Here is a 144,179-nt window from a genome sequence, read left to right as displayed (position 1 = left end):
ACCACAATACAAGGGACATATAATTCTGTCACACCATGACCACTGACTAATACCGCTATATACCACTATACAAAAGATCAATAAACCCTTTATAGGAGTAGATTTGAGCTGTACACAGGTGTTGCAGACCATATAAGTGACTATAGTTATATACTCACAGGGGGCGTCTTCTCTGATCAGAGTCCTTTGCTGATGGACCAGCGTGGCAGGGGGAAAGATTTATTTCAGGGGATGGAGCTGCACCCCCATCTAGAGGGATGGAGCCTATGCCTGGCGCCAGGGGCAGACACAGACAGCTCACAGAAAACTCACATTAATCTGCATTAGGTAGGCAGCAGTTCCCCCACATTAGGCAGCTTAGCATAGTTTCTCCACATTAGGTAGACAGCACAGTTTCTCCACATTAGGTAGCGCAGCACAGTTTCCCCACATTAGGCAGCGTAGCACAGTTTTTCCACATTAGGCAGCATAGCACAGTTTCCCCACATTAGGCAGCGTAGCACAGTTTCCCCACATTAGGCAGCGTAGCACAGTTTCCCCACATTAGGTAGCGTAGCAGTTTTTCCATATTAGGCAGCATAGCATAGTTTCCCCACATTAGGTAGCATAGCACAGTTTCCCCACATTAGGTAGTGTAGCATAGTTTTCCCACATTAGGTAACAGTTTCCCCACATTAGGTAGCGTAGTTTCCCCACATTAGGTAGCGTAGTTTCCCCACATTAGGTAGACAGCACAGTTTCTCCACATTAGGTAGACAACACAGTTTCTCCACATAAGGTAGACAGCACAGTTTCTCCACATAAGGTAGACAGCACAGTTTCTCCACATTAGGCAGTATGGTATAGTTTACCCACATTAGGTAGCATAGCATAGTTTCCCCACATTAGACAGCATAGCATAGTTTCCCCACATTAGGTAGTACCCCCACATCAGGTAGCCTCCCCACATCAGGTAGCCTCCCCACATCAGGTAGCACCCCCACATCAGGTAGCCTCCCCACATCAGGTAGCACCCCCACATCAGGTAGCACCCTCACATCAGGTAGCCTCCCCACATCAGGTAGCCTCCCCACATTGGGTAGCACCCCCACATCAGGTAGCCTCCACACATTAAGTAGAACCCCCACATCAGGTAGACCCCCCACATCAGGTCGCATCCCACATCAGGTAGCCTCCGCACATAAGGTAGCACCCCCACATAAGGTATTACCCCCACATCAGGTAGCCTCCCCACATCAGGTAGGGCACCCCCCCCAACACACACACACACCCAACACAAGCACACACACACCCTTAACACACAAACTCACTCACTCGGCCTCCGCCACTTACATCTGCCTGCGAGGACAGGATTCTGACTGATTGACTGACTGTATGTAGTCAGTTAATCAGTCAGTGAGCAGCATACAGTGGTGGGCCCCCAGTGGTCAGTGAGTGACAGACACAGTCACTCACTGACAAGCAAAAAAAAACAAGGCCGGCCGGGCCTCCCTGAAGTTTCAGGCCCCTTACTAGAGTATGGGTTGTACCCCCCTGATGGCGGCCCTGGACGGCTGCAAAGAGCCTCACTGAAAGCTGTACGGACTAAAAGATGAACAGAGGCTCAACGAGAGAAGCACAGACTGAAAGCTGCTGCACGGAGCTTGAGGTCTTCTATTCATCATAGCACTTCAACAATGTGAGGGCGGAAGGTTTCACTATAAGAGCAAGAATAAATATATGATACAGAGCTTTTTAAAGCTCAGAATTTTTTTTCTAACAGTGGGAGGGGTGTTACAAGTAGTTAGGGACCATAGCCTGAGTAAGTTTGGTTCAGAGCTTACTACTGTAGGAAACCACCAATAGTGCATATAATGTTGTGTTTCTACTGTATGCATCTAGGTAAAAACGCTAAGCAGTAAAATATTTTATCAAACCTTTTCTATTTAAAAGCTTTGATGACAGACACTAAAATGAAGAAAAAGAAACAACACAAATAACTCAATTTTATATATGCCTGTCAGCTCTGCTTATCCATTTTAGGGTTCATTCACACTACAGATTTTCAGACAAAATTTGCACAGTGTGAATTGTCCCTAAGGGCGGATTTTTTATCACCTTGAAGTACAGTGGAACGATGTCCTGGACGAGACACAACTTTTAAATAGATTCCAATAAAGACTAGTGTTTTTAGTACTGCTCGATTCATATTTTTTCTGCACTTCCTCAAAGGGGTACTCCACTGCCCCAGTGTTTGGAACATTTTGTTCCGAACGCTGGGTGCGGGCTGAGGGGTCCTATGCCATGCCCACGCCCCCCCCCCCCCGTGATGTCACATCATGCCCCCCTCAATGCAAGTCTATGCGAGGGGGCATGGCAACTGCCATGCCCCCTCCCATAGACTTGCATTAAGGGGGTGTGGCATGATGTCATGAGGGGCATGGTCCTTGACGTCATGACCCTTGCAACCTTCACCCAGTGTTCGGAACAAAATGTCCCGAACGCTGGGGCAGTGGAGTACCCCATTAAGCCAGCCTCCTGCCTGATGATTGACAGCCCTCCCTGCTTGATTACAGATGAGCTAGTGCTGATGTTACAGAAGGAAGGGCTGTCAATCCTCAGGCAGGTGGTACATATCAAACACATCTACTGAAAAAAAATCTGCTGGCAGGTGCCCTTTAAATTTTACAATGTGTTGTCATTGATTAAGTGATCATTGGCCCCAGAGCACTGCTCTATTGCTCACATGGTCATTTTGTACATGAACTGCAGAGTTTTTGTGTGCACCATGCAGGTATTGGTGCTGTGGTAGCCACATGTGGATGCACACAAGACTTTGTTAGTAATAATGTTGTTTCACCAGCAAGGGGACCCAGCAATACCCTTTTCATCGCTGTGTTGGCTGATCACTGTCCCTTTTTTTATTAGAGCTATCGGAACAAGGGTTTCTATAAATGTGCAGGTTGTGCAAAAATTTAAATAGAGGGCAGCCGCTCACAAAGCCCTTTAAGATCTCCTTATTTCATTCAGAAGCAAAGACATTCCAATAAAACGGTTCCATGCTACAAGCGTTTAAGGCTGGATAGCTTAGTGTTCATTCATCATGCAAATAGGTGACAGCTGTTTCCTGCAATTGCTGCGCTTTTACAGAGCTAGAGTTCCACTAGACGTCAGCACTGAAATATCAGCCCACTTGTGATGTCAGTGGTACAAACAACCAATGTACAATGTTACAAAATACAAAGTTTACAAAAAGATGCTCATATCTATCTTGTTGTTCAGTCCTAGCCATTCCTGTGCTCTGGTTTTAAAATCCATAACGCTTCTCTTCTCAGTAACTCCCTCTGTCTATTCCTCCCATCTGAAACATTAACTTTTTCTATCCCGGCAAATGTTAACACGGTATGATCTCCATTATGTGCTTTTTTAACATGCTGGATTAGACACGGCGAACCCTTACCTGACCTGATGGACCAACAGTGTTCTCTAAAGATAGTGTTTAAAGTGCGGATTGTTCTACCAATGTAAAAGTGTCCACAAGGGCCGCTTATTACGTATACCACTTAACATGTAAAATATTAATTGGTCTACTCTGAGTCAGCTGTTTACACCAAGTACAGTTACCACAGCGATAATTTCCAGTTATGGTAGATTTAGATACCAATCCTTAGATTTTTCACTTTCAAATTTACTTCAGACCTATATGTCTTTAAGATTTTTATTTCTACAGAATGAAACAAAATTAAGTTGTTGTGTTATTTGTTCTAAGGAAGGATCTCTTTTTTTAAAATGGACCAGTTAGTCAAACTAGTCTGCTTGATAACCTGGGACAAGGGACTGTACCTAAACGAAAAAGCAAACCGCTGAGTTTCCTTTTTTATAGGTTCTTTTTTCCTTAGAAAGGTTAGAAGTCGTGGTGAGATTTTTTGTCAGCATTTTTTTTGGTCAGATTTTGCTAGCCTTAGCGTTCTTCTAAACTTATTGCTAGCGTTCTTCTAACCTTATTCCCAACTCTACCGCTTGTTGTCTAAAGGTAAATTCACTGCTATTAATTATTTTTAATCTTTAAAACTGGCTAAATGGGAGACCCTTTTTTGCATGTGAGGAATGGGAACTGTCAAAATGCAAAATTGTATTGGAGGAGGTAGGCTTACTGTATGTATGAATGTATGTGGCAAGTTTACCATTTTCTATACACACGAGTACATCGAGAAACTCCAGAGATTCATTGCTGAGTATTGATGTAAACCTCATACTGTAGTCGTTGACTTCATTCAGATATGTGATGAACTCAAGAAATTCACTTTCTGTGTCCGACCAAAGGATGAAAATGTCGTCCACATATCTAATGAAGCAATGGACATGTTTAAGGTATTTGTTCTCCACTGAGAACACACATTTTTGTTCAAATGAGTCTAAATACAGATTAGTGAATGTACAAGTGGTGGGAGTACCCATCGCCGTGCCACTTCTTTGGGTATACCATACCCTGTTGAACTGAAATGCATTGTGATTAAGAATAAATAAAATTGCATTGCAGATTAAATCAATGTATGTAGGGATCTTATTCATTTTACTAAGTATCTCTCTGATCACCTCTGTGCCCAATTGCTGTGGAATTCTGGTGTAGAGTTTCTCTACGTCTATTGACGCCAAGAGAAAACCCTCACACCATGTCTTCATTTACCAAAGACGGCATATTTTTCAATAACAGTTTTAATAGCCAATCTACATACTGCAATAATCCTTCAGTTAGTGACCCTACCCTGGAGATAATTGGTCTCCCAGGTGTGGTCACCAAATTTTTATGATTTTTTGGCAAAAAATACCAACTAGGGTATTTTGGAAAATCAGGTAACAACTTTTCTGCAGTTTTTATAGATAACACATTGGCCCTGATTTACTGACATGATCCTGACTCTTCCTGAAAAGCCAACATTTTCCTGAAAACCCGACAGTTGTATTTAAAAACCCACCAGAAAAATAGGGAAATACTGAACTTGAAAACCTGACTGCCTTGAGGTGTGGGGAATCTGTTAACCTCTTAAGGATGGACCCATTTTTTACCTACATGACCAGGCTCTTTTTTATTTTATTTGACATGAATCTCTTGGTAATAACTTTAGAGCGCTTTTTCTGAGCAGAGCGATTCTGAGATTGTTTTTTCGTGACATATTGTACTTTATATAAGTGGTGCATTTTTGTTGTTGACACATGCAGCATTTTTTGTGAAAAACTCCAATATATTGTGAAAAACTAGAAAATTTCTGGCGTTCTATAAAAAATTTTTTTATGGTGTACACTGTGCGGTAAAAGTGATGTTATATTTACTCTATGGATCAGTACGATTATGGCGATACCCATTTTATATAGCTTTCTATGTTCTTTTTCCTTTTCTGAGTAGAATTATTTTTCTGCCATTCATTTAGTCCGACACCATTGAGTAAGGGCTTATTTTTTGCGGGATGAGCTATATTTTTTATTGGTATCACTTTTGTGATATATGCAAATTTTGCGCTTTTGTTGTTGTTCTTTTTTTTACGGCGTTCACCGTGCAGGATAATTTACATTATAGTTTTATAGTACACCTCATTACGGATGTGGCAATACCTATTATGTATATGATTTGTGTTTTTGATCTTTTTTGGTGATAATACAGGGCTTTTATTGAAGAACTTTTTATTTTATTTTTTACAAGTTATACTATGCTGCAATACATTTGTACTGCAGCACAGTATGACCCAGAGCTACACACTGTACCACCTGTGCGTTCCAGCCTGTGGCTGGATCTCACAGGCTTCTGTAGCAGGCAGACAGGAGGTCATGATCTGACCTCCTGCTGCCATAGCAACCAATGGCAACCCGCGATCGTATTGCGGCGCCACTGTTGGTGAACAGCTCCCCCTTTCTACACCATAGATGCGTGATCAGGATTGATCACGGCATCTATGGGGTTAATGCTGCCTTGACTGGCACGATCGCGGCTCTGGCAGCTGCAGCGGGACTCCGACTGTGATTGACAGCTGGGTCCCACCGCCGATCTCCTACACTGCCCGCGGCAGTGTCAGAGATCGCTAGGACGTATGCATACATCCCCGCATGCGAACGCGTAAAAAGTGTGGGTTTTTTGAAAATCCTGTTACTTTGTCCCCTTAGTAGCTTTTTTTAATGACATTTTTTAGTTATTTATTTATTTATTTTTTGAATCTCTCTCTCTCTTTTTTTTTTTTTTTTAAATCTTGGCTTTCATTTCCTTTTTCCTTTTTTACTTTTTGTTTGTTAACTCATTAACGGCCATGAATGTAATGTTATGTCCTGGTGCAGAGTTACTTTGCTTTATTTATTTGCTTTTATTTTTCTTGTGTGACACTTTTTTTCCCCATGCAACAGAATTTAATATCATGCGACAGAATTTTCCAGACATGTACGAAACATTGATTAATACGTGTGAGAAAAAATAGTCGGGGGAAAAAAAAACACTCTGAAAATAACCCAACAAATCAGGGCCATTAAGTTCAACATACTTTCTCAATAGGGATTGTAAACTAGATCTGTTTTTCTGAGTTGGATTATAGGAAAATTCTCATATGTTGTTATATCTGAAAGTTGCCAATTGGCTTCATACTGATAATATTCTGTCTGTGGTCATGATAACCACGTTATCAGCAAAAATGATATCAGTCAAATTCACTACTTTTGAAACACAATCTGAGGTAGCGACAGTCCCATTATTTATTTCCGCCACTAAACCCTATTCCTTTTTTTTTTGTTGTTCTTGGTTTCCTCCTCTGGTCATATTCTTCCTCCTAAAGGGAAGTTCTGTACTTCACATTCTTTTTGAATTATTTTCCATTTTTGGTTCTGGCTAGTATTCGCCCTTATGGTCTCTCCTCGGTTCTCATCTGAGAGACTCGTATCAGAGTCTGTAGTCCAATAATCAGACACATTTTTCTTTTCATTCCTCTTTGTTTTTCTTTTCTATCTTCTTCTTGTACACTCAGTCCTTTTCTTTAGAAACACATTGCTTGTATAGTAATCATTTTTATCGCAAAAAACTTGTGCTTTACTTCATAAATTATAGCTTGTATAATCAATACTTTTTTGTCAAGCTTATTCATAAAGTCCCCATATTGTTTTTCAGTCAGGCGAGTGCGCAACTAAGTTTTTCCTCTGCATAATTCAGTAGTAACAAACTCGTACTCTTGTGTTTTACAATCGAGTACTAATTTTAACATATGTGCATATTCATAGAATATATATCATCAGTGCAGTGTATTTTGCCTGTGACTATAATGCTGACAGGCAATGTCCTGGGCCATGCTGCAGATCACAACCAGGTACACAGACAATCATGGCAGGCCTGAGGGCCTTCACAAGACTCCCAGCTGCCATGGAAACCAATTGGCCCCAGTGATCATGTCGCCGAGAAGCTGACTGGGGTACGTGGCACACAGACGATCCTCACATGCAATGGTCATGATATGACCAGGGCATGTAAAGGGTTAAAATACCAGCAGTGGAGATACAGAAAACATTGCAGCTAGAATTAGTACCCTTAATGGCTGCTCATTATGAAGTTAATGGAATTGTAAACACGCTTGTAGACAAATATACTTTTACAATCACAGCAAACAAACTTCTGCTCCAGCTATGGCAATGGTTAAAAATATATATTTTTTTAAATGTTTGCAATTTTATGATTTCATGTTTGTCCACATTCAAAAAAAATTTCCTCTATTATTGAGTTGAAACTCATCATCAATAAAAGTAAAATGAGTTATCTAGGAATAGAGAAACAAAGCTAATTTCTTTAGAAAACATCACACCTGTCCTCAGGTTAAGTGTAGTATTGCAGCCCAGTTCCATTGAAGTGAAAGGAGCCAAGTTGTAATACCTCACACAACCTGAAGACAGGTATGGTGCTGTTTTTGGAAGAAATTAGCTCTGTTTATCTATTCATGGATAACCCCTTTAAATGTAACTTACACGGTACAATCAATTGAGAACCTCAGCTGTACAGTATTGGATTGAAAGACTATTCATCTAAGAATGTAGGCTACCAAAGCAAGTTGTGTGCATTAAGTCTGAGAGAACTTCTGGGAGATTTCAGATCTGAAGCCTATACAATTGTAAGGGCAGCTCTGGACTCTATACAAGCTGTATCTATGAATCAGCATTAGATAAAAAGTTCTATGTAATCATAACATGACTTTATTCTGTAAACAATATTTATATATAAACTGTTTGCTGATTGCTATACTGCTCCCCCCCCAAAAAAAAAAAAAAATCTTTCTTGTTGAGATTGGTGAAGGGCAATCGATATTAAGCAAGTTATGAATTTCATTTAATGTATTGTTCACATGGTCAGTCAGGCTTTTGCAGATAAATGCAGATATATGGACATCCTCTTTTGAGCAATGAAACAGATTACACTGGGCATAATTTTTTTTTCTTGATCATTTTCTTCTTGTTCTTCGGTTTATCACGTCTTTTTTTTCTTCCTGGGCGAGTTTTCCTTGATTCTTGTTTGCCAGAACGTGCATTTTCCTGCTTTTTTATCCACTGCTGTACCCGCTTGTTCTTAGAACTAATACACAGGGTCTTATGTTTTAAGTGCAAGCTGAAAAATACAACATATTACAAGATAAACCAGAATATAGAATCTGGCACTGCACGATTAGTCAAAGTTCACATTGGAAATGATGACAGGAACCGCACTCAATGAACATGAAGGGGCCTTACAGGTGGTGCTCAACTATGTGTAATAACAACAATGAAAACTGCAGGAGGAATGAGAAAATGGCACTCACCAGGTCCAGGAAAAAACTCTTCAATCTGCTTTAAAGATATAAGTGACAAAGCTCAGCAGGGTATAATACAGATGGCAGGGGTGTTCGGAATGCCCCTGCCATCTGTATCATACCCTGCTGAGCCTTGTTGTTTGCATCTTTTAAGAAGATTAAAGAGTTTTTGCTTAGATCTGGTGAGTGCCATTTTCTCATTCTTTCTGTTGTTATCATTGACATTACAAGATAAAATACAGGTCATGTACATACTCAAAAGAAGGTCATTTATAGGGCCGTCACATCCTAAAAATGAGATAGGTGGGAGTTGTCCATGTTTTTGAGCAGAAAACTGAATGTGCAAATTGACTAACATTGGGTTATGTGTAAATAGCTCAACCATGAGCCTGGTTAGTATAATATTAAATGGGCACTTTAAAAACTTATTACATGTTGTAGAGACATGTAAAAGGTTTTGATCAGTTGGAGCCCTGACCGATGTGCTCTCTCTTGGCTCTGTGCCACGTGACCAAAATTGACTCCTATTGTTAATCAATGGGAGGTTCTGAGCAGCGCTCTTTTCTCCCCATTCATTCCTGCGATCGGTTGGGGTCCAAACACAGACCCCGACTAATCAAAATGTATCACATGTCTTTACGAAATGTTAAAAGTTTTTTTAAATGAAAAGTTACACTTAAAGGGGTACACCGCCCTTAGACATCTTATAAAATGTCTGATCGTGGGGGTCCCGCCGCTTGGACCCCCACGATCTCTGCTGCAGCACCACAGTAATCAGGTGCATGGAGTGAATTTTCCTCCGTGCCTGATGACTAGCAATGCTGTTCTTATGTCACAGCCATGCCCCCTCATGACGTCACACCACCATGCCCCCTCCCATAGACTTGCATTTAGGGGGCATGGCCGTGATGTCACGAGGGGCGTGACCGTAATGTCACGAGCCTCCAGTGCAGCAGCAGGCTTTCTAAACGAACGCAGGGTGCTTCAGGGAGATCGCAGGCTGGCCACCCGCGATCAGACATCTCATCCCCTATTCTTTGGATAGGGGATAAGAAGTTTTGGGGCAGAGTATCCCCTTTATGTCTGGGAAAAATCTCTGAGTTTGGCCTTTTAAGGAATTGGGATGTTTTGGTTGTTATCTTCTTTGTATCTATTTGGAGCTATTTAATAGCTGTATTTACACCCCTTTACATCCTGTATTTACAATGAAGTTGAAGACACTGTTATTATGACACTATGACGGAGATTTATCATTTTGTTAATAACATTTTTGGGCTTCTAAATGTTGCATGAAATGTCTCATGTGCGACTTTTCTGCCAGAGAGGTTAGTTAGCAAAAATCTGCAAATGGTCTTACTAAAGTCAATTTCATTTTTCAATTTGCAATAGTAACTTATTTATCAAGTGCGAATGTCGCACCAAGATAAAAAAAAATGTCACAACAAGGTTAAAATCGACACCAGCCCAGACCTGGCTTACAAAACTGGATGCGGAACACATGTTTAAAATGGCACAACATGGTAAAAAGTTGCAAAGAAGGAGCATATGAGGAAGTGGTGTTTTGAAGTGATTTATTTTTTACATACATGCAGCAAATGTATCAATCTCCCTTGATAGTATGATAAATATGTCACACATTAGCAAAACCAAAGGAAAAAATAAATGACTTCAAAACACATTTCTAAAGACAACAATGATACATTTCCCCCTGTATGATCCATTTCCATAGACCTACTTTGCACATTTGTCACTAGTTTTAAATTGTTTATATCAATGAAAGTTACATTTTATTTGGCACTTTGTTACTGTTATTTGTACATCTACATGGTATGTTATTTAATCTTGCTCAAAGTTGAGTATAAACCTTTGAATTAAGTAATAATTGGATTTCCTCATTTTTGGTATTTATTAGGCAGTTTATCATACTTCTAAGTTTAAAAACACACTCTTTGTAGATAACATCAGCTTCTATGTAGGTATAGTGTTAGGGTGCGACAAAGTTGGACCTTGACAGTTATGTGCCTTGTACAGTGTAAGCCCCCATGCACAGGGTCTTCTCTTCCTCTATAACAGTCTGTTATTCACTTCTTCCATGTTATTGTACTGTGCGATACCAAAACGTTTAAATAATGGAGCTGGGGTAGAAATAGGTTAAAGCATACCTGTCAGATCCCACAAAAAAAAAAAAAAATTAAATATGTTATTCAGTACCTAATCCTGACCATGTACATCTTGTTTTTATGCCTCTATCACCTATATTTATTATATAAAAATACCTCTGTTCATTAGCTCACAATGTTATAGATGTTCTCAGGGGAAGGGGCGTGTCTCTTCCTTGTGGTGGTGGGAAGTGATTGGTGTGTCTGCTCATCTAGCCTTGTCCATGACTCATCTCTTTTTCATGACTCATGGACAAACTGATGCTGCTGCAGGACAGATTAGTGCCCCAATATGTATGGGAACCCCTAGTGGTGTTTTTTTTTCATGGGCTGTTTTCTTTATTATAAGTTTAAAAAAATTTAAACAAACATTTTACAAAAGGTCTTAAATTTTTATCAGTAACAGCATATAAAAAGTTTTTGGATCTGCCCATTTAAGTTTATGTAAAGTGGGCTGCTGGTTATAGCTCCTCCTATAGTGAGCAGATGTACAGCTCATTGGCAGGTTCTGAACAGGTGGTATGGGCATTTCAGGGTGTATATACATATATATATAGGGACGGGCTGCATCTCAATGGGGAGGGTGCAGCTGTGCTTGGGGAGAAGATGGCTAGAAGGGTGGGGGAGTGTTTAAACTGGGGACTGAGGGGAGGGGGAGGGAACCTACAACATAGAGGGGAAAGATAGTGTAGATAGAGAGGAGGGACTTATTAATGTACCTGGGGGTGGAGCGGAGGGAGGGGTTAGAATAGTTAATAGGGATAGGCCTCATAGGAAGAAATAGCTCACACCTTTGCATTGCATGTTGACTAACACCAGAAGTCTGTCCAATAAAACAGAGGAACTAGAGTGGTTGATGTCTGAGGATGTCTGAGGTTTATGTCTGAGAATGTGAAATCGAGTCTGGAGGCTGCACTACGGGAGGATATATGGGAGGGAAACGATAATGTGGAGTCATTATGGGTAGAAATATATGGACATAAAAATAAAAAAAATTCTGATAGGGGTTTACTATAAGCCACCAAATATAATGGAAGAGGCAGAAGATCAATTACTGAGGCAAATAAACAAGGCAGCAAATCAGAACGAGGTGATAATAATGGGGTCTTTAACTATCCTGATCCTGAACTGGGAGACTGAGACCTGTGAATCTCATAAAGGAAACAGGTTTCTGACTATAGCTAAAGACAATTATCTGTCCCAAATGGTGCAGGGCCCGACCAGAGGGGGCGCCCTACTAGACTTAATATTAACCAACAGACCTGACAGAGTAACTAATGTGCAAGTAGAAGGACACCTAGTAAATAATGATCATAATATAATACATTATAACTTGTTCTTCAATAAGGGAATCTCTCGAGGGGCCACAGAAACAATGAACTTTAGGAAGGCAAAGTTTGATCAACTCAGAGAAGCCCTTAACAATAGAAATTGGGATAATGCCCTCAAAAACAAGAATGCTGACACTAAATGGCAGACTTTTAAAAATATCTTAAATTCTCACTCAAGATGTACAGTGACCCCCCCAACCTACGATGGCCCCGACTTGCGATAATTTCAACATGCGATGGCCTCTCAGAGGCCATCGCATGTTGAATGCAGCAACAGCATACGATGCTTTTGTATGTCGGGGCCATCGCATAAACGGCTATCCAGCAGCGCTGACTGCTTCAGCTGCCACCGGATAGCCGTTTATGGTGCCCCATATGGTCCGCTGACGATCACTTACCTGTCATCGGGGCTCCGTCGCGTCCTCTTCGGGATCCCCTGCATCGTCAGCGCTCTCCATCGTCGTCATCACGTCGCTGCGCATGCTGTCCCATCATCCAACAGGAGCGGCATGCATAGCGACGTGATGGCGGCAACGGAGAGCGCGGAAGAAGAGACCTTACCGGAGAGTCAGGGACACCTCGGGGACGCGGCGACAGCGATGGACGGCGACATCCCGGGCAGCGGTGACGAGCGGTGAAGGTCCAGAGCAGCGGGGACTCGTGAGTACAACTTCCTCTAACAGCGGTCTACAACCTGCAGACCTCCAGATGTTGCAAAACTACAACACCCAGCATGCCCGGACAGCCAACGGCTTTTCGGGCATGCTGGGTGTTGTAGTTTTGCAACATCTGGAGGTCCGCAGGTTGTAGACCACTGTCCTATACTTTACATCCCTCAACATGCGATGGTTTCAACAAACGAAGGTCAATTTGGAACGGATTACCATCGTATGTTGGAGGACCACTGTATATACCTTATGGGCATAAAAGGGTCAGAAATGAAAGAAAACCAATATGATGAATATACTCGTCCATGTGCCGTTAACGTTTGGGGGGGGGGGGGGGGTGGCCGATCCACTGCTGAGGTAGCTTGATGGCTTTATCAATCAAGTGCAGAGCACACAGATCAATGTGGTTTTATGGAATCACATTGATTTGTATGAGGAATCAAATGATTCTTCCTAAAAGTGTAAAAAAAAGTTTAAGAACACACATATTAACCCATTCCTTTAAAAGTTTAAATCTCCCCCTTTTCCCAAATTCCTTATACAAAATATATAAACATAATAAAAGTAAACATATGTGGTAACACCGTGTGGGTAAATGTCCAAACTATAAAAATATATCGTTAATTAAACCGCACAGTCAATGGCGTATGCGCAAAAAAATTCCAAAGTAGCGTATTTTTGGTCACTTTATATACCATATAAAAATGAATAAAAAGCAATCAAAAAGTCAAAAAGTGATCAAAACAAAAATGATACAGATAAAAACTTCAGATCACTGCACAAAATATGAGCTATCATACAGCCCCGTATGCGAAAAAATGTAAAAGTTATAGGGGTCACAAGAGGACAATTTTAAATGTATGAATTTTCCTGCATGTAGTTGTGATTTTTTCCAGAAGTACGACAAAATCAAACCTATATAAGTAGGGTTTCACTTTAATTGTATGGACGTACAGAATAATGATAAAGTGTCATTTTTACCGAGAAATGTAGTGCGTAGAAATGGAAGGGTTATGATTTTTGAAAGGTAAGGAGGAAAAACTAAAGTGCAAAAAACAGAAAAATGAATTTACATTTTTCTCTATAGCTTTTTAATGCTTCTTCACTGCCGCCCTGTTTTAGTGGTTTAAATGCTTTATTTTTGTCATTTATTGCCCCCTTAACCCCTTAAAAGGGTATTCCGGTGGAAAACTTTTTTTTTAAAATGAACTGGTGCCAGAAAGTTAAACAGATTTGCAAATTACTTCTATTAAAAAATCTTAATCAGTGCTCTCTGCTGACACCTCTGTCTGTGTCAGGAACTGTCCAGAGTAGCATGGGTTTGCTATGGGGATTTTCTCCTGCTCTGGATAGTTCCTGATACGTGCATCAGGTGTCAGCAGAGAGCACTGTGGACAACACAAAAAGAAATAAGAAAAAAAAAAAAAAGATTTTCCTCTGTAGCAAACAGCTGCTAAAAAGTACTGAAAGGATTAAGATTTTTTAATAGAAGTAATTTACAAATCTGTTTAACTTTCTGGCACCAGTTCATTTAAAAAAATAAGTTTTCCACCAGAATACCCTTTTAAGGGGTTAAGGGGGCAATAAATGACAAAAATAAAGCATTTAAACCACTAAAACAGGGCGGCAGTGAAGAAGCATTAAAAAGCTATAGAGAAAAATGTAAAATATGTAAAAAACTGATAAAAGATAGAGACAGAAAAATAGAGACAGAAAGATTAATTGCCAAGGAGAGTAAAACTAACACCAAAATTTCTTTAACTATATAAATAGCAAAAAGGTTAATAATGAAAGTGATGGCCCCTTAAAAAGCAATAACGAAGAAATTATAAACGGGGATCAGGAAAAAGCTAATATATTAAACAAATTCTTCTCCACTGTATTCATCGAGGAAAACGAAATGCCAGGTGAAATACAGTGAGATAAGGTAAACTCCCACACAGGTCACCTGTCTTACCCAGGAAGAAGTACAGGTCACCTGTCTAACCCAGGAAGAAGTACAGTGCCGCTTACAAAAAATCTAAATAGACAAATCACAAGGTCCAGATGGCATTCACTACCGTGCTCTAAAGGAATTAAGTAATGTAATAGACAGACCACAATTTTTAATATTCAGTGACTCTATAGTAACAGGGAATGTTTCCCAGGACTGGCGCATGGCAAATGTGGTGCCATTATTTAAAAAGGGGTCAAAAGGTGACCCCTGGAATTATAGGCCTGTTAGGTTAACCTCCGTTGTTTGTAAATTGTTTGAGGGTTTTCTGAGAGATATCAGTGTGGCTTTATGAGGGATCGGTCCTGTCAAACTAACCTGATCAGCTTTAATGAGGAGGTGAGCACCAGACTGGACCAGGGGCAATCGCTGGATGTCGTATATCTGGATTTTGCTAAAGCATTTGATACAGTGCCACATGAAAGATTGGTGCATAAAATGAGAATGCTTGGACTGGGGGAAAATTTGTGCAAGTTGGTAAGTAACTGGCTCAGTGATCGTAAACAGAGGGTGGTTATTAATGGTACTTATTCTGATTGGGTGACTGTTACTAGTGGGGTACCACAGGGGTCAGTCTTGGGTCCTGTTTTATTTAATATTGTCATGTCTGTCCTGGTCTGTGTTTACACACAGCTATTGGATTTGCTGTGTGTGAACAGTTTTATGTTTCCTGGTCAGGGAATAGTTAATGTCTCTGGCTTTTTCAGCCTCAGCCTCTGTTAGCCAATAGCCTTTAGGGTGTGTCTATTTAAAGTCAGCCCAGCCTAGTCTCAGGGCTGGTGATTGTCTTAATTTCTTCCTGACTTCATTTACTTATGGTCTTCCTGATATCTTGCTGCTAACATGCTGGCTATGCTTCTAATGGAGGCTGGGTGAAACACTTCTTATTTGAGCTTTTGATCTACTATCTCTGTTTTAGCATGCACTTTGAATTTTCTGGTTTTAGCCATGTTAGGTGGCATGCTCTTAGTGGATTTTAAGCTGTGTTTGTTTAGTCGGTTTTAGGATTTGTTTATCCTTTCTGCTATGTGTCTGTTCACACTGTGTTTTCTCTTGTATCCATTTATGTGAAGTTTTGTGTTTTATGTTGTTTTTTTCCTACTGGGCCAGCATCCGGATCTAGGTGGAGTGTGCCGCTGGTCAGTAGTATATTTGAATTTGTAATTAATGGCTACTTCATTAGTGGAGTGAAGTGTCCAGTTTGTGTGTCCAGTGTGAACAGTGTCCTATCTGGCATCTCTGTTACTGCTCCATGGGACTCCTTGTCTACTGGAGGTGTTCTGAAGGGATTACGATTATTCCTGTATTGTGTTCAGTGTGAACAGTGTTCTATAAATATATCCTGTGTATCTGGCATTCCTATTACCTGTCCATGGGGACTTCGTGTCTACTGGAGGTTTGCATAGGGAATGCGTATATTCCTGATTAGCGATAGATCCCTGTTTCTGGTCCATGGGGACTTTGTTTCTACTGGATGTTCTGGCGGATTATGCTATATTCATGTCTGTTCCTCAAGTCTGTTGACTTATCCGTTTTCTGTTTTGAACTCTATATGTTTATTAGTTCTTTATTCGGATCTCTGGAGTTCTGTACATGACTACTGCTCTATAGTGTCCTCTGTTCATGACCATGGATCTATAGTGTCCTCTGTTCACGACCACTGAGTCCTCTGTTCATGTCCGCTGCTCCATAGTGTCCTCTGTACATGTCCGCTGATAGTGTCCTCTGTGCTGCTCACTGATCTTTATTTATCTCATAGACCAACTTATTAGGTAGTCCAAAAAAAAACCTTTTTAAATCCCACACCACTTAAAACCGTATACTTTATTATTTAACTCACACACCGAGTGACTTAAAAACACAAGAATAGCCCTACATTTCATATGCCTGTATTAAGTGCCTGTTATACAAGCCGCTAGACTTGCAGTGTTTGTATCATATAAGTACACAGTCCCAGCGTCCGCAGTACGCTAGGACATGTCTGGCTATCATGCTATTTAAAATTTGTAAGTTCAGGTCCCCCTCAACAGTTTCACCACGGACAGTTTTAGGGTCAGTTTAGGGCTCATTCTCCCTGTCCCCTGGTTGGTCCCTAATAAAAATATTTGTTAATGACCTTGTAGAGGGGTTGAATAGTAAAGTAGCAATCTTTGCAGATGATACTAATCTCTGTAAAGCAGTAAACACTATAGAGGACAGTGCACTATTACAAATGGATCTGGATAGGTTGAAGGTTTGTGTTGAGAGGTGGCAGATGAGGTTCAACACTGATAAATGTAAGGTTATGCACCGGAAGAAAAATCCGGGATGGGATTATGTATTAAATGGGAGCACACTTGGGACGACTGATGTGGAAAAGGACTTAGGAGTCTTAGGCAATAGTAAATTTAGCTGTAGTGACCATACAGTAGATGCCCACAACAAGGCAATAATTCTACCGCTGTACAAATCACTAGTCAGACCACACATAGAATACTGTGTACAGTACTGGGCACAACTGTACAAGAAAGATATAGACGAGCTGGAGAGGGTTCAAAGACGGGTAACCAGAGTAATATGGGGAATGGGAGGACTACAGTACCCAGAAAGATTTTCAGAATTGGGGTTATTTAGTTTAGAAAAAAGAAGGCCTAGGGGAGACCTAATAACTAAGTATAAATATATCAGGGGGCAGTACAGAGATCTCTCCCATGGCCTGTTTATACCCAGGACTGTACCTATAACAAGGGGACATCCTCTACGTTCAGAGGAAAGAAGGTTTGTACACCAGCACAGATGGGGTTCTTTACTGTAAGAGCAGTGAGACTGTGGAACTCTCTGCCTGAGGAGGTGGTCATGGTAAACTCTGTAAAAGAATTTAAAAGGGGCTGGATGCATTTCTGGAGAATAATAACATTACAGGTTATGGATTCTAGATCTATAGGGACAGAAGGTTGATCAGGGGATCTATTCTGATCTATTCATATTGGGAGTCGGGAAGGAATTTTTACCTCTAGTATGAGGGTTTTTTGCCTTCCTTTAGATCAACTCAGTTATTAGGGATATAGCAACTCAGTCATTAGGGATATAGCTTGAAATTGATGGACTCTGGTCTTTTTTCAACCTTTTTTTTTTCTCCTATTTGCCTTGTACTTTCTATTGACATTTGAGCTGTTTGTTGGTGCTCATCTGTCACAGCTGGCGGTTGAGATGGAAAATTGGAAAGGATCAGAGGTTGAAGGAGGCCTTGCCTATCAAATGACAGTGGCTGGCATTACACTTTGCCTAATTTGATTGAGGTTTACGGAATTTATGTGGTTATGTTTGTTTAAGTTTTAGTAAATTCTGGTTAACTAATTAAATTCTATGACAGACCCCAAAGTTCAGCAAATTGTTAATGGTTGTCCATGTATTCTTTACTGGTCTAGGAAGGCATATGGGGTACCTACTACTGAAGGGTAAGCAGTATACATGCATTCTTTTTGTACTATGTTTTGTATTTGAATCCCTTACCATAAAGTTTAGCAGCTCTAAAAGAAATTACCATAATAATATTAATAATCTGTAGATACAGTGTCCTCATGTTCATTGAGGAATCCTTGATTGACAGGTAAGTCAGATAAGAGCTTCAGTTGTGGTTGAGGGTGGGGGCAAGTTGAGTGTCAAGGAACATGCATGCCTGTCTGAGCTTTAGTATCCGCACAGTTCAATGATGACACAATATACTTACAGCACAGCTGGAAGGTGACAAGTACCATCCTGTCTCTGGATGTCATAACCCTTTACTTGCTTTAAAAGACTTTTCGAAATGTTTTCTCCCAGTTGGGTGCAACATCTTGTGCTTGAAACAGAATATGCTGCTGAAAAAAAAAATGAAATTGGGAAAATGCATAAAAACTGAATGTTTGTTTTTGGTGCCTAGTATTATCAGGCTGGTAATTTACAACAATATGAAGCTTCAGATTATGTAAATGAGTTCAGTGATAATTGTAATATTTTGTGCCAATAGATGAATTCAGTAACATTTATTGCAGTGGTCTACAAACTGTGGACCGTGAGATGTTGCAAAACTATGACTCATGTAGCAGCATATAGAATAAAAGTGGCACTCACCATGAGAGGCAAAGTTTGTCTTTATTCTTCAGAAAAGGTGCATAACGACAAGACAAAGCAGGGGATGGTACAGATGGCAGGAGCTTTCGGGAACATCCCTGTCCTCTGTACCATCTCCTGCTTTGTCTTGTTGTTATTAAGGATCGACCGATTATCGGTTTGGCCGATATTATCGACCGATATTCGCGATTTTGGACATTACCGGTATCGGCAATTACCTTGACGATAATCCGATAATGCCCCCCACCGCACCGCCCCCCACCACCGCACCGTACCGCACCGCCCTGGCCAGAGACCGCCGCCGCTGCCCCATTGCCTCCCACATCCCCGGTTTTATAATTACCTGTTCCCGGGGCCCACGCTACTTCTGGCTCCTGTGGCGTCCTGTGTTACGCTGTGCTGCACAATGACTAGTGACGTCCTCAATGCGACGTCACCGTCAGTGCGCACAGTGACAGCTCAGGACGCCGCCTGAGCCAGAAGTAGCGTGGACCCCTGGGAACAGGTAATTATAAAACCGGGAATGGGGAGGCAAAGGGGCAGCGGCGGTGGTAGAACTCAGGACCCCAGGACAGGCAGGGGGAGAGAAGCAGGTGGTGGCGGCGGTCTCTGGCATCGCAAAAGCCGCTGCACTTCATTGATTTAAAGCGCCCGCTTTAAATCAATGATCTGCAGCGGCGTCGTTGGGGGGGGATTGTAGATAAATAGCCGATAACTTAGACCGGAATATCGGTATAAGTTATCGGCAATCGGCCGTAACCTCAACAGATTATCGGTATCGGCTCTAAAAAAATCGGTATCGGTCGATCCCTAGTTGTTATGCACTTTCATCTGTACCATCTCCTGCTTTGTCTTGTTGTTATGCACTTTCATTTTGCTGCTACATGTCTTGTTCCCATTGCTGAACACCAACTTATTTGGCTCACTGATGCTGGTCAAGTGCTGGTTTCACCACCGGACCCAGTGTGAATTAGGTCTGATCACGTAGTGCCGGAGTCCCTCTGCTATTTGGCATAACTACAATACCCAGCATACCTGGACATCCATTGGCTTTTCGGGCATGCTGGGAGTTGAAATTTTGCAACAACTAGAGGTCCATGGTTTGGAGACCACTTATATATGTAGCTACAAAAGTGTTGTAAAGTTGTTTGAAGAGAGCAGTCATATTGTAAAGGGTATTGGTAACCTAAAGAAACTTAGAGCACTGGAAAAGTGAAGGGTGGGGGGAATATAAAAAATGTGCCCCTAATGCCAGACTACTGCACACTGTCGCAGACTATATTGTGTATCAGTAAACAATAGCATCAGACTTTTCATCTGTAAAGATGTTTTCAGCTGTAAAGCTTATTGGCTTGCATTTTAGTAATAAATATTTCTGTGATACTGTGAGGTATGGAGGCACCATATGGCGACACACAGAGTGCATATGTCTGACATGAACATACTACTGCACCAATTTCTCAGCGAATTCTATGAAGCCTTTGGTCATGTTCACACGGCAGGATGTCCGCACGGAATTTAGCATGAATATTCCTCATGGACATTCTGCAGCAGTGTGGACATTCTGCAGATATCAATGGGATTCTGCGGCACTGTTCACATGGCAGAATTTCCGCACTAGATGTTTCTGCTGCGGAATTTTAGATTCCGGCGTCCGCATTTATGTGGGGTCCACAAGGAAATGCAATTCTGTCGGCGCATTTCTGAGTGGTCATAGCGCCGGCATGTTCTGCTGGCGCTCCGCTGTCAGTGGAATGCCGCACAGAGATTTTCCATGTAGGTATTCAACAATGTGAACATAGCCTTATTGTGTCCACACTAACTTTATTAGCTACACCTGTTGAACTGCAGCAAATTAATGCATTTAGGCATGTAGAAGGGGTCAAGACAAATTGCTGAAGTTCAAACCAAGCATCAGAAGGAGGAAGTGATTCGGAAAGGAACATGGTTATTTTTTTAGGAACTTCTGGAATTTTCACACAGAACTCTAGGGTTACAGAGAATTGTCTGAAAAAGAGAACATACCCAGTGAGTGACAGTTGTGTAGACAAAAATGCCTTGTTAGTGTCAGAAAAGAATGGGCAGACTTGTTCATGATGACAGATAGGCAACAGTAGCTCAAATAACCAAAATCTGTGCGAAAATATTTCCAGCTCATTGTTGAAAGTACCGTATTTATCGGCGTATAACACACACTTTTTAGGCAAAAATTTTTAGCCTAAAGTCTATGTGCGTGTTATACGCCGATACACCCCCAGGAAAGGCAGGGGGAGAGAGGCCGTCGCTGCCCGCTTCTCTCCCCCTCCCTTCCCTGGGGTCTAGAGCCCTGCTGCCGGCCCTTCTCTCCCCCTAGCTATCGGCGCCGCTGCCCATTCTGTCCCCCTGACTATCGGTGCCGGCGCCCCACTGCCGGTGCTGATAGCCAGGGGGAGAGAAGCGGCGCCGACAGCCAGGGGGAGAGAAGGGGCACCCATTGCCGGCGCCGCTGCCCCGTTGCCTCCCCCCATCCCCGGTGGCATAATTACCTGGGTCGGGTCCGCGCTGCTGCAGGCCTCCGGCGTGCGTCCCCTGCGTCGTTGCTATGCACGGCGCACTGACGTCATGCGCCGCGCAGCGCATAGCAACGACGCAGGGGACGCGTGCCGGAGGCCTGCAGCAGCGCGGACCCGACCCAGGTAATTATGCCACCGGGGATGGGGGGAGGCAACGGGGCAGCGGCGCGGATAGCTAGGGGGAGAGAAGGGCCGGCAGCAGGGCTCTAGACCCCAGGAAAGGCAGGGGGAGAGAAGCGGGCAGCGACGGCCTCTCTCCCCCTGCCTTTCCTGGGGGTATATCGGGGTATACACGCGCACACACGCACCCTCATTTTACCATGGATATTTGGGTAAAAAACTTTTTTTACCCAAATATCCTTGGTAAAATGAGGGTGCGTGTTATAGGCCGGTGCGTGCTATACCCCGATAAATACGGTATGTCATAAAGAATGAAGGCAAAAAGTGGTCCAACCCGGTAATAGCAAGGTGTACCTAATAATGCGGCCAGTGAGAGGTATGAGTGAGTGAGTGAGAGGTATGTCTCTTTAATGTCTCCTTGCACATGGCTCTGCCATTTACATGAGGTGTAACACAGATAAAGAAATGGATGATACATTTTATTGGCACCTGATAACATACAATAGTAAAGAAAACAAAAACGGACACTGTCGCAATCTATATAAATAAAAGTCAATGGAGGAAATGTATCATTATTTGTGTATGGTAGAAGCAGTTTACCCCTTTTCCCGAATTCAAAATTATGTGCAGAAGCGCTAAATTTATCAATCCAGCGCAATGAGCTTCATAAATTGCGGGTAAATATAGTTGTCTCCTCAATCCACTCTTTGGAAAATAGAATAGATGATTTAGAGCATCTTGCTATGTTAAGTCCAAGATGGCTTATATTTGCGCAAAAAAAAAAAACAGCTCTTTCGGCAAAGTTTTTGGTGTAAAGGAATCCATGCGTACTATAGATGTCACTCCAAGGTACCCTGATTCGGCCACATCTGGAGGACATGCTCTACCAAAACTTGTGCAAACAAATGCGAAAAAAAGGGCTTGCGCACATTCCTGGACATTAAACATAATATATATTTATATTAGGACTGCACGATATGGGGAAAAGTGTGATTGCGATTTTGAGACTAAATATTAGGATTGCGATAAGCGATGCGATATAATAGAAAAAAATTGTGAAATCCCCCATTTCATGTCCAATCACCTCCATTTCACATCTATCCACCCATTTTATGCCCACAGCCTATTTCACATCTCCCCCTTGTTGCTTTCTCCTCCCCTTGTCACAGTCTCCTCCCCCTTGTCACATTCCCCCCCCTTGTTACATTCTCCTTTCCTGTCACATTCCCCTCCCTTGTCACATTCTACTCCCCTGTCACATCCCCCCTTGTCACATTCTCCTCCTCCTTGTCACATTCTCCCCCTTGTCAGATTCCCCCCACCTTGTCATATTTCCCCCACCTTGTCACATTCCCCCCACTGTCACATTTCCCCCCTTGTCACATTTTCCTCCCCCTTGTCACATTCTCCCCACCTTGTCATATTCCCCCGTTGTCACATTCCCCCCCATTGTCACATTCTCCCCTCCTTGTCACATTATCCCCCAATTGTCACATTCCCCCCTCCCCTTGTCACCTTCCCCCCTCCCCTTGTCACATCCCCCCCTTGTCACATTCCCCCCCTCCTTGTCACATTCCCCCCACCTTGTCACATTCCTCTTCCCCTTGTCACATTCCCCCCCTCCTTGTCTCATCCCCCCCCTCCTTGTCACATTCCTCCTCCCCCTTGTTACATTCCCCCCCCCCCCCTTCTGTCACATCCCCCCCTGTCACATTCCCCTCCTCCTGTCACTTTCTTGTATTCTTGTACTGCAGCAATACACTAGGTTTCCCGAGCGGATTTTAAATCTTCTGTGGGACCCGGGAAACCTAGTGTATTGCTGCAGTACAAGACCTTTCCCCATCAGCCAATCACTGGCTTGACACGTGACACCACTATGGCCAGTGATAAAAAGGGAAAGGTCCTACTGTACTAATAGAGGACACTTCGGAGTGCACGGAGACGAATCTGCAGGGACTAGGTGAGCAGAAGTTTTTTTTTATTTTTCTCCCTGCGCCCTTAGCTCAGTGTTTTTCTAGCAGGGTGCCTCCAGCTGTTGTGAAACTACTACTCCCAGCATGCTCGGACAGCCTTTGCCGGTCCGGGCATGCTAAGAGTTGAAGTTTTTCAACAGCTGGAGGCACCCTGGTTGGGAAACACTGACTTTTAGTATTTAAATTAGTTTTTACCTGCTCTGGCAGCTCCCCGCCACGGGAGCCAGTCCGCGCAGATAATCGCATGTTTTCCCGGGGGGCTGTATCGCCATATCGCAAAAAGCAAAAATCGTGATTTGATTGCTTTTGCGATATATCGTGCAGCCCTAATTTATATGTAGAGCAGTGTTTCTTAACCAGGATGCCTCCAGCTGTTGCATAACTACGACCCCCAGAATGGCCAGACAGCCAAAGGCTGTCCGGCCATGCGGGGGGTTGTAGTTTTGCAACAGCTGGAGGCACCCTGGTTAAGAAACACTGATGTAAATAAAGTAAGAGATCTACAAGGATGATATCTATTTCATATTCTAGCACGGAAGCTAGTCACAACTTAATAAGTGTATTTCCCTTTAATTTCAATCAACACCAGTAGCTATAGGAAAAGATAGGCATCTAAAACACAAAATACAAAAAGAAAGAAAGAAAATAAGAAAGAAAAATAATGGTATCCAGATATAAACCTGCCAGAACATGCTGAAAGGATGCTCTTTTAGAATACACTTGCCCCATAGAATGCTAAGAATAATTTACAATGAACATCCGAAAACAGTACTGTGACCTGTATGGTCAAACAAGGAATGGACTTAGCCTTATACTAATAACAATTCTAGACGTAATAATATTAGTTATATCGTTTTTAGTTTAGTTATTTTTACCATTATTTCTATAGTTCTAACATATGCAGCAGCACTGTACACATCATATAGACCGTCTCCCATCAGTTTCGGATAATATTTATTATAAAGGAGTGGTATTTTAAGTAAAAGTTAAAGGGACACTGTTTTGGTCACGGGATCCATGTTTTAGGGTGTCCATACGTGCGGGTGCACATTCCCAGGAGGGCTGACCACTTTCTATCGAAAGCTATGTTCACACTGTGGAATATTCGCAATTCCACTAAAATTCCATTCGACAAAGCTTGCTGAACAGAATTATGGAATTGCAGTGGGATTTTGATGGAATTCTGTGCTCTCAAAACACCGAGGGGGAGATAGAGGAAAAGCTGCTCAGTTGCCCATAGCAACCAATCAGATCGCTTCTTTAATTTTCACAGGGCCTCTGCAAAATGAAAGAAGCAGTCTGATTGGTTGCTATGGGCAACTGGTCAAATTTTAATGTGCACAGGTTTTGATAAATCTCCTCCTCTGTGTTTGGAGAAGACAGAATTCCGTGTAAATTCCACTGCAATTCCATAATTCTGTTCAGCAAGCTTTGCCGAATGGAATTTTAGTGGAATTATGAATATTTCACAGTAAAATATACAAAGTTTCCCCATGCGTGACAGATCCACGCCGGAACCAAATCATAAACAAGAGAAAAAGTTGTATAGATCAGATACAACAATTGCTTTATTGAAACATAAATACTCAAAGAGACGTACATTTAAAAACATGTAAAATTACATATAGAGATAGAGAGTAGAGATGAGAGAATTTACAGTAAATTCGATTCGTCACAAACTTCTCGGCTCGGCAGGTGATGACTTTTCCTGGATAAATTAGTTCAGCTCTCAGGTGCTCCGGTGGGCTGGAAAAGGTGGATACAGTCCTAGGAAAGAGTCTCTTAGGACTGTATCCACCTTTTCCAGCCCACCGGAGCACCTGAAAGCTGAAATAATTTATGCAGGATAAATCATCAACTGCTGAGCTGAGAAGTTCATGACGAATCGAATTTACTGTAAATTCGCTCATCTCTAATAGAGAGCACAGCTGGTGAGAAACTGAACTGAAATGGAGGCTGGCAATGGGATGTGACCATAATGTAATTGGCTATATCAAGGGTATATTATTTTCCCAGCAATCATCAGTTTTATCAAGAAGCTGAATAGCAGCAATAAATGCAAAGTGCATAATACAGGAAATAACCTAAAGTGCTACAAGGCAGAGGGAACAGAAATGACCCACATAATAGCAGCAAAGAATAAAAACAATCATTACCAAGTGGACTACAGGGATGAACCAGCCTCCACCACCCAACGTTTTGCTCCAAGGCTTCTTCCGGAGGAATGGAACACCACTCCAATCAGGTGATAACCTTCAAGCCATTTATTCATATTGTAAATCCATCTGAACAAATACCCTGCTGGTGTACACACACACACACACACACACACACACACACAATACAGCACTTCTTAGGCTGCATTCACATCTTGTTTTTGCAATACGGTTCCCGTATCCGGTTTCAGTGAAAAAAACGTATGGGACCGTATTGAAAACCGTATGTATAGACATTTCATAGAAAACCGTATGCCAACCGTAGCATCCGGTTGTGTACGTTTTCAACATTTACGGTTTTATCAGTTTTTTTCCCGTACACAAAACTGTAGTCTACTATGGTTTTATGTCCGGGTGAAAAACCGGATACAACCCTATGGGAACTGTACTCAACCGTATGTACGTACGGTTCCATCCGGTTTGTACAATATGGTTTTGCAGTTTGCACATGCGCAGTGCACGCCGAAAGTTCTTCCAACAAATAGAACAAGAAGAACTTTATTTAATGACAAACATAAAACCGTATCCGGTTTAAAAAGAAATGTATTAAACCGTATGCAACCGGATATCAGTTTTCAAACCGTATACGGTTTAAAACCATACAGAAGTATATACGGTTGTATACGGTTTGGTCCGATTTTGAGACATATGTTGTTTTTTTTTTTTACAAAAAACCTGATACGGGAACCGTATTGCAAAAACGAGATGTGAATGCAGCTTTAGCCAGTTCTGGAGTATGTAGGTAAGAGAAAGAGAGAAGTGAAGAGAGAGCGAGAGCAATGCTTCAGGTGGAAAGCGTTTCAAGAGGCAGTTCTTTAAGTCTTGCGGTGTACTTGCTGATCTCTGTGCATTCCTTCACTAGGATGTATTGTCATGTAGTTATATCTACTGTATCTATCATCTAATTCTATCCATCTATCTACCCATCATCTATCTATTTATCTATCTATCTCATATCTATCTATCTATCTCATATCTATCAATCTATTTATATTTATATATCTATATTTTATTTATAATCATTTATCTATTTATATTTTTTATCTTATCTAGTTAGCTATCTAGTTTTCATCTCATTATATCTATCTATTTATCTATCTATGGGTCTATCATCTAGGTATATCTATCTGTCATCTAGTTATATGTTGCTATTATATATATATATATATATATATATATATATATATATATATTTATATATATATCCTATCTATCTATCTATCTATCTATCTAGTGGATAAATGCAGCACACCAAACGGAAATCCAATAAAGTGCAATTTATTCCATGGTGTAAAGATACAATGTTTCAGTAGCCTTATGTCACCTTTTTCAGGCTACTGAAACATTGTATCATTACACCATGGAATAAATTGCACTTTCCGTTTGGTGCGTAGCATTTATTCACAAGTTATCAAGTTTGGATCACCTTGCCAGAGTGCACCCGCTGCATCTTTTTTTTTTTATTTTTTTGGGATGTGCTGTTCCTATCTATCTATCTATCTATCTATCTATCTATCTATATAATAGAGGTTGCTAACAGGTCATTGGTGGAAAATGTGATCTCTCTGATTTAGCTCACACTTTCTTTGTATAATAGAGATGAATCTTACCCTCAGAGATATACAGCATACACAGGAGCACCGCTGCCAGCCACCCAGGTGTCATGTTGAGTCTATTGAAAAAGAGCAAAGTTCCTTACAGTGTTCTATACACATATATACGGGGATGTTCCACCCAGTGTATCCATTATGGTCACAGCTTCCTGGGGTGTAACCACACCCAGATTTTAGCAGCTACAAATGTCACGTGATTTATTATATTATGGACATTCCTCTGTAGATTCTGATCTGATCGTGTTCTCGAATTACAGAGTTTTACAGTTAAAACCAACTACTCAAAACTGCACATTGGTCTTCTAGGGGGGTGGTCTTCTCAAAGAATGCATGATAAATATGGAAATGAGAATATGTCACAGATAATCTGGTCTGGATTAGTGTTGCTCGCGAATATTCGCAATGCGAATTTTATTCGCGAATATCGCATATTCGCGAATATAGCATTATATATTCGTAATTACGAATATTCATTTTTCTTTTCTTCACAGTACACACCACAGTGATCATCCCTCTCTGCTTCCAGCTTGTGTGGTGTAAAGAAGGCTCTAATACTACTGTGTGAGACTGGCGTGCGAATTTTCGTATATGCGAAGATTTGCATATGCTAATTTTTGTATATTCTAATTTTCGCATATACAAATTTTCGCATACGCGAAAATAAAACGCGAATATTACGAATATGTGAATTTTGCTAATATATGACGAATATTCATCCATATATTCGCGAAATATCGCAAATTCGAATATGGCCTATGCCGCTCAACACTAGTCTGGATAAGGGGGTGGTCATCTCAAAGAGTTGGTCTTTTGGAGCGGTTTACCCTATATCTCAGCAAGCATTCACCAACATAAATGATAGCATCTTGCACCCTCTCGCTATATAAACTTGCATTCTCAGCTGATCTAAGTGTGAATGTTTATGAGGAGTTAAAGAGATAACTTTGAACGGACTGCTGAGATATCTCATATGTATGACTGGCTTAGAAGGAATTTCCCACCATAAACATTTATTACCTGTCCAGAGGATAAGTGATAAATTATTGTTCAATTGGGGCCCCACTGGTTAATAGTACATATGTGTGGACATCTTCACTTTTCAGCATGACCGGGGTGAGAATTTTGTATAGAGCAGCCCTCAATCATGTACACAGCCACCCTATAGCACAAAGAAACACAGTCCAGATCACTCACTACTTCTGCTTAAAATTCTTAGGTTTTTATTTTCTTCAAAGTTAAAAGCAGCATCATAACGATCTTTTCAGCATACTAATAATACTCTGCAAACAAGAAGAAACGTCTGGGCAAAAAAAAAAAAAAAAAAGGGGTACTCCGCCCCTAGACATGTTAACCCCTATCTAAAGGATAGGGGACAACATGTCTGATCGCAGGGGCTCCGGCCGATGGGACCCCCGCCTTCTCCCGGCTGGTGCTGTAGCATTACAATTAAGTAATCCTGGTGCTTCGGTGATCATGATGTCACAGCCGTCACTCCTCCCCACATAGACATTAAATGGAGGGGGCATGGCGGATATGATTACCAGTGATCCGGCACAGAACGGAGTTTGCTCCGTGCACTGATGTCTGAGGTACTGCGGAAGACCATTGTTGGGGTCCCCAGCGGCCGGACCCACGGGTTAACATATCTAGCAGCAGAGTACCCCTTTACAGTTGCTGTACAACACAGGTCCCACAAGCTGAAAAACACCAACACATTTCAGGCACACTGGTTCCCCAGCCATGATTAAGGGACCATTGTGCCCAAAATGTGTGGGAGTTAACCAGCTTGTGTGAACAACTGTATGCTCCACAGGAAGTTGAGTTGTTCTTTTTAGTCTGACCACAGTCCTCTCTGCTGACACCTCTGTCCATGTCAGGGAACCTCAATAAACTTCATTTTATTATACTTGTGCGCTGATTAAAGATGCTGCCCTGCACTTCTATGCGCTGGGGTTGCTTGGGGTGGTGAGCTTGATACTTTGCTTTGTTACTAGTAGTACTCCAACATGTTTCAAGCACAGCCTGGTGCTGTTAGTCACAGAATTGACTACCATTATACATCTCTCATCTTTTAAAGGCAATATTAGGAAAACACCCAGGATGAGCTTAAATTATAACTGTCCTTAGAATTTTTTGCCTTAAAAAAATAAGCATTTTCTTAATAAACTTCATTAAAAAATGTATTTGCTAAAGATGTGAAAAACTTGTTTAAAAAAAAAACGGCTACTAGTGCTCAGGTCTCTTTCATTTTGTCATCAGACCTTGGTCTGTTAGTATGATCTGTGTTCTAACTACAGCAACAATGGACAGACTTCCTGGCATGGAAGGTGGGGTTATCTCCCTGCTCTGCTCATTCTGCGCCTCACTGGACTTGCACCATATACTGTGGACATTAGCATTTTTGGAGATTTTACAACTAATAACAGTAACATTTTTAAAGGAGACAGATTGTTACAGCCTTTTGCTAAATATATTAAAACAATGTTTACTGTGCAAAGCATTCCAAAATGCACGAGTTACTCAATCCTTGACAAGTCCTTTCAACTAGACTTTCAGCTAGGCAACAAACTTGACTTGCTTGTTGGCGAGACTATTAGGAGGTATGTCTGAGTTTAGCTATACCTAGGGTCACAGAACTAATAATAATGTGGATTATTTTGGCGACAGACATTATATACATAGTATGGTACAATGGCTAGCACTCAGTTATGGGCACCACATTTGTAGGAGAAGTATAGACCTTATTCAAAACAACTTATCAGCTCCACTTTGTGACTAATAACTAGTCAATTTGTAAGTTTGTACAGTATTACAGTGTGTGGAAGGGGCATCTAACTGAATTTTGTCCCCAGGTAAAAAAAAAAAAAGCATCATCCGTAGTGATAGCCACCTTTATATGCCATAAATGTGCTCAGAGCAGTTGTCATTTTTTGCTCCCCCTTATTATTTTTGACACGTTAAAATGCATTTCTAAGTAGGGTGTGACTATGAGCACTATACAAACATCTTGAAGTCTATAGCTTATCCTAAGGCTTAAATCAAAAGGTATTTAAAAAATATATATAAATACTATAGTCTACTGGCTAAAGGGGGTTTCCAGGCAAAGAGGTTTTTTTCCTGTTGCAGTTAAAGTGATAAAAAAAACTATGTTTACCAGGCCTGATCCCCAGCTGTTGCCATCTCCTCAAGTGCCTGGTCCATGCTGTGGCCCTCTTCTTCCCATCTACTGTGATATATTGTGCAGCCCACTCCTCTCACCAAATCCCACCGTGTTCTAAAAATAATACTGGGGTGAGTGAAAATTGGAAAAAGGATCAAATGATCCAGGGTTTTGAGTATTTTCTTAGCCAGAGAAGAATAATGCTGAACAAGGGACCCTCTGCATACGCTAATCTCTTCAATAAGCTATGGTTGGAGTTAGAGTCACAGAAGTTTCCTGTATATGCCCTACATACCAGGATTGTGCCACAAAAGCACCAGAATATACATAACAGTAAGCAAGTATTAGTTAGCCAACCTGTGTAGGCCATCTACAGAAGAGTACAAGCTAATTGGGCTGTATCCTATCTGCAGCCAAAAGGCATCCATATTAGTAACTTTACTTACATGTGTGAAAAGCAAACTGCAGCTAGAAGCACATAGGTTGGGAAATACCGGTATAACTGCAAGAAAAAGCAACTTTTGACTGAATATTCATTCATCTGCTCTAAAGACTGTAATGTTCCACTCTGTGCCAAAAGACTGTATTAAATTTGGATTTGCATTGAAGATTCAGTATTGGTGTTCAAATTATTTTACATAATCTGAGGCTATGTTCACACAGCGGAATGTCTGTGGGGAATTCCGCAAGAATATTCCCCACAGACATTTCACTGCAGCAGAGTCCTGTTGATTTCAATGGGACAGTGGAATTTCCAAAATCCTGATTCCAGGGTTTGCAGAAAGAATAAACTTTTCTATTCTTTATGTGAATTACACTCAGAAATGCATTACCGCCTATGAGAGGGTGCATTTTTAGGAACGGTCCTAGCGTCCACCGGATTATTCAAATGTGTGGAATGTCAAGAGTCAACATTTTCGGCCGTGTGAACCTGGCCTTAGTATGCAGAGATTATAGTCACTTTGCACAATGGGGACAACAACAAGGATTGTTGGGATCACAGGGGACCCTCAGGTTAGCTGCACCACCCTGTCATGTGACATTATCATCTGCTAGTTTACAAGACTTCTGTTCTAAGCTTACCTGTACTATTAGGCTAGGCTCAGACTACGGAATCTCCGGGCAGAAAATTTCCGCCCGGAGATTCCGAGTTCCGCCTGTGCCGACTGAATAAGTCGGCGCTAGGACCGCGCGGACACTGCAGTCTCCTATAGACTGCTATGTGTTCTGCTCGGATTTCCGCCTGAAGAAAGAGCAACCCCTTTCTTCAGGCGGAAATTTCTAAGCGGATTTTCAAAGCGGATTTTCCGCTTCACAAATTCCGAAGTGTGAATTTGTGAACGGAAAAACATTCACTACACTAGACATTTTAGCAAGCGGAATTTCTGACGTAAATTTTACATCGTAATTTCTGTCGGAAATTCCGTAGTCTGAACCTAGCCTTACACCCAATATCCTGTACCTGTACTATTACACCCAATATCCATTTGAGTACCACAATTAAACCCCAAATTCTTAAAGGTTACACTGACCGTTTTCTTTTTTAACACAAATATGCCAATGCTTCTGGACAAACAAATATGTGCATTCCCAGCTGCATCAGTATTGCTGCTTCCGGTACCAGCATGCTGCTCTTCCTGGTGCTGAGGGTCATTCTGTCATAGTGTCGCTTAGCCAATCACAGGCTTAGGCAGGACACCGCTGCGAACATAACAAAAACCTCCTGCTCTGTATAGTTCCTGACATGGAAAGAGGTGTCAGCAGAGAACACCGTGGACAGACAGAAAATAAATTCTACAAGAAAATAACTTTCTCTGTATTATACAGCAGCTGATAAGTACTGGAAGGATTAAGATTTTTTTTATAGAAATAATGTACAAATCTGTTTAACTTTCTGGCACCAGTTGATTTAAAAAAAATGTTTAAGGATCAAGGGCGTACTTGTATGCCATGATGCCTTAAGTGGGTTTGAAACGAGCACAGGAGCTGCGCTCACTTCTAAGCAGTGAGTGTTGGCTACTATCAGTAGCCAGATACTTACTGCTAATGACAGGCAGTGGCAATCCCTCCACTGCTGAGCAATAGCGATGACAGCGTCTAAAGTGAAAATGAAAGTTCCTGGTAGCTCAGTGGTGCTCACTGAACCCCCGGGACATGATTGCGGGGATTCGGTGAGCTAAGATAGCAGAGGGGTCCATTACCTGCCTCCGATTAAATTATGTAGTCTGGGCTTAAAATTATATAAAAAAAACCCTACCTTAATAACAAATTTAAACACCCATATTTTCCCATTTTACAAAAAAAAAAATATTCAAAAATTAACATGTGGTATTGCCAAGTGCATAATTGTCAAATGATTAAAATCTAATGTTTATGATCCTGAACGGTAAACAGATCAACCCCTTAAGGACCGGGCCATTTTAACACTCATGTTTCAGAAGACAGGAACAACGGTGGATTAGGATCCGCTGGACCTGTGTGGCAGATGACTCGGACTGTACCAGTGAGCGGAGTCTAAGGTGCCGCTGGTTTTCACCAGAGCCCGCTGCAAAGTAGGATGGACTTGCTGCGGCAGATGGCACCCAGGTCACTACCCCTGCCATGGCTCGACCACACAGGTGGCTGAGGAGATGCGAGGCACAGGAGGGATAAGGCAGCTCGTAGTCTGGATAGCAGAAGGTCAGGGCAGGCGGCACAGTAGTGTAGTCAAGACATAGCAGGAGTTCAGTAGGCAGGCGGCAGAGGAGCAAGGTCAAGTCACAAAGCAAGGGCTCAGATACACGGCAAGGCAATACTGAGGAACATTTTCTCTAAGGCACAAGGCAACAAAGATCCAGCAGGGAACTGAGGAGGGTGGAGGAATTTATAAATGAGCCACAGGTGGATTACACTAATGAGCGTACTGGCCCTTTAAATCTTAAAGCTCCGGCGCGCGGGCGTGCTCTAGGGGACGGGAGCAGAAAGGCGGAGGCAGGAGAAAAACCAGGAGAGTGACAGACTGGAGCTCTCATGCCGACGCGTCCTGTGATGCGAGTCCCAGCCCCGTTGGCAGCAGCAGGTAAGGGGACCATGCGCTCACGGCCAGCGTGTGCAGCCAGAGCACATAACGTAACAGCCATTTTTCCTTTTTGCACTTTCGTTTTTTTCCTCCTCACCTTATAAAAATCATAACCCTTTTCATTTTCCACTTGCAGACCCATATGAGGGCTTGTTTTTCGACCACCAATTTTACTTTGTAATGACATCAGTCATTTCCCCACAAAATCTACGGCAAAACCAGAAGAAAAATATTTGTGGGAAAAAGAAAAAAAAAATTACAATTTGTAAATTTTGGGGGCTCTTGATTCTACGCAGTGCACTTTTTGGTAAAAGTGACACACTATATTTATTCTGTAGGTCCATACGGTTACAAGGATACCTAATTTATCCTTGTAGTAATGATAACTACATGCACCAAAATTAGTATGTTTAAAATTGTCATATTCTGACCCCTATAATTTTTTTTTTCTGTATATGGGGATGTATGAGGGCTTATATTTTGCGCCATCATCTGAAGTTTTTATCGGTACTATTTTTGTTTTGATCGCTTTTTATACATTTTTTGGGGGGTATGCACCCTGTTCCAAATTATTATGTAAATTATATTTTTGTCATTTACCTAAATAATAGATGTAAATAACAGTCAGCATAATTTTCATGTCAACTACTATTAAGAGAACAATTCAAATTTTTTTGAAAAAAAAACCTCATAATGATAACAGTATTTTTTTTAAACATAAAAAACTTACAATGCACTGTTCCAAATTATTACGCACAGTACGTTTCAAAACTGGAAATTGTCATTCGTTGTGTTTGCAGTAGATTTACTGAAATCAAAGGCTATTTCAATCAAACTTTTAACAACATTTTAACAGGTCACGTTACATTTTAACAGAGGACCCTTATTTTATAGCAGCTTCACAAGTCTTGCATCCATTTGAACTTGTGAGTTGTTTGCAAGATGTCAGAATAGCCTCCCAGAGCTACTGTTTGGATGTAAACTGCCTCCCACCCTCATAGATCTTTTGCTTGAGGATGCTCCAAAGGTTCCCAATAGGATTGAGGTCAGTGGAGGATGGAGGCCACACCATGACTTTCCCAGGTATTTTTCTTTTTTTTTTTTTTTTTTTTTTTTTTTTTCAAAGTAAAGTTTTATTGTTTTTAACATACGAAAAAGTAATAAAACAATTGGCAAGGCAATATGGCGGTATATAGTAACAAATATCACATTACTGTAAAGCCTTGTAGAACAATCACATAACAGTAAAGTCATGTAGAACAATCTCCCTAGTTCGAACTATATATCCATGTAGAGCGAGAGAGAGCCATGGGAGAAAAGAAGAAAAAAGAAAGTAATACTATCTCGCCATTTTAAAGCTGGGATAACATTGCGAATGGTGTACACTCTTCAGGGATCACATGAGTTTCAAATCAAGCTATTCAGGATTTGGAGTGTTATATTCTAATCCCAGTTACCGAGGAGAAGAGAGATGTATGCATCACAGCAAGAGGGGAAGAGAAAGAGGAGGAAAAGGAGTAGTCGGGGGGAGAAGGGGGAAGGAAAGAAAGAGAGAAGGAAGAAAGAGCAGGTCACTTTTGGAGACACTTACCTTCCGGACCGGAACAGCCCGGTCCTCCGCCCAGGCCGGTCGCACCAGCGATCATGAAAAAAGCAGTTCATTATGGTGACAGGTAGGTCACGTTAGTGTCCCAAGTGCAGGGAATCAAACTCCGGCGATGTTAGAAACGAGAGCCAAGGGCCCCAGACGGCCCGGAATCTGTCGTGTTGATGTTTAGAGTCAGCAAGCAATTCTTCTAACCTACATATACGGGAAATTTCCTGAAGTAAGGACGAGAAGGTGGGTGGTCGGGGTGAGCGCCATAGTCTTGGAATCACAGTGCGTGCTGCTATCAGCATGTGGTGTAGTAAGCTAGCGGAAGCTCTAGGAAGGGTGCTGGGGAGTATCGACAGGAGGACAAGTTCAGGGGTCCTCGGGAGCGCGCTGGAGACCATGCGTGACATGAGGGCAAGCGCCTCACTCCAGTATCGTTCAAGTTTCGGGCACGCGAACCAAATATGGGTCATCGTGCCTCTCCCTTCATCACATCTCCAGCACACATCCGAAGCCCCCGGGTAGATTCGAGATAGCAAGGACGGGACTCTGTACCAGCGTGTCAGTATTTTATAATTAGTCTCGTGAGCCTTACTAGAGACAGTCGTCCTATGGCAGAGAGAGAGCGCCTTTCTCCACTCCTCATCTAGGATGGGATGTCCCAGTTCATTCTCCCATGAGGAGCGGAAATGAAGTGGGGGAGTGGCAAAGTCATTTAGGAAAAGAGCGTAAAGGGCGCTAACCAGCTTGGGGGGTGGAGATGACGATATACAAAGGCGCTCAAAATCCGTCAGAGGCCGATGAAGGGAGAGTGGGCGTTTGTTAGTATTATAGAAGTGTCGGAGTTGTCCCAGGTATTTTTCTGCCCATTTCTGCTTGTGAGCATTGGTTAGTGGTGGCCGAATAGAAGATTTTGCACAGTTGCAAGACTCTGGAGGACTCTACACCTTGATGTCCGTGGGACTCTAGAGGCACCAGCAGCATCAGATATCTGTTTGCTGCTATGTAATTTTATTTTAGCAGCTGCTCTCTTGATCCGATGCATGGATCTGGCAGAAATCTTCCTCAATGTGCCTTTATCTGCACAAACCCGTCTGTGCTCTGAATCAGCCACAAATCTCTTAACAGTGTGATGATCATGCTTAAAGGGGCATTCCAGGATTTTTATTTATTTGACTATGCTACAGGGGCTGTAAAGTTAGTGTAGTTCATAATATAGTGTCTGTACCTGTGTGTGACGGTTTTCTCACAATTCTTCTGTGATTTTCACCCCACTATTTATTTTTAACAGCATACAAAATGACTGTTGTCTCTGATTTTTCCCAGCTTGCAATGCAGCCGAGACCTGACTCACTAGTCAGCTGATGACAGGGAGCCTCTCTGCTTCAATGGGTGGAGCGATTGCTTGGTGGGAGAAAGATCAATCTGCAACTAATGCAACAGCTGTAGGCACCCTGATTAAAAACCACAGGCCTTTTGTTTCAATGGGTGGGGTGGCTGATGTTTGGGAGGGAGGAAAATGGAATTGTGGGATTTGTAGTCAAAAAAATAAAAGTCAAACAGGAAATATATGTTCACAAAAAGCTAGCCTTAGTATTATGGTAATCTCATGACATAGCCATTTAGCCCCAGGGCAAGCGCAGATCCTTCCAAGCATGTCCATTACTGTCTGCCAGGTACTTACTAAAATCACCTTATGGTGGATAACCCCTTTAAGTTTTCGTGAAATATCTAATGTTTTCATACCTCGTCCAAGTCATTGAACTATTACACTCTTTTGTGGCATCAGTGAGATCCCTTTTCTTCCCCATATTGCTTGAAAATGGTGCTCTTCTTAATAATTTAGGTCAATACGATTAAAATGATACCCATGATTATACACTTTTCTATTACTGTTGCGCTTAAAAAAAAAATCGCAAACTGTTTAACCAAATTAGTACGTTTAAATTCCCCCTATTTTGAAGACCTATAACTTTTTCATTTTTCCGTATAAGCGGTGGTATGAGGGCTAATTTTTTGCGCCGGGATCTGTACTTTTTACTGATACCATATTTTCTTATATTAAACTTTTAATACTTCTACGTTCACAGCGTTCACCGTACGGTATCATTAACATTTTAATAGTTGGGATATTTACGCACGCAGTGATATCAAATATGTATATAACATCTTTTTTTTTACACTTTTTGGCGGTGAAATAGGGAAAATGGGACAATTTAAGTTTTTATTGGGGGAGGGGGTTTTTCCAATTTTTTTTAGTTTAATTTTTTACTTTTTTTACTTTTATTTTTACATTTTAATAGTCCCCATAGGGAACTATTTATAGCAATCATTTGATTGCTAATACTGTTCAGTGCTATGCATAGGATCAGTATTATCGGTCATCTTCTGCTCTGGTCTGTTCGATCGCAGACCAGAGCAGAAGACCCCGGTAGACGGCCGGAGCAAGGTGAGGGGACCTTCGGCCGCCATGCTGGATGATCGGATCGCTGCGGCAGCGCTGCGGGCGATCCGGTCATCCATTCAAAGTACCACGATGCTGCAGATGCCATGATCTGTATTGATCACGGCATCTGAGGGGTTAATGGCGGACATCCGCGCAATCGCGGATGTCCCCCATTACGGGCGGGTCCCTGGTGCGTTAAGTACCAGCTCACCAGGATATACATTTACGTCCTGCGTCGTTAAGGGGTTAAATTAGGCTCATCTTGCAATCTAATTATCACAGGTGTCCGAAATTGTTTCAGTCATCAAAAGAGCCCTGAGACACAATGCCATCCATGAGTTAAAATGAAAAACAAAATATTTAATCCTTGTGACACTTAAAGAGTACCTGTCATCAACAAAAACTTTTAATATGTTGTTCATAATCATTAATGAAGCGATATTGTAATATATCTTCATTAAAAAATATTAATATTTATACCAGTTTTTTCATTTTATACTTTTGGCCACTAGGGGTCACTCTTCTATGCCTGGTCTGCAAGTAGCTTCCTATGCTTTTCATAGTAAGTGTACAGCTTTTAGGACTAATGCTGAAAGGGTTCTGGTCCTTCCACCGGAAGTTCAGTACTCTCAGCTCAGGACTCGCTCCCAGCCTGTGAGCTGAGAGTACTGAACTTCCGGTGGAAGGACCAGAACCCTTTCAGCATTAGTCCTAAATGCTGTACACTTACTATGAAAAGCATAGGAAGCTACCTGCAGACCAGGCATAGAAGAGTGACCCCTAGTGGCCAAAAGTATAAAATGAAAAAACTGGTATAAATATTTATATTTTTTAATGAAGATATATTACAATATCTCTTCATTAATGATTATGAACAACATATTAAAAGTTTTTGTTGATGACAGGTACTCTTTAAATATCATTTGCATAATAATTTGGAACAGGGTGTGTATATATACATATATATATATATATATATATATACAAGAAAAAAGAAAGATAGCCGGCACAACAGCCTAATACACGGGTGCACACTGCCATGGCATCAGAGTATACAAAAAAAAGAGGATTGCAGCAGCACACATTGGTCAAAAAAATTGAGGCTCTTAGCGCACTTTTTGATCAAAACGTGTCCCCCATCCACCACGGGGAGGTGGCCTCATTTAGGATGGGACCCTAGCACAAATTCTGAGCCTAACACTCAACTATCCACTCACCTCTGCTGGGCATATAGCCTCTGACTGGGTGACATGCTGGATCCATTTAAAACTCCACCTGTGAGAAAGGGGGAGGGGTGCACAGCTAAACAGGGTGCCATTACCCCCTGAATTGTACACACAAGAAAAAAGAAAGATAGCCGGCACAACAGCCTAATACACGGGTGCACACTGCCATGGCATCAGAGTATACAAAAAAAAGAGGATTGCAGCAGCACACATTGGTCAAAAAAATTGAGGCTCTTAGCGCACTTTTTGATCAAAACGTGTCCCCCATCCACCACGGGGAGGTGGCCTCATTTAGGATGGGAACCTAGCACAAATTCTGAGCCTAACACTCAACTATCCACTCACCTCTGCTGGGCATATAGCCTCTGACTGGGTGACTTGCTGGATCCATTTAAAACTCCACCTGTGAGAAAGGGGGAGGGGTGCACAGCTAAACAGGGTGCCATTACTCCCTGAATTGTACACACAAGAAAAAAGAAAGATAGCCGGCACAACAGCCTAATACACGGGTATATATATACACACACAAAACCTAAAGTAAAGGCAGCATAACAAACAGAGAAACTTATGAAGATAGTGTTGCCTAACAGTCACCGCTCTAACCTGTTAACTTGCATGGGCCTTTATCACAGATAACATACATTTGAACACAGTCCTGTTTTTCCTTGTCAAACAACAAGCTGGACCCCTTAGACCCAGTAACCCCTTAAAAGGGGTTATCCGACTTTCACCATTCCTGAGAAAAGGCGTATGGTATACTAATAAATAGTCACTGTGCCTAGTAGAGACATTTTTAAAGATTTTTAATAATGATACTCAGGAAAATAAGTAAATAATGCTCCTTTGCTCCCACAACATTCACTGCTTACCAACTGTAGATTACATTTCCCATGAGTCTTTAGTGTCCCTGTATCTTTCCCACCCTTCCACTACTCCTACATGTGCATATTTTTGCTACAGATCTGCTGCAGGTTTGTGGCTGCAGATTTTTCTGCCCATTGACTTCATTGGGCAGCAAAATCTGCAGCAGCAAAAATATGCACGTGTGAACGCCACCTAAGGGTACATTCACACGTGTATATTTCCCGCTGCAGATCTGCTTTTAGCAGCTTTTTGCTACCCATTGAAGTCAATGGGCAGCAAAATCTGCAGATACAGCAGCAGAAAGTATGCATGTGTAAATGTACCCTTAGGGTACGTTCAGACGAGCGGATTTTCCGCGCAGATTTCGTAGCGGATCCACTGCTGAAGGACCTCCATATGCTGCCTTTACATGTGCCTGCTCGGAGCAGCAATATGCACCTACGAGCAGACACACTGCGATGCGCAAGTCGCCGCTCGCATGCGCAGTATACTCGCACATCGTGGCAGCTCTCGGCCTAGCTCATTGAGCTGGGGGAGCGGCCGCAATGTGTGCGAGTACACCGTGCGGTGACTCGCACATCGCTTCAGTGTGTCTGCATGTAGTGGCGTATTGCTGCTCCGAGCAGGCACATGTAAAGGCACCATACAGAGGGCCTTCAGTGGTGGATCTGCAGCGTAAAATCCGCTGTAAATCCGCTCGTCTGAACGTACCCCTAGGCTAAGTTTCCACTTGTTTTTTCTTCTGGCAATTTTTGGAGAACTGCCACAGCAGTTTTTTTTATTTTTTTTTATTTAATTTTTATTTGTTTTTCTTTAGTAACATGAACATAGAAACGATTTCTACAAAGATGTACAAACAACTTGAAACACGTCAGTATAGGGCCATCAGTAACCCTGCTTTCGTCCTGAAGTGTCTTCCATGTGGATAAATCTTCAGGGACTTTAAGAGATTCAGGTTTGTCACCCTCCTGGGCAGTTAGAGCACTCTGGCTCACGAACCTTTGGTAGAAGTGAAGCATCTCCACATCTTCCCACACATCTTCAGCTGGAGGTGCTTCCCCCGGGGCCATGCGAGAAAGTACATCCGCATTAACGTTAGTTTTTCCACTGTGGTACTTGATGTTGAAATCATAGTAGGCCAACCGAGAGGCCCAGTGCTGTTCAAGAGCTCCCAACCTGTTCAAGAGCTCCCAACTTAGCAGTGTTCAAATGGGCCAAGGGGTTGTTATCAGTGTAAACCGTGAAGGGAGTAGCATCCAAATAGTCTTTAAGCTTCTCAGTAATGGCCCAGACCAGGGCCAGGAGCTCCAATTTGAAGGAGCTGTAGTTAGCGTCATTCTTCTCGGCGCCTCGGAGATGTCGGCTGGCGTAGGCAATTACCCTCTCTTTGCCATCTTGTACCTGAGGTAAGACTGCTCCCAGACCTTCGAAGCTAGCGTCTGTATATAAACGGAATGGCAGGCTGTAGTCAGGATACGCCAAAATAAGGGGTTCCATGAGGAGGTATTTCAGGGCTCGGAAGGCATCCTCTTGATCTTCGGCCCACTGTATGGGTAGCATCCCATTATAATTCTCCCGGGCAGTTCCTCTCAGTAACCCGGTTAAGGGTCCAAAAATTTGGGCAAAGTGGGGGATGAAGCGTCGGTAATAACCAGCAAATCCCAGGAAACTTCGGACGTCTAGCACTGTCTTGGGTGAAGGCCACTCTCTCACAGCACTCACTTTGTCCGGATCAGGCTGGACTCCTTGAGCACTGACAACATGTCCCGGGGAGTGTCCTTGCGGCTTTAACAAGTGACATTTGGAGGGTTTAACCTTAAGCCCATGTTGGATAAGGACTTGGAAAACTTCTTTCAGGTGGTCCAGGTGTTCCTGATTTGTCTGGGAATAGACAATGACATCATCTAGATACAACAGAACACTCTGGAAGTTAAGATGTCCTAAACATCGCTCCATTAAGCGTTGGAAAGTAGCCGGTGCATTGCACAGTCCGAAGGGCATGCTTTTGAACTTGAAGAGTCCCATGGGGGTCACAAATGCTGTCTTCTCTCTATCCTCCTCCGCCATTGGCACCTTCCAGTAACCACTTGTCAAGTCCAGTGTGGAAAAGTAGGTGGCAGACCCCAGTGCCGTCAAGGATTCTTCAATACGGGGGAGAGGATAGGCATCCTTGTGAGTTATGCCGTTCAATTTCCGGTAATCTACACAAAAGCGGATAGTCCCATCTTTTTTCTTCACAAGGACCAAAGGTGCGGCCCAAGGACGCTGGCTCTCTTGGATGACATCAGCCTCTTTCATTTCCACGAGCATCTTCTTTATGGTCTGATACATTCCAGGAGCCACGGGGCGATGCCTCTCCTTAATGGGTGGATTGTCCCCAGTGAGAATCCGATGTTTGATCATCGTGGTCCTGCCAAAGTCTGTGGGGAATTTTCTGAAAGCCTCTTGATATTTCTTAGCTACCTGGATGATTCCTTCCACCTGTTCCCTGGGGGTATCCTCATCCCCTATTTGTAGTTGGCCCCACCAAGGTTCCGCAGGATTCTGATCAGGTCCTCGTTGGGCCACTTGTGATTTCGAGACCACATCTCTGACGTCTAAATGGTGCAGTTTAGCCACAGGGGTATACTTGGGTAGCTGGATGGCAACTTCAGAGAGATTAATGAGTCTTATCGGAACTTTCCCGTTACGTACTGTTACCAGGCTTCTAGCTGCTCGCACTAAGGGACAGTCTTCCAGTATGATGGGTTCCAAGAGCGCTTGGTAATCTTGGTTTTTCACCCCAGGTCGGGCACGACACCAAATAATTGTCTCCATCTGTGGCTGTAGAATAACGGCACGTATATCTTGGATCCTGACTCGACAGATTTCTCCTTGATGATTCACAAACTTCTGTTCTGCTTGAAGGATTTTGAGGTGGTGTTGTGCAGCTCGCCGGCCTGGAAGTGACAAGTGAGGGAGAGATGCATGCAGTGCACAGACAATATCATCAAAACAGTGCCTTATGATATTAATTCCTAAGATGAAGTCAGCTGCCCCTTCATCCCTAACATTGGTGACAATCACACCCTGCCGTTCTAACACATGCTCTCCCACCTTCACCGTGGGCTCCCAGTAGCCATGCCTGGGTACTGGTTTCCCATTCCCTGCGATTACTCTAAACTCCGCTTCCTTAGGTTCACACAACCTTTCTGGACCCCAATACTTATAGAAAAACCCCTGCGGAATAGTGGACACCTGAGACCCCGTATCAATGAGAGCTTGTAACCGGATACCTTCAACTATCACCTGTACATAAGGACAAGGAGCAACATACATAGACAGTCCTTTCTTGTCGCTGGTTAGTTCTGGACCTTCAGCAGCTACTCCTGGGGTGCGGTCCTCGACCCCAGGGGACGCCCGTTTAACCCCTTAACGACGCAGGACGTATATTTACTTCCTGCGCCGGCTCCCGCGATATGAAGCGGGATCGCGCCGCGATCCCGCATCATATCGCGTCAGTCCCGGCGCTCATCAACGGCCGGGACCCGCGGCTAATACCACACATCGCCGATCGCGGCGATGTGCGGTATTAACCCTTTAGAAGCGGCGGTCAAAGCTGACCGCCGCTTCTAAAGTGAAAGTGACCCGGCTGCTCAGTCGGGCTGTTCTGCTCCTGCCTGGCGTCCCGAACAGCTTACAGGACACCGGGAGGGCCCTTACCTGCCTCCTCGGTGTCCGATCGGCGAATGACTGCTCCGTGCCTGAGATCCAGGCAGGAGCAGTCAAGCGCCGATAACACTGATCACAGGCGTATTAATACACGCCTGTGATCTGTGTAAAACACTGCAAAAAAAAAGTAAAAAAAAGTGTTAATAAAGGTCATTTAACCTCTTCCCTAATAAAAGTTTGAATCACCCCCCTTTTCCCATAAAAAAAATAAAACAGTGTAAAAAAAAATAAAAATAAACATGTGGTATCGCCGCGTGCGTAAATGTCCGAAATATAAAAATATATCATTAATTAAACCGCACGGTCAATGGCGTACGCGCAAATAAATTCCAAAGTCAAAAAAAGCGCATTTTGGTCACTTTTTGTACCATTAAAAAATGAATAAAAAGTGATCAAAAAGTCTGATCAAAACAAAAATCATACCGATAAAAACTTCAGATCATGGCGCAAAAAATGAGTCTTCATACCCCCCTGTACGTGGAAAAATAAAAAAGTTATAGGGGTCAGAAAATGACATTTTTAAACGTGTAAATTTTCCTGCATGTAGTTAGGATTTTTTCCAGAAGTGCGACAAAATCAAACCTATATAAGTAGGGTATCATTTTAACCGTATGGACCTACAGAATAATGATAAGGTGTAATTTTTACCGAAATATGCACTGCGTAGAAAAGGAAGCCCCCAAAAGTTACAAAATGGCGTTTTTTCTTCGATTTTGTCGCACAATGATTTTTTCCCTGTTTCGCCGTGCATTTTTAGGTAAAATGACTAATGTCACTGCAAAGTAGAATTGGCGATGCAAAAAATAAGCCATAATATGGATTTTTAGGTGGAAAATTGAAAGGGTTATGATTTTTAAAAAGTAAGGAGGAAAAAACGAAAGTGCAAAAACTGAAAAACCCTGAGTCCTTAAGGGGTTAAAGCCCAGCATTGACTCTTCCAGTGTCCATTCTTGTTACAATAACTACAGACAGGTCTCTGACTTCCAGGCGGTCTCACAGGAGGGGTATTAGGTGGATCAGCAGGGCGGGGGTCAGGTTTCTTAGGTGGTGGTGTTGCAGATCTAGATGGATTGGGCCGGACAGCCATTTCTTTAAAGGCCTTGGCTAACTGTTCAACGTCCTGCTTAATGTCTTGTAGATCAGCTATCCAAGGGCTAGAAGAAGGTGTTGGAAGGGCAGGCTGAGAAGGGACAGGTGACTGGGACAAGGGTCCTGGAGATTCTGTAGCGGGAACACTAGCCTCCTCTGCCTGGGGTCCTGATTTGATCACTTTAACCACTAGTCTCTTAAAAGCTGGGAAAGCCATGTCGGCATTTTGCACAGCCAGCATCCTAAGTTGGGCTTTGTCCCATTTGTTCAGTGCCCCTCCTATAAAACGGTCCATCAGTACTCGGTTGCCCTGATTGGGCGTGATGCCGTCCAGCTTCTGTACCGCCTCTAATGCGCTCTGTAAAGCTACTGCATATGCCCTGAGAGTCTCACCTGGTTTCTGCGTCATTCATATAGTCTGAGGCGTACCTCAGAGATCAGCAATCCAAGGGCTAGAAGAAGGAGTTGGAAGGGCAGGCTGAGAAGGGACAAGTGACTGGGATGAGGGCCCTGGAGATTCTGTAGCGGGAACACTACCCTACTCTGTCTGGGGTCCTAATTTTGATCACTTTAACCGCTAGTCTCTTAAAAGCTGGGAAAGCCATGTCGGGATTTTGCACGGCCAGCATCCTAAGTTGGGCTTTGTCCCATTTGTTCAGTGCCCCTTCTATAAAATGGTCCATCAGTTGCCCTGATCGGGCGTGATACCGTCCAGCTTCTGTACTGCCTCTAATGCGCTCTGTAAAGCTACTGCACATGCCCTGAGAGTCTCACCTGGTTTCTGACGTCGTTCATATAGTCTGAGGCGTACCTCAGAGGGGGAATGAGATTCAAACACCTGAGAAAGACCTTCAAAAATCTGTCCCACTGTGGCTTTGTCAGCCGCTGGCCAGGTGCAAAGTTCCTCCAAGGCGGGTCCCTGGAGCCATCCCAGAAGCAACTGTATTGTTACGCCGAGCGCTCCGGGTCCCCGCTCCTCCCCGGAGCGCTCGCTTCACTCCCTTCGCTGCAGCGCTCCGGTCACGTCCTCTGACCCGGGGCGCTGCGATCCTGCTGCCAGCCGGGATGCGATTCGCGATGCGGGTAGCGCCCGCTCGCGATGCGCACCCCGGCTCCCCTACCTGACCCGCTCCCCGTCTGTTCTGTCCCGGCGCGCGCGGCCCCGCTCCCTAGGGCGCGCGCGCGCCGGGTCTCTGCGATTTAAAGGGCCACTGCGCCGCTGATTGGCGCAGTGGTTCCAATTAGGGTTTTCACCTGTGCACTTCCCTATATTACCTCACTTCCCTTGCACTCCCTTGCCGGATCTTGTTGCCTTAGTGCCAGTGAAAGCGTTCCTTGTGTGTTCCTTGCCTGTGTTTCCAGACCTTCTGCCGTTGCCCCTGACTACGATCCTTGCTGCCTGCCCCGACCTTCTGCTACGTCCGACCTTGCTTCTGCCTACTCCCTTGTACCGCGCCTATCTTCAGCAGCCAGAGAGGTGAGCCGTTGCTAGTGGATACGACCTGGTCACTACCGCCGCAGCAAGACCATCCCGCTTTGCGGCGGGCTCTGGTGAAAACCAGTAGTGGCTTAGAACCGGTCCACTAGCACGGTCCACGCCAATCCCTCTCTGGCACAGAGGGTCCACTACCTGCCAGCCGGCATCGTGACAGTAGATCCGGCCATGGATCCCGCTGAAGTTCCTCTGCCAGTTGTCGCTGACCTCACCACGGTGGTCGCCCAGCAGTCACAACAGATTGCGCAACAAGGCCAACAGCTGTCTCAACTGACCGTTATGCTACAACAGTTGCTACCACAGCTTCAGCAGTCATCTCCTCCGCCAGCTCCTGCACCTCCTCCGCAGCGAGTGGCCGCTCCTGGGATACGCTTATCCTTGCCGGATAAATTTGATGGGGACTCTAAGTTTTGCCGTGGCTTCCTTTCCCAATGTTCCCTGCATCTGGAGATGATGTCGGACCTGTTTCCCACTGAAAGGTCTAAGGTGGCTTTCGTAGTCAGTCTTCTGTCCGGAAAAGCCCTGTCATGGGCCACACCGCTCTGGGACCGCAATGACCCCGTCACTGCCTCTGTACACTCCTTCTTCTCGGAAATCCGAAGTGTCTTTGAGGAACCTGCCCGAGCCTCTTCTGCTGAGACTGCCCTGTTGAACCTGGTCCAGGGTAATTCTTCCGTTGGCGAGTATGCCGTACAATTCCGTACACTTGCTTCAGAATTGTCCTGGAATAATGAGGCCCTCTGCGCGACCTTCAAAAAAGGCCTATCCAGCAACATTAAAGATGTTCTGGCCGCACGAGAAATTCCTGCTAATCTACATGAACTTATTCACCTAGCCACTCGCATTGACATGCGTTTTTCTGAAAGGCGTCAGGAACTCCGCCAAGATATGGACTCTGTTCGCACGAGGCGTTTCGTCTCCTCGGCTCCTCTCTCCTCTGGTCCCCTGCAATCTGTTCCTGTGCCTCCCGCCGTGGAGGCTATGCAGGTCGACCGGTCTCGCCTGACACCTCAAGAGAGGACACGACGCCGTATGGAGAACCTCTGCCTGTACTGTGCTAGTACCGAACACTTCCTGAGGGATTGTCCTATCCGTCCTCCCCGCCTGGAAAGACGTACGCTGACTCCGCACAAAGGTGAGACAGTCCTTGATGTCTACTCTGCTTCTCCACGTCTTACTGTGCCTGTGCGGATGTCTGCCTCTGCCTTCTCCTTCTCTACAGTGGCCTTCTTGGACTCTGGTTCTGCAGGAAATTTTATTTTGGCCTCTCTCGTCAACAGGTTCAACATCCCAGTGACCAGTCTCGCCAGACCCCTCTACATCAATTGCGTAAATAATGAAAGATTGGACTGTACCATACGTTTCCGCACGGAGCCCCTTCTTATGAGCATCGGATCTCATCATGAGAGGATTGAACTTTTGGTCCTCCCCAATTGCACCTCGGAGATTCTCCTTGGACTTCCCTGGCTTCAACTTCATTCCCCAACCCTGGATTGGTCCACTGGGGAGATCAAGAGTTGGGGGTCCTCTTGTTCCAGGAACTGTCTAAAACCGGTTCCCAGTAACCCTTGCCGTGACTCTGTGGTTCCTCCAGTAACCGGTCTCCCTAAGGCCTATATGGACTTCGCGGATGTTTTCTGCAAAAAACAAGCTGAGACTCTACCTCCTCACAGGCCTTATGATTGCCCTATCGACCTCCTCCCGGGTACTACTCCACCCCGGGGCAGAATTTATCCTCTCTCTGCCCCAGAGACTCTTGCCATGTCCGAATACGTCCAGGAGAATCTAAAAAAGGGCTTTATCCGTAAATCCTCCTCTCCTGCCGGAGCCGGATTTTTCTTTGTGTCCAAAAAAGATGGCTCCCTTCGTCCTTGCATTGACTACCGCGGTCTTAATAAAATCACGGTTAAGAACCGCTACCCCTTACCCCTCATCTCTGAACTCTTTGATCGCCTCCAAGGTGCCCACATCTTCACTAAATTGGACTTAAGAGGCGCCTATAACCTCATCCGCATCAGAGAGGGGGACGAGTGGAAAACGGCATTTAACACCAGAGATGGACACTTTGAGTATCTGGTCATGCCCTTTGGACTGTGCAATGCCCCTGCCGTCTTCCAAGACTTTGTCAATGAAATTTTTCGTGATCTATTATACTCCTGTGTTGTGGTATATCTGGACGATATCCTAATTTTTTCTGCCAATCTAGAAGAACACCGCCAGCATGTCCGTATGGTTCTTCAGAGACTTCGTGACAACCAACTCTATGCCAAAATTGAGAAATGTCTGTTTGAATGCCAATCTCTTCCTTTTCTAGGATATTTGGTCTCTGGCCAGGGACTACAGATGGATCCAGACAAACTCTCTGCCGTCTTAAATTGGCCACGCCCCTCCGGACTCCGTGCTATCCAACGCTTTTTGGGGTTCGCCAATTATTACAGGCAATTTATTCCACATTTTTCTACCATTGTGGCTCCTATCGTGGCTTTAACCAAGAAAAATGCTGATCCCAAGTCCTGGCCTCCTCAAGCAGAAGACTCCTTTAAACGACTCAAGTCTGCCTTTTCTTCGGCTCCCGTGCTCTCCAGACCTGACCCTTCCAAACCCTTCCTATTGGAGGTTGATGCCTCCTCAGTAGGAGCTGGAGCTGTCCTTCTACAAAAAAATCCTTCCGGGCATGCTGTCACTTGTGGTTTTTTCTCTAGGACCTTCTCTCCAGCGGAGAGGAACTACTCCATCGGGGATCGAGAGCTTCTAGCCATTAAATTAGCACTTGAGGAATGGAGGCATCTGCTGGAGGGATCAAGATTTCCTGTTATTATCTACACCGACCACAAGAACCTCTCCTACCTCCAGTCGGCCCAACGGCTGAATCCTCGCCAGGCCCGGTGGTCTCTGTTCTTTGCCCGATTTAATTTTGAGATTCACTTTCGTCCTGCCGATAAGAACATTAGGGCCGATGCTCTCTCTCGTTCCTCGGATGCCTCAGAAGTTGATCTCCCCCCGCAACACATCATTCCACCTGACTGCCTGATCTCCACTTCTCCTGCCTCCATCAGGCAGACTCCTCCAGGAAAGACCTTTGTTTCTCCACGCCAACGCCTCGGAATCCTCAAATGGGGTCACTCCTCCCATCTCGCAGGTCATGCGGGCATCAAGAAATCTGTGCAACTCATCTCCCGCTTCTATTGGTGGCCGACTCTGGAGACGGATGTTGGGGACTTTGTGCGAGCCTGCACTATCTGTGCCCGGGATAAGACTCCTCGCCAGAAGCCCGCTGGTTTTCTTCATCCTCTGCCTGTCCCCGAACAGCCTTGGTCTCTGATTGGTATGGATTTTATTACTGATTTACCCCCTTCCCGTGGCAACACCGTTATTTGGGTGGTCGTTGATCGATTCTCCAAAATGGCACATTTCATCCCTCTTCCTGGTCTTCCTTCTGCGCCTCAGTTGGCTAAACAATTTTTTCTACACATTTTTCGTCTTCACGGGTTGCCTACGCAGATTGTCTCGGATAGAGGGGTCCAATTCGTGTCTAAATTCTGGAGGGCTCTCTGTAAACAACTCAAGATTAAATTAAATTTTTCCTCTGCATATCATCCCCAGTCCAATGGACAAGTAGAAAGAATTAACCAGATCCTGGGTGATTATTTGCGACATTTTGTTTCCTCCCGCCAGGATGACTGGGCAGATCTCCTTCCATGGGCCGAATTTTCGTATAACTTCAGGGTCTCTGAATCTTCCTCCAAATCCCCATTTTTCGTGGTGTACGGCCGTCACCCTCTTCCCCCCCTCCCTACCCCCTTGCCCTCTGGTCTGCCCGCTGTGGATGAAATTTCTCGTGACCTTTCCATTATATGGAGAGAGACCCAAAATTCTCTCTTACAGGCTTCTTCACGCATGAAGAGGTTCGCGGATAAGAAAAGAAGAGCTCCCCCCGTTTTTTCCCCTGGAGACAAGGTATGGCTCTCCGCTAAATATGTCCGCTTCCGTGTCCCTAGCTACAAGTTGGGACCACGCTATCTTGGTCCTTTCAAAATTTTGTGTCAAATTAATCCTGTCTCTTATAAACTTCTTCTTCCTCCTTCTCTTCGTATCCCTAATGCCTTTCACGTCTCTCTTCTCAAACCACTCATCCTCAACCGTTTTTCTCCCAAATCTGTTCCTCTCACTCCTGTTTCCGGCTCCTCGGACGTCTTCTCGGTCAAGGAAATTTTGGCTGCCAAAAAGGTCAGAGGAAAAAATTTTTTTTTAGTAGACTGGGAGGGTTGTGGTCCTGAAGAGAGATCCTGGGAACCTGAGGACAACATCCTTGACAAAAGTCTGCTCCTCAGGTTCTCAGGCTCCAAGAAGAGGGGGAGACCCAAGGGGGGGGGTACTGTTACGCCGAGCGCTCCGGGTCCCCGCTCCTCCCCGGAGCGCTCGCTTCACTCCCTTCGCTGCAGCGCTCCGGTCACGTCCTCTGACCCGGGGCGCTGCGATCCTGCTGCCAGCCGGGATGCGATTCGCGATGCGGGTAGCGCCCGCTCGCGATGCGCACCCCGGCTCCCCTACCTGACCCGCTCCCCGTCTGTTCTGTCCCGGCGCGCGCGGCCCCGCTCCCTAGGGCGCGCGCGCGCCGGGTCTCTGCGATTTAAAGGGCCACTGCGCCGCTGATTGGCGCAGTGGTTCCAATTAGGGTTTTCACCTGTGCACTTCCCTATATTACCTCACTTCCCTTGCACTCCCTTGCCGGATCTTGTTGCCTTAGTGCCAGTGAAAGCGTTCCTTGTGTGTTCCTTGCCTGTGTTTCCAGACCTTCTGCCGTTGCCCCTGACTACGATCCTTGCTGCCTGCCCCGACCTTCTGCTACGTCCGACCTTGCTTCTGCCTACTCCCTTGTACCGCGCCTATCTTCAGCAGCCAGAGAGGTGAGCCGTTGCTAGTGGATACGACCTGGTCACTACCGCCGCAGCAAGACCATCCCGCTTTGCGGCGGGCTCTGGTGAAAACCAGTAGTGGCTTAGAACCGGTCCACTAGCACGGTCCACGCCAATCCCTCTCTGGCACAGAGGGTCCACTACCTGCCAGCCGGCATCGTGACATGTATCTGTTGATTAGGCGGTAATGCATAAAATCCAAAGAGGCTGTATAACTTTTATTTAAAGTCTCTCAATGTAAAAGGGTCACCATTGTAGGTGGGAAGCACAGGATTCCCCAAAAAGACAGGTGCAGCAACAGGGGCTCCCAATACATAGGGAGAGGCTGGAGGTGAACTTGCTGGATCCTGCTCTGCCTGTGACGAAGGTCTTGCTGGAATCACAGGGAGAGCACGTCTTTGTGAGGTAGAAAGTGTTGGTGAAGGTGGCAGCACCCTTCTGACTAGGGGTGGAGACCCCATTGGTGGGGTCACTGGAGCATCGCCCCCCTGCTGCTCAGGTGGGGACCGTGGCGCTTCAGGTTCTGATATCTTTGTATTTGGTATGCTGGCCCTTTAAATAAATCTTGAATTCCTAGGTCCTGAGGAGATACGCAGTTGTTCTCTAATCTGGAACTTGAGAACGTAGATTTCAAATTTGAGAGCGGTGACTTGAAACTCAATAGCTTTCAGTTGAAATTTGAGTGTGTTGATCGGCAACTGAAGTGACTCTATATAGGACTTCAATTGGCAATCTGGTGTCTCAGAGTCCTGTACTGTTCCGGCTCTTTACAACTTCCAACCCGCTGTTGCACTCTGCGCCTTTTCCCGCGCTAAACTATCTCTCTTTTTTGGTCTCCGGCACTAGGTTCCAACAAAATGGCCGCGGCGGCACCGAGGGCCTCAGTGGGTGGGGTCTCTGGATCATGCACGCTGGAGGGCCCCGCGCTGACTTCAGCTCTTTCTCTTACAACTTGTAACTCCGCTGTACTCTTCGCCTCCCCCCTTACTTTACATGTGCACTTTCTCCACACAGCACCGTGGGCGCAACCCCTTACTCCGGAGTATAAATCACAGTGCATGAATAAAGTCCGTTACTTTCTGGGGGGGAGTACAACTTCACTAGTGGCAACAGCAGTAGGCACACACCCAAAACCTGTTTGTGCAACGCCAAATAGAGTTGTGGTGGCGGATGGGAGGATACTGTCTTGTGGGGGTGTAGAGTATTTAGGGTGTTGCTGTGCAGGATAGGTAAGGGCGCTGTTAACCCTTGTCACTCGTGACGCCAGGGTGAGGGTTAAATGCTGGGTTTCTTGATAGGCCTATTGCCACCCTTCCCAAGAGCAATAGGTGATGCAGAAATAAAGGATTGTCCACAACCGCTGTTTACTGAAAACTTGCTGGAACTTTTACTGAAGAATTTCTGTACGTGTGGTAATAGTAACAGTCCAGATAACAGAGTCTCTTGGCATATAGCTTGAGCAGCGATTGAAAGTTGGTTGGGATCAGATAAGCCCAATTTAGCTTCTTAAGGATTGTATAGCAGACATCTGCTGGATTTAGGGGAGTATTTAGGTCCAGTGATCTTGCGATGAGTAGCAGGGAATTGCTTAGTCTATCCGCTGTGATAGAGGCCTAGGCTGCAAGGCTTTGGCCTAGTAAATTGTCTTGTAAGCTGCGGAGGTCCTACCTCTTCCAGAGTCAGCAACCAAAGAGAGGGATCCAGATGGCGCGGGTCCCTTATATGGGCAGGGCCTGGCCATTTTGGATTGGTCCGTAACGACTGTCACTCACCGTTGCAGTGCATTGTGGGTGAACACGTCACGGGAACCTCCAAAGGTCCTGTAGCAAAACCATAGAGTTCTATCCTGATCACGTGACCCGCAGGTCCTGCTACGCTCCGAACAGGTAGATAACTAAATATATACATATATATATATATATATATACTTATATTTATTTTAATAAGAACTGCTATGTAGTCATCGACTAAGTGAGAGGTGACAAGGGGAAAACTACAAAAGAGGGACCCAGACGTCCTAGGGACTCTGACTATGGGGACCTCTATACAGGTAACATATACAATACGGTACTGGGACACCACAACTACGTCCTCTCTCCCCTGATCTGGCTTCTTTTCCCTGTGGAAACTTGTGTGCTCAGGGAGAGGGGAGATTAGAAGCTCTCTCCCCTGCTCTGCCTTCTTTCTGCCATGCAGACCCACGTCCTCCAGGAGGGGGAGATGAGGGGCTTGAGGCGTGGCTTATTTCTCCCATGCAGACCTGCGTCCTCTGCCTTCGCTACCCCCAGCTCTAGTTTCGGAAATCTTCGGAGAGCTGAGGGGAGGGGCGGTCGCAAGTCTTCACGGGGCACAAGTTTCCACCTCACACTGCCTTAAGTGCTGGGGCTGTCGCTTTAAATGGGCACTGTCACCAAATTTTTTTTGTTGATATGTTGTAGTACTTATGTACTACAACATAACTCTAATATACTTTTATTTATTTTTTTTCCATTAAAATTGTTTAATTTACATTTAAAAACTGGCCACTAGGGGTCTCCCTCCTAGTGGCCGTCTGCAGCTTGGCGTGACGTCACGCTTGAATTAGGACCGATCCCAGCCAGGCATCAGTCCGAATTCAGTCAGGCTGCACTCGCTCCCTGCCTGTCAATCAGACAGGCGGGAGCAACCGTTTTGAAGGAAGAGGATGCGCGCAGGCTCCCTGGCCTCGCACGCCGGCCCCGGCTCCCGGGGACAGGGTAAAATATTATGCCGGGGGGGGTTGCGTGTTCACCTATACAGTATGCCTCCAGTTTCCCCACTACAACTCCCAGCATGCCCTGACAGCCAATAGAAGTCAGGGAAAGCTGGGAGTTGTAGTGGGGAAACAGCTGGAGGGACACTGAATAGGTGAACTAAGGGGGGGAGGGGGAGTGGGTTGAGCGGAGCGGCGCGGCAGGGCCAGTGGGGTTGCGGGCTGCACGCCGGGGGAGGGGGTACGCTGAATGGGTGAACTAAGGGGGGGAGTGGGTTGAGCGGCGCGACTGGCCAGGGGGGGGGGGTTTGGGGCTGCGCGGCGGGGAACGCGATGTGCGGCCATCACAGATACGGTGTTCACCTATACAGTATGCCTCCAGTTGTTTCCCCACTACAACTCCCAGCATGCCCTGACAGCCAATAGATGTCAGGGCAAGCTGGGAGTTGCAGTGGGGAAACAGCTGTAGGCACCCTGTATAGGTGAACTAAGGGCGGAAGTGTGCCCCCCCCAGCAGGCATCAGTGACGTCGTGCCTGCTGTGGAAGTCTGCCTGGTAGTGAGAACACTGCCAGGCAGACAAAAGGCATTTTTAATATGTAAAAAAATAAAATAAAAGCCAGAGAGGGGGTTAGGGATAGATGGGCAATAGGCAGGGACAGAAAAAAGAAAAAAAAGGGATGGTGGCGGCTACCCTTTAAGAGCTCCACACACAGAGAGAGGGTGAGAGGCCTAATCTCCTCCCTCCTCAGTGATCATAGAGCTGACAGAGAGGAGAGACAGCCCACTGCAGAGGAAGCAAGGCTGTGAGTTATGTCAGTCACTTATCTTAAACTTATCTCTCCTGTGATCCTGGCCGGGCTGTGAGGTGAAATCATTATCATCAGGGCCCAGGTCATATCTCCTCTTTGGCTGCTCATGTGTTATCTGGAAGGTTTGTTTATACCAGCAAGTTTAACACACTGTCTGGCAGAGCAGCCAGCCATGGGGGGAAGGGAAACTTATAGTGCCATCAAGACACAGAGTATGTCCCTTCTAAAGCCTTTTGTTCACTTCCCCAAGCCCCCCTTGTCCTCTGCAGACCACTCTGTCCATCCCTGATCCCTCCATCCATCCCTGATCTCTCCGTCCATCCCTGATCCCTCCATCCATCCCTGATCTTTCCGTCCATCCCTGGTCCCTCTGCCCATCCCTGGTCCCTCCATCCATCCATCCTGTATCCATCCTGGATCCCTTATCCATCCCTGATCCCTCTGTCCATCCCTGATCCCTCTGTCCATCCCTGATCCCTCTGTCCATCCCTGATCCCTCTGTCCATCCCTGATCCCTCTGTCCTTCCCTGGTCCCTCTGTTCATCCCTGGTCCCTCTGTCCATCCAGCTAAAAATTCACTGTGAACCCCCGCCTGTGTGAATGTACCCTAAAAACACTACACTACATTAACAAATAATAAAAAGTAAAACACTACATATACACCCCCTTACACGTCCCCCCCCTCCAATAAAATGATAAACGTCTCATACAGCACTGTTTCCTAAACAGAGCCTCCAGCTGTTGCAAAACAACAATTCACAGTATTGCCGGACAGCCATAGACTTGCAACAGCTGGAGGCACCCTGGTTGGGAAACACTGCCGTAGGGTTTTGGTGGAGACCAGCCCCATCCTTGTAAGCGGGTCTGCCCCAATTGGAAAGTTCTAATTAAGGCCTCAAATGCGCATGGCGCTCTCTCACTTCGGAGCCCTGTCGTATTTCAAGGTAACAGTTTAGGGCCTTGAAATATGGGGTATTTCCGTATATGGGGTTTTTCCGTACTCAGGAGAAATTGTGTTACAAATTTTGGGGGGATTTTTCTCCTTTTATCCCTTATGAAAATAAAAAGTTGGGGTCTACACCAGCATGTTAGTGTAAAAAAAATACACATTTTTACACTAACAGGCTGGTGTTGCCCCATACTTTTCATTTTCACAAGAGGTAAAAGGAGAAAAAGACCCCCAAAATTTGTAACACAATTTCTCCTGAGTACGGAAATACCCCATATGTGGACGCAAAGTGCTCTGCAGATGCACAACAAGGCTCAGGAGTGAGAGCGCGCCATGTACATTTGAGGTCTAAATTGGTGATTTGCACAGGGGTGGCTGCTGGTTATAGCGGTTCTGACATAAACAAAAAGGGGTAAGGTGAGCCTTAACACCCCACAGGTGTTTGACAAATTTTCGGTAAAGTTGGACTTGAAAATAAAACACTAGTTTTTTTCCCCCCAAAATGCTGGTGTTACCCCAAATTTTCAATTTTCACAAGGGGTAATAGGAAAAAAGCATCCCAAAATTTGTAACCCCATTTCTTCTGAGTATGGAAATACCCCATATGTGGATGTAAAGTGCTCTTGTGGTGAACTACAAGGCTCAGAAGAGAATGAGTGCCATTGGGCTTTTGGAGAGAGAATTATGCTGGAATTGAAGGCCATGTGTGTTTACTAAGCCCCCATGGTGCCAGAACAGTGGACCCCCACCACATGTGACCCCATTTTGGAAACTACACCCCTCATGTAATGTAATAAGGGGTGCAGTGAGCATTTACGCCCCACAGGTGTCTGACAGATTTTTGGAACAGTGGTCCGTGAAAATGAAAAATCAGATCGCTTCTTTCATTTTTCAGAGGCCTTTAAAAAAATTAAAGAATCAATCTGATTGGTTGCTATGGGCAACTGCACCACTACTCTACACAGGTTTTGATAAACCTCTCCCATTAGCTTTATTCTGTAGGTCCATACGATTACAATGATACCCAAATTGGGCCATTGACCATGCAGATTACTCAACATTATAAGCGGCGATACCACTTTATTTAATTTTTTTTTATAACATTTTTTTATTAGAAAAATTAGAAAAGGGAGGTGATTCAACTTTTATTAGGGAAAGGGTTAATTAAATGTTATTATTATTTTGTATTCTTTGCAGGAAGGGGTCAAGCACACCAGTCTATAACTTCTAGGCCAATCTGTCTATAATAGCTGTGCTATTATAAGCAAATATGCCATTCAGAAGCATAAAAAAGCTAGGTGAGAACTTATCACCTAGCTTTTCCATGCTCCTGAATGCCATTGCTGCTTATAGCCTATAAGAATAACTTACTATAAATTATAGGCAAATCTGTCTATATTAGCTTAACTAATATAAGCAAAAATGGCACTAAGGAGCACAGAAAAGCTGGGTGACAATTTCTCGCCTAGATTTTTCATGCTTCTGAATGATATATCTGCTTATAATAGCTCAGTTATTATATATAGATTTACCTATAACCTTTAGTCAAATCTGTCTATAATAGTTGAGCTATTATAAGCAGATATGCCATTCAGGAGAATGAAAAAGCTAGGTTAGAAATTGTCACCTAGCTTTTCTGGGCTCCTGAATGGCATATCTGCTTACCATAGAATAGACAGAATAGACTAAAGGTTATAGGTAAATCTATCTATAATAGCTTAGCTATGATAAGCAGACATGCCATTCAGGTACACAGAAAAGCTAGGTGACAATTTCTCGCCTAGTTTTCCATGCTACTGAATGGCATGTCTGCCTATAAAAACTGAGCTTTTATAAGCAGGCATGCCATTCAGGAGCATGAGAAATTGTCACCTAGCTTTTCTTTGTACCTGAATGGCAAGTTAGTTCATGACTGGTGGTGGTACCTTTTTGAGGGACTTCAGAGGCAGAGAACAATGACCGCTGGCGGGACCGCAGCCACTGTCACACAGTAACATTTTTTGACGGGCGTGGGCCAGGCAGGAAAGCAGCACATACGATCCTCTTTCTGACAGGGGGGAGGAGCGTCCGACTATACCGTGACGTGAGTCACGCTGGTCAGGAGGTTACCCAGCCCATGTGACCACGCAGACAGGGGCGGACTGACAACATTCAGGGCCCTCGGACCAAATAAAGCAACGGCCCCCTGTGAGGCTCCACCCATGACCACCCCTCTGCCACGCCCCTATCCCACCCAAATCCCTCCTAATGCCCCAACCTACACACAAAATAAAAGAAAATATATAACAAGTTAACATAGGTAAGATAATTTTCCATGACCAAGAATACAAGTATACAAGGAGGAAATATATACCATCACACAATAATTTGATAATACCGCCATACTGTACTGAATAAAACCACTATACACAGACCAGTATTCCCCCCACACACAGTGCCCATATAGCGAAAGTTACCAGCTGTACACAGGATCTGTATACCATATAAGTGATTATATACAAGACCAGGGCTGCCATCAGAAATATTGGGGCCCCTTACACAACTCAAGGCCTGCCCCCCCCTCTACATACTAACTTCCACATTATCTATAAAAAAATATATTTGAAAACACAGGACAAGAAAAACAAGAGCCCTTTAGTTTAATGAGGAAGGAATATACCCGGACCCCAGTGACAGTATATACCCGGACCCCAGTGACAGTATATACACGGACCCCAGTGACAGTATATACCCGGACCCCAGTGACAGTATATACCCGGACCCCAGTGACAGTATATGCCCCTGCCCATCAGGACTATCCACTATGGCTCCTTTCACACTATATTATTGTTCCGTTTAGGAACTTCCGTCAGAAGTTCCGTCACTATATCGGGGAAAACCGGCCGTTACAAAACCCCTGCGGCCGCGACTAAATCGCATTGCAGCCTATGGGGTTTTGTAACTGCCCGTTTGCACCCGTATATGCCCGTAATTCCTTACGGACGTTATATAGTGACGGGACATCGTGGCGGAAAAATTACTCCATGCAGTAATTTTTCCGCCACGATGTCCTGTCACTGTATAACGTCCGTAATGAATTACGGCATTTACGGGTGCAAACGGGCAGTTACAAAACCCCATAGGCTGCAATGCGATTTAGTCGCGGCCGTCAGGGGTTTTGTAACGGCAGGTTTTCCCTGATATAGTGACGGAATTTCTGACGGAAGTTCCTAAACGGAACAATAATATAGTGTGAAAAGAGCCTTAGTGGGGCAGAGGAGCAGCCGGTGCCATGGGGAGAGTACACTGTGGGTGAGATTTATGAAACCCTGTCTGGAGGAAAAGTTGCTGAGTTGCCCATAGCAACCAATCAGATTGCTTCTTTCATTTTTTAAATGGCCTGTGGAAAATGAAAGAAGCAATCTGATTGGTTGCTATGGGCAACTTAGCAACTTTTCCTCTGGACATGTTTTGATAAATCTCCTCCTGTATCACTGGGTAAGCTGGTATATAGGGTACACCGGTATATTGGGTACACTGTATCACTGGTATATTGGGTACACTGGTATATTGGGTACACTGGTATACTGGGTATACTGGTATATTGGAAACACTGGTATATTGGGTACACTGTATCACTGGGTACACTGGTATATTGGGTACACTGGTATATTGGGTACACTGGATCACTGGGTACACTGGTATATTGGGTACACTGGTATATTGGGTACACTGGATCACTGGGTACACTGGTATATTGGGTACACTGTATCACTGGGTACACTGGTATATTGGGTACACTGGATCATTGGCTACACTGGTATATTGGGTACACTGTATCACTGGGTACACTGGTATATTGGGTACACTGGTTTATTGAAAACACTGAGATATAATATAGATATTAGATACATAGATAGATCAGTGTTTCCTAACCCGGGTGCCTCCAGCTGCTGCTAAACTATAATTTTCAGCATGCCTGGACAGCCAAACGCATGCTGGGAGTTATATTTTTGCAACAGCTGGAGGCACCATGGTCAAGAAACACTGAGATATAAGATAGATATGAGATAGATAGATATGAGATAGATAGATAGATATGAGATAGATATGAGATAGATAGATAGATAGATAGATAGATATGAGATAGATAGATAGATGAATAGATAGATAGATAGATATGAGATAGATAGATAGATAGATAGATAGATAGATGAATAGATAGATAGATAGATAGATAGATAGATATGAGATAGATAGATAGATAGATATGAGATAGATAGATGAATAGATAGATAGATATGAGATATATAGATAGATATGAGATAGATAGATATATGAATAGATAGATAGATAGATATGAGATAGATAGATATGAGATAGATATGAGATAGATAGATATGAGATAGATAGATAGATATGAGATAGATAGATGAATAGATAGATAGATAGGTATTAGATAGATAGATAGATAGATGAATAGATAGATAGATATGAGATAGATAGATAGACCCCAGTGACAGTATATACACGGACCCCAGTGACAGTATATACCCGGACCCCAGTGACAGTATATACCCGGACCCCAGTGACAGTATATGCCCCTGCCCATCAGGACTATCCACTATGGCTCCTTTCACACTATATTATTGTTCCGTTTAGGAACTTCCGTCAGAAGTTCCGTCACTATATCGGGGAAAACCGGCCGTTACAAAACCCCTGCGGCCGCGACTAAATCGCATTGCAGCCTATGGGGTTTTGTAACTGCCCGTTTGCACCCGTATATGCCCGTAATTCCTTACGGACGTTATATAGTGACGGGACATCGTGGCGGAAAAATTACTCCATGCAGTAATTTTTCCGCCACGATGTCCTGTCACTGTATAACGTCCGTAATGAATTACGGCATTTACGGGTGCAAACGGGCAGTTACAAAACCCCATAGGCTGCAATGCGATTTAGTCGCGGCCGTCAGGGGTTTTGTAACGGCAGGTTTTCCCTGATATAGTGACGGAATTTCTGACGGAAGTTCCTAAACGGAACAATAATATAGTGTGAAAAGAGCCTTAGTGGGGCAGAGGAGCAGCCGGTGCCATGGGGAGAGTACACTGTGGGTGAGATTTATGAAACCCTGTCTGGAGGAAAAGTTGCTGAGTTGCCCATAGCAACCAATCAGATTGCTTCTTTCATTTTTTAAATGGCCTGTGGAAAATGAAAGAAGCAATCTGATTGGTTGCTATGGGCAACTTAGCAACTTTTCCTCTGGACATGTTTTGATAAATCTCCTCCTGTATCACTGGGTAAGCTGGTATATAGGGTACACCGGTATATTGGGTACACTGTATCACTGGTATATTGGGTACACTGGTATATTGGGTACACTGGTATACTGGGTATACTGGTATATTGGAAACACTGGTATATTGGGTACACTGTATCACTGGGTACACTGGTATATTGGGTACACTGGTATATTGGGTACACTGGATCACTGGGTACACTGGTATATTGGGTACACTGGTATATTGGGTACACTGGATCACTGGGTACACTGGTATATTGGGTACACTGTATCACTGGGTACACTGGTATATTGGGTACACTGGATCATTGGCTACACTGGTATATTGGGTACACTGTATCACTGGGTACACTGGTATATTGGGTACACTGGTTTATTGAAAACACTGAGATATAATATAGATATTAGATACATAGATAGATCAGTGTTTCCTAACCCGGGTGCCTCCAGCTGCTGCTAAACTATAATTTTCAGCATGCCTGGACAGCCAAACGCATGCTGGGAGTTATATTTTTGCAACAGCTGGAGGCACCATGGTCAAGAAACACTGAGATATAAGATAGATATGAGATAGATAGATATGAGATAGATAGATAGATATGAGATAGATATGAGATAGATAGATAGATAGATAGATAGATATGAGATAGATAGATAGATGAATAGATAGATAGATAGATATGAGATAGATAGATAGATAGATAGATAGATAGATAGATGAATAGATAGATAGATAGATAGATAGATAGATAGATATGAGATAGATAGATAGATAGATATGAGATAGATAGATGAATAGATAGATAGATATGAGATATATAGATAGATATGAGATAGATAGATATATGAATAGATAGATAGATAGATATGAGATAGATAGATATGAGATAGATATGAGATAGATAGATATGAGATAGATAGATAGATATGAGATAGATAGATGAATAGATAGATAGATAGGTATTAGATAGATAGATAGATGAATAGATAGATAGATATGAGATAGATAGATAGATAGATAGATATTAGATAGATATGAGATAGATAGATAGATAGATGGATAGATAAGAGATAGATAGATAGATATGAGATAGACATGTGCAGAAGAAACATTTTCGGGTTTTTTTCGTTTCGTCTTTTCGTTTTTTATAAAATTTTCGGTTCAGCAATATTTTCAGTTTTGATTTTCAGATACATTCGGTATTCGGGTGTCCAGGTTTAATTTTTTTTCAGATACATTCGGTATTCGAGTGTCCGGTGGGTTAATTTTTTCGGATACATTCGGTATTCGGGTGTCCGGGGGCTAATTTTTTCGGATATATTCGGTATTCGGGTGTCTGGGTTTGATTTTTTTCGGATACATTCGTATTCTGGTGGGTTTGATTTTTCGTATACATTCGGTATTCGGGTACATTCGGGTAAATCTTTTTTAAGCAGGGGACCATTATTGGGAGTGTGTGCAGGAAAAGAGGGCAGCCGCAGAGATCGGAACATTGGAAGACAGGTAAGATAATATAATTTTATGTGATTTATATTAATACATAATGTAATGTTGAATGAATGAATGAGTAAATGAATGAATGAATGAATGCTGTATGAATGATTGATGTGTTTGATCGATGTGTTTGATTGTCGGGTGATTTGTGTATAACATAACTTTCAGCATGCCTGGACAGCCAAACGCATGCTGGGAGTTGTAGTTTTGCAACAGCTGGAGGCACACTTTGGCAAACACACGCATTCGCGCAATGCTTTTTAATTCATTTTCAAATTCCGCTGGCTTTTGTCAGAAATGGGTTACCAGGTCAATGACATGCATAGTAATTGCCGTGGGAACATTTTTTATTCATAAAACCGCAGACTTAATTGGATAATTGCAGTGTAGAATGTTTGGTGTCCTAAGCGTTCTACACGGCAATTATCCAATTAAGCCTGCAGTTTTATGAATGAAAAATGTTCCCACAGCAATTACTATGGATGTCATTGACCTCAATCACCCGACGATCAAACACATCAATCATTCATACAGCATTCATTCATTCATTTACTCATTCATTCAACATTACATTATGTATTAATAAATTATTAATACATACAGAAATGTTGAATGAATGAGAAAATGAATGAATGAATGAATGCTGTATGAATGATTGATGTGTTTGATCGATGTGTTTGATTGTCGGGTGATTGAGGTCAATGACATCCATAGTAATTGCTGTGGGAACATTTTTCATTCATAATTGCAGTGTAGAATGTTTGGTGTCCTAAGCGTTCTACATGGCAATTATCCAATTAAGTCTGGATAGGAGGTCGGGATAGGAGGTCGGGATAGGAGGACGGGATAGGAGGTCGGGATAGGAGGACGGGATAGGAAGTCGGGATAGGAGGTCGGGTTAGGAGGTCGAGATAGGAGGACGGGATATGAGGACGGGATATGAGGACGGGATAGGAGGTCGGGATAGGAGATCGGGATAGGAGGTCGGGATAGGAGGTCGGGATAGGAGGTCGGGATAGGAGAACGGGATAGGAGGTCGGGATAGGAGGTCGGGATAGGAGGTCTAGATAGGAGGACGGGATAGGAAGTCGGGATAGGAGGTCGGGTTAGGAGGTCGAGATAGGAGGACGGGATATGAGGACGGGATAGGAGGTCGGGATAGGAGATCGGGATAGGAGGTCGGAATAGGAGGTCAAGATAGGAGGTCGAGATAGGAGGACGGGATGGTCAGGATAGGAGGACGGGATGGTCGGGATAGGAGGTTGAGATAGGAGGTCGAGATAGGAGGATGGGATAGGAGGACGGGATAGGAGGACGGGATAGTAGGACGGGATAGGAGGTCGAGATAAGGGGACAGGATATGAGGACGGGATATGAGGATGGGATATGAGGACTGTTGGCAGTATATAAGCAGCACAAGAAGGCGGGTTCCCCTGCACGCAGACTCGGTAAAAGTCCTCAAAGGGTGTCGATCTTCAATTCCATGAAGCAGCAGATGTAATGTTTCGGGTTGTTTGGATGCCCGTAGACTTTACCCAGAGCGGCCTCATTACTATAGGATCATAGAAAGTAAATCTCTGTTACCCCAAATTTAACGCGAGCGAAGCCGTGGGCAAAATCTAGTATATATATATATATATATATATATATATATATATATATATACAGCAATACGTAATAGAATTAAATTCAATCTTTATTATAGAAGTGTAATATTTAAACCAACCAGCAGGTGGCAGTCTAAGACCACAAATGGATTACTGGTGAATTTCAATGAAATACAACGTAATACATTGATATACACTGATGGAATTGTGCATACACATATATCTAGTATAGAAACATATAAATATATATATATATATATATATACACACACACACACACAACCCACCAATGTATATGTAATGTAGGGAAACTCTTTAATGTGTGAGGACAACTGTATTGTAAGAGCTCCTTGACAGGTCTATACAGTCCCGTCACCAGAGCGCTGTGAGGAGAAAAGGACGCGCATCTGACGCGCACAAAGGGAGAGGGGAGAAACAGAGCCCAGCTGACAACCAGCCTTTCGGCTTCTGTGAGGTACGGGACACGGTGCAGAGGTGATGGGTGTTAGGCTAGGTTCAGACTACGGAATTTCCGCCTGCAATTCCACTTTGAAATTCCGCTTACTAAAATGTATAGTGTAGTGAATGGGTTTCCGTTCACAAATTCACACTTCGGAATTTGTGAAGCGGAATTTGTGAATGGAAAATCCGCTTTTAAGGCTAGGTTCAGACTACGGAATCTCCGGGCAGAAAATTTCCACCCGGTGATTCCGAGTGCGGCCGGCGCTGACTGAATCACTCGGCGCACTGTAGTCTCCCATAGACTGCAATGGGTTCCGCGCGGAGTTCCGCGCGGATTTCCGCCTGAAGAAAGAGCAACGCCATTCTTCAGGCGGAAATTTCCAAGCGGATTTTCCGTTCACAAATTCCGCTTCACAAATTCCGAAGTGTGAACGGAAACCCATTCACTACACTTTACATTTTAGCAAGCGGAATTTCCGCCTGCAATTTCAGAGAGGAATTCTAGCCTAAATTTCCGCCTGAAGAATGGAGTTGCTCTTTCTTTAGGTAGAAATCCGCGCGGAACACATTGCAGTCTATTGGAGACTGCAGTGTCCGCGCGGTCCTAGCACCAACTGATTCAGTCAGCGCTGGCCGCTCTCGGAATCTCCGGGCGGAAATTTTCTGCCCGGAGATTCCGTAGTCTGAACCTAGCCTTAGTGTTTGTTATTGTCAGTCGCCGACATAGAAATAAGAGAGACAAAGGAGGTTATAAGGGTCACTGAGGGAAGAAGTGAGTGGTTATACAGAAATAGGGGACAGCAGGGGGGACAACAACAATTGAAAGGAAGCAAGAATTATTAATTCACAAGGAAAAGCAATGAAATATTTAATTAATAACAAATTAATTTATAAATAATCATGTAAGAAAAATAAATTAAATAATGAAATGAAATATGTATATATGAAATTATAGAAGGAACTAATATATATATATAAAATGAAATAATATAATAATGGAGTATTAAATTAATTAATTAAGCAAAATAATTATGATTTAATTGACAATGTGACATGGAATACTTAACTTGACTGCTAGCAGTAAGGCTGGAACTCCACTGAGCATTTTTTTGCAAAAACGCCTTAAAAATTCAAATTTTCCCACACAGAGTTTTTTCAGAAAAAAAACGCAGCGTCCAGATGTTAGCTGCAAGTCAATAGTAAACTGCAAAATGTCAGATCCACCTGGCGTTTTTCAGTTTGGCATTTTCTTTAATCCTTTTGGTGTTTTTCAGCAATTTTGGGCTCAGAGGCTGGTAATCCAAAACGCCCGACAAAACCTAGATTGGCATTTTTTCCACAGAAATCTTGGTGTTTTCTCCCATAGAAGTCTATGGGAGAGCAAAAACACCAAGAAAAAAGCAGAGTGGTATCCTGAAGGCCGTGAGAAACTGCCACAGGGGACAAAACTGGCTATTTCCACACACCAGGGAAAAAAACGCCATTAAAAAAATGCCAGAAAAACTGCCAAAATGCAAGGAAAATCCGTGGCAGTTTTCCTGGCAGTTTTTCCTGGCATTTTTGCTAGTGGGAAAAATCCTCAGTGGAATTCTAGCCTAAAGAAAGAGGAAGAGTGATTGCCAGTATGGACTTTTATAACATTGGACGCTCTCTTTGGTTAACTGACTAACTGTTTTCTGCATACCTAATGAGTTGCTGGGCAACATTTTTCTTTGTAACCTGTTTAACCGTTTTGCTGCCGGAAAATATTCAGTAAAGAAAGAATGCATAATAGGAGTCTCTTGTCTGTAATATAATGTATTTTACAAGTGGAGGTTAAGCACTGTGAGGGACATTTATAAAAACCTGTCCAGAGGAAAAGTTGCTGAGTTGCCCATAGCAACCAATCAGATTACTTCTTTAATTTTTGACAAGGCCTCTGAAAAATGAAGGAAGCGATCTGATTGGTTGCTACTCACAACTCAGCAACTTTTCCTTTGGACTGGCTTTGAATATTGTCCCCCTGTGTCCCCAAACTGTGGCTCTACAGCTGATTTAAAACTACAACTTCCATAATGCTCTTGGCTGTTCAGACATGATGGAAGTTGAAAAGCTGCAACAGCTGCAGGGCCATGAGTTAGGGTTTTTATATATATATTTTTTACAGGTAAAGGTGAAGAAACAAGACCAAAATTGGAGGGTATTCATTTCAAGAATTATTTATTTTTTAACGCCTTAACGACAATGGACGTAAATGTAAAGTAAAAGTAATAAAATGTGAAAAATTAGAAAAATCCCCTCCCCCAATAAAAAAGTAAAACGTCCGTTTTTCCCATTTTACCCCCAAAAAAGTGTAAAAAAAATAAGTAATACACATATTTGGTATCGCGCCGTGTGTAAAAGTCTGAACTATTAAAGTATATTGTTAATTATCCCGTACGGTGAACGGCGTAAACGTAAAAAAAAAGTCCAAAATTGCTGCTTTTTTGTCACATTTTATTTAAAAAAAAATGAATAAAAAAACTAAGCAAAAGGGGTACTGATAAAAACTACAGATCATGGCACAAAAAATGAGCCCTCATATCGCCCCATATACGGAAAAATTTGAAAGTTATAGGTGGTCAAAATAGGGCAATTTCAAACATACTAATTTTGTTAAAATGGTTTGAGATTTTTCTTAAGCGGTACAATAATAGAAAAGCGTATAACATTGGGCATCATTTTAATCGTATTGACCCACAGAATAAAGAAAACTTGTCTTTTTTACAATAAAGTGTACAGCGTGAAAACAAAATCTTCCAAAATTTGCTAAATTGCTGTTTTCTTTTCAATTTTCCCACATAAATAATATTTGTTTGGTTGCGCCATACATTTTATGGTAAAATAAGTGATATAATTACAAAGTACAATTGGTGATGCAAAAAACAAGCCCTCATATGGGTCTGTGGATGGAAATATAAGAGAGTTATGATTTTTAGAAGGCGAGGAGGAAAAAACGAAAATGCAAAAATAAAATTGGTCTGGTCCTTAAGGCCAAAATGGGCCTGGTCCTTAAGGGGTTAAAACTTGTGTGTATGTTTCTTTCTTACGAGCTTGTGTCTTAGTATTGAACGGCATTAATAACTAAGGGTACAATCACATCTCGTTTTGCGACTCCAACAGCCGAAATTATTTATTTATTTATTTATTTATTTATTTATTTAAACCCAGAACACATAGCACTTCAAGGGAACAGTGCTAACCACTAAGCTACGGTACCATGCTGCCCTACAAACATACATACACATGTAGTAATACAGGTTTCTTTATTTCCTTGCCTGGGGGGAGGGGGTAATTACAAATCTATTCCAATAAGAAAAAAGGGTCAGACAACCCTGTTAATCTTTAAAGCCCATCTCCAGGGCTGTTTTAACACAACCATGGCTTAAGGCTAATTTGTTTTAAGTTAACCCCTCCCAAATAACTTGTTCACAACCTCTATCTATCTATCTATCTATCTATCTATCTACCTACCGTATCTATCTATCTATCTATCTATCTATCTATATCATATCTATCTATCCATCTATCTCATATCTATCTATCTATCTATCTATCTCATATCTATCTCATATCTATCTATCTCATATCTATCTATCCATCTATCTAGAAAAATAGGGAAGCAGCACAATCCAAAAGGTAATAGAAAAAGTGGTGCACGCAGAACCGGACCTTGGTCAGGGATCCATGTGGTATACAAAAAACTTTCATAAATCCGCAGCACTCAGGAATCCATAAAAAAGTGTAGTTTATTCCATAAACAAGTGTCACTGCAACGTTTCTGCCAGCTCACCTGGCCTTTCTCTTTTTTTTTTTTTATCTATCTATCTATCTATCTATCTATCTATCTATCTATCTGTCTGTCTATCTTATTTTTCCCAGCAGAACAGCAGATCCAACAAAATCCAGGCAAGCCTAAGGGCACGTTCACACGGGCGGATTTATTTGAGGGTTTCCTGCTGTGTATTTGAAAGGGGTGGGCTCTTCTGGGCTGTCCACAGCAGAAATTCCGCCACAAGCCCCATTGAAGTCAACAGGGTCTGTGGCGGATTTTCCGCAGGGGAAATTCCCCACTGGAAAATCTGCTGCGGACAGCCGAGAAGAGCCCACCCCCTTTCAAATACGCAGCGGGTAACCCGCAAATAAATTTGCCCGTGTGAATGTACCCTAAAAGATGCAAGGGTGCAAGTAGGTAAAGTGATTACATACATAAGGGATCCCTGCAGCACACTGGAGGATCTTGCATAAACAGGGATTCATTCCAACAAGTGTTAATATACAGACAACGTTTCTGCTGGTTCACCGACACATTATCAAGCAACATCAAGTGATAAGTGCATGGAGATAATAATTGTACATAATTATTACAAATGTGAGGTAAATTTATATGAGCATACAAATGTACACAAACACATATACAATATTTTATAAAGTGCAGCGATAGCTCATAGATATAATATAAATATACCTCCTGTGACATATTTTTAGTGGTAAAATTACATAAAATAATCCAATGATATAAAGCTGGATATTACTTGTTGTTACGCCGAGCGCTCCGGGTTCCCGCTCCTCCCCGGAGCGCTCGCTTCACCTCCTCCGCTGCAGCGCTCCGGTCACGTCCTCTGACCCGGGGCGCTGCGATCCTGCTGCTAGCCGGGATGCGATTCGCGATGCGGGTAGCGCCCGCTCGCGATGCGCACCCCGGCTCTCCTACCTGACTCGCTCCCCGTCTGTTCTGTCCCGGCGCGCGCGGCCCCGCTCCCTAGGGCGCGCGCGCGCCGGGTCTCTGCGATTTAAAGGGCCACTGCGCCGCTGATCGGCGCAGTGGTTCCAATTAGAGTTATCACCTGTGCACTCCCTATATTACCTCACTTCCCTTGCACTCCCTTGCCGGATCTTGTTGCCTTAGTGCCAGTGAAAGCGTTCCTTGTGTGTCCCTTGCCAGTGTTTCCAGACCTTCTGCCGTTGCCCTTGACTACGATCCTTGCTGCCTGCCCCGACCTTCTGCTACGTCCGACCTTGCTTCTGCCTACTCCCTTGTACCGCGCCTATCTTCAGCAGCCAGAGAGGTGAGCCGTTGCTAGTGGATACGACCTGGTCACTACCGCCGCAGCAAGACCATCCCGCTTTGCGGCGGGCTCTGGTGAAAACCAGTAGTGGCTTAGAACCGGTCCACTAGCACGGTCCACGCCAATCCCTCTCTGGCACAGAGGGTCCACTACCTGCCAGCCGGCATCGTGACAGTAGATCCGGCCATGGATCCCGCTGAAGTTCCTCTGCCAGTTGTCGCTGACCTCACCACGGTGGTCGCCCAGCAGTCACAACAGATTGCGCAACAAGGCCAACAGCTGTCTCAACTGACCGTTTTGCTACAACAGTTGCTACCACAGCTTCAGCAGTCATCTCCTCCGCCAGCTCCTGCACCTCCTCCGCAGCGAGTGGCCGCTCCTGGGATACGCTTATCCTTGCCGGATAAGTTTGATGGGGACTCTAAGTTTTGCCGTGGCTTCCTTTCCCAATGTTCCCTGCATCTGGAGATGATGTCGGACCTGTTTCCCACTGAAAGGTCTAAGGTGGCTTTCGTAGTCAGTCTTCTGTCCGGAAAAGCCCTGTCATGGGCCACACCGCTCTGGGACCGCAATGACCCCGTCACTGCCTCTGTACACTCCTTCTTCTCGGAAATCCGAAGTGTCTTTGAGGAACCTGCCCGAGCCTCTTCTGCTGAGACTGCCCTGTTGAACCTGGTCCAGGGTAATTCTTCCGTTGGCGAGTATGCCGTACAATTCCGTACACTTGCTTCAGAATTGTCCTGGAATAATGAGGCCCTCTGCGCGACCTTCAAAAAAGGCCTATCCAGCAACATTAAAGATGTTCTGGCCGCACGAGAAATTCCTGCTAATCTACATGAACTTATTCACCTAGCCACTCGCATTGACATGCGTTTTTCTGAAAGGCGTCAGGAACTCCGCCAAGATATGGACTCTGTTCGCACGAGGCGTTTCGTCTCCTCGGCTCCTCTCTCCTCTGGTCCCCTGCAATCTGTTCCTGTGCCTCCCGCCGTGGAGGCTATGCAGGTCGACCGGTCTCGCCTGACACCTCAAGAGAGGACACGACGCCGTATGGAGAACCTCTGCCTGTACTGTGCTAGTACCGAACACTTCCTGAGGGATTGTCCTATCCGTCCTCCCCGCCTGGAAAGACGTACGCTGACTCCGCACAAAGGTGAGACAGTCCTTGATGTCTACTCTGCTTCTCCACGTCTTACTGTGCCTGTGCGGATGTCTGCTTCTGCCTTCTCCTTCTCTACAGTGGCCTTCTTGGACTCTGGTTCTGCAGGAAATTTTATTTTGGCCTCTCTCGTCAACAAGTTCAACATCCCAGTGACCAGTCTCGCCAGACCCCTCTACATCAATTGTGTAAATAATGAAAGATTGGACTGTACCATACGTTTCCGCACGGAGCCCCTTCTTATGAGCATCGGATCTCATCATGAGAGGATTGAACTTTTGGTCCTCCCCAATTGCACCTCGGAGATTCTCCTTGGACTTCCCTGGCTTCAACTTCATTCCCCAACCCTGGATTGGTCCACTGGGGAGATCAAGAGTTGGGGGTCCTCTTGTTCCAAGAACTGTCTAAAACCGGTTCCCAGTAACCCTTGCCGTAACTCTGTGGTTCCTCCAGTAACCGGTCTCCCTAAGGCCTATATGGACTTCGCGGATGTTTTCTGCAAAAAACAAGCTGAGACTCTACCTCCTCACAGGCCTTATGATTGCCCTATCGACCTCCTCCCGGGTACTACTCCACCCCGGGGCAGAATTTATCCTCTCTCTGCCCCAGAGACTCTTGCCATGTCCGAATACGTCCAGGAGAATCTAAAAAGGGGCTTTATCCGTAAATCCTCCTCTCCTGCCGGAGCCGGATTTTTCTTTGTCTCCAAAAAAGATGGCTCCCTACGTCCTTGCATTGACTACCGCGGTCTTAATAAAATCACGGTTAAGAACCGCTACCCCTTACCCCTCATCTCTGAACTCTTTGATCGCCTCCAAGGTGCCCACATCTTCACTAAATTGGACTTAAGAGGCGCCTATAACCTCATCCGCATCAGAGAGGGGGACGAGTGGAAAACGGCATTTAACACCAGAGATGGACACTTTGAGTATCTGGTCATGCCCTTTGGACTGTGCAATGCCCCTGCCGTCTTCCAAGACTTTGTCAATGAAATTTTTCGTGATTTATTATACTCCTGTGTTGTGGTATATCTGGACGATATCCTAATTTTTTCTGCCAATCTAGAGGAACACCGCCGGCATGTCCGTATGGTTCTTCAGAGACTTCGTGACAACCAACTCTATGCCAAAATTGAGAAATGTCTGTTTGAATGCCAATCTCTTCCTTTTCTAGGATATTTGGTCTCTGGCCAGGGACTACAGATGGATCCAGACAAACTCTCTGCCGTCTTAAATTGGCCACGCCCCTCCGGACTCCGTGCTATCCAACGCTTTTTGGGGTTCGCCAATTATTACAGGCAATTTATTCCACATTTTTCTACCATTGTGGCTCCTATCGTGGCTTTAACCAAGAAAAATGCTGATCCCAAGTCCTGGCCTCCTCAAGCAGAAGACTCCTTTAAACAACTCAAGTCTGCCTTTTCTTCGGCTCCCGTGCTCTCCAGACCTGACCCTTCCAAACCCTTCCTATTGGAGGTTGATGCCTCATCAGTAGGAGCTGGAGCTGTTCTTCTACAAAAAAATCCTTCCGGGCATGCTGTCACTTGTGGTTTTTTCTCTAGGACCTTCTCTCCAGCGGAGAGGAACTACTCCATCGGGGATCGAGAGCTTCTAGCCATTAAATTAGCACTTGAGGAATGGAGGCATCTGCTGGAGGGATCAAGATTTCCTGTTATTATCTACACCGACCACAAGAACCTCTCCTACCTCCAGTCTGCCCAACGGCTGAATCCTCGCCAGGCCCGGTGGTCTCTGTTCTTTGCCCGATTTAATTTTGAGATTCACTTTCGTCCTGCCGATAAGAACATTAGAGCCGATGCTCTCTCTCGTTCCTCGGATGCCTCAGAAGTTGATCTCCCTCCGCAACACATCATTCCACCTGACTGCCTGATCTCCACTTCTCCTGCCTCCATCAGACAGACCCCTCCAGGAAAGACCTTTGTTTCTCCACGCCAACGCCTCGGAATCCTCAAATGGGGTCACTCCTCCCATCTCGCAGGTCATGCGGGCATCAAGAAATCTGTGCAACTCATCTCCCGCTTCTATTGGTGGCCGACTCTGGAGACGGATGTTGGGGACTTTGTGCGAGCCTGCACTATCTGTGCCCGGGATAAGACTCCTCGCCAGAAGCCCGCTGGTTTTCTTCATCCTCTGCCTGTCCCCGAACAGCCTTGGTCTCTGATTGGTATGGATTTTATTACTGATTTACCCCCTTCCCGTGGCAACACCGTTATTTGGGTGGTCGTTGATCGATTCTCCAAAATGGCACATTTCATTCCTCTTCCTGGTCTTCCTTCTGCGCCTCAGTTGGCTAAACAATTTTTTGTACACATTTTTCGTCTTCACGGGTTGCCTACGCAGATTGTCTCGGATAGAGGGGTCCAATTCGTGTCTAAATTCTGGAGAGCTCTCTGTAAACAACTCAAGATTAAATTAAATTTTTCCTCTGCATATCATCCCCAGTCCAATGGACAAGTAGAAAGAATTAACCAGATCCTGGGTGATTATTTGCGACATTTTGTTTCCTCCCGCCAGGATGACTGGGCAGATCTCCTTCCATGGGCCGAATTCTCGTATAACTTCAGGGTCTCTGAATCTTCCTCCAAATCCCCATTTTTCGTGGTGTACGGCCGTCACCCTCTTCCCCCCCTCCCTACCCCCTTGCCCTCTGGTCTGCCCGCTGTGGATGAAATTTCTCGTGACCTTTCCATTATATGGAGAGAGACCCAAAATTCTCTCTTACAGGCTTCTTCACGCATGAAGAGGTTCGCGGATAAGAAAAGAAGAGCTCCCCCCGTTTTTTCCCCTGGAGACAAGGTATGGCTCTCCGCTAAATATGTCCGCTTCCGTGTCCCTAGCTACAAGTTGGGACCACGCTATCTTGGTCCTTTCAAAATTCTGTGTCAAATTAATCCTGTCTCTTATAAACTTCTTCTTCCTCCTTCTCTTCGTATCCCTAATGCCTTTCACGTCTCTCTTCTCAAACCACTCATCCTCAACCGTTTTTCTCCCAAATCTGTTCCTCCCACTCCTGTTTCCGGCTCCTCGGACGTCTTCTCGGTCAAGGAGATTTTGGCTGCCAAAAAGGTCAGAGGAAAAAATTTTTTTTTAGTAGACTGGGAGGGTTGTGGTCCTGAAGAGAGATCCTGGGAACCTGAGGACAACATCCTTGACAAAAGTCTGCTCCTCAGGTTCTCAGGCTCCAAGAAGAGGGGGAGACCCAAGGGGGGGGGTACTGTTACGCCGAGCGCTCCGGGTTCCCGCTCCTCCCCGGAGCGCTCGCTTCACCTCCTCCGCTGCAGCGCTCCGGTCACGTCCTCTGACCCGGGGCGCTGCGATCCTGCTGCTAGCCGGGATGCGATTCGCGATGCGGGTAGCGCCCGCTCGCGATGCGCACCCCGGCTCTCCTACCTGACTCGCTCCCCGTCTGTTCTGTCCCGGCGCGCGCGGCCCCGCTCCCTAGGGCGCGCGCGCGCCGGGTCTCTGCGATTTAAAGGGCCACTGCGCCGCTGATCGGCGCAGTGGTTCCAATTAGAGTTATCACCTGTGCACTCCCTATATTACCTCACTTCCCTTGCACTCCCTTGCCGGATCTTGTTGCCTTAGTGCCAGTGAAAGCGTTCCTTGTGTGTCCCTTGCCAGTGTTTCCAGACCTTCTGCCGTTGCCCTTGACTACGATCCTTGCTGCCTGCCCCGACCTTCTGCTACGTCCGACCTTGCTTCTGCCTACTCCCTTGTACCGCGCCTATCTTCAGCAGCCAGAGAGGTGAGCCGTTGCTAGTGGATACGACCTGGTCACTACCGCCGCAGCAAGACCATCCCGCTTTGCGGCGGGCTCTGGTGAAAACCAGTAGTGGCTTAGAACCGGTCCACTAGCACGGTCCACGCCAATCCCTCTCTGGCACAGAGGGTCCACTACCTGCCAGCCGGCATCGTGACACTTGTCATATATCTATATATCAGAATCCTGTGTACTCTCCATGTTTCAAATGCCAGATGCCATTGTATAAATCAGGATGGTGCCTGAGGCCCTACTCGCTCACCAGGCAATGACTGCCCAAGGTGTAATACAGCCAGGAAGTGTATAAGGCTAAGTTTCTACTTGCTTATTTATATATTTTGAACCCCTTGGGGACGGAGCCCATTATGACCCTAAGGACGGGAGCATTTTTTGCAAATCAGACCACCAGTCACTTTAAGCATTAATAACTCTGGGATGCTTTTACTTATAAATTTGATTCCGAGATTGTTTTTTCGTAACATATGCTACTTTATGGTAGTGGTAAATTTTTGTCAATACTTGCATCATTTCTTGGTAAAAAATTCAAAAATTTGATGAAAAATTTGGCATTTTTCGAACTTTGAAGCTCTCTGCTTGTAAGGAAAATAGACATTCCAAATAAATAATATTTTGATTCACATATACAATATGTCTATTTATGTTTCCATCATAAAGTTGCCATGTTTTTACTTTTGGAAGACATCAGAGGGCTTCAAAGTTCACCAGCAATTTTCCAATTTTTCACAAAATTTTCAAAATCAGAATTTTTCAGGGACCAGTTCAGTTTTGAAGTGGATTTGAAGGGCCTTCAAATTAGAAATACCCCACAAATGACCCAATTATAAAAATTGCACCCCTCAAAGTTTCCAAAATGACATTCAGTAAGTTTTTTAACCCTTTAGGTGTTACACAGGAATAGCAGCAAAGTGAAGGAGAAAATTAAAAATCTTCATTTTTTACACTCGCATGTTCTTGTAGACCCAGTTTTTGAATTTTTACAAGGGGTAATAGGAGAAAGAGCCCCGCAAAATTTGTAACCCAATTTCTCTCGAGTAAGGAAATACCTCATATGTGTATGTCAAGTGTTCGGCGGGCGCAGTAGAGGACTCAGAAGGGAAGGAGCAACAATGGAATTTTGGAGAGTGAATTTTGCAGAAATGGTTTTTGGGGGGCATGTCACATTTAGAAAGCCCCTTTGATGAAAATTCCCACATGGCGTACCATTTTGGAAACTACACCCCTCAAGGCACGTAACAAGGGGTCCAGTGAGCCTTAACACCTCACAGGTGTTTGATGACTTTTCATTAAAATCGGATGTGTAAATGAAAAAAAAAATGTTGTGCAGTTTTTCCCCCAAATTTACCATTTTTACAAAAGGTAATGGGAGAAAATGCCCCCCAAAAATATATAACCCCATGGATATACCCCATGTTACGATGTAAAATGCTCTGCTGGCGCACTACAACGCTCAGAAGAGAAAGAGCGCCATTGAGCTTTTGGTAAGCGAATTCGTTTGGAATAGTAGTCAGGGGCCATGTGCATTTACAAAGCCCCCCCGTGGTGCCAGAACAGTTTCCATTTTGGAAACTACACCCTTCACAGAATTTAATAAGGGGTGCAGTGAGTATTTACACCCCACTGGCGTTTGACAGATCTTTGAAACAGTGGGCTGTGCAAATGAAAAATAAAAATTTTCATTTTCATGGACCACTGTTCCAAAAATCTGTCAGACACCTGTGGGGCGTAAATGCTCACTACACGCCTAAATACATTACATGAGGGGTGTAGTTTCTAAAATGTAGTCACATGTGGGGGGGGGGGGTCCATTGTTCTGGCCCTATGGGGGCTTTGTAAACACACGTGGCCTTCAATTCCGGACAAATTTTCTCTTCAAAATCCCAATGGCACTCCTTCTCTTCTGAGCATTGTAGTGCACCATCAGAGCACTTTACATCCACACATGGGGTATTTATATACTCAGAAGAAATGGGGTACACATTTTGGGGGACTTCCTATTTTCCCTTGTGAAAATGAAAATGTTTGGGTAACAACAGTATTTTAGTGAAAACTTTTTTTTTTTTCATTTTCCCATCCAAATTTTATGAAAATTCGTCAAACACCTGTGGGGTGTTAAGGCTCACTATACCCCTTGTCACGTTCTGTGAGGGGTGTAGTTTCCAAAATGGGGTCACGTGTGTATTTATGTTTTTGCGTTTATGTCAGAACCGCTGTAAATTCAGCCACCCCTGTGCAAATCACCAATTTAGGCCTCAAATGTACATGTGCGCTCTCACTCCTGAGCCTTGTTGTGCGCCCGCAGGGCATTTTACGCCCACATATGGGGTATTTCCATATTCAGGAGAAATTGCGTTACAAATTTTGGGGGTCTTTTTTTCCTTTTACCGCTTGTAACAATAAAAAGTATGGGGCAACATCAGCATGTTAGTGTAATTTTTTTTAATTTTTTTACACTAACAGGCTGTTCTAGCCCCAAACTTTTCCTTTTCATAAGGGGTAAAAGGAGAAAAGGCCCCCCAAAATTTGTAGTGCAATTTCTCCCGAGTACGGAAATACCCCATATGTGTCCCTAAACTGTTTCCTTGAAATACACAGGGCTCCGAAGTGAGAGAGCGCCATGAGCATTTGAGGACTAAATTAAGGATTGCATAGGGGTGGACATAGGGGTATTCTACGCCAGTGATTCCCAAACAGGATGCCTCCAGCTGTTGCTAAACTCCCAGCATGCCTGGACAGTCAGTGGCTGTCCAGAAATGCTGGGAGTTGTTGTTTTGCAGCTGGAGGCTCCATTTTGGAAACACTGCCGTACAAGACGTTTTTAATTTTTATTGGGGGGGACAGTGTAAGGGGTGTATATGTTGTGTTTTACCCTTTATTATGTGTTAGTGTAGTGTACTGTTTTTAGGGTACTTTCGCACTGTCGGGTTACGGTGAGTTTCCCGCTAGGAGTTTGCGCTGCGGCGAAAAATTTGCCGCATCCCAAACTTGAAGCAGGAAATTTACTGTTAACCTGTCCGTGTGATTGTACCCTGCACATTCACATGGGGGGGAGGGGAGTTGTAGTTTTGCAACAGCTGGAGGCACACTGGTTGGAAAACCTTCAGTTAGGTTCTGTTACCTAACTCAGTATTTTCCAACCAGTGTGCCTCCAGCTGTTGCATAACTACAACTCCCAGCATGTACTAATCACCGAAGGGCATGCTGGGAGATGTAGTTATGCAACAGCTGGAGGGCTACAGTTTCTAGACCAGTGCACAGTGATCTGCAAACTGTGGACCTCCAGATGTTGCAAGACTACAAATCCCAGCATGCCCAGACAGCAGACAGCTATGTGGGCATGCTAGGAGTTGTAGTTTTGCAAGATATGGAGGGGTATAGTTTAGAGACCACTGTATAGTGGTCTCAAACTGCAGCCCTCCAGCTGTTGCAAAATTACATATTCCAGCATGCACAAACAGCTGTCTGGGCATGCTGGGAGTTGTAGTTTTGCAACATCTGGAGGGCTAGAGTTTAGAGACCACAGTCTCAGACTGTAGCCCTCCAGATCAACTTACAGGCTTCCCTAGGATCCAGGGAGCCGTGCTCTTCTGACGCACGTCATCGCCGCCACCGATATCCGTCGCCGCTGCCTCCGGAAGGGTAAGTGGACGTCGGCGTTCGGTCCCCTTCGTTTCCCCGTTCTGCCACGCCTATTGTAAGTGGGCAGGACGGGGCAAACGAAAGTTAACCCCCCCGCCCCCGATCTGCTATTGGTCGTTGCTTCTGACGATCAATAGCAGACCAATAGCAGGGATAGGAGGGGTGGCATCCCTGCCACCTCACTCCTATGCCTTCAGGGGGATCGTGGGTGTCTTAGACAACCAAGATCCCCCTTATATTCTGGGTCACCATAGACCCGTATGACCTTGAATCGGCGCAAATTGCAAGTGTGAATTCACTTGCGATTTGCACCGATCACCGACGGAGGGGGGGGGGGGGCGGGCGGTTAAGACGGTTTTATGGGGGGGGGGACCAAAATTCCCACGGGCACCCTAGGTCCTTAAGTGGTTAATAAAATTTGGTAGGGTACCATTAAAAAAAAAAAACAGTAGTGAAGGAAAAAATTGTATCTAACGAAATTTTTCTTTTTTTATAACTAATTTTTTTTAACATTTTTAAAACAAGGATCAATTTATGTGGGCAGGCAGGGACCTAAAAATGTAGCCGACAATAATAAAAATGTAGTGTGTGTGTGTTTTTCACTTTTTTTCTTTATTTTTTACATTTTTATAGGTAGTACTATTACTTCCAGCATGGAACACACTGTTCCATGATGGGAGTAGTAGTACCTGTACTAATAGACAGATCGCCCATTGCGATCCTCCTGTATATTGTATAGATGCGGCCGGCCGCTCTTCTATGGTCCCCTGCACTGCCGTATATATACACCTATTCATATTTGGCCATATGAATAGGTGTATATATACGTCAGTGCAGGGGACCATAGAAGAGCGGCCGACCACATCTATACATTTTCACAGCAGGTGTCAGGAGTGACATCTGCTGTGATCTTTCCTTAACTACAGGTACTATTACTCCCAACATGGAGCACACTCTGCTTCATGCTGGGAGCTGTAGTACCTGCATTAATAGACAGATCGCAACAGGTATCAGAAGTTACACTCATTGCAATCTGTCTATTAATGTAGGTACTATAGCTCCCAGCATGGAGCAGAGTGTGCTCCATGTTGGGAGTAGTACTACCTGCAGGTAAGACCAGATCACAGCCGGTATCACTACTGACACTCGCTGCGATCGTCCTGTCTATAGCAGAGTACAGAGCGGCTTTCTCCTGTGCTCGCATCTCTGCACTATACTCCGGCCGGCCACTCACTCATTCATATTTCCCTCTGAGAGTGGTGATTGGCTGCAACCATCCGGCCAATCACCACTCTGGGCAGAAAATATGTATGAGTGATGTTCTATTCACATCACTGGCCGGAGTACAGAGCAGAGATGTGAGCGCTGTATAGAGCCGCATCTCTGCTATATAATGCACGATCGCATCGGGTGTCACGACTGACACCTGGGGCGATATGTCTATTAGTACAGGTACTACTACTCCCATCATGGAACAGTCTGTTCCATGCTGGGAGTAGTAGTACTACCTAAATAATGTAAAAAATAGAGATAAAAAAATTCCATCACTACTGCACCTTTTTTTTTTTTTTTTGGTACCCAACAAATTTTGGGTACCAAAAAAAACCTGCCAAGGTGCACTTTCCACACAAATGAAAATACACCAGAAAAAACGCCAGACGCAGGAAATTGCACTGGCGTTTTTTCAGGCGTTTCTTTCAACCCAAAATACGCAGGACAAAAAACCAAGTAGAAACTTAGCCTCACACTGTCTAACAGCCCTTAACCCCTTCATGACCCGGGTTTTTTCAGTTTTTGCACTTTAGTTTTTTCCTCCTTAGGTTTAAAAAATGTTGCACCGAAAAATCTATATGATGGGTTATTTTTTGTGCCACCAATTCTACTTGGTAATGACATTGGTCATTTTACCCAAAAGTTTACAGCGAAACGGAAAAAAATAATTGTGCGACAAAATTGAAGAAAAAACAAACTTTTGTAAATTTTGTGGACTTCCGTTTCTACGCAGTAAATTTTTTGGTAAAAATGACACCTTATCTTTATTCTGTAGGTCCATATGATTAAAATGATACCCTACTTATATAGGTTTGATTTTGTCGTACTTCTGGAAAAAATCACAACTACATGCAGGAAAATTTATACATTTAAAATTGTCATTTTCTGACCCCTATAACTTTTATTTTTTTCTGCGTATGGGGCGGTATGAGGACTCATTCTTTGTGCCGTGATCTGAAATTTTTAGCGGTACCATTTTTGTAATGATCTGACTTTTTGATCGCTTTTTATTCATTTTTTTCAAGATATGAAATATCTTATTTCAATATGCTATTTTGGATTTTTTTTTTTTTACGTATACACCATTGACCATGCTGTTTATCTAATTATATAGTTTTATAGTTTGGACATTTACGTACGCATCTATACCACATATGTTTATATTTATTTTTATTTACACTGTTCTTTTTTTAAATGGGAAAAGGGGGGTGATTCAAACTTTTATTAGGGAAGGGGTTAAATCATCTTTATTAACTTTTTTCATTTTTTTTGCAATGTTACAGCCCCCATAGGGGACTATCACATGCAGTACATTGATTGCAGGCACTGATTAATGCTATGCCATAGCATTGCATTGTTCAGTGTTATCGGCGGTCGATTGCTCCAGCCTGGATCTCAGTCTTGGAGCAATCAATTGCCGATCAGATGCCGAGGAGAAAGGTAGGGACCCTCCTCGTGTGTCCTCGCCCCCTCAATGCACGTCTATGGAAGGGAGCATGGCGGCCGTCAAGCCCCTCACATAGACTTGTATTGAGAGTGTGTGGCATGATGTCACAAGGTAGCGTGGCCAACCACAGCAGCAGGCACACAGGAACTAAATGCTCCGAACGCAGCCGGGAAGGCTGGCCAGTGGAGTACCCCTTTAAAAACTCAGCGTTTTTCCATTTTTGCACTTTTGTTTTTTCCTCCTTACCTTCTAAAAATAATTACACTTTTAGTTTTCCACCTACAGACCTATATGAGTGCTTGTTTTCTGCACTACTAATTTTACTTTGTAATGACATCAATCATTTCACCACAAAATCTATGGTGAAAACTAAAAAAATTATTTGTGGAATAACTACATGCACCACATTAGTAAGTTTAAAATTGTCATCTTCTGACCCCTATAATTTTTTTTATTTTTCCGCATACGGGGCTATATGGGTCTCATTTTTTGCGCCATGGTCTGTTCGGTACCACTTTTATTTTGATGGGACTTTTTGATTTCTTTTTATACATTTTTTGAGGGTATACAAAATGACCAAAAATACGAAACTATGGACTTTGGGATTTCCTTACGTATATGCCAATGGCGGTGTGGTTTAATTAATGTTATATTTTTATAGTTCAGACATTTATGCACGTGGCAATACCACACGTTTATGTTTATATTTGTTTACATATATTATTATTTTTTATGGGAAAAGGGGGTGATTTAAACTTTTATTAGGGAAGGATTTTTTTTTTTTTACTTTTTTTACACCATTTTCTTGTCACCATAGGGGACAATTACGTGCAATCTTCTGATTGCATACACTGTTGAATGCTATGCCATAGCATAGCATTGATAAGTGTTATCGGCACTCTGCTGCTCCAGCCTGCTGAGCAGGAATGGAGCAGCAGGTCACCGATCGGACAGCGAGGAGGCAGGTAGGGACCCTCCTCTCAGCTGTTCGGGATGCCACGATTTCACCATAGCAGTCCCGAACAGCCCGACTGAGCTGTCAGGAACAGTTTTACTTTCATTTTAGATGCGGCAATCAACTTTGACTGCCGCATCTAAGGGGTTAATGCCGGGCATCACCGCGATTGGTGATGTCCGGCATTAGTCACGGGTCCTGGAGGCTGACAGCCGCCGGGACCACCCAGTTTTCATGCGAGGTCAGTTTGTGAGCCCACGTCATAGCAGGGGAGCGGGCGAAGGGTGTACAGGTACGCCCTGCATCCTTTAGAGGTTAAAAAATATACTAGTGGCTATAAGCTCACATCTGGGCAGGGATATTTAATTAAGATTTTGATTCACACAGTATTAAACTCAAGGGCTGGTCCTGCAGGACTCCTGCTAGTGGGAGCAGTGTTCCTGCTGAGGAAAAAGTGCAGGAACTCAGTTCTCATGTGTTCCTGCAGGACTTGAGCCATGATTAAACTCCATAATACTTATTAAAATAAAATTGTTTAACTACCACTTTTAATTCGTGACTATGATACATTCATAAATGTGAACACTATGATGGAAAGGTTCCTTAGAAAAGTGGCTATAACCATGAAGAATGCGTGCTCCGGGCTGAGTCGGGTCCTCATGTCACTCCAACCTTTGCACAAAAAGAATAAAAGAGACGATAAAGGAATCTGTCCATTTTGTTACCAAATAAGCTTGCTTGATAATCATAAAGGTCGTCTCAAGCCCAAAGTTAAACTAAGGCTGCTTTCACACTATAAAATTCATCCTTTAAAAGATCCGTTATAAACGCCCGTTAGAAAAGCTTTAAGAAAGGATGTTAAATGTCTGTTACAAAATCCCATTAAAGTCTATGGGATTTTTTGATTATCCGTTATGACTCGTTATAGTCTTTCATGACTAATGGACGTTTGTTGTGACGGAAGAAATAATGGCACATGCACTAATTTTTCTTCCATCGCAAAAAACGGATAAATTAACGGCCGTTATTTTTAACATTGAAGTCTATGGCAAATGGATGAGCCTTTATGTCATCCATTTGCACCTGGTTTATAATATCCATTATTACTTCTGAGCATGCTCAGAAGAGGTGACATCAGCAGACTCCTGCAGTGCTGAGGGACTACTACTACTCCCATCATGGAACAGACTTGTTTCCATGATGGGAGTAGTAATTCCCCGGCTGCGGGAGTCTGCAGACAGCTGGGGAGGCTACATTAGTGTTTGTACTACTACCCCCATCATGGAACAGAGTTTGTTCCATGATGGAGGTTGTAGTACAGGGGCTGAGGGATTGATCGCACCAGGTTTTACTTCTGAGATCCAATGTGATCTGAAGTTATTAAGCAGGGGAGTGGGTGGCATGGTCTGCAACCCCGATGTATAGTGTGTTTTAACTTTCATTCTTGAATCCCCCGCGGGTAGCCCTGAATGGCCAGTATTAAGGAGCCATTCAGGGCTCTTTGCGAGGTTTTTAAAATGAACATTGTTAGTGGCAGCGAATGCCATATGTATATCAACCCTTTCCCGACCCATGACATACATGTACGTCATGGGTCGGCTCCCATTCTATAAAGCGGGGCCACAGCGTACGTCATAGCAGGTCGGGCCCGGCACCTAGCAACGGCCGGGACCCGTGGCTAATAGCGTGTGGCACTGATCGCGGTGCCGCGCGCTATTAACCCTTTAGATGCGGCGTTCAAAGTTGATCGCCACGTTTAAAGAGAAAGTTAATAAGTGCCGGTTAGCTCAGGGGGCTGTTCGGTACCGCCGCGATAAAATTGCGGCATCCCGAACAGCTGTAGGACACGAGGAGGATCCACTTATCTGCCTCCTGGTGTCCAATCGTCGAATGACTGCTCAGTGCCTGAGATCCAGGCATGAGCAGTCAAGCGGCAGAATCATTTATCAATGGTTTCCTATGAGAAACCATTGATCAATGAAAAAGATGTGTGCAGTGTTATAGCCCCCTATGGGAGCAAAAAAAAAAAGTGACTAAAGATAATTTAACCCCTTCCCTAATAAAAGTTTGAATCACCCCCCTTTTCCCAATAAAAAAAACAGTGAAAATAAAAATAAACATATGTGGTATCGTCACGTGCGGAAATGTCCAAATTATAAAAATATATTGTTAACTAAACCGCACGGTCAATGGCGTACGCGCAAAAAAGTTCCAAATTCCAAAATAGCGTATTTTTGGTCACTTTTATTTCATGAAAAAATGAATAAAAAGCGATCAAAAAGTCTGATCATTACAAAAATTAGACCGCTAAAAACTTCAGATCATGGTGTAAAAAATTAGCCCTCATACTGCCCCTTACGTGGAAAAATAAAAAAGTTATAGGGATCAGAAGATGACAATTTTAAACGCATACATTTTGGTGCATGTAGTTATGATTTTTTCCAGAAGTGCGACAAAATCAAACCTATATAAGTAGGGTATCATTTTAATCGTATGGACCTACAGAATAAAGATAAGGTGTCATTTTTACCGAAAAATTTACTGCATAGAAATGGAAGAACCCAAAAGTTACAAAGTGGTGTTTTTTATTCAATTTTGTCGCACAAGGATTTTTTTTCCGTTTCGCTGTAGATTGTTGGGTAAAATGACTGATGTCATTGCAAAGTAGAATTGGTGGTGCAAAAAATAAGCCATCATATGGAATTTTAGGTGCAAAATTGAGAGTTATGTTTTTTTAAACGTAAGGAGGAAAAAACGAAAGTGCAAAAACGGAAAAACCCCTGGTCATGAAGGGGTTAAAAGCGATGTGGGGGGGCAAGATATATAGCGCTGCAGGGGGGGGGGCAGACATATAGCATATATATCTAGCCCCCCAGCACATTTATAATATGCCCCCTGCAGCGCATTAATAAAGATATAACCCCCGCCGGCGCATTTATAAATATATACGCCCCCCCCCTCCGGCGCATTTATAAATACACCCCCCCCGCCGGCGCATTAATAAATATATATCCCCCGCAGCGCATGAATAATGTGCCCCTGCAGCGCATGTATATGTGCCCCTCGCAGCGCATGTACAATGTACCCTCCACAGCACATAATATAATGTAATGTAATGTGTAATATATCCTCTGCAGCACATCTAAATACATATGCCACCGCAGCGCTATATGTGAAAAGTATTCTAGCAGCAGCATTGGACGGCCCGATGCTGCTGATAGAAATACTTTTCATACATAGCGCTGCGGCGGCATATGTATATAGATGTGCTGTGGGGGCAGATAACGCAATATGTCTGCACCCCCCAGGGTATCTATATACATATACCCCTGCAGCGCTATAAATGAAAAGTATTTCTATTAGCAGCGCATAGTGCCAGCAGCCGACTCCTTATAGAAATACTTTTCATTCATAGCGCTGCAGGGGTATATGTATATAGATGCCCTGGGGGGTGCAGACATCTGCCCCCACAGCGCATTTATATACATATGCCACTTAATAACGTATGAATGCTCATAGTGTGAAAGCAGCCTAACACCACAGATTGAAAATGTGCTATGGAAAGAGTCAAAATACCACAGACTTAATTTGAAGCAAACAAACTTAGTAAAAATAACATTTTTAGGAGTTATCTGGTGTTTACATGAAATACTTGCAAAATGATTTCCAAGTTTCCTAGCGAAAGCAGAATTATTATTTCCAACAGGCCTGGTACTCCAAAGACTATGAGGAAGCCCTGTACTAATACCAGCCACAGTAGCGAAATCCTCAAAGAAGGGCAAATTCCATTTTTCAAGATTTTCAAGAGAAAAAAAGAGCAAAATAAAAAGCAAGATTTGCAAAATCTATATCTATGTACGTTAACAAGAAGCAATAAGAACCTTCAATCTATTTTCCTTCCCATTTCCAATATGGCAATGACTCTTTTTGTATGTCATGAATAAACCATTGAGCAAAATGAAGATATTCTGTGGTATTGGCTGATGGACTTTTAGGATCGTTTAGTCATTAGTGTTGAGATTAAGAATAACTGAGGTAAAAGAAATCCTTTACGTAAACACCATTGTAAGGAGTGTATCCAGGATTTCCTCAAGGAATAGGAGCTGTGGCTAGACTACAGCTCAATGAGCAGAGGATATAGCTGTGGATAATGGGTGAGAAAGGCTCCTAGTCCACTTTTACAGAGAGGAGACTGGAATCCTTTCTCCCTGAACACCATCCATTGTATCTCCTGCCAAAGGTTGCATTTATTTAGGGTATATTTTTACTTCTGCAAGGAATTTGTATGTTTTTATAATTGCAAGCAGTTTGTATGTTATCCCAATTTTACGTGGGTTTTCTATCAAAAACAAGCTCCAAAACATACTGCGAATTATGATTTATTCATGAAAAACAATCAGGGTTGGACTTTCTAGCAAAACACAGCATCTCAAATATGTGTTGTATAGTGAGTACATATACTTACAATGGGGGGAATGTATCAAAATCTGTGCAAAGGAAAAGTTGACCAGTTGCAGATAGCAACCAGATTGCTTCTTTTTTCAGAGGCCTTTTCAAAAATGAATTAAGCAATCTGATTGGTTGCTATGGGCAACTAGTCAACTTTTCCTTTGCACAAACTTTCATAAGTGTCCCCCATTGTAAGTATATGTACTCACTATATAACACATATGAAGGCTTCTGTTTTTTCCTATCCCTGGAGATATTTGGATGAAACTTGGTACATATATTACTTATATGTCAACTAAAAATATAAGATAGTTAAATTAACCCTTACCCACCCCCATTTATGAGAGTCTGGGCTTTTGTCCAAAGTCCTATGGAAATCTATGGAACTTCCGTTACCTTACCCCACAAGCTCTGCTCTACATCTCCTGGTGAGTGTTGTCTTTCAATCACAATCTCTTCCTCACAACGCAGCCCCACCTTAATCCACAAGCTCTGCATCTTTGGGTGAATGCATCGGTTCGGCTTGCAAGCCACACCCCCTCCTGCAAGCCATACTCCAACTATTTTCGGCGCTTGCAAGCCAGACCCTTATAAAGCCACACCTGCACAAAGCCATGCCCCCTACTACTTTTAGCCTACAATCTCTTCAATAAAGCTCTGCCCTAACTGAAAATGAGACATGAGGTTGTGGGTATAAGGTTGGCATATGAGAGCTGGATATGGGGTTGGCATATGAGGTCAGGATGTGAGGTTGAGATGTGAGGACAGGATGTGAGGACGGGATATGGGGACAAGATATGAGGTCGGGATATGAGGTTGGAATATGAGGACAAGAGCATACTCTCTCTCTCTCTCTCTCTCTCTCTCTCTCTCTTTATATATATATATATATATATATATATATATATATATATATATACATATAGAGTTATGGCCCTAAATGGTGACAGCCCTGAAATTTTTCTAGAAAATGAAGTATTTCTCACAGAAAAGGATTGCAGTAACACGTTTTGCTATACACATGTATATTCCCTTTGTGTGTATTGGAACTAAACCAAAAAAGGGAGGAAAAAAAAGCAAATAGGACATAATGTCACACCAAAAGCCAAAAATGGCAGATAAAAAGGAGAGAAGTTCACTTTGTCTTTGCATTGTGTGTCTGTGTGTGCTACACTAAGCATGGACAACAGAAAGAGGAGAAGAGAACTGTCTGAGGACTTGAGAACCAAAATTATGGAAAAATATCAACAACCTCAAGGTTACAAGTCTATCTCCAGAGATCTAGATTTGCCTTTGTCCACAGTATTATCAAGAAGTTGGCAACCTATGGCACTGTAGCTAATCTCCCTGGGCGCGGACGGAAGAGAAAAATTGATGAAAGGTGTCAACACAGGATAGTCTGGATGGACTCATTCTGGCCCCGGCTCTCGATCTAATGTCTCGTTTGGTCTTGACCACTTCAGAAGTCACCTGAGATGATCCTTCTCTCTATCCTCCCCACCTTTGCTCCCAAGATCCATGTACTACGCTGTCTCATGACAGCGGCCCGGACGGAAATTCCTTGACTATGGCGTTTTCCCCCCAGCCTCCCACTATCTCGTCCTTGCTTCTGGAAATTTCGCACCTATGTAGAATGGAAGAGCTGTTTGCCGACTCGAGACATCAGATAATCAGATTTCATACAGTTTGGCAACCCTTGATTTCCTTTATGTCGTCCGTTGATTTTGAGGTCCTGCATCTAGAAAGATAGTCCATGAGGATGTGGCCGGTTGCCTTTACCCTGCTCCCATTTCTTGTAATGGTTTGGATCCAGAGGTTGGCGGATAGTACTCGGACTGCAAGGTATGTGCCTCTCCCTGCCCTTTTTTCTTGCCTGCTTTTGCTCTCTCTATTCCCCCCTTTGTTTCTTCTCTCCTTGACTTTTTTTTTCTCTCCCTGACTTTTCCCCCTGACCTCTCCTTCCCCTCATAATTGATTATATCATTGCGACTTCCTGATCCCCGTATGTTGTGTAACATCCCCTGATGTTGTTGTTGTACCATCTTCATTGCACATATGGTATGTACTTATTTTCTTCTGTTTGCTGATTGTCTGTTTCAATGCCATAGCCTGCTGTGATTCTTTTGAATGGGCCTCCACTTGTATGTGCCTGTGGGATTTGTTATCTCTTTGGGGGAGGGTGGCAGTGTTTTCTTTATATATATATATATATATATATATATATATATATATATACACACACACAGCATATTGTCATGTTTTTTGTTGATTCTTTGTCTATTAAACTCAATAAAATTTTACTTTGAAAAAATAAAGTATGCATATATATATAGTAGAGTTAAATTAACCCAAACCAACTTTCACTTGCGAGGATCTGGGCTTTTGTCTAAAGTCCCATGCAAGTCTATGGGACTTCCAGTACCTAACTCCACCTAACTCTACGTCTCCTGGTGAGTGTGTCGGCCCAGCTTGCAAGCCACGCTCCTTCGAATTTTGGCCCTTTTTTGTTTCGGCTAAAAGGCAGAGAACACAATTTTTGCCAATACATCTCTGGGTAATAAGGTCACATTTGATGTCGGGATATGAGGAGTCATGGTTGCTTTTCCTCTTCCACAAAGTTTTGGCTGGAAGACCGGGCAATGCTGAGTAGTCAGCTAGTACATGATAACTTATTCTGCGATTATTTCTGTTTCATATATAAAAATAGCCTAAAGCGTGTCTGATGTAGCATCTAACATGCTGATGGTGAACTATTGAAGCTGCAGGTCTGTCATTCCTGTCTGTGACAAGAACAGGGAGGTAGGACATGAAAATGTGGTTTTGACTTTTTTATTGGTTGGGGTGTGAGTGCTCAGACCCTGACCGATGACAAGAGTGATAAGGGAAAGGGGCGGCTTTCGTATGCACTTCTCTCCCTGCTCTGTGTTTATGGACTGCCCCATAGACTTACATTGTAAGCCTGTCCAGGTTACAGGACAGAACACGCTAAGGATAAGTTTCTACTTGTTTTTTTGTCCTGCGTTTTTTGTTTTGGAAAAAAACGTAAGTAAAAATGCCTGAAAAAGCGCCAGTGCAATTTCCTGCATCTGGCATTTTTTTGGTGTTTTTTCTGGCGTTTTTCCTTTGTGTGGACATTGCATTTTTGGCACCTTTAGCGTTTTTTTTTTTTGGTACCCAAAATTTGTCGAGTACCAAAAAGAAAAAAAGGGATGCAGTAGTGATAAAAAAAATTATTTATTTAACGAAATTTACATTTCTTTTATAACAAAATTTTTATTAATTTTTAATAAAGTGTGTGTGTTTCACTTTTTTCTCTCTCTCTATCTTTTTTTTTTTTTTTACATTTTTTAGATAGTACTACTACTCCCAGGATGGAATAGACTGTTCCATGATGGGAGTAGTAGTACCTGTACTAATAGACATATCGCCCCGGGCGTCAGTCGTGACACCCGATGCGATCGTGTATAATATAGCAGAGATGCGGAGCAGCTCTATACAGCACTCGCATCTCTGCACTATACTCCGGCCAGTGATGTGAATAGAACATCACTCATTCATATTTTCCGCCCAGAGTGGTGATTGGCTGGATGGTTGCAGCCAATCACAGCTCTGAGGGAAATATGAATGAGTTAGTGGCCGGCCGGAGTACAGAGAAGAGATGCGAGTGCTGTATAGAGCCTGTTACGCCGAGCGCTCCGGGTCCCCGTTCCTCCCCGGAGCGCTCGCCTCATCTTCGTTGTTGCAGCGCCCCGGTCAGATCCACTGACCGGGTGCGCTGCGGTCCCGCCTTCAGCCGGGATGCGATTCGCGATGCGGATAGCGCCCGCTCGCGATGCGCACCCCGGCCCCCGTACCTGACTCGCTCTCCCTCGGTCCTGTCCCGGCGCGCGCGGCCCCGCTCCCTAGGGCGCGCGCGCGCCGGGTCTCTGCGATTTAAAGGGCCAGTGCACCAATGATGGTGCCTGGCCCAATCTTCCCAATTAGCTTAATTGGCTCCCACCTGTGCACTTCCCTATATCACCTCACTTCCCCTGCACTCCCTTGCCGGATCTTGTTGCACTTGTGCCTAGTGAAAGCGTTCCCTTGTCTGTTCCTAGTCCGTGTTCCTGACCTCCTGCCGTTGCCCCTGACTACGATCCTTGCCGCCTGCCCCCGACCTTCTGCTACGTCCGACCTTGCTTCTGCCTACTCCCTTGTACCGCGCCTATCTTCAGCATCTTCAGCAGCCAGAGAGGTAAGCCGTTGCTAGTGGATACGACCTGGTCACTACCGCCGCAGCAAGACCATCCCGCTTTGCGGCGGGCTCTGGTGAAAACCTGTAGTGGCTTAGAACCGGTCCACTAGCGTGGTCCTCTCCATCCCTCTCTGGCACAGAGGATCCACTACCTGCCAGCCGGCATCGTGACAGTAGATCCGGCCATGGATCCCGCTGAAGTTCCTCTGCCAGTTGTCGCTGACCTCACCACGGTGGCCGCCCAGCAAGCCCGACAGATCGCCCTTCTAACCCGTCAGCTGTCGGAAATGTCCACCATTTCGCACCAACTTCAGTCGCAACTTCTCCAGCAATCTTCTCCTCCGCCAGCTCCTGCACCTCCTCCGCAGCGAGTGGCCACTCCTAGCCTCCGCCTGTCCTTGCCGGACAAATTTAATGGGGACTCTAAGTATTGCCGTGGCTTTCTTTCGCAATGTTCCCAGCACTTGGAGATGATGTCGGACCAGTTCCCTACTGAAAGGTCTAAGGTGGCTTTCGTGTTCTGCCTTCTGTCTGGAAAAGCCCTGTCATGGGCCGCACCGCTCTGGGACCACAATGACTCCGTCACTGTCTCTGTACACTCCTTCTTCTCGGAAATTCGAAGTGTCTTTGAGGAACCTGCCCGAGCTTCTTCAGCCGAGATTGCCCTGCTGAACCTGGCCCAGGGTGTTTCTTCCGTTGGCGAGTACGCCATTCAGTTCCGTGCTCTTGCTTACGAGTTGTCCTGGAATAATGAGGTTCTCTGCGCGACCTTTAAAAAAGGCCTATCCAGCAACATTAAAGATGTTCTGGCCGCACGAGAGTCTCCTGCTGACCTACATGAACTCATTCATCTAGCCACTCGCATTGACATGCGTTCTTCCGGATGGCGTCTGGAGCTCCGCCTGGATATGGACTTTGTTCGCACGAAGCGTTTTTTCTCTCCGGCTCCTCTCTCCTCTGGTCCTCTGCAATCTGTTCCTGTGCTTCCCGCCGCGGAGGCTATGCAAGTTGACCGGTCTTGCGTGACACCTCAAGAGAGGACACGACGCCGCATGGAGAATCTTTGCCTGTACTATGCCGGTACCGAACACTTCCTGAAGGATTGTCCTATCCGTCCTCCCCGCCTGGAAAGACGTACGCTGACTCCGCACAAAGGTGACACAGTTCTTGATGTCAACTCTGCTTCTCCACGCCTTACTGTGCCTGTGCGGATATCTGCCTCTACCTTCTCCTTCTCTACTATGCTCTTCTTGGATTCCGGATCTGCAGGAAAATTTTTTTTGGCCTCTCTCATCAACAGGTTCTACGTTCCTGTGACCAGTCTCGCCAGACCCCTCTACATCTATTGTTTTTACAATAAAAGATTGGACTGTCTCGTACGTTTCCACACAGAACCCCTCCTAATTTGCATCGGACCTCATCACGGAAAAATTGAGTTTTTTTTCCTCAGGTTCTTTGGCCCCAAGAAGAGGGGGAGACCCAAGGGGGGGGGTACTGTTACGCCGAGCGCTCCGGGTCCCCGTTCCTCCCCGGAGCGCTCGCCTCATCTTCGTTGTTGCAGCGCCCCGGTCAGATCCACTGACCGGGTGCGCTGCGGTCCCGCCTTCAGCCGGGATGCGATTCGCGATGCGGATAGCGCCCGCTCGCGATGCGCACCCCGGCCCCCGTACCTGACTCGCTCTCCCTCGGTCCTGTCCCGGCGCGCGCGGCCCCGCTCCCTAGGGCGCGCGCGCGCCGGGTCTCTGCGATTTAAAGGGCCAGTGCACCAATGATGGTGCCTGGCCCAATCTTCCCAATTAGCTTAATTGGCTCCCACCTGTGCACTTCCCTATATCACCTCACTTCCCCTGCACTCCCTTGCCGGATCTTGTTGCACTTGTGCCTAGTGAAAGCGTTCCCTTGTCTGTTCCTAGTCCGTGTTCCTGACCTCCTGCCGTTGCCCCTGACTACGATCCTTGCCGCCTGCCCCCGACCTTCTGCTACGTCCGACCTTGCTTCTGCCTACTCCCTTGTACCGCGCCTATCTTCAGCATCTTCAGCAGCCAGAGAGGTAAGCCGTTGCTAGTGGATACGACCTGGTCACTACCGCCGCAGCAAGACCATCCCGCTTTGCGGCGGGCTCTGGTGAAAACCTGTAGTGGCTTAGAACCGGTCCACTAGCGTGGTCCTCTCCATCCCTCTCTGGCACAGAGGATCCACTACCTGCCAGCCGGCATCGTGACAGAGCCATTCCATCTCTGCTATAGACAGGACGATCACTATCAATAGTGATACCTGCTGTGATCTGTTCTTACCTGCAGGTACTACTACTCCCAACATGGAGCACACTCTGCTCCATGCTGGGAGCTGTAGTATCTGCATTAATAGACAGATCGCAGCGAGTGTAACTTCTGACACCCCCTACGATCTGTCTATTAATGCAGGTACTACAGCTCCCAGCATTGAGCAGAGTGTGCTCCATGTTTGGTGCTGTAGTACTTGCAGTTAAGGAAAGATCACAGCGGATGTCACTCCTGACACCCGCTGTGATCCTCCTTTATAATGTAGAGATGCGGGCGGCCGCTCTTCTATGGTCCCCTGCACTGACGTAAATTTACACCCATTTCCCACAGAGAGCTGTGATGGGCTGGAACCATCTGGCCAATCACAGCTCTCTGCAGGAAATATGAATAGGTGTATATATACAGCAGTGCAAGGGACCATAGAAGAGCAGCCAGCCGCATCTATAAATTATACAAAAGGATCGCAATGGAACCCGGGGCGATCTGTCAATTAGTACAGGTACTACTACTCCCATCATGGAACAGTGTGTTCCATGCTGGGAGTAGTACTACCTAAAAAATAAAATTACAAATAAAGAAAAAAGTGAAAAACACACACACACTACATTTTTATTATTGTCGGCTACATTTTTAGGTCCCCGCCCGCCCATATAAATTGATCCCTGTTTTAAAAGTTTATAAACATTTTGTTATAAAAAAGCTAAATTTCGTTAGGTACAATTTTTTCCTTCACTACTGTATCTTTTTTTTTTTTTTTTTTTAACCCCTTAAGGACCAGGCCATTTTACACCTTAGGACCAGAGCGTTTTTTGCACATCTGACCACTGTCACTTTAAACATTAATAACTCTGGAATGCTTTTAGTTATCAATCTGATTTCGAGATTGTTTTTTCATGACATATTCTACTTTAACATAGTGGTAAAATTTTGTGGTAATTTGCATCCTTTCTTGGTGAAAAATCCCAAAATTTGATGAAAAATTTGAAAATTTTGCATTTTTCTAACTTTGAAGCTCTCTGCTTGTAAGGAAAATGAATATTCAAAATATTTTTTTATTTTATTCACATTTCCAATATGTCTACTTTATGTTTGCATCATAAAATTGACGTGTTTTTACTTTTGGAAGACACCAGAGGGCTTCAAAGTTCAGCAGCAATTTTCCAATTTTTCACAAAATTTTGAACCTCGCTTTTTTTCAGAGATCAGTTCAGGTTTGAAGTGGATTTGAAGGGTCTTCCCATTAGAAATACCCCACAAATGACCCCATTATAAAGACTACACCCCCCAAAGTATTCAAAATGACAATCAGTACGTGCTTTAACCCTTTAGGTGTTTCACAGGAATAGCAGCAAAGTGAAGGAGAAAATTCACAATCTTTATTTTTTACACTCGCATGTTCTTGTAAACCCAATTTTTGAATTTTTGCAAGGGCTAAAAGGAGAAAATTTTTACTTATATTTGTAGCCCAATTTCTCTCGAGTAAGCATATACCTCATATGTCTATGTAAAGTGTTCGGCGGGCGCAGTAGAGGGCTCAGAAGCGAAGGAGCGACAAGGGTATTTTGGAGAGTACGTTTTTCAGAAATGGTTTTCGGGGGCATGTTGCATTTAGGAAGCCCCTATGGTGCCAGAACAGCAAAAATAACCCACATGGCATACCATTTTGGAAATAAGACCCCTTGGGGAACGTAACAAGGAATAAAGTGAGCCTTAATACCCCACAGGTGTTTCACGACTTTTGCATATGTAAAAAAAATTTTTTTTTTTCACTAAAATGTGTGTTTCCCCCCAAATTTCACATTTTTGCAAGGGTTAATAGCAGAAAATACCCCCCAAAATTTGTAACCCCATCTCTTCTGAGTATGGAGGTACCCCATAAGTTGGCATGAAGTGCATTACGGGCGAACTACAATGCTCCGAAGAGAAGGAGTGATATTTGACTTTTTGAGAGCAAATTTTGCTCGGGGGGCATGTCGCATTTAGGAAGCCCCTATGGTGCCAGAACAGCAAAAAAAAAACACATGGCATACCATTTTGGAAACTAGACCCCTTGAGGAACGTAACAAGGAATAAAGTGAGCCTTAATACCCCACACGGGTTTCACGACTTTTGCATATGTAAAAAAATATATATATTTTTTTCACTAAAATGTGTGTTTCCCCCAAATTTCACATTTTTGCAAGGGTTAATAGCAGAAAATACCCCCCAAAATTTGTAACCCCATCTCTTCTGAGTATGGAGGTACCCCATAAGTGGACCTGAAGTGCACTACGTGTGAACTACAATGCTCAGAAGAGGAGGAGCACCATTGAGCTTTTGGAAAGAATTCGTTTGGAATGGTAGTCAGGGGCCATGTGCATTTACAAAGCCCCCCGTGGTGCCAGAACAGTGGACCCCCCCCACATGTGACCCCATTTTGGAAACTACACCCCTCACAGAATTTAATAAGTGGTGCAGTGAGCATTTACACCCCACTGGCGTTTGACAGATCTTTGGGACAGTGGGCTGTGCAAATGGAAAATTACATTTTTCATTTTCACGGATCACTGTTCCAAAAATCTGTCAGACACCTGTGGGGCGTAAATGCTCACTGTACCCCTTATTACATTACATGAGGGGTGTAGTTTCCAAAATGGGGTCACATATGGGGGGGTACATTGTTCTGGTACCATGGGGGCTTTGTAAACACAAGTGGCCTTCAATTCCGGACAAATTTTCTCTTCAAAATCCCAATGGCGCTCCTTCTCTTCTGAGCATTGTAGTGCACCCATAGAGCACTTTACATCCACATATGGGGTATGCTCTTACTCAGAAGAAATTGGGTTACAAATTTTTTTTTTTTTTTTATTTTCCCTTGTGAAAATGAAAAATTTAGGGTGACACCAGCATTTCAGTGAAAAAATATTTTTTTTTTCACTTTCCCATCCAACTTTAATGAAAATTTGTCAAACACCTGTGGGGTGTTCAGGCTCACTATACCCCTTGTTACGTTCCGTGAGGGGTGTCGTTTCCAAAATGGGGTCACATGTCTGTATTTATTGTTTTGTGTTTATGTCAGAACCACTGTAAAATCAGCCACCCCTGTGCAAATCACCAATTTAGGCCTCAAATGTACATAGTGCGCTCTCACTCCTGAGCCTTGTTGTGCGCCCGCAGAGCATTTTACGCCTACATATGGGGTATCTCCGTACTCAGGAGAAATTGCGTTACAAATTTTGGGGGTCTTTTTTTCCTTTTACCTCCCGTGAAAATAAAAAGTAAAGGACAACACCAGCATGTTAGTGTCAAAAAAAATTTTTTTTACACTAACAGGCTGGTGTAGACCCCAACTTTTCTTTTTCATAAGGGGTAAAAGGAAAAAAAGCCCCCAAAATTAGTAACACAATTTCTCCCGAGTACGGCGATACCCCATATGTGGCCCTAAACTGTTTCCTTGAAATACGACAGGGCTCCGAAGTGAGAGAGCGCCATGCGCATTTGAGGACTAAATTAGGGATTGCACAGGGGTGGACATAGGGGTATTCTACGCCAGTGATTCCCAAACAGGGTGCCTCCAGCTGTTGCTAGACTCCCAGCATGCCTGGACAGTCAGTGGCTGTCCGGAAATGCTGGGAGTTGTTGTTTTGCAACAGCTGGAGGCTCTGTTTTGGAAACACTGCCGTACAATACGTTTTTTATTTTTTATTAGGGGGACAGTGTAAGAGGGTGTATATGTAGTGTTTTACTCTTTATTATGTGTAAGTGTAGTGTTTTTAGGGTACATTCACACTGGCGGGTTTACAGTGAATTTACCGCTAGGAGTTTGCGCTGCGGTGAAAAATTTGCCACAGCCCAAACTTGAAGCAGAAAACTTACTGTAAACCCGCCAGTGTGAATGTACCCTGTACGTTCACATGGGGGGGCAAACCTCCAGCTGTTTCAAAACTACAACTCCTAGCATGTACTGACAGACCGTGCATGCTGGGAGTTGTACTTTTGCAACAGCTGGAGGCACACTGGTTGGAAAACCTTCAGTTAGGTTCTGTTACCTAACTCAGTATTTTCCAACCAGTGTGCCTCCAGCTGTTGCAAAACTTCAACTCCCAGCATGTACTGATCGCCGAAAGGCATGCTGGGAGATGTAGTTATGCAACAGCTGGAGGGATCGCAACTACAACTCCCAGCATGCAGAGACAGCTGTTTGCTGTTTAGGCTTGCTGGGAGTTGCAGTTTTGCAACATCTGTAGAGCTATAGTTAAGAGACCACTGCATAGTGGTCTCCAAACTGTGGACCTCCAGATGTTGCAAAACTACAACTCCCAGCATGCCCAGACAGCAAACTGCTGTCTGGGCATGCTGGGAGTTGTAGTTTTGCAAGATCTGGAGGTGCACAGTATAGAGATCACTTTGCAGTGGTCTCAAACTGTAGACCTCCAGCTGTTGCAAAACTGCAACTCCCAGCAAGCCTAAACAGCTCTCTGGGCATGCTGGGAGTTGTAGTTTTGCAACATCTGGAGGGTTACAGTTTAGAGACCACTATAGTGGTCTCAGACTGTAGCCCTCCAGATGTTGCTAAGTAACTCACCGGCTTCCGTTGGATCCAGGGAGCTGCGTCGCGGTCCTCTTCTTCCACCGATCGTCGCCCGCTGCCGCCGCTGATCGTCGCCCGCTGCCGTCGCCGATGGGTAAGTGGATCTTCGGCGCCGGTCCCTGTCGGTTTCCCCGTTCTGCCCCGCCTATTGTGGGAGGGCAGGACGGGGAAACCGAAAGTAAACCCCTCTGCCCCCGATCTGCTATTGGTGGTCGCGTCTAGACCACCAATAGCAGAGATAGGAGGGGTGGCAACCCTGCCACCTCACTCCTATCGCTACAGGGGGATCGTGGGTGTCTAGGACACCCGCGATCCCCCTTCTATTCCGGGTCACCGGGTCACCATAGACCCGTATGACCCGGAATCGGCGCAAATCGCAAGTGTGAATTAACTTGCGATTTGCGCCGATCGCCGACATGGGGGGGTCTAATGACCCCCCTGGGCATTTGCGCGGGGTGCCTGCTGATAGATATCAGCAGTCACCCCGGCGCGATCCCCGCCCGGCGCGCGGCGGGGACCGAAATTCCCACGGGCGTACAGGTACGCCCTTGGTCCTTAAGTACCAGGGAGCAAAGGCGTACCTGTACGCCCTTGGTCCTTAAGGGGTTAATGGTACCCTACGAAATTTTATTAAAAAAAGGTATCTCCATCACTTTTTTGGATTGCTAAAGTTCAAAAAAGTATAAAAACCGCCTTCAAAAACGCCAAAGTCAAAACCCACATATTGTGTGTCTTGGCGTTTTTTCACTCCCATAGATTTCTATGGAAGAAAAACGCCACGATTTTGACAAAAAAATCGCCAGTGGCTCAACATGCTGCGATTTTGGAAAACCACCAAGGAGCTGAAAAACGCCAAAAAAGAGTGAAATAACGCCAAAAGGATTAAAAAAACGCCAAAGTGAAAAACGCCAAGTGGAATAAGAATTTTGCGATTTCTCATTGATTTACAGCTAACATCTGGCCACAGCGTTTTTTGGCCGAAAAAAACTCCATGCGGCAGAATTGACGTTTTTCTTGGCGTTCCCCCCCCCCCCCAAAAAAAAGAAAAACAAGTAGAAACTTAGCCTAAGCCAGCTAAAAACTCAGACTCCCCCGACTGATCAAAAGTGTTAATATGCCCCTAATAATAGTTACTAGTCACTATTGTTATTTGACTACGGTACCTATTTTCATTGGAACAACTGTGCAAATATTTTTTCTCCTCTTCTTCGCTACTACACAATAAGGGGGTCATTTAACCGGCATCATGCCATAAGGTCATCTGTGGGTTGTACACTAAGCATGGACTTTCTAGGAAGATTGCGCCTTTTTTATTTATTTTTATTTTTTTATTTATTTCTAAAATTTTGTATTTGGTGTAACATATGGTAAAATATGCACATGGAACCTCCATGTGAACACAACCTAAAGTGCATGCAGCAATTTTTGCCTTCTAGAAAAAAAAAAAAAAAAACTCAAGAAAGTCCATGTACCCTTGAGGCAGACGATTTTGCCACACCAAAATTTTTTTAATAACTTTGTACAATACTGTAAGAACTAGTCGGCAGCAGAAGCCTCTAGATTTTTTAAGGGTAGGAAATACAAGTCTGATGTTCATTAAAAAAAAAAAAAAAAAAAAAAAAAATTATTCCAAAGAACAAAGAACTTACTCCTCTGCTCTTTATCAATTCCAAGAGATTTCAGTGGCAAGAGTGCTTATGTAATTTGACTTTTATGACCTGGTACAAGCTTCATTACCCCCCCCCCCCCTCCTCCCCCCTTTGATTGACAGGAAGGCTACAGGAAGGCTACACCCAGCCGAGAGAAGTAGTCTGATAGCATCTGTATTGTATCATTCACTGCACAGCTTTCACAGTCTACACTCTTTTATAAGGGCTATTACTGCAGACGGGGATATCAGAATACAGTCATGAATACAGCAGTGCTGCTACCACCTTCCCTTCTGGGGGCATTGAGCCTCCTCTGTGCTGTGTTCTGTGATCATCCATCATCAGGTAAGACATCCTAAAACAGTGGTCCCCAAACTGTGGCCCTCCAGATGTTGCAAAACTACAATTCCCAGCATGCCTGGACAGCCGTTGGCTGTCCAGGCATGCTGGGAGTTGTAGTTTTGCAACATCTGGAGGGCCACAGTTTGGGGACCACTGTCCTAAAACTATATTGTGGAGCAGAATATTCATCATTTTATCTTTATACTGCAGATGTAGAGTTATGGGCAGAATTTCTTTCAAGGGAACATGTTTATTACTTTCTTTATGTTGTAACACAATTTGAGGGTATCAAACAAAATGGGGGAATGTTTATCAAAGGATATAGACTGGTTTTTCCTGTCTTGATTTGTCGCACAGAAAGTCGCAGTCCAAATATGTGCGACTTTTTTGCGACTTTTGCTCTAGAGGATTTTTAGAACATGATGCATGCAAGTCTATTTTAGATGGAAAATGCATTGGTGCTGAATTTATCAAAAGCGACTTTACAGCGACAAATCGCATCGGCTGAAAGTACGCCGAAATGTCAGTCCATGTTGGAGCAGGTTTAAATACAGTCTAAAGCATAGATCCCGAAGTCCGTGCGCAGAATTTATCAAGAGCCGTGCGACTTTTGATAAATTTGGGGCACAATAGACCGGCCTAACGCTCTGTAGTTTGGTCTATATTGATGCGGAACATAGACAACTTTGATAAATATCCCCCAATGTGTCATAAAAATTGTAAAATCTAGACAAATAAAGAGGTAGATTTAGGAAAAATGACACAGAAGCCTTTAGCAGCAAATCAGGTATTTAATTTTAAGTTATTAATTTTTTTGCAATATGCCTATGGACAAACATCAGCTGTAACCTGGTTGATCTTAGTTACTACATCACTTATAAGCTGGGAAGTGTATTGGGGATAATTTTTTTAATGAAAATAAACTTTTTCATTCACATGGAATCATTAAATTGATTTAGTCACAGTAATGTGGTGATTTTTTCAGGTTTTAGGGTGCGTTCACACGCTATTACTAGCAACGGGTTTCACGCTGCGGGAAAACTGCTGCGAGTTACAAGACCATTGATTTGAATGGGTCCACAGACAGTCCGCAATAGTGCCAGTTTTACGGACTGTCCACGGACCCATTTAATGGTAGCGCAACTTGCAGTAGTTTTCCCATCGCGAGAAACTCGCTCTCACAATTTCTCTACAACCTCCCCTTTTCATTTCCTAAGCAACTTTCTCCCACTTATTAAGCCAATGTTTCTCAACCACTGTGTCTTCAGCTGTTGCAAAACTACAAGCATGCCTAGACAGCCTTCCGATTTTATTGGGATATTTTTTATTTGGTATTTTTGAACGTTTAGGCTAGGGATGAGCGAACTTACAGTAAATTCGATTCGTCACGAACTTCTCGGCTCGGCAGTTGATGACTTTTCCTGCGTAAATTAGTTCAGCCTTCAGGTGCTCCGGTGGGCTGGAAAAGGTGGATACATTCCTAGGAAAGAGTCTCCTAGGACTGTATCCACCTTTTCCAGCCCACCGGAGCACCGGAAAGCTAAACTAATTTATGCAGGAAAAGTCATCAACTGCCGAGCGTAGAAGTTCGTGACGAATCGAATTTACTGTAAGTTCGCTCATCTCTAGTTTAGGCTATTCAACGTACAGGATCATTAACATTATATTTTAATAGTTCAGACACTTTTGCAAATCTTTTTATTTATTATTTTATTTTTTACATTGTTTTATTTATTAAATGGGAAAAAGAGGTGATTTAAATTTTATTAGGGGAGGGGCTTATTCACTTTTTGAAAAACTTTTTTACTTTTTAAATTTTTTTTTACATTTTTTAAGTCCCCACTGGGGAGGTAAGCAGAGCTCTGTTCACCATGACGGACCACCAAAATGTGCTGCAGATGGTCCGATGAGTCCTGACATTATCCATGAGGTCCCGGCTGCTGATAGGAGCTGGCTTGTTCCAAAAGACGTGTACTTTGCCGTGCGCTAAGTACCAGGGTAGAGCAATAGTAACATAGTAACACAGTTCATAAGGTTGAAAAAAGACCAGAGTCCATCAAGTTCAACCTATATCCCTAATGAGTCCCTATTGAGTTGAGTTGATCAAGAGGAAGGCAAAAAACCCTCATACTAGAGTTAAAAATTCCTTCCCGACTCCAAATATGGCAGTCAGAATAGATCCCTGGATCAACCTTCTGTGTCTATAAATTTAGTATACATAACCAGCGATGATATTACTCTCCAAAAATGCATCCAGCCCCTTTTTGAACTCTATTGCAGAGTTCACCATGACCACCTCATGGAGAGAGAGAGCCACAGTCTCACTGCTCTTACAGTAAAGAACCCCCATCTGTGCTGGTGTAGAAACCTTCTTTCCTCTAGATGTAGAGCATGCCCCCTTGTTATAGATACAGTCCTGGGTATAAATAGATCATGGGGGAGATCTCTGTACTGTCCCCTGATATATTTATACATAGTTATTAGGTCTCCCCTAAGCCTTCTTTTTTTCTAAACTAAATAACCCTAATACTGATAATCTTTCTGAGTACTGTAGTCCTCCCATTCCCCGTATTACTCTGGTTGCCCATCTTTGAACCCTCTCCAGCTCCACTATATCTTTCTTGTACACTGGTGCCCAGTACTGTACACAGTATTCTATGTGTGGTCTGACTAGTGATTTGTACAGCGGTAGAATTATTTCCTTGTCGTGGGCATCTATGCCCCTATTGATGCACCTCATGATTTTATTAGCCTTGGCAGCAGCTGCCTGACACTGGTCACTACAGCTAAATTTACTGTTAACTAAGACTCCTAAGTCCTTTTCCATGTCAGTCATCCCAAGTGTTCTCCCATTTAATACATAATCCCAGCCCGGATTTTTCTTCCCTATGTGCATTACTTTACATTTATCAGTGTTGAACCTCATCTGCCACTTCCCAGCCCAAACCTCCAACATATCCAGATCCATTTGTAACAGTGCACTGTCCTCTATAGTGTTTACCGCTTTACAGAGTTTAGTGTCATCTGCAAAGATTGCTACTTTACTATTCAACCGCTCTGCAAGATCATTAATGAATATATTAAATAGGACAAGACCCAAGACGGACCCTTGTGGTACCCCACTAGTAACAGTCACCCAATCAGGATAAGTACCATTAATAACCACCCTCTGTTTCCTATCATTGAGCCAGTTACTTACCCACTTACACACATTCTTCCCCAGCCCAAACCTTCTAATTTTATGCACCAACCTTTTATGTGGAACCGTATCAAATGCTTTGGAAAAATCCAGATATACGACATACAGTGATTGCCCCTGGTCCAGTCTGGAGCTCACCTCCTCGTAAAAGCTGATTAGGTTAGTTCGACAGGACCGATCCCTCATAAAGCCATGCTGATATGGAGTCATACATTTATTTTTATCAAGATATTCCAAAATAGCATCTCTTAGGAAATCCTCAAATAATCACCTTTTGACCCCTTCTTAAATATTGGCACCACATTTGCCATGCGCCATTCCTGGGGAACAGTCCCTGTCACTATAGAGTCCCTAAATATTTAAAATAGGGGTCTGTCTATTACATTACTTAATTCCTTTAGAACACGGGGGTGAATGCCATCTGGACCTGGTGATTTGTCTATGTACATGTATATGTAATGTATGTTGCGTGTCCTCTAGGGGTTATTCATCAGCCACAATGCAAAGGATGCAATTATCAACAAACAAAATAGAAACACAGCCAATTCATACACTTTCAGTTCCCACTCCTGACACATCCTTCACCCTCAGTTATGGGAATGAATAGTTCTTTGGACTTAGTCTGAATAAAGCTTGCAATTTATCCGGTCTAGAAGTAGGACTCAGCATATGAGAGTGAATCAAAGTTGTAAAATGAAGTCTTCCTAGCTAGCTGCAAGTTCACTGTCATAATACAGGAACGTCAAATTCCTCACACGGGGCACCAAGTTTTCAATCAGGGAAATTCCACAGAACCACTGTGACCCACGGCTCCAAATGAGTTAAGTTTATCGAGATAAACAAAAACACAGTACACAGTTATACAATGTATATGAAACTGTTTATAAAAACAAAATGGTGTCATTTTATATAATTTCTATTTGCTACCACGTAGGTAATATTCAAGGATGTTTGACATCATCACCATGTTTACAGAAACTATTGCTGATAGTACAGATAAGTAAAGAGTGAGTTATACATAGAACAATTCCTTACCAGCTGTGAACGTAACAATGTAAAGCACAGGTGATATTTTATTTCAGGTTCAAGATTTATTTAATATATCTGATAAAACAATATATATTCATCATGAAATGGAGCTGTACTAAAATAAGATAGCTACATTACATTACAATCTGCAGTCATCATGTTATAGAGCAGGAGGAGCTGAGCAGATGATATATATATCCGGTGGCCCAGCACGGAGGTGTTACCCCATGTTCCTGCTGTCCTGTCAGGCAGCCTCCTTCAGTGTCCCCAAGGCCCCCTGCACTTGTTTCCCCATTGTAAATATGTTTTACCATGTAAAGTGTTATAAAATTTAATAGTGCTTTAAGAGTTATTCCATGTGATATATCATGTGATTGTTACCCAGGAGGTACCAGTGACCAGGTGATCCCAAGAGTGACCTATGGGCTCCCTGCTAGTCTCCCCATTATAAGCCCTGGGTGGAGCTTCTCTCTCTCTTTGAGCTCTGCTCTTCTGCTGAGGTCCAGTACAGTCGTGCCTAATGTGTGTGCCAGAGCGTTGGAGACCTCAAAGTCAAGTCCTGCAGCCTCCATAAAGTCAAGTAAGCTAAAGTCACAGCTTTATTAGTCAAGTCAAGTCAGTCTCTGTCATCTGTCAGGTCAGCATGGTCTGCATTCAATTGTCCAGTCCTATCAAGGAAAGACACCGCCTGGTCATGCCAGGCATGTATTAGACTGTCAAGAAGATGCTGGCAGACATGAAAGAGGCAGACGTCATCCAAGAAAGTCCGAGTCCCTGGGCACGCCACTTGTCCTGGTCAATAAAAAAGACGGAACCATCCGCTTCTGTGTCGACTACAGGAAACTGAACAATGTCACACATAAGGATGCTTATCCTCTGCCAAGGATCAAGGAGTCACTCACAGCCCTCGAGTCTGCTGCTTACTTCTCCACCCTGGACTTAACCAGTGGATGTTGGCAAGTGCCCATGGCCTGGGAGAAGACCACCTTCGTGACACCCATGGGACTGTTCGAGTTTAAAAGTATGCCGTTTGGGCTATGTAATGCCCTTGCTATGTTTCAGCATTTGATGGAAAGGTGCCTGGGCCCTCTAAATTTTTAAAGTGCCCTGTTGTACCTGGACCATGTCATTGTGTATTCCAAGTCCTACCAGGAGCACCTCAGTCATCTGTCAGACGTCTTCCAAGTCCTGATCAAGCATGGCTGAATATCAAGCCGTCAAAATGTCACTTGCTCAAACCCCAGGTACACTACTACACTTTACTGTCTACACGGATAATAACCCGTTGTCCCACCTGAACACCACCAAGTTGGGTGCCATCGAACTACGTTGGGCTTCAAGATTGGCCAATTACAGTTTCACCATCAAGTACAGAAGCGGCAAGTCGAATGTCAATGCTAATGTACTGTCTCAGATGACCCCCGATGAAGAACCACCTGTCAAAGACGTGTGTGAGGACGTGGAGATGCCCCCATTTTATCAATGGTTCGTTGTGACTGCCCTGATGGATGGTGAACCCAGTACTGAAAAGGTTAAAGAAGACCTGTACACCTGGAAGACTCTTCAAGATGAAAGTTAAGTCATGGGGGATCTGTTGGACTACCTTCTGGCGAAAAAGGTACCAACCTGTCTATGCTGGACCCAGTGTGATTATGAGCTGAAACGTCTGTGGTGACAGAGGAAGTGACTGTTTGTTCACAAAGGGCTGTTGTGCCAAAATTCTTTGGATCCGATTTCTGGTGATCGACTTCATCAGATTCTGGTTCCCCGAAGAGATGCGGCGATGAACCTCCACACATACCATGATCAGTCAGAACACTTTGGCGTCCGCAAGACAGAAGCTACTGTCAGGCAAAGATTTTATTGGATAGGAATGCAGAGCGAAACTGAGAAATGGTGCAGTGAATGTGCTGTCTGTAATGTCACCAAGAATGTGTGTAAGGACATAAGAGCACCACTCCATTCCATCCAGAGTGAAAGGCCTAACCAGTTGGTCACACTAAACCATGTCAAGTTCTCCGGGTACACTTATGCTTTCACCATGGTGGATCACTACTCTAAATGGGCTGTCATTGTCCCCGTCAAAGATCTTATAGCCTAGACAGAAGCCCAGATGTTCAACTCCGATTGGGTGCAAAACTTTGGGTGTCCGGAGTATGTCCTAACGGACCGGGGATCGGCCTTCGACGCCCAACTCTTCCAAAAGCTGTGTCAATTCCATGCCTGCAAGAAACTCCAGACTACTGCTTATAACCTCCAGGGGAACAGGCTCTGTGAGCGCATCAACCAAGTCTTTATCCACATGTTGTGAGCCGCCTCTGTGTCAAGACAAGAAGAATGGCCCTGACTGCTGCCCGAACTATTGGAGATATATAATAACACAGTCCACTGTTCTATGGGGTACACTCCTTTCTACTTGGTGATGGGGCGCCATGGACAGCTGCCTAAAGAGCTAACATTTTGGCTCCAAGCCCCGTTCAACAACTCTCCGCAAGCCTCCCTGGAGTGGGTCTCTGAACACCAGAGAAGAATCCAAGAGGCCAAAGAAATTGTCAGCAAGAAGATGGGTGAGGCCCAGCAGAGACAATAGGAGGATTATAACCATCATGCTTCTGCCAAACCACTTCAGATGGGTGATAAAGTCTCACTGTGGAAGTTTCCAAGGACCCACAAGTTAGACTCTATCTGGGAGACAGAACCGTACATGGTGACGGCATACCCTATCCGGACTCTGATGTATACAAAGTACAAAAGTCTGGGTATGAGCCACAAGTTGTTCACTGAAACCAAATCAAGTTGTGTCTAAAAGAAGATCTACCAGTTCTCCCAGCACCACCTCCTCCAGCTGTCAGACCTGTGAGAGAATATGTCCCAGGCAAGGGAATCCACCCATCCATGGATTTCCCCATGTTTTTTCCAACTCAGCAGCTGCGATCTTCTGTGTCTCACCAACCCCTGGGCCGGTTCAACCAACACTAGTCTCCACACCAGTCCCAGTCTTGTCGCCATTGGTTCCGGCCTATACGCCAGTCTCTATAGTACCATCTCAGTCTCCAGCCTCTGCAGTGCAGATGCCAGCAACTCTGGGTCCCGCCAGCCCTGGACTAATACCCGCTCTTGAATTAGTCTAAGAAGAGTTAGCTGCAGCTCCAGAGGCTCCAAGGGCTTCCAGGGCTGCAAGAGTTCCAGATTCCCTCGAAGTGGTGTTGCGTACGTCCCAACGGTCGACACAAGGACTAATTCCCGCCAGGTACAAAGATTAACTCATAATGTCAAGTTATGTACCACACATAGTCAGTTCACATATAGTAAAAGTAGTCCACACATATGCAAATAGTTAAGATAGGACTGTAACATTATTTGTCATCCCAGTCCACAAGTTCTAAATATATACAGTGATATGTGAAATGTTTTCTCTCCTGTCCACGTATACAGGGTACTTTACTGGCCAGAGGGTTCACCTGATATCTAGATAATTCGCATAGAGCAACAGAATTGATCAATGTAAAGGTAACACTATTGTATAGTGTAACAATGTATATTGAGTTCTGGGGAGAAGAGTTGACAACCGAGTGTCCCCAGCAGCCAAGGCATTGGGTAGATAGCCTCCGGCAGCCCAATCTGTGAATCTATGTATATTGATATGTATATTGTTGTCTTGAGTGTCTTTAGAAAGCAGTGACAAAGTCAAATTAACCCCATATGTTTAAAGAGCATGTATGGACATTCACCATGCCACATGGACTCATCCCTATTTTGTTTTGTAATCCAGACCTGAGAAGGACATTGTGCATAAATACCCCAGGAACTGTCACTGGGCCTCAGCGGCCACTTCAGTCCTTCGCCCTCCAGGACTGGGTGTCGAGGACAACTTTAAGAGGGGGAGTTTGCAGTGACCCAGTAAGGGAGGTGTTACCCGTGCTCCTGCTTTCCTGTTAGGCAGCCTCCTTCAGTGTCCCTAAGGCCCCCTGCACTTGTTTTCCCATTGGAAATATGTTTTTACCATGTAAAGTGTTATAAAATGTAATGTTGCTTTAACCCCTTAAGGACCCAGCCATTTTACACCTCAGGACCCGGCCTTTTTTTGCACATCTGACCACTGTCACTTTAAACATTAATAACTCTGGGATGCTTTTAGTTATCATTCTGATTCCGAGATTGTTTTTTCGTGACATATTCTACTTTAACATAGTGGTAAAATTTTGTGGTAACTTGCATCCTTTCTTGGTGAAAAATCCCCAAATTTTATGAAAAATTTGAAAATTTTGCATTTTTCTAACTTTGAAGCTCTCTGCTTGTAAGGAAAATGGATATTCCGAATAATTTTTTTTTTTATTCACATATACAATATGTCTACTTTATATTTGCATCATAAAATTGACGTGTTTTTACTTTTGGAAGACACCAGAGGGCTTCAAAGTTCAGCAGCAATTTTCCAATTTTTCACAAAATTTCCAAACTCACAATTTTTCATGGACCAGTTCAGGTTTGAAGTGGATTTGAAGGGTCTTCATTTTAGAAATACCCCACAAATGACCCCATTATAAAAACTGCACCCCCCAAAGTATTCAAAATGACATTCAGTCCGCGTTTTAACCCTTTAGGTGTTTCACAGGAATAACAGCAAAGTGAAGGAGAAAATTCACAATCTCCATTTTTTACGCTTGCATGTTCTTGTAGACCCAATTTTTGAATTTTTACAAGGGGAAAAAGGAGAAAATGTATACTTATATTTGTAGCCCAATTTCTCTCGAGTAAGCACATACCTCATATGTCTATGGAAAGTGTTCGGCGGGCGCAGTAGAGGGCTCAGAAGCGAAGGAGCGACAAGGGGATTTTGGAGAGTACGTTTTTTTTAAATGGTTTTTGGGGGGCATGTTGCATTTAGGAAGCCCCTATGGTGCCAGAACAGCAAAAATCCCCCACATGGCATACCATTTTGGAAACTAGACCCCTTGAGGTACGTAACAAGGAATAAAGTGAGCCTTAATACCCCACAGGTGTTTCACGACTTTTGCATATGTAAAAAAATAAATAAAAAATTTCACTAAAATGTGTGTTTCCCCCCAAATTTCACATTTTTGCAAGGGTTAATAGCAGAAAATACCCCCCAAACATTGTAACCCCATCTCTTCTCAGTATGAAGGTACCCCATAAGTTGACCTGAGGTGTACTATGGGTGAACTACAATGCTCAGAAGAGAAGGAGTCATATTTGGCTTTTTGAGAGCAAATTTTGCTCGGGGGCATGTCGCATTTAGGAAGCCCCTATGGTGCCAGGACAGCAAAAAAAAAACACATGGCATACCATTTTGGAAACTAGACCCCTCGGGGAACGTAACAAGAAATCAAGTGAGCCTTAATACTTCACCAGGGTTTCATGACTTTTGCATACGTAAAAAAAAAATTAAAAAAAATCACTAAAAGGTGTGTTTCCCCCCCAAATTTCACATTTTTGCAAGGGTTAATAGCAGAAAATACCCCCCAAAATTTGTAACCACATCTCTTCTGAGTATGGAGGTACCCCAAAAGTTGACCTGAAGTGCACTACGGGCGAACTACAATGCTCAGAAGAGAAGGAGTCATATTTGGCTTTTTGAGAGCAAATTTTGCTCGGGGGGCATGTCGCATTTAGGAAGCCCCTATGGTGCCAGGACAGCAAAATAACCCCCACATGGCATACCATTTTGGAAACTATACCCCTTGAGGAACGTAAGAAGGCGTAAAGTGAGCATTTACCCCCCACTGGTGTCTGTCATATCTTTGGAACAGTGGGCTGTACAACATTTTTTATTTGCACAGCCCACTGTTCCAAAGATCCGTCAGACACCTGTGGGGGGTAAATTCGCACTGCACCCCTTATTACATTCCGTGAGGGGTGTAGTTTCCGAAATGGGGTCACATGTGTTTTTTTTTTTTTTTTTGCATTTGTCAAAACCGCTGTAACAATCAGCCACCCCTGTGCAAATCACCTCAAATGTACATGGCGCACTCTCCCTTCTGGGCCTTGTTGTGCGCCCCCAGAGCAGTTTGTGCCCACATATGGGGTATCTCCGTACTCGGGAGAAATTGCGTTACAAATTTTGGGGGGCTTTTTTCCCCTTTACCTCTTGTCAAAATTAAAAGTATAGGGCAACACCAGCATGTTAGTGTAAAAAGTTAATTTTTTTTACACTAACATGCTGGTGTAGACCCCAACTTCACCTTTTCATAAGGGGTGAAAGGAGAAAAAGCCCCCCAAGATTTGTTAGTCAATTTCTCCCGAGTACGGCGATACCCCATATGTGGCCCTAAACTGTTGCCTTGAAATACGACAGGGCTCCAAAGTGAGAGCGCCATGCGCATTTGAGGCCTGAATTAGGGATTTGCATAGGGGTGGACATAGGGGTATTCTACGCCAGTGATTCCCAAACAGGGTGCCTCCAGCTGTTGCAAAACTCCCAGCATGCCTGGACAGTCAACGGCTGTCCGGCAATACTGGGAGTTGTTGTTTTGCAACAGCTGGAGGCTCCATTTTGGAAAGAGTGGCGTACCAGACGTTTTTCATTTTTATTGGGGAGGGAGGGGGGCTGTGTAGGGGTATGTGTATATGTAGTGTTTTTTACTTTTTATTTTGTGTTAGTGTAGTGTAGTGTTTTTAGGATACAGTCACACGGGCGGGGGGGTTACAGCGAGTTTGAGCTGCCGCGCAAAATTTGCTGCATTGCAAACTTGCAGCCCGATACTCACTGTAAGCCCCCTGCCCATGTGAATGTACCCTGTACATTCACAGGGGGGGGACCTCCAGCTGTTGCAAAACTACTACTCCCAGCATGCCTGAGAATGTTTGGGAGTTGTGGTTTTGCAACAGCTGGAGGCACACGGGTTGGGAAACACTGAGTTAGGAAACAATGTTTCCCAACCAGTGTGCCTCCAGCTGTTGCAAAACCACAACTCCCAAACATTCTCAGGCATGCTGGGAGTAGTAGTTCGGCAACATCTTTAGAGCCAGATGTTGCCGAACTACAACTCCCAGCATGCTTGGAGTTGTAGTTTTGCAACATCTGGAGGACTACAGTTTGCAGACCACTAATACAGTGGTTCCCAATCTGTGCCCTTCCAGATGTTGCAAAACTACAACTCCCAGTATGCCAAAACTGTCCAGGCATGCTGGGAGTTGTAGTTCTGCAACATCTGAAGGGCCAGATGTTACAGAACTACAACTCCCAGCATGCCTGGACAGTAAGGGCATGCTGAGGATGTGTAGTTTTGCAACATCTGGAAGGGCACAGTGGTCCAAAAACTGTGGACCTCCAGATGTTGCAAAACTGCAACTCCCAGCATGCCCAGACGCCAAGGGCTGTCTGGGCATGCTGGGAGTTGTAGTTTACAGGGTCCTATTACAGCAATGCATGTCGCTTTACGGCGACGTGCATTGCTGTAAAGGGCCCGACCGCGGCTGAAGATCAACTCACCTGTCGCCGCCGCCGCCATCTTCCTCGCCGGGATCCGGGTCTTCAGGGACGAGGTAAGTACCGGGGCCGGTCCCCAGCACTCCCCCGTCCCCCGCCGCGTCCTCCGGTCTTCCTCCCGTCCTGTCCCGACTTTCAGGGGCCGGGCAGGACGGGAGGAAGTAACCGCCCCCCCTCCTGCGATTGGTCGGTTCACTAACCGACAGATCGCAGGGGATCGGAGGAGGTGGCCGGCTTGCCACCTCGCTCCGATACTTCAGCATGGTCCTGGCTGTCTGTGACAGCCGGGATCATGCGAAATTACTGGGCGGTCGGGTCCCAGAGACCCGATCAGCCCGGTATCGCCGCAGATCGCAAGGGCGATTTCCCTTGCGATTTGCGGCGATCGCCGACATGGGGGGCCTACATGGCCCCCCTCGGCGTTTGCCCTGGATGCCTGCTGAAGGATTTCAGCAGGCATCCAGTTCCGATCTCTGCCCGGCGAGCGGCAGAGACCGGAAAACGCCAGGACGTACGGGGACGTCCTGGGTCCTTAAGGCCCAGGGTGCGGGGACGTCCCCGTACGTCCTGGGTCCTTAAGAGGTTAAGAGTTATACCATGGGATGTCATGTGATTGTTACTCAGGAAGTACCAGTGACCAGGTGATCCCAAGAGTGACTTATGGGCTCCCTGCTAGTCTCCCCCATATAAGCCCTGGGTGGAGCTAACTTCTCTCTCTTTGAGCTCTGCTCTTCTGCTAAACTGAGGTCCAATGCAGTTGTGCCTAGTGTGTGTGTCCAGAGTGTTGGAGACTTCAAAGTCCAGTCCTGCAGCCACCATCAAGTCAAGTTAGCTAAAGTCACAGCTTTATGAGTTAAGTCAAGTCAGTCCCTGTCATCTGTCAAGTCAACGTAGTCTGCATTCAATTATCCAGTCCTACTACAAGTCCCAGCAAGCCTTTAAAGGGGTTACCCAGGAAAAAACTTTTTTTATATAGCAACTGGCTCCAGAAAGTTAAACAGATTTGTAAATTACTTCTATTAAAAAAATCTTAATCCTTTCAGTACTTATGAGATTCTGAAGTTAAGGTTGTTCTTTTCTGTCTTAGTGCTCTCTGATGACCCGTGCCCAGTTTAGAAGCAAATCCCCCATAGCAAACCTCTTCTAAACTGGGCGGTTCCCGAGACATGTGTCATAAGAGAGCACTTAGACAGAAAAGAACAACCTTAACTTCAGAAGCTCATAAGTACTGAAAGGATTAAGATTTTTTAATAGAAGTAATTTACAAAGCTGTTTAACTTTCTGGAGCCAGTTGATATATAAAAAAAAAGTTTTTTCCTGGATAACCCCTTTAAGGTCTCTGCATCACTGGTCACCCCCTTGAGCCCTGGCTTAACTGTATAGACTTTACGACTGTCTACCCTTAGTAACGCTACTGTAGTCCGTAACTTGGCGTCTGAGTCTTTATTGCCCCCGTGCCTAGCCCAGGATCCAGCGGTATACCTTCGGGTAGTTATAGCCTAAACCATGCCCTGGTGTCACGAATGCAAGGGGTTAATGCCATCTGCCCCTAGGGTAACAACATCTGCCCTGAACCACACACCCCACCACCACATATGCAACACTGTACAATCTGCAGGTATCATGTTATAGAGCAGGAGGAGCTGAGCAGGTGATACATACAATACACTACAATCTGCAGACATCATGTTATAGAGCAGGAGGAGCTGAGCAGATGATATATACAGTACAGTACAATCTGCAGACATCATGTTATAGAGCAGGAGGAGGGGAGCAGATGTATGGTTCTGTGTAAAAAGATTTAGCACAACTTGAAATGTATTTATTTTAATTTCTGCTCATTCAAGGCTTCAGCATCCAATGGGTGGTCCTGCTCAGTGATTGAAAGCCTTCCTTGCATAAACATGTAAATAGCACGTCAATCACTGATTATGACCATCCAGTGGACTCCTAAGCCCACAATGTGCTCTGTGTATAAAGCAGACAACAGCCACAGAGACCCCCCCATGACTACATGCCCAGGTCCTGGAAGCTTTTCACACCTCAGTTTGACCTGCTTTGCAATGTTTTGTGCAATACACATTTTTCTTTCAATAACGGTTATGTGCAAAACACATCTAAATTGTGCAAAAAATAAAATAAAAACTCCTAAAATGCCTCAAACATAAGTTTATATTTTCTTATTCATTCACAGCAAACATCTAGATTATTATGGGCAGTGCTCCGGCCATTCATTCTGGCCATGAGCACTCCCTCCCTGCCGACACCAGTGGCCCGGGACTTGCTGTGCGAGACGCACCCCCATACGACTCCCGGGCATCTCCTTACCCCACATTGTTCCTGGTCCTCCTCTCTCCATACATTGCCGACGCACACCTCCCCCTTTTTTTTTTTTTTTTTGTATTCAAGGTAGCTTTTATTGAGCAAAAACAAGATAGACAAACACATGTCCAAAACAGGCAAAACATCAAGGCATTTAAACATAGTCAGTAATGGTAGTTCTAATCCTTATTCACATATGGGAGAAACATCAGGACACAATTGTATGAGGCATGAAAGTCCATTATTAGTGTCACTAGATGGGAATCCCTAGATGCTTAGCCAAGACTAACAACAGAGGAAACAATAGAAAGAAAACAAAAAAAATGAAAATAAGAACAGTAACAAGAGCAAAACAACGAGCTAGAGCAGGGAGGGGGGCGGGGTGATGTCGGGGAAGGGGGGTGGGAGAGGTAGGAGGGGAGAAAAGGGAAAGGGACAAGAGTCCGGCGACCACTGACCTGTGCATGCCTGATCATCAGAATATCCACAGTCTCCACTGTCATCCAGCATCCCATAACCTGAAAGAGAGCGAGGCCATCTGAGGTCGATCAGATGGGCGGGGGCGGAGTAGGGAGAGAGGGGGAAGGGTCCCTGTAGAGGGGAGTCTCCAGGAAGGCTAACCAGGGTCCCCAGATGGCTCCAAACCGCTCAGCACGTCCCGAGGAGTCTGCCATCAGCTCCTCCATCCGACAGAGAAAGAGGATTTCTGTATACCAATCCGTGAGCATCGGAGGGCTCGTGGATTTCCAGCACCTGGGAATCACCGTACGTGCTGCCATTAAAAGAAAGTGTGCCAGGGCTGTGGATGGAGCTTTGCGGGAAAGCAGGAGGATAGTGAGGAGAAGCACTTTATGGTTGTTTGGGTACCGTATCCCGGAGATAGTGTCAATACGGGCAATCACTTCGGTCCAGAATGGGGAAAGCAAAGGACAGGACCACCAGATATGGGACATTGTACCTCTCTCCCGCCCACATCTCCAACACAAGTCAGAGACAGAGGGAAACATTTTATGGAGCATCACTGGGACCCTATACCACCGAGACAGGAGCTTGTAATTGGTTTCCTGCGCTCTGCAGGATATCGAAAGCTTATGGCACATAGTGAATGCCCTGTGCCAGTCAGATTGGGCGATAGAGATCTGCAGTTCCGTTTCCCAGGCTGCAACATATGTCGGGGGTTGTTGGGCCGCTTCTTCCATGAGCAGACCATAAATTATGGAAACTGCTTGCGGTGTTGGGGAAGCCGAGGTGCAGAGCTTCTCAAAGGGGAGAAGTGGTCTATGGAATTTCAGGTTTGTGTGTTCCGTTCTAACGTAGTGTGCCAGTTGTAGGTACTGCAGGTATCTAGTGGGGTTGCGGAGATGTTCTGGGACAATCATTTCATAAGGGCGAATTAAAGTACCTTCCATGAAAAGGTGTATTGGCAGTGCCGGTGGGTCTGAGACACCAAGAAATGAAGAACAATGAAGTCCCGGGGGGAAGCGCGGGTTACCCAACACCGGTGTCAAAGGTCCGTCGGGGGTGAAGAGTTGCGTGTTAAAGAGATATCTTTGGATAGTAGTGACCAGGGCAGCTGGTGAAGTCTCCGAGTTGAGATCACTGCCCTAGGAAGCCAGGGCACCCATGTAATCAGAAAGTCAGTCTCTAAAGTCTCAATTTCAATCCAGCACTTTGAGGAGCGGCCCCAGAGAAAATCCCCAAATCCTGCCAGAGAAGCTGCAATATAATAGGCCCTGCAATCAGGGACAGCTAGACCACCCCTGTGCTTCCTCCTAGTCATTATGCGCTTGGCAATCCTCGAGGGCCGCCCCGCCCAGACAAAGGATCGAAATGCTGCATCCAGTTTTTTTTTAAACGTGAGGGGGAGGGAAAGGGGAACCGTCTGGAAAAGATAGAGCAGTCGAGGAAGAACATTCATTTTCAGAACATTAGTCCTGCCTAACCAAGAGAAGGTCCCCTTTGTCCACCTCAAGAGGTCCTGTTCTAGTGTGGTAAGTAGGGTAGGAAGTTAAGCGTGAAACCGGGGATCAGCTGGAACGTGTATGCCCAGATATTTAAGGGATTTAGTCGCCCAACGAAATGAGTAGGCTCCATGTGTGGTCAGCATATCCGTAGTCGGCAACGTAATATTTAAAGCCATACTTTTGGACATATTGATCTTATGGTTGCTAAGAAGAGAGTGCGTGTGTAGGGTCTGAAGGATTGCAGGCAGGGAGGACCTAGGGGAAGATGCAAAAAGGAGAAGGTCATCCGCAAATGCTGAACAGAGGTGCTCGCTCTCCCCCACCCGGAGGCCCGTAATAGCCGGATTTCTCCTAAGAGCGTTCAAGAGATGTTCCATACACAATACATAAAGAAGGAGTGAGAGCGGACACCCCTGTCGCGTGCCGTTGCGGATGGGAAAGGGGGGTGACAAAGATCCATTGACCCTTACCCGAGCCGAGGGGTCCTTATAAAGGGCCATTTTGCAATGCAACATGGTGGGCCCTAAACCTATCTGAACTAGGGAGGCCTCCATGAACCCCCAACTCACCCGGTCGAACGCCTTTTCAGCATCTAATGAAAGGAGCATCAGTGGGTGTTTCTTGGCTATGGCCCTGTGCACCACTGAGAAGGCACGGATTGTATTGTTGCGCGCCTCAGGGGAACGGACGAAACCAGACTGATCCGGGTGAATTAGAGGTCCAAGGACCACCGCTAGTCTATTCACTATTAGTTTAGATCGCGACCTTCCTTCAGTATAACCGTAATATGTGCGGAGAGTGAGGAGGGGGGAATCCCGTTGAGGCAGTTATGCTATTGAAGTTACCACACAGGATAGGAGATAGTTCGGTCTTTAATGTCTTGAAAAATTTCCCAGTGTATCCGTCAGGACCCGGACTCTTGCCCGCTGGGAGGGTAGCTATCACTCCTTCAACTTCCTCTACCATAAACGGGGCTTCCAAGTCTGCTGTGGCATAATCAGATAAGGTGGGAAGGGCCGTATCACGAATATAATCCGTGAGTGAGGGGGAGGTATATACGTGTGATGAGTTTACAGAGGGAGACGGGAGATTATAGAGGTCGGTGTAATAGTGTTCGAAAGCCTTCAGAATGTCTTGCGTAAGAAAGCTCTGCCTGCCGTCGGGGGTCGTTATGGAGGGGATGTACAAAGCCGCCCTATGATCCCTTAGCGCCCTAGCTAGGTATTTCCCCGGCTTATTCCCCCACTCGTAAAAAACACGGAATATAAATCTTTTATATGTGTCATTCAGAAGGGTGCTGATATCATGGCGCACTCTCATTAGATCTCGTAAAGTAGATTCTTGTAACGTTTGCTTGTGTAAGGTTTCAAGAGCGGTCAGCGTCTCCAGCAGATGTTTCATTTTAGCCGCTTTTGCTTTTTTCAGGCGCGATCCATGCTTAATCAGCACCCCCCACAGGACACACTTAAGAGCTTCCCATTTCTTAGGTGGTGGGGTAGAATCCGTTGCATGGTCATTCTCAAAATTCGAGATCTCCGCTTTCAAGTCCGAAAGGCAGAAGGGATCAAGTAAAAGGGATTCATTAAGACGCCACATAAATTGGGGGATATTCAGGGAAGGGACATGAATGGAGCAAAAAACCGGGGCGTGATCGGAGAGGCATATGTTTCCAATGGATATGGAGGATAGTCGGGGGAAGTAGTAGTGGGAAAGAAAGATATAATCTATCCTGCTATAGGTCTGATGGGGACTAGAGTAGTGAGTATAATCCCTACCTGTCGGATGGTGAAGACGCCAGGCATCGCAAAGCTGCAGTGAGTGGAGGAGTCGCCTAAGCCTACTCAATTGACGGTATGACACAGTTGAGTGTCGGGTGGAGGTGTCTAGCAGGGGCTGAAGCAAGACATAAAAGTCACCACTTAGGACCAGCATGCCATGGGCGAAGGAGGATAACTTCTTTATGGCCCGCGTCAGGAATGTGATCTGGGAGGAAATGGGGGTGTAAATAGTCGATACCGTCACCACCTGGTCCAGAACCTGACCATGCACATAGAGATACTGGGCTTCAGGATCAGCGCAGACCTCTTGGACATGGAAGGGAACCGAGCGGTGGAAGCCGATCGAGACACCTTTCGTGCGGGACTCAGGGTTAGTGCTGTGGTACCAGGTGGGACAATAGCGACTAAGCCTATCAGGGACATGACCCGATTTAAAGTGCATCTCTTGGAGGCCGAGGATGCCCACTCCCAGTCTATGCATGTGATAGAGCACTTTGGCTCTTTTCTCAGGGACGTTAAACCCTTGTACATTAAAAGAGGCTAAGTGGACGTCAGTCATACTTACAGTCCTCCTGGGGCGAGGGTGACAACGGGAGAGTAGACAGCTAAGTCGGTCAGTAACCGGCGGTGATGCAAGCTAAAAAAGAAGAAACAGGAAAAACACTGGTCAGTAATGGAGAGGGAAAGGAGAGGATCGGGAGGAAAGGAGGGGGAGGAGATAAACCAAAAACAAAGAACAACAAGAACACAAAAAGCAAGGAGACTTGCAAAGGTAAACTAGTCGCAGAAGTGTCGTCTTCTAAATAGGTATGTGTAGCACACACCAGCCCTAATGGGGAGGAGGGAAGACATGCAAGAAACAGAGGGCAATAAATCTACAGACACCCACCACTAGTGAGGAAGAGGGTGTAACTATCACAGTGGACCTCTAGGTCCGTCCACGGCCATGACCAAAAAGGGGTCCGGTCCACGTAAGGAATCGGGGTGATAAAAGCTACATGACAGGGGGAAAGAGCAAGTGAAGACTACGGGAGGGCATCGGGAGTAGACTACGGGCCAACATAGAGCAGGGGGAGGACAACAGTAGTCAAACAGCATCGAGAGTCAGGTCAATTAGAGACCAGACCATCAGTGATCAGGCAGCAGTCCATCGGAGCGTCGGAGCTGTCCTCTCTGGCGTTGGGGCCGTGGCCCTTCAGGATAAGGGCGTCTGTTGGCCGGTCTTTGGTACAGACCCGGCAGAGGGAGTATGGGTCTTGAAGAAAGGCAGTCCGTTCTGGTAGTGACAGTGATGGTAAGTCAAGGGCGTATAGAAAACGAGGCAAATCTTCTGGTGTTCTAAGGCTTGATATTGAGTCCCCCACTGTCACTTGAAGAGTAAAAGGGAAGCCCCATCTATAAGGGATGTGGCGATCCTGAAGGATGCGGAGTAAGGGTCGGAGCAGAGCTCTCTGGCATAAAATGCGTCTGGACAGGTCCAGATAGATCTGTATAATAGCACCGTCAAAGTCCAGATCACCCTTCTGACGCACCTTTTGCATTATCTGCTCCTTGAGAACGTAACGGTGAATTCGGCAAATAACGTCTCTAGGGTGGGCAGGGTCTGAGCTAGGAGCTCTCAGAGCATGAGGAACCCGATCTATCTCGATAGGGGACTCTGGCGGTTTGCCCAATAACATATTGAATATCCCTGTGACAGTGGAGAGCAGGTCTTGGGAGCGGGTGGCATCCGGGAGCCCACGAAGGCGGACATTGTTTTGCCGGTTCCTATTTTCCACGTCATCAAGATGGTCCATCAGGGCTTGATGCATGCGTGTATGAGTGGAGATGGTCGTTTGCAGAGTTGCAACAGTCTCTGGCATTGATGCCCGAAAGTCCTCTAGGACTCCCATTCTCTCTCGTAATTCAGAAACTTCTGCCTGTACTGGCTGGAGATCTTGACGCCAGGTGCTTCTCATATCCATGGCTAGAGCCGACATATCAGCTTTTGTAGGTAAAAGGACCAGGAGGGCTTGAAGCTCCGGGTGATCTTTCAGTAGGGCCACAGCCTGTGCCAAGGGTGGGAGAGAGGAGATCAGCGGATCCTCAGGACAGGACACATTGTCCTGGGGTCTGGTCTGGCGAACTGGAGGAGTTTGGTGTCTGTCGGACAGTGGGGCCGTGCCCATAAATGGACCCCCTGGAGAGCGGTCGGGTCCCAGTGAAAGAGGGTTCGGAATCTGCCGCCCAGGGAGCAATGGAGAGCCGCTATCAGTGTCCCCCTTAGGGGTGTCCGGTGTCATGGCGGCCTCTTCCCCCGCCAGTTCATGGCGGCCTCTTCCCCCGCCAGAGGAGGACAGGAGCAGATTAGGAGAGTTGGGGGTGCCCCTGAAAATGGACGGGATGTTCTGGGAGGGAGAGGGGGCTCTCACTGCCGTGCTGCTGCTGGAGGGGGCAGCCGTACTCATGGCTGTCGGGGGCTGAGCTGTGAGACCCTCTGGAGATGTGTCCCCCATACCTGTGGCTTCCTCAGGGCTTGCAGTGTCCTGGTCTGGCCGCCACAGCTGAGGCAAAGGAGACAAGGACAAGTCTCCCTGCGGCAGTAAGAGTGCTCCAGCACTAGCGGTGCAGGTGCGGCCTTGCAGTGAGGCTGACGTAGTGACTCCTGGCGCCGGTGAGGAGGGAGACCTCTGCGTCTTTGAGGTACTTGCCTGCCGTGGCGTGTCTCTGGCAGCTGGAGTCCGTTGGGGGAGATCAAGCAGCGCTGGTAAGTGTCCTGGACCCGGTCCGGCCACCTCTCTGGCACTCCTGTGTCTCTCAGCTAAGTGGTAGGTGGCGAGATGGTCTTGTGTGGTGCGCTCCCGCGCCATTTTGGATTGCCCCGTCATTGCCTCCGGCACTTCCCTGGCCTCCTGTAACGGGCTGAAAAAGTTGCGGATCGGCACAGAAGTAGGGTGTGTTGACCCCTGCAATCTGCAGTGCCTGCCCGATCTCCTAGAGCCCATGAATATAGAGATTTTCCCCCAAATTACGTCTGTTTGGACGGAGCTCCAAGGTCCTGCGTCCTTTTGCCCTCACATGTCAGGCCACGCCCCCGGCGCTACTAGATTTAAAGGGACAGTGGGCTCTTAATTAGTCAGCTGCAGGGCGGACCTTATTTAAGTCCGGCACCTCCCTATCTTGGTGCCAGATCTTCGTGCCTTGTGCCAAGAGAAAGCATTCCTTAGTGTTTGCCTACTTAGTGTTCCTGACCTCCAGCTCATGACCTTGCTTTGCTCCTTTGCCACCTGCCTCCTGACCTAGTGCCTTTGACCCGACAACACTTCCTAGCTGCCTGCCCTTCTGACCTATGCCTCGTATAACTATGTCTTTCCATCTGTGCCGAGTTATATCTGGGCAACCTGTGTAGACGGATGGTGCCAGAGGTAGCGACCTGGGTGCCGCCTGCGGCAGCAAGTCCATCCTGTTTTGCAGCGGGCTCTGGTGAAAACCAGCAGCACCTTAGACTCCGCTCCCTGGTACGGTTCAGCCTTTGTCCACACAGGCCAGCGGATCCACTACCCAGCCTCTTACATGCTGTGTTGTAGCACAATAAAAGCCAAAAATGGTTACAAAGCCCTAAATACTGATGATCAGGAGTATCAGTCAGTTAGTAAACTTTTCACAGCTAATAATATGACTTCTAGCATACCAAACAGCTTGCCTTTCTCCAATTCTTTATATTTCCTTCCCTCTTCCTGGAATGTTGTTTACACTAAAATGCTTCTATCCACAAACCATCACTTAGCAACAAAGAGCAAATAAATCTTTCTAAACCATAAGGTTTTGCTGTGGTTAAAAGCTGAATTTCTACAAATCTACTATGATAAGGAATCTGCTACTGCTGTATTATAAAGTGTATAACTCATCTAAGACTCTACTCCCACAGTGTGTATCTCTATTCATTCAGCATATGTGGCAGGATACACTCCCAGCCCCTCTACAAATACCTTTTCTAACAGATGTGGTATTAGCAGGGCAGACATATGTTGTTATAACGTTTTAAGTTAGCGACAACAAAAAAAAAGGCGACCTATAAATTCTGTATACATCTTTGGTTGGCAATCTGAGTTTATTTGTTAAGAAATGTAGACATGCAATTGAAATTGTTTTATGAAAGAGGTTTGGCCATTAACTACTCCATCACCGGCATATAAAACATGGAGTTATACAATTAATCTTTATTCTCCATCTGCTACTGAAGTGCTGCTGCCAGTGTAAACAATGAAGACTCGCAGGTACCTTTTCCATGTGATGTAATATAGGCGCAGTCATGTGATGCAAACACTTCACCAGTTTGTCTTTTGTTTCCTGCCCTGCCTGCATCTTTATAGGTACTTGTATAGGACAAAGCTGTAATATCTCACACAGCTGTTCCAAAAAGTACAATGTGTGCTAGTGCCAACCCTATAAAATCCAATGTAGAAAATAAAGAGGTTGCTGTGCTTGTCTGAGCATTGTAACCTCTGCAAACAGCTGATTGGTGGATGGCCAAGAGTCGGGCCTCACCGATCTAATATCGAGCCTGTATAGCAGAGTGACCTTGCAGTGCTGGGCTCTTGGGTTTATTTCCCACCAAGCACAACATTTGTAACGGAGTTTGTATGTTCTCCTTGTGTTTTCACACGTTTCCTTTTTCTTCACAGTGTCAAATATTGTGAATTTAGAAAATAGATTGTGAACCCAGGTGGGGACACGGACCGATTTGAGTAATGATCAGCTCTGTACAGTGCTGCAGAATGTGTTGGCGCTTTATAAATTAAAGCTGTTCCTAGAGAAACATGAGCAGATTCTGCTACACCGATCAGCCCAAACTCCTACTGAGGTCACTGTAAGGCCTCTTTCACACTGCTGTTGCAACCTGGCAGGCAGCAGATGTCAGGAAAGGAGGGGAGAATGGCAGGAGAAAAATTTGTGCATGCAACGTCTTTTCCTCCCGCTACTCCCACTAAAAAAACAACGGTGCCCGCGGACCCCATGATAGTCAATGGCATCCATCGGGACCCATTGTTGCCCGTTGTGCCCCATCCCGATTACGGACATTAAAGGAAAAAAAAAAAAAGAGCCTAATGGCTGTTTTCAGAGGACGCACAATAAAGAGGCAGCTCTAGGGCTCGCTAGCTACAAGAACAATGATTATTTCAGAAGTGTCATAAATGATTTTGGCTTAAGGGATTTTTTCTGGTGACAGATTACTTACTTTTGTGACCATGGCCCTCTTTCTATGATACTGTTCCTTCCATAAATGAGATGTATATAAAGAATGTTAAAAAATATATTAAATATTGAGATACCCTCTAAAAACAATAACGTATAGCAATATTCACTATAAAAACACTAATGTACTTTCAATATGATACATATATTATGCTTTAAAAAAGATAGTTGATGAAGTTCAGCCCGTTCCTCGCAGCGAGCTTTGTGGGTAGTGCGCTGCGATGTGTATAAATTTGTTTCCCTTAGCTCAAAGGATTATTACATTCTAACTGCAGAGCAGTGATACATTGTGACATTTGTCAGCTACAAACTATGAGATCTTTATTATAGGACAGTGCAGATAAAGTGATATATCATCTGCCATTTCTATGAACTTTATCAACTATCATTGCCAAAAAAATCTCCAAATGCTAGGTTCACATCTACATCAGGGCTCTGTTGACAAGTTTAATCACAGACAGAAAAAACTGAGCTGGATTGTCCATTGTGAAACGGACTCCCATTGGTACAGCTACAAGAAATGGTTCAGAAAACAGACTATCGATGACTATGTTTGTGGGTTTACTTGTGGTATATTGACAAGCAACATAGTGCACCTAATGGATGTAAATGGCCTAAATCACAGGAAATGCAGTGACTTCTTATGTAAGTTGCATAGTTGTGAGGCTGAGTTCACACACATTATTTTGGTCAGTATTTTGGTAAGTTTAGTCAGCCAAGACCAGGAGAGTCCATAACAGATAAATCATTATAGTTTTCTATGTATAGGTTCCACTTCTGGTATCAGCTAAAAAAAAATACTGATCAAATACTGTCTGCGAACCCAAATACTTAGTGTTGTACTTTCTCAAATGCATCTGATCTTGCCTTTTTTTTTTAGATGTTACACTCATTATGGACCAAGGTGACGACTCCAACAACACTTTGTACTATGAACAAGGTACTGTATGAGTTCATATAGAACAGGAGCTTGTTGTAATGAAGGCACTGTGCACCAGCAAGGGAAAATTTGGTCAGCTGAGTCTGGTCTCACATCACATCAAAACTTGTGTAGAGGAAGAGTCGACCAGTTGCCCATAGCAACCAATTAAATCACTTCTTTCATTTTTGAAAAGACCTCTGAAAAATGTAAGAAGCGATCTGATTGGTTCGCAACTGGTCAACTTTTCTTAAGCTCATGTCTTGATGAATCTCCCCCTATATGTGTGTGTGTGTGTATATATATATATATATATATATATATATATATATATATATATATAAAACTCAACGTACGTATGTGTGTATATACATACGTACGTATGTATGTTCCAGCAAAACTTCCAAATGGCTAGAAATATTTTGATGAAGTTGGTACACATGTTCCTTATATGTCAACTAAAAATATAGTTACAGGATATCAATACTAGCTTAGTCTATAGGACTTCCAGTTGATCTCCTGATCGCATTACTCTCGGGAGGCAGAGATTGACCAGGACTTTTAAAGGGTACCTCTCATCAAATAAACTTTTGATATATTTAAGATTAATGAATGTTGAATAACTTTCCAATAGCATGTTAATGAAAAATATGCTTCTTTCTATTGTATTTTTCCCAATCAGTCCTGTCAGCAAGCATTTCTGACTCATGCTGGAGTCCGAAACACTCAGAGCTGCCAGCCTGCTTTGTTCACAGCCAAACAGGCTGTGAACAAAGCAGCCTGGCAGCTCTGAGTGTTCTCCTTTGTGAACAAAGCAGACTGGCAGCTTGTAGTGTTTAGGACTCCAGCATGAGTCTGAAATGCTTGCTGCCAGGACTGGTAGGGAGACCCCTAGTGGTCATTTCTTCAAGTGGAAAATTTAATAGAAATAAGCATATTTTTTAATAATATGCAATTGTAAAGTTATTCTGCATACATTAATCTATAATATATGAAAAGTTTTTTTTGATGAGAGGTACCCTTTAAATATCATGCAGACTGTCCAGCAGGCAGGTGGAGAGAAAAGTTAGTACAGGAGACGGAATATGAGGATGGGATATGAGGTCGGGATATGAGCAAGAAAGTGTAATTGTTGCATTTCCATGTTCAGTAGGAACACCTAGCAACTCCAGCTACTCAGCTAGCTTACCATTAAAACTGGATGCAGCAGGACACCAAAATGATGCAGGCTACTTTTATACAGACAGGATCTAAATGGATCCTGTTTTTCACCAAATAGAAGTAAATGGCAACAGAAGATGAAAGGATAGGCATAAAGAAAAAAACTGTGTGAACCCAGACCAAGAGCTGTTTAGAATTATTGACAATTTTTTGCCCCATTGGCGTATTATTGCTCAATTATATAAACTTCTCATCAGTGTAAAATATGGTCATAATTTCAGAAAGAGAAATTCGTAGAAAAACAAAAGTCTAATCTACTATAATTTAAACATTGTTTCTAAGGTCATTACCTAAAGACCTTATAAATGTAACTTTTGATTTCCTATTGTTTTACAGGTAATTTTTCAGAAAGAAACAAGTCCAGTGTATATGGTTTCACCTATGATATTGTCCCCAAAGGTAATGACCAAATATATCAAGAGTTTTTAAAGTTTCTTTCATATGATAGATACCTGGCTGTACCTGTCCACCTCTCACTTCACTGAAATCTACAAAGGGTACCAGTTGGACCAGTATGTTTTCTGATCATATCCTATGTTATCATTCTGCGATCACATCTGTGAGAAACATAGAAATCATTTCTTATATAAACTCCCAGGAGATATGCCATTTTTCCCTCCAGCTTAACCAAAACTGGGTATTGAGGTAGGGTGTGCGTGCCAGTTCACATGCTTCAACAAAGATCAAATAATATATATAAAAAAAAAGATAAGCTCCTCATATTATTATGCAAAGATACATATTTTTTTTCAAGATTTTCATAGTTTACAAAACAAACTGTATCTGAGCTCTGACCAAAACAGATATAAAAAGGGTTCTCAGATTATTTGCTATCAACAAACATACAGTTTGCAGGCTCTTCAAAGAATACATAAGTGTTAGTCGAAAGCCACTTTATAACAATTCCAAATGAAACATGGGGTACAATGCACAATCCGTACAAAACCATCATAAGGACGTAAAGCGATAACGACACTTCAAAAGAGCAGGTATCACTTCGAAGGACAAGGTACCTTTGAAGGGGGGACTCTGCCCCAAGATATCTTATCCCCTATCCGAAGTGCACGCCTCCGGCGTTCTGAACATTATTTTCAGAATCATTCGAATCATTCTGATCATTCGAATGGTTCTCATCGTGCTAGTAGAGAACCCTAGGCTGCAGTGATACATCATCCAGGATTGGGAGTTATTGTGTTAGGCATCCAGTACTCATAAGTCACACTACACAGCAGTTCCGAGTGTACACTGTTTTGGACTTTTTTTAAATTTGTAATATATTTTTTTAAATATTTTTATACATCTTGTCATAGTTTATACTACATTTTATTCAAACTAAACAAAGACAATCACAAGGGCCCTGCGACTTATCCCCACTCAGCCCAGATAATTTATTTACAACCATTTTTAATACTGTTTTAATAGAAATTATACATTTAATACTGTTTTAATACAAATTATAAATGTAATACTGTTTTAAAACAAACTAAATACATGTGATTATCTACATGGTCTAATAAACTTCCTTTCCCTCCCCCCTTTATCTCCCCCTCTTACTGTCACCACAACTTTCTCCCAGACACATCCCACTTAGAGTATTTGAGAACTGAATAATTTTTTATTCAGCTCTATTTGTTTGTTACTCACTAGGTACTTTGGGTATAGTGCCCTCATTTAACCTCAGTACCCTTTGTTTAACAGTCTATTTTGTTTTATCTACTGTATTTTTTGCCGTATAAGACGCACTTTTTCTTCCCCAAAACTGGGGGAGAAACGTTGGTGCGTCTTATACGGCGAATACACACCTATCGCGGCGGTCCCTGCGCCCATCAACGGCCGGGACCCCCGGCTAATACAGGACATCACCGATCGCAGTGATGCCCTGTATTAACCCTTCTGAAGCGAAAGTGACACTAACCCGGCTGCACCAGGAGGGACCTTACCTGCCTTCTCGGTGTCTGCTCCGTGCCGGGATCCCCTGCATGGCCGGCGATCTCCTTCGTCGTCATCACATCGTCGCGCACGCCGCCCCGTCATCCAATAGGAGCGGAGTGCGTAGTGGCGTGTGCAGTAATGTGATGGCGGCTATGGAGAGTGAGGATACCGGGCAGCAGAGACGTTCAGGAGAGACGGGGACACCCCGAGGACGCGGCGACAGCGATGGAGGGCGACATCCAGGTCAGCGGTGACGAGCGGTGACGGGTCTGGAACGGCAGGGACACGTGAGTATTACCTCCTATACCAGTGGTCTTCAACCTGCCGTTGGCTGTCCGGGCATGCTGGGAGTTGTAGTTTTGCAACATCTGGAGGTCCACAGGTTAAAGATCACTGTGACCTATACTTTACATTGTATTCTAGATTTTCCTCATTTAAAATTGGGTGCGTCTTATATTCCGGAGAGTCCTATAGGGCGAAAAATACGGTACATATTTTCTCGCCCTAGCCAAAATGTCAATGTAATTGATAGACTAGGAAAAGTTTAATCTATTTCCATAAGAAAAGATCCCTTCTAAGGGCACTATTACCAAGATTTTATGCTAACCTGCTCAAGTGTCTATTGTGAACAATAAATTACATTTTTCATTTCATCTCTTCCCTTTTTTTCTTTTTTTTTATTAACAGATTCTTCAGTACTATACAATAATAACTTTACTGGATATGTTTTCCCTTTTGGTAGGTATTTTTAAAGAGAATCTGTCAGCTGTGTTTGCTGCTCAGAGCTTCAGACACCATTGGATAGCTGTGGTAAAAAAGCAAACTGTACCTTTCCTGGAGCTGATGATGGTTGTCAAATTTATAAAATTGCCTTTTAGTTTCTCAGCCAAGTGTCAGGGAGGCGGGGCCAAACTGCTCAAGAGCTGCAGCACCTTATTATAATAGGGGTTGTGTTTTGTGTGGTGACTATGAAGGGGGGGGGGGGGCAGGGTGAGTATAGCTATGACAAATGGTTTAGATCCCTGTGTGCAGATTCAGTTTGGATAGAGGAGCCTTTACTCTTACTAGCTCATTGGTTACCTAATAAATTCCCTAAAGGACACTCAGTCTGTACCTTATTAGGTACCTACAGTCCTGACCGCTTCTATATAACTACTAGCTGAGTACCCAGCGTTGCCCAGTTTTTCCTTCCTAATCCTTGTTGTGGAGGAAAATCAACAGAGGAAGCTTTTGACTTCATATCCCGTCCTCATATATTGTTGTCATATCCAAACCCCATATCCCGACCTCCTATCCCGTCCTCCTATCCCGTCCTCCTATCTTGACCTCCTATCCCGACCTCCTATCTCGACCTCCTATCTCGACCTCCTATCCCATCCTCCTATCTCGACCACCTATCGCCACCTCCTATCCCTTCATCCTATCCCGACCTCCTATCTTGACCTCCTATCCTGACCTTCAATCCTGTTCTCATATCCCATCCTCCAATCCCATCCTGCTATCTCGACCTCCTATCTCGACCTCCTATCTCGACCTCCTATCCCGACCTCCTATCACGACCTCCTATCCCGTCCTCCTATCCTGTCCTCATTAGTGTTGCTCGCGAATATTCGCAATAATTCGCACTATATATTTGCAATTACGAATATTCATTTTTTGTTTTTTTTTCACAGTACACATCACAAGGATCTCTGCTTCCAGCTTGTGTGGTGTAAAGAAGGCTCTAATACTACTGTGTGAAACTGGCGTGCAAATTTTCGCATATGCGAAAATGAAACGCGAATATTCCGAATATGCGAATTTAGCGAATATATGACGAATATTCGTCCATATATTCGTGAAATGTCGCAAATTCGAATATGGCCTATGCTGCTCAACACTAGTCCTCATATCCCGTCCTCATATCCCTACCTCAGATCTCGACCTCCTATCTCAACTTCTTATCTTGACCTCCTATGCTGACCTCCTATCCCATCCTCCTATCTCGACCTCCTACCTCCTATCCTGTCCTCATATCCCGTCCTCCTATCTCAACCTCCTATCTCGTCCTCCTTTCCCGCCCTCCTATCCCGTCCTCCTATCCCGACCTCCTATCTCAACCTCTTATTCCGACCTCCTATTCCGACTATCCTGACCATCCCATCCTCCTATCTCGACCTCCTATCTCGACCTCCTATCCCTACCTCCTATCCCGACCTCCCATCCTGTCCTCATATTCCAACCTGTAATATGTGTACCAGGAATTGAAATATCTCCAGCCGTACGGAAGTTATGTGGGAACATACATTTCCCACTCATTTGCATGTGATTTTAAACAAAAGCCCCGACCCTCACAAATGGGGGTAGTTAAGGGTTAAATTAACTATCCTTCATTTTAAGTTGATATATAAGTAACATGTGACCAAGTATTATCGAAATATCTCCAGCCGTTTGGAAGTTATACTGGAACATATATTTCCCATAGACTTGTATGGGACTTTAAACAAAAACCCTGATCCTGGCAAATGGAGGTGAGTAAGGGTTAAATTACCTATCCTATGTTTGTTGTTGACATATAAGTAACATGTGTGCCAAGTTTTATGTTAATATCTTTAGCCGTTTGGACGTGATTGTGGAACATACATACATAGATACACACATACACACACATACACACATTGAGTTTTATATATATATACTAGCTGAGTACCCGGCGCTGCCCGGTTTTTCATTCCTAATCCTTGTTGTGGAGGAAAATCAACAGAGGAAGCTTTTGACTTCATATCCCATCCTCATATATTGTCATATCCCAACCCCATATCCCATCCTCATATCCCGTCCTCATATCCTGACCTCCTATCCATACCTCCTATCCTGTCCTCCTATCCCGACCTCCTATCCCAACTTCCTATCCCGTCCTCCTATCCCGTCCTCCTATCCCATCCTCCTATCCCGTCCTCATATCCCGTCCTCATATCCCGTCCTCATATCCCGACATCCTATCTAGACCTCCTATCTCGACCTCCTATCCCATCCTCCTATCCTGTCCTCCTATCACGACCTCCTATCCCGTCCTCCTATCCCGTCCTCCTATCCCGTCCTCCTATCCCGTCCTCCTATCCCGTCCTCATATCCCGACCTCCTATCCTGAGGTCCTATCCCGACCTCATGTTCCGACCTCCTGTCCCGACCTCATATCCCATCCTCATATCCCGACCCGTAATATGTGTACCAGGTATTGAAATATCTCCAACCGTACGGTGTTATGTGGGAACATACATTTCCAATTGATTTGCATAGGACTTTAAATAAAAACCCCGACCCTCACAAATGGGGGTAGTTAAGGGTTAAATTAACTATCCTATATTTTAAGTGGACATATAAGTAACATGTGACCAAGTATTATCGAAATATCTCCAGCCGTTTGGAAGTTATGCGGTAACATATATTTCCCATAGACTTGTATGGGACTTTAAACAAAAACCCTGACCCTGGCAAATGGGGGTGAGTAAGGGTTAAATCACCTATCCTATGTTTGTTGTTGACATATAAGTAACATGTGTGCCAAGTTTCATGTTAATATCTTTAGCCGTTTGGATGTGATGCTGGAACATACACACCTATACACACATTGGCCCTCATTTACTATTATCAACCTGATTTGTTTTCTCGGGTTTTCTGTTTCTGCGCCTGTCTCAAAGTGTCTGCGACCTGTCGCAGACACATTGCGACCGTGTGCGCCTGTTATTTCCGATCTACCCGAGTCGGCTTTTCGAAAACCCGAAAAAGGGGCGTTACCCAACAGAAACGCCTTTTTACAAGGTATTTATGAAGAATCCTAACCCGATTTGTCAGGTTTTGGAGGCTAGATACTTACCGACACCTCCTAGCAGTAGGGAAATTTGTGTAGTATGTGATCTGAAGCTGCCCTTACCCCCCTTTTTTTTAATTTTTTTATTTTTTACTTCATACACTAGTTTGGCCTTTTGTTTTTGGTTTGTTTATGTAGTATTACTGTGTATGTATTGTTTAAATCTGTTTGTTTTTTTTAAATTATTTATATGTTATGTTGTCATGTTATGTTTGACAACTTTTTTATTTTTTTCATTTTTTTATAAAATTTTTTTTTAACTTAATTAGCATCCTTTGATTCTTTGCACTTGTTTTTTATTTTTTTTATTTTACATAAATTGTGGATATCTAAGCATGAACAATCTTTAATTAACCATTCTTACGAAACCTTGTTGAAGTCAATACATTTTACAACCAATAAGTCATCCAACATTACCACAACCATGCCAAAATCAATAAGTAAGGTAATGGGACACTTTTCCTTTACCACACAAATGTATTACACAGGAAGAGCGCAAGAAACACTCGAAGTGTTTTGAGAAAGGGAGGAACACTCTGCTATCTCATCATCCTCCTGAGGGAAATTCTCATTTATGAACAAGTGGAAAGCCTACGAAAGCTCCTCTTTGTTGCGAGCCTTCCGTGCAGCCTGACAACCACTCATTCTCCACTGCCGTCACTTTCCGCGCTTTAATAACGTAAAGAACATTGACGGAGTGAACTGACAAAACTTGTCGCAACACGAAACCCGCGTGCGACAAACAAAAAACCCATGCGCCACAAGTGTGCGCCACAATAGTAAATATGTTGGGGAAAAAAAATAGACCGACAGGAAAAACCACGAAACCAACAGGGAAATCATAGTAAATGAGAGCCAATGAGTTTTACATATATAGATAGATAGATATTGCAGGATGAAAACCAGATCATGGTGGTAGTGTGTGGTCTATCAGTTAAATCCCGGTGATACTGAGTCATTGTGATGTTCAAGAGTAGCGGACAGTATCCCAATGACTCTGGGATTGTGGCTGCACTGGTGGCTGATGGAATTTGTGTACATCCCTGATGCCCAGACTCATGAACATCACAGTGATGCGCACTATCACTGGGAGTGAACTGGAGAACCACACACTACCACCTCTATCCAGGTGTGCAGTCAGGACTGTATGTAACTAATAAGCTGCAGATACAGTGTGGATTAGGGCATTTATTGAGGTGTTAGAAAGAGTAAAGGCTCCTCTATTACCTACCATCTATTATAGACGAGACGCACAGCTAGCTGCTCTATGAGCACTGAACACACACCCCAGCCCCCGCCTATTAAATATTCACACCCCCTTTATAGTCACCACACTAAACACAACCCCTATTATGATAAAGTGCCCAACCTCTGCCAGATTGCTGAATTGCAAACTACAAAGCCCTATATTTCAGGAACGGGTGGGCCATATGAAATCAAAAAATAATTTCATTTTTTTTGTCATTTACATATTTTTTTCCTGTTTTTCAGAAACTCTGTACAACTCTTTTATCTTCTTTGCTGTAGAAAAGAATGAAACATGTAAGTAAAAGTCATATGCTGTAAATGTATATATGTGCTGCAAAGTTAACTTGTTTGTTTGAATCTTCAGCTTTTTTTATGTCAGACACGATTGTGAATGTTCTTACCTCAGTGACTATGAAAAATGATCAGTACTCTGAAAGTCTGTTTTCTCCTTTTACTATATATTCAGGACAATTCTTGCTAAAGCCTTATTCACATGTTATGATTGTATATGCAATTGGTAGACATGGAAGGGGGGGGGGTATCATTACCTTCGCCACTGGAGAATGGTAAAACTGCTTTTTTGCACAAGGTCTGTTTCAGGGCAAATTGTTAGTGCAAAATGTGAGGTTTTTTTTAAATCCACAGATTTTTTTCTTCCCCTCTGATGTCAAATAAGTTAAATTGATGCGTTTACTTTTGTATTCCCACAAGTGATGACTACAGACAGGCTATCTTCCAGCTTGTTTATCATTAATGTCTATGTAGGGGATATGGAACATTTCCATTACAGAAAATGAGGTTACAGCAGTAAAAGTTTGATTTTAAAGTGTAACTCAGATAATAGTCCAGCTGCATGATATCTGTTTAAATCTCTTTAAATTAAATAGTTCCTATCTGTTCCAACCAACCAAGCGTGATGGCTTTGCAGTTAACACCCTAATGGATGATAGGATAATAGGCACATTCACATTGTGGAATTTCTGAACGCAATTCTGCTCAGGGATTCTGCTTGGAAATTCCTGTGCAGTAAAGTTCTATTGCTGTCAATGGGATTCTTTTCAGAAACTGAGTTTTCCATTGCTGAATTTAATCGGCCCAAAGAATCAACGTGTTCATTCTTTTGCGTCAATGGTGCTGTTGCATATCCGAACTGTCCTAGCACTGATTTGTTGGCTCTGCTGTGCACATAATGTCCACCCTGATTTTTTCCGGGAGGACATTATGTTGTGTGAACGTGCCCTTATACATAAACTGTAGTGTTTTAAGGGGCCTGGTGTTGATTACCCTGCTGAGGAGGGTGACACAGTCCATTGACCAACAGACCATTACGTACAAACTCAAGAACACTTTACACAGATGAGGCAATTCAAGCTTGACGCTAACAGAAAAAAATAATATATATATATATATATATATATATATATACATATATATATATATATATATATATATATATATATATATATATACTAAATATCTTTGGCCACATAGTGTTCAGGGGTAAACTTCCCTGTCGCCATGTTGGCAGACAGCACAGATACCACTGAAAATGAACAGATGAATGTGATGATGAACAGATGATGTGTTGACACATCAAGTTTAGATTTAAAAAAATACTGTAATCCATAGATATAGCCAGGTGAAGTGTGTGAAAGTTCAGTCTGAATGCTGAAAGAAGCTGGGCTTCATTATAAGTCTATGGAACCAGTCTCCTACAATCAGTCAGAATGAGCTGTGAACCAGGGAGTGAAACGCACAGCCAGGTGCTTCACCTTGCTATATCGAACCTCGTGTCAAAAGTTTTTTTTTATGACAATAAAGGTTGGGTTCCACTTAGCAGTTTTGGAAAACTGTCACTGCAGTTTCTGTATCAAAGCCAGAAGTTTAATAAAAAATATAAAAGACAGATTTGTTATTTTATTTCCTCATGGCTTTGACGCAAAAACTGCCAAGTGGAAATTCAACAGATATTAGGAATACACTGCACAATATATCTACATCTGCAACATCTCCTGTAAATAAAAGGCTTAACTAAAGCAGTTCAGTTTTACATATAGATTTTATTTTTTTATAAGGAGATAAGGAGGACACCTGGCAGTATATAGAGGTTCTTGCACCCTTCAGTATTACCCAATTTCACCCTCCTAACATGCACCTGAACAATGTGATCTCTTAAACTTGTAAACAAGTGTTTCTCTTTCTTTCAGATTTTATTAAGGATGTTTCAAATCACACTAAATTCTACCTTTCCAGTCAATGGTTGACCTCATTTGTACCATCAGTCTACACTGTGGTGTTCATTGTGGCACTTCCCCTAAACCTAATGGCAATTTTAATGTTTCTATTGAAGATAAAAATCAAAACGACGGCAGTAGTATATATGCTGAACTTAGCAATAGCCGATGTGCTATTTGTTGCTCTGTTGCCTTTCAACATTGTATACAGATTTAGAGGGAACAACTGGCAAATTGGAGAAGGAATGTGTCGATTTGCCACCGCAGCATTTTACTGTAACATGTACTGCTCCATCCTGCTCATGACCAGCATGAGTGTGGACAGATACATGGGTTTGGTGTTTCCAATGCAAGCCCGTACCTGGCGAACAAAGAAGCGAGCTTGGCTGGTGTGTGTTGCCATCTGGCTTGTATCCATAACCAGCACTGTGCCTCTTTTGCTTACCAGCCAAACTCTTAACATTGATTCATTGGGCATCACAACTTGCCATGACGTGCTAGAATTAGCAGACCAACAGAACTTCTACATGTACTACTTCACTGCCTTTTCCTCTATTTTTTTCTTCTTTCCATTAATAGTTACAATCTTCTGTTACACTGAAATTCTCCGATCCTTAAGTAAAAATGCTGAGAATATTGAAAATTCTTCTAAGAAGACTAGAGCTATTTTCTTGACCATTATAGTTCTTTCTGTGTTTTTTCTTTGCTTTGGTCCAACCAATACCATCTTTCTAATGCATTATCTTCACTTCCTTAATGGACATTCTGAGTCTCTATATTTTGCTTACATTCTGTGTGCTTGTATAAGCAGTGTAAGTAGTTGTCTTGATCCTTTAATGTATTACTATGCATCTGCAAAATGTCGGAAGTATGTATATAGTCTGTTAGGCTGTAAGAAGACTGATAAACAGCAAACCAAGCACCCCTTCTGTGCACCCAAAGAATCGAGTACAGAATGTTCATTTGTTAAGTAAACAAAGTTTAAACTTTGCGCCATATATGGATATAACTGTAGCACAGCAATATATTGCTTAATATGGAGGAAAATATATGCTTTTGTGGTAATATCTGTAGCTGCATGACCACTACCCTGTAATAGGAATCTAGAACAGGAACAGCTGTGGAACCTGTGGAACAGATGTGGAACTAACTTAAAAGGATGTAGGGGAGGAGCATAGTGAGAACCCCAGCCAATCAGCAATCTAGGAAGTGTTTTTGGTAATGTTGATTGGCTGAGAGCAGACGTTGCTCTTCTCACAATGCCTCCCCTTCATCTCCTCTTAGTTGCATGCTAAATATACAATTTTGAACTTAGCCCCTGACAAAAATAATCTAATATAAGTGATATAAACTTCTAGCTAACATGTGATTGCTATCCATTATTTTTCTTTCAACCATGCAAATAAAAATCTATAAATTAAATTATAACTGATACACTTCAGTGTTTTCTAACACCTTTGACAACTATCCAGTGGTACCTACAGGGGCAGACCATGTGACTACTATGGAGCCCAACACAAAAATGTGTCTCTTGCTTTACCACTGCATAAAGGTTTATAATGCTCATGTTTATAAATAAGTAGATTTAGTGCTCTAAGTGTGGAAACCAAAGCTCCAAGGGCCCTATTACAAGGCCTTACATTGTCTATTACACAGGGTGATACTGGCCTATTTGACCAATATATACTCCATGTAATAGGGCCCTAACCCATCGATAGGTTCAAATCTTACAGTAGATAGTAATTAAATTATGTATTTGTCGGCGCTGTCAGTGGAGTCCATTCTAAGTCTTGCTACGGGACATTCCTGTGGACACCTCTGCAACCATTGCACAACAGGAGAAGTTTTGATCACATATATATGTATATAATGGAAACTGCCTCTGATTACAGTTTTATTTATGTTAATATTATCTCTATTTAAAATACACTCAGGAACCTTTCCACGCTTACTGTATGTTGTTTACAATGGTTTGTTAAATTTTGCCACCATGTACATTATGATCCATTTTGTTTGTTTATAGGATGCTATATATTAATACAATCCTGAAAATGTTATATGCAAAAATCCCCATGGGAAGGGAATTTTAAGCTATCTGTGCATGTAAATCTAAGAAAAATATTGATTTTTTAAGACATGTGAGTGCTGGATTTTTGTTTCTTTGAATGCACATTGCCAGTTACTGAGGTGATCCTATCCTGCTGAGAGTATATGGTATTTTATTTGTTCTTATGTATAAAAATACATTGTATTAATTTGATTTAAAAGCTTTTCCTACTAAATAAACATTTAAAAGAATAAGCACCTGACTTGTCCTTTTGTGTAAAGCTTTTAATGTGCTGTTCACCTGGTCCTGGCTTATCCTGATGTAACAGATACTGCACCAAGGATATCCAGAAATATATATTATACTTAAAGGGAGCATGCCATCTACATTTTACTGATTAAAGGCAGATTCTGAAACTTGTTCTTTTTTTTTTTTTTTTTTAATCTTTCATTTTTTTTCTTTTTCTTTTTTTTTCCCCTGTACATATTGCCATATTGCCTGTGCTCCTGTTTTGTTCCCATAACAGCTTTAAGAGAGAGATGCTTTTCAGCTGCTACATGAATAACAGGAAACACTAGCTTGGAGGGGACTTCTTGACTTCTATAGAAAGTTTTCTAGGCATACTTGGTGATCTGTGCAGAAGTCTTTGTGCAGGAAAGGGAAGGATGGGAGCACTAACCATCACCTACTGTGAATGACATGATCCCCTCTAATCTATATCTTGATCATTTTATTTTAGTCCTGCATGTGGTGATAATGGTAACACTGCTGAAAAGTTCTGCAAAGTTTGCCCTAAAAATTAGAAAGTGTTAGACTATTATTTGGCTCAGTAGCCCGACTGAAAGTTGCATAAAAACTTAATTTAAAAGGGTCATGTCAAACATCAAGATCACTAGGACTAGCAGGGAGAAGTGGCTGGGTGCTGCTGCTTCCTGCTCTCTGTGCTCACAACCTGATAATGTCCTAAAGACTTATAATTTTGACAGTCTTTGCACTTAGCACAGACGCCTCCTGGATTATTCTAGAAATTGTGACAAGTCTGAACTTCCAGACACTGATCGAGCAAAACTTTTGTAATGTCCCTGGAGCATGTTAAAAGTTTTTAAAAACAAAATGACTTCATAGCTTCATTTCTTTGTAAAACAAGTTTCTAAAGCACCACTGATGTTACGCAGAGCGCTCCGGGTCCCTGCTCCTCCCCGAAGCGCTCGCGGCGTTCTCCTCTCTGCAGCGCCCTGGTCAGACCCGCTGACCGGGAGCGCTGCACTGACACTGCCGGCGGGGATGCGATCCGCATAGCGGGACGCGCCCGCTCGCGGGTTGCATCCCAATCAACTCACCTGTCCCGTTCCCCGGCTGTCACGTCCTGGTGCGCGCGGCTCCGCTCTCTAGGGTGCGCGCGCCAGCACTCTAAGATTTAAAGGGCCAGTGCACTAATTGGTGCCTGGCCCAATCAGTGTAATTAGCTTCCATCTGCTCCATGCCTATAAAACCTCACTTCCCCTTCCCAGCATTGCTGGATCTTGTTGCCTCAGTGCCAGTGAAAGCGTTTTCTGTGTTTGCCTTACCAGTGTTACCAGACCTTCTGCCGTTGCCCTTGACTACGTACCTTGCCGCCTGCCCTGACTTTCTGCTACATCTGACCTCGCGTCTGTCTAGTCCTCCTGTCCCACGCCACTCTCAGCAGTCAGTGAGGTTGAGCCGTTACCGGTGGACACGACCTGGTTGCTACCGCCGCAGCAAGAGCATCCCGCTTTGTGGCGGGCTCTGGTGAATACCAGTAGCAACTTAGAACCGGTCCACCGGTACGGTCCACGCCAATCCCTCTCTGACACAGAGGATCCACCTCCAGCCTGCCGAATCCTAACAACTGAGAGTATTGTATTGTATGTATTTTTTTTAAATTGCAAATTAAAAACACTGCATGTAAAGTGGTCTACATGTTTTCTGAGAATTTATATACTAGGAAAAAAAGATTTGCAACGAATAAGCAAAAAAATAAAAAACACACAAATTAGATCAATAACAAGTAAAAAAGATTACTGTAACACTCACGTTTCTGAAGACAGGAATCCTGGGGGATGTGGATCCACTGGACCTGTGATGCAGATGACTCGGACTGTACCAGGGAGCAGAGTCTAAGGTGCCACTGGTATTCACCAGGGCCCGCCGCAAAGCGGGATGGACTTGTTGCTGCAGGCGACACCCAGTTCGCTACCCCTGGCACTGCTCGACCACACAGGCGGCTGAGGAGATGCGAGGCACAGGAGGGATAAGGCAGCTCGTAGTCTGGATAGCAGAAGGTCAGTGCAGGTGGCACAGTAGCATAGTCTAGATGTAGCAGGAGGTCAGTAGGCAGGCAGCAGAGGAGCAAGGTCGAATCACAAAGCAAGAGATCAGATACACGGCAAGGCAATAACAGGAATGCTTTCTCTCAGGCTCAAGGCAACAAAGATCCGGCAGGAAACTGAGGAGGGTTGAGGAATTTATAAATGAGCCACAGGTGGATTACACTAATCAGGGTACTGGCCCTTTAAATCTTAAAGCTCGGCACACGCGCGCCCTAGGGGACGGGGACACGCGCGCCGGAGCAGAGAAGCAGGGGCGGAGGCAGGAGAAACACCCGGGGAGTGACGGACTGGGACTACAGCAGGTAAGGGGACCATGCGCTCACGGCCAGCGTGTACGGCCGGAGCGAATAACGTAACTATTTATAAATCTCCCCCACAACCTATATATATATATATATATATATATATATATATATATATAATAGAATTCAACAAAAAGGACCGCACTCCCAAGGGTGTCCACTGGTGCAAACTGGTCGGGCCCAGGTCAAGAGCCCCCACAAACAGCCAGCAAAACAAAACAGCAGCACTCCGGTTAAGATGAAAGCGTGTCAGGCTTTATTCATTAGATGCCATGACGTTTCAACTGTCTCTCATGGTCTTTGTCAAGCAAATAACATGTGCAAGTGCTTACAATATATAGGGGTGATACATGTGCAATAGTTTTGCATAATTAATTAGATTACAATATCAAAACAGTGTAGAATACCGTGATCACAAATAATCATAAAACAATGTTAAAACAAAGTGAATAAAATTCGTATTAAGACGCCATAAGGGCGATATACTATACAGTGTTAGTGTCACATACAGTGTATATAGTGTCTAAAATCACATAAACAATATAGCAGAGGGAGGAGTCGAGGGTAGTTCTGGCACTGCCTACTCACCAGTTCGTTTGTAAACATATATCACGAGGAACGCCATGGTTGCTTCCGTCTCTCTGTGTGCGGCTAGACAGGAAGAAAAGCTCCGGTCATGTGATGCTCATGTGACATTTGTATCTCGCACAGACGCACTAAGCGCCATAAGGATGCAATGACCCGCAGTGCGTGTCAACGCTCACTTGTTCTCTGCGCATGCGTGCACGCAAGGTGCACCTATTTTTTCTTTTTATGCAGATGGCGAGAGAGAGGATGGCGGCCCCCTCACCAGAATAACAACATGAAAGAACAAGAATGATACTAATCATTTTTATAAAATATTTTACGAAATACTTTCTATTATACAATAATTATTGCTTTGGATGCCGACTTTTCTCTGTGTGGGGCAAGGTATGATGCCAGGGACATGGTACTTGATGTTTGCACTCTTTTAAGCTGGGTCCTTGACTGAGGTCGCATATGTGGCACTTTTCCCAAACAAGAGCCGATTGGCCGGTCCCCTCCACGATATCTGTGGCACGAGTGAGTTAGATCCCTGTCCAGGGGTCACTCATTCGGCTGCTGAAAATCGGTATCAATGGATTAACCAGTGCTGGAGTCCCAACGCTGCCTAATGGTGTTGGGGACCTGGGAGATTGCTGTGCTAGTGTGAATGGAATAGCATGATTCTGGACCCTTAATTTGGGTAAGAATTCCCTAGTCAAAAATGGCGCTGAGTAAGAGCCTAGAGCGAGTACGCATGCGCCTGTGACTGCGGCACCTAACTATACCCTGACGCACCTTGCGTGCACGCATGCGCAGAGAACAAGTGAGCATTGACACGCATTGCGGGTCATTGCATCCTTATGGCGCTTAGTGCGCCTGTGCGAGATACAAACGTCACATGAGCATCACATGACACAGAGAGACGGAAGCAACCATGGCGTTCCTCGTGATATATGTTTACAAACGAACTGGTGAGTAGGCAGTGCCAGAACTACCCTCGACTCCTCCCTCTGCTATATTATTTATGTGATTTTAGACACTATATACACTGTATGTGACACTAACACTGTATAGTATATCGCCCTTATGGCGTCTTAATACGAATTTTATTCACTTTGTTTTAACATTGTTTTATGATTATTTGTGATCACTGTATTCTATACTGTTTTGATATTGTAATCTAATTAATTATGCAAAACTATTGCACATGCATCACCCCTATATATTGTAAGCACTTGCACATGTTATTTGCTTGACAAAGACCGTGAGAGACAGTTGAAACGTCGTGGCATCTTATGAATAAAGCCTGACACGCTTTCATCTTAACCGGAGTGCTGCTGTTTTGTTTTGCCTGCTATATATATATATATATATATATATATATATATATATATATGAAGAACAAAAAGGGTCCGGCACTAGAGTGGATGCAGGTAAAAACTGTTTGTTGCTTTATTGAAGATATCGCAGTACAAAGCTGTAAGTCTGACGCATTTCGCAATAATGCTTAATCTACAATCACAGTCAAGCCTAATATATATATATATATATATATATATATATATATATATATAGTTCCAAAAATATACTGCAGCACTACTCATCAGACTAGATGCACGGTGCCAGTGTCCCGGCTCCTATCCCCCGGGGTGAGTCCCGTGCCTTTTCCCATGAAAGCCTGTTGTTGGTCCGGTATAAGGACAAGAGGGATGTCCTTATGCTCACCACTATTCATGGGAACGGCAGCACCCCTGTCCCTGTGCGAGGTACCGCGGGACGCGTCCTCAAGCCCAATTGTATTCTGGACTACAATCGGTATATGGGGGGAGTTGATCTTTCTGATCAAGTCCTCAAGCCATATAATGCCATGCGGAAAACATGTGTATGGTATAAAAAGGTTGCAGTCTACATGGTACAGGTTGCCATGTACAACTCTTTTATACTGTACAAGTACGCTGGCAACACAGGGACATTCCTGGAGTTTCAAGAGGTAGATCTAAAGGCCCTCATCTATGGTGACCGCCAAAGAGCGGGTCAGAGCACCTCTGGAACTTTAGGTCCCCGGATCGTCCCCGGCCAACACTTTCCAGGTGTGATCCCCAACACTGGAAGGTCGGGACGAACCCAGAAAAGATGCAGAGTGTGTCACAGGAAGGGGAGACGGAGGGACACCACCATTCAGTGTGACACTTGCCCCGATCATCCGGGCCTCTGCATAGGCTGCTTCAGGGAGTATCACACTTCCATGGAGTACTAAATTTTCCATCCTTTGCCCTAAATTTAATTCCCCAGAATTGGGCTCCAATGTACCAGTCCAGGGTACATTGTCTTCCAAAATTTAAACCAAAACACCCCCCCCCCCCCAAAAAAAAAATAAAAATAAAATCCAAAACCTCTTTCCCAATACACCCAATATCTTTTTTTTCTTCCCCCTAAAAAATGGGTCATGGGACACAGAGTCAACAGCATTGGAGGTTTGCCGTTGCCTCAAATGCACAACGTTCTCTCCCCACCTGAGTGGGTTGCGCATTTGAGGTAACAGAATAGGGACGGCCCCACACATCCCCTTCCCAGAATGATGATTCAGAGTATAGGTTTGGGGCGGGCATCATTTTTACTTTTGGCTGTACTCTGGGTCATCATTCTGGGAAAATAATTGTCATATCAGTACTAAAATTGCAATTTTCTTCCCCCCATAGTACACTTCATCCATTCCTGGAAAATAAATTTAGGGAACACCCGTCTGTTCCAAATCTCCACTTCACCCCTATACACCTTCCCTAGGGGGTGTACTGTTTGTAGTATTCTCACAGTATTTGTAGTGTTCCTTTCTTGTATTTTCCTCTGAATGTATGTAACTGTTAGGTCTGTAACAAACATCCGCCTCAAATGCGAATAGAGTTCTCGCTGAGCTCTGTCGTATTTCCATGCGACAATTCGGAGTTACATGTTAGTTGTTCCCAGAAAAATGAAGCAGAGCATAGGTTGCAAATTGCAATTTTCAAAAGCTACCTTTCATCCATTCCTGGAAAATAAATTTAGGAAACACCTGTGAGTTCAAAATGTCCTCTTTACCCCTATACCCATTCCTCAAGGTGGGTACTTTCTGTAATGGTGTCACATGTAGGTGTTTCATTTTAGTATTTTCCTCGGAATGTATGTAACCGTCAGCTACTGATATGCCATAGGCCACAAATACAAAGTGACCTCTATGACTTCTGAGCCTTGTTGTGCGTTACCCCATATGTGGATGTATTTTCATAGTCAGGGGAAAAAGCCCTCCAAAATTTGTAACCCAATTCCTCATATTACCCCTTGTGAAAATGTTAAAAATTGGGTAACCCCAGCATTTTAGTGTTAAAAAAATCTAATTTTTCAATTTATGGCCCACTTTTCAAAAAACCTGTGAGGTGTTATTTCCCACTGTACCCCTTGTTACGTTCATTGAGGGGTGTAGTTTCTAAAATGGTGTCACATGTTTTATTTTTTTGCTGTTTTTGCACAATGGGGGCTTTATAAATGCACATGACCCCCCGACTTCAATTTCAACAAAATTTTCACTCCTTCTATTCTGAGCATTGCAGTGCGTCCACAGAGCAATTTACATCCACATATGGGGTATTGTTTTTCTCAGACAAAATTGTTCTACAAATTTTGGGGGCCTTTTGCCCTATTACCCAATGTGAAAGTGAAACATTTGGGGTAACAAATGTGCAACAAAATCAAATTTTTTAATTTTACGGCCCACTGTTCAAAAAACCTGTGAGGTATAAGTACTCACTGTAACACTGTTACGTTCCCCGAGGGGTCTAGTTTCTAAAATGTAATGACGTGTGTTTTTTTTTTTCTGTCCTGGCACCATAGGGGCTTCCTAAATGCGGCATGACCCCAGGGCAAAATTTGCTTCCAAAAAGCCAAATGTGACTACTCCTCTCTTGAGACCTGTAGTGCACCAGCAGAGCACTTTTCACCCCCATATGGGGTGTTTTCTGAATCGGGAGAAATTGTGCTTCAAATTTTCTGGGGTCATTTCTGCTTTAACCCTTTGTAAAAATGTGAAGTTTTTGGGAAACCAAGCATTTTAGGTAAAAAATTTTTTTTTTTTACATATTCAAAAGTCGGGAAACCCCTGTGGGGTATTAAGGTTCACTTTACCCCTTGTTACATTCCCCAAGGGGTGTAGTTTACAAAATGGTATGCCATGTGTTTTTTTTTGCTGTCCTGGCACCATAGGGGCTTCCTAAATGCGGCATGCCCCCAGAGCAAAATTTGCTTCCAAAAAGCCAAATGTGACTCCTTTTCTTCTGAGAACTGTAGTGCGCCAGCCGAGCACTTTTCACCCCCATATGGGGTGTTTTCTGAATCGGGAGAAATTAGGGTTCAAATTTTGGGGGGGTATTTTCTGCTTTAACCTTTTGTAAAAATGTAAAATTTGGGGGAAACAAAGCATATTAGGTAAAAATTATTATTATTTTTTTTACATACGCAAAAGTCGTGAAACCCCTGTGGGGTATTAAGGTTCACTTTACCCCTTGTTACGTTCCCCAAGGGGTCTAGTTTCCAAAATGGTATGCCACGTGTTTTTTTTTTTTGCTGTCTTGGCACCATAGGGGCTTCCTAAATGCGGCATGCCCCCAGAGCAAAATTGTTTCCAAAAAGCCAAATGTGACTCCTTTACCTCTGAGACCTGTAGTGCGCCAGCAGAGCCCTTTTCACCCCCATATGGGGTGTTTTCTGAATCGGGAGAAATTGTGCTTCAAATTTTGGGGGCGATTTTCTGCTTTAACCCTTTGTAAAAATGTAAAATTTTTGGGAAACCAAGCATTTTAGGTAAAAATTATTTTTTTTTACATATGCAAAAGTCGTGAAACCCCTGTGGGGTATTAAGGTTCACTTTACCCCTTGTTAAGTTCCCAAAGGGGTCTAGTTTCCAAAATGGTACGCCATGTGTTTTTTTTTGCTGTCCTGGCACCATAGGGGCTTCCTAAATGCGGCATGCCCCCAGAGCAAAATTTGCTTTCAAAAAGCCAAATGTGACTCCTTCTCTTCTGAGACCTGTAGTGCGCCAGCAGAGCACTTTTCACCCCCATATGGGGTGTTTTCTGAATCAGGAGAAATTGGGCTTCAAATTTTGGGGGGTATTTTCTGCTTTAACCCTTTGTAAAAATGTGAAATTTTTGGGAAACCAAGCATTTTAGGTAATTTTTTTTTTTTTTTACATATGCAAAAGTCGTGAAACCCCTGTGGGGTATTAAG

The 144,179-nt window shown here is 44.0% G+C and overlaps 1 protein-coding gene across 1 annotated transcript; it reads left to right on the top strand.

Moving 5' to 3' along the window:
- The first annotated feature begins 26,611 nt into the window (after positions 1–26,611).
- LOC130291613 (proteinase-activated receptor 1-like) lies at positions 26,612–135,925 on the top strand. Its single transcript, XM_056540577.1, has 7 exons — positions 26,612–26,626; positions 99,158–99,278; positions 123,133–123,192; positions 124,729–124,791; positions 127,012–127,062; positions 131,666–131,716; positions 133,630–135,925. Exons 2-7 carry the CDS (start codon positions 99,194–99,196, stop codon positions 134,628–134,630), a joined length of 1,311 nt encoding a protein of 436 aa, XP_056396552.1. The 5' UTR covers positions 26,612–26,626; positions 99,158–99,193; the 3' UTR covers positions 134,631–135,925.
- Positions 135,926–144,179: the final 8,254 nt, after the last annotated feature.

The sequence above is a fragment of the Hyla sarda genome, chromosome 1, assembly GCF_029499605.1.
Source record: "Hyla sarda isolate aHylSar1 chromosome 1, aHylSar1.hap1, whole genome shotgun sequence".
NCBI lineage: Eukaryota > Metazoa > Chordata > Amphibia > Anura > Hylidae > Hyla > Hyla sarda.
The sequence above is the reverse complement of the archived record's forward strand: the minus strand, read 5'-3'. Positions and strand labels throughout refer to the sequence as shown.

What these genes read in the sequence shown, in the direction of transcription:
- LOC130291613 (XM_056540577.1), top strand. Translation starts at nt 99,194, where the DNA reads ATGAATACAGCAGTGCTGCTACCACCTTCCCTTCTGGGGGCATTGAGC. An exon ending in CTGTGATCATCCATCATCAG is followed by an intron (nt 99,279 to 123,132) that starts GTAAGACATCCT and finishes TTTTTTTTTTAG; the next exon opens with ATGTTACACTCATTATGGAC. An exon ending in TGTAGAAAAGAATGAAACAT is followed by an intron (nt 131,717 to 133,629) that starts GTAAGTAAAAGT and finishes TCTTTCTTTCAG; the next exon opens with ATTTTATTAAGGATGTTTCA.